Source organism: Schistocerca americana, chromosome 3 (genome assembly GCF_021461395.2).
Source record: "Schistocerca americana isolate TAMUIC-IGC-003095 chromosome 3, iqSchAmer2.1, whole genome shotgun sequence".
NCBI classification, from domain to species: Eukaryota; Metazoa; Arthropoda; class Insecta; order Orthoptera; family Acrididae; genus Schistocerca; species Schistocerca americana.
Window position 1 is genome coordinate 618,554,754 of NC_060121.1, and position 144,179 is coordinate 618,698,932.

General features: G+C 42.9%; 1 protein-coding gene across 1 annotated transcript; it reads right to left on the reverse strand.

Moving 5' to 3' along the window:
• Window positions 1-9,621: 9,621 nt before the first annotated feature.
• LOC124606258 (ATP-dependent translocase ABCB1-like) lies at window positions 9,622-95,911 on the reverse strand. The gene is made up of 19 exons (XM_047138235.1): window positions 95,489-95,911; window positions 89,705-89,805; window positions 87,360-87,656; window positions 75,936-76,125; window positions 72,936-73,160; window positions 68,130-68,255; window positions 64,115-64,318; window positions 60,677-60,847; window positions 55,209-55,416; window positions 49,161-49,420; window positions 46,299-46,403; window positions 45,225-45,386; window positions 38,162-38,365; window positions 28,525-28,766; window positions 25,826-25,985; window positions 21,832-22,026; window positions 20,428-20,634; window positions 15,996-16,142; window positions 9,622-10,340 (listed from the first exon to the last, which is right to left on the reverse strand). The coding sequence occupies exons 1-19, from the start codon at window positions 95,909-95,911 to the stop codon at window positions 10,140-10,142; spliced, it is 3,828 nt and encodes a 1,275-aa protein (XP_046994191.1). The 3' UTR covers window positions 9,622-10,139.
• Between the last annotated feature and the right edge of the window lie 48,268 nt (window positions 95,912-144,179).

Genomic DNA, 144,179 nt, shown 5'->3' on the forward strand with positions numbered 1-144,179 from the left:
AAAATTTAAAATGATGTCATAATCTTCTCATTAAGAGGAGTAAACTTCCGTTAAACACTTAACGAAGTGGGACAAGTATTACAGTTAGAAACTGTGTACATATCTTGGGACAGTGTACGTTGTTTGCTGTTGTTGTGGTCTTCAGTCCTGAGACTAGTTTGATGCAGCTCTCCATGCTGCTCTATCCTGTGCAAGTTTCTTCATGTTCCCGTACCTACTGCAACCTACATCCTTCTGAATCAGCTTAGTGTATTCATCTCTGGGTCTCCCTCTACAATTTTTACCCTCCACGCTGCCCTCCAATACTAAATTGGTGACTCCTTGATGCCTCAGAACATGTCCTACTAACCGATCCCTTCTTCTAGTCAAGTTGTTCCACAAATTTCTCTTCTCCCCAATTCTATTCAATATCTCTTCATTAGTTACATGATCTACCCACTAATCTTCAGCATTCTTCTGTAGCACCACATTTCGATAGATTCTATTCTCTTCTTGTCTAAACTATTTATCGTCCATGTTTCACTTCCATACATGGCTACACTCGTACAAATACTTTCAGAAACGACTTCCTGACACTTAAATCTACACTCGATGTTAAAAAATTTCTCTTCTTCAGAAACGCTTTCCTTGCCATTGCCAGTCTACATTTTATATCCTCTCTACTTCGACATCATCAGTTATTTTGCTCCCCAAATAGTAAAATGCATTTACTACTTTAAGCGACTCATTTCCTAATCTAATTCCTGCAGCGTCACCGGTTTAATTCGACTACATTTCATTATTCTCGTTTTGCTTTTGTTGATGTTCCTCTAATATCCTCCTTTCAAGACACGGTCCATTCCGTTCAGCTGCTTTTCCAGGTCATTTGCTATCTCTGACAGAATTACAATGTCATCGGCGAACTCAAAGTTTATATTTCTTCTCCATGTATTTTAACTCGAACTCCAAATTTTTCTTTTGTTTCCTTTACTACTTGCTCAATATACGGATTGAATAACATCGGGGAGAGGCTACAACCCTGTCTCACTCTCCTCCCAACCAGTGCTTCCCTTTCGTGCCCCTCGACTCTTATAACTGCCATCTGCTTTCTGTACAAATTGTAAATAGACTTTCGCTCCCTATATTTTACCCCTGACACCTTTAGAATTTGAAAGAGAGTATTCCAATCAAAATTGTCGAAAGCTTTCTCTAAGTCAACAAATGCTAGACACGTAGGTTTGCCTTTCCTTAATGTATTTTCTAAGATAAGTCGTAGGGTCAGCATTGCCTCACGTGTTCCAACATTTCTACGGAATCCAAACTGATCTTCCCCGAGGTCCGCTTCTACCAGTTTTTCCATTCGTCTGTAAAGACTTCGTGTTAGTATTTTGCAGCCATGGCTTATTAAACTGATAGTTCGGTAATTTTCACATCTGTCAACACCTGCTTTCTTTGGGATTGGAATTATTATATTCTTCTTGAAGTCTGAGTGTATTTTGCCTGTCTCGTACATCTTGCTCACCAGATGGTAGAATTTTGTTAGGCCTGGCTCTCCCGAGGCTGTCAGTAGTTCCAGTGGAATGTTGTCTACTCCTGGGGCCTTGTTTTGACTCAGGTCTTTCAGTGCTCTGTCAAACTCTTCACGCAGTATCATATCTCCTATTTCATCTTCATCTATATTCTCTTCCATTTCTATAATATTGTCCTCAAAATCATCGCACTTGTATAGACCCTCTATATACTCCTTCCATCTTCCTGCTTTCCTTTCCTTGCCTGAACTGGGTTTCCATCTGAGCTCTTGATATTCATACAAGTGGTTCTCTTTTCTGCAAAGGTCTCTAATTTTCGTGTAGGCAGTATCTATCTTACCCCTCGTGAGATATGCCTCTACATCGTTACCTTTGTCCTCTAGCCATTCCTGCTTAGCCATTTTGCACTTCCTGCCGATCTCATTTTTCAGACATTTGTATTCCTTTTTACCTGTATCATTTACTGCATTTTTATATTTTCTCCTTTCATCAATTAAATTAAATATATCTTCTGTTACCCAAGGATTTCTACTAGCCCTCTCTCACAGTGTGTAAATTACCAGCACTATATTCACCCAGTATTTGAGACTTACAGCACTTACTACTTCCAACCAAATTCGCACATCATTTCACTGTGCCGGATCGAGACTCGAGCTCGGGACCTTTGCCCGCGAAACGCAAAGGTCTCGAGTTCGAGTCTCGGTCCGGCACACAGTTTCAATCTGCCAGGAAGTTTCATATCAGCGCACACTCCGCCGCAGAGTGAAAATTTTAGTCTAAAAACAATTACTATATAGTCGCTGTTCATATAGAATAGCTTAGGCATCATGACTTTTAATTTGTTACTACTGTAACAATTCTATTCGCAAAACACTTGGCAGACGATGTCCACATGTGCCTGTGAACGTATCTTCAAAATTATCTCATATATAGTTAAGGAGATATAACGTCATAAACACTGAGATGTGTGAAAAACTAAAATTTTGCTTAAGACAGAGCGTAAATTACCCACAGTTTACACATCAGAAGTTTGATAATGAAATCACTTAGCGATTTCCTATAAATTATAAATGTAATTTCCAACCTTTTCTATATTTTTTCATGCTTACTCGCTTAATGCCAGATGTTTAACACATTAACTCAATACTAAAGAAATCAGACGTTTGAAGCTGTTTTATGCACTGGTATCTGAAAAATGAGTCGGAGTTTGGGGTGCTTACTTGCAAATAACAGAATTATGGATGAGATAAATGTTTGTTTAATTTGATTGCCATTGAAACGCACTAGAAAGTATACTTCCGTTGATATCAACATAATTTGACTGCTTCCATTGCGTTCGTGATGGTATTATTTGTTTCTTTAATGATACTGATTACTGCTGTAACATGTATGTGAAACCATATTAACTGAATCTTCCGTCGGTTCTTGGTAGAACAACAAACTGGTGCTTTTCATTTATTGTATGTGAAATGTTAAAGGAAAATTATAGTAGGATTATATTACGTGAATACATGTCTGTGACTGACCAGTGAACGCACAACAAGAACATGCTTCACCGCTCTGAGAGCAGGGGCATCGTAATAACTCATACGCTCTTTTGTAAAAACGGAGCACATAAGAACGTGTCAATCATTGAATGTATTTATGTCAGGTTGTCCCTTTTTGTCTGCTCCAAGTCTCTTTGAAACTGTAGGATTTAAGTTTGCTACAAATATGTACCTCTAGTCACACTGTGTTATGCAAGTAGATCTCAGAATTTTCTACCTATCTGAAATACTGTTATTAAAAGAGAGTAGACTATCGCAATTTACAAGAACACGTACCATTGTCGATGTCTTTGTAAGCACTTGTCTGGTGAAATCGTGTAATGATTAAAGCAGTGCACTCAATTCAGTAGTGAGAATGATACATAGCTTCTTGACGGTTTCTATAAACCAATGCAAGCACATAGTGGGATGGTTGCTTCAATGCATCCACGGTTGATTTTCTAATAAGTGTTCACCAACTAGAGGAGGAATTATTGTGTAGTGATGTAAATGCCAAGGGATTTTTAAACTCGAAGGAGCATTCCTTCTGAAATGTGGTTCTTCAAAGATATTCTGATGTAAGGAAATATTACTATTATTATTGTTATTATTATTAAGCATCAGATTGAGGAGGGGAAGCAACATATACTTGCGTGGCTCCATTTCCCGTTTAGAAAGTGCCGCGTACCATTGTGGAACAGTGAGGCTTTGTGCGAGCGATGTGCGGTTGGAGAAGTAAAGTTTGCTAAGAAATTCCCGGACCTCATTCGCACTGAAAATATACCTAAGGACCAGTTTAAAACTGAGTTTGAAGAATATTACAACGATTGAAATATAAGTAGTATGTTAACGTCGGCCTCGACTGTTCTGTCCGCACAATGACGCGTCGGACACGGATGGCTCTGTAAAATACTTGGCACACAGAAAATAAATGATTAAGCAAACACAAATTCAGAATAATTGACACTATAATTACGAACTTGGACTTAACGTACATGTTTTGTGTTCGTGTGCAACATGGAAGTTTATTAGTGCAAATTTAAGCGATAAGCAAATGCCGTGCACTTCACACATAAAAAAACTCTTCTAAAGAGACAAAACCCCTGAAACTAACTAAAACATCGTAAAATTGTACAGACAATGATTAGTGTATAAGCCATCTATCTTTGATTTTCATGTTAGATTATAAGTTTCTCTCTTTTCAGCAGGATTGAATTTAGAAATTTAAGAATATGAAAGCTAGATCAATGTGTTGTACAGTTATTTTTTCAAGGAATGTAGGTTACCGCCTGTCCATTGACAGACGATCACAAATGACCGTGGCACCGACCACAGGGGACAGAAGCATAATAGTGCGAAAACAATGGACTTTAATTTTAAGGCATAAACACTTCTATGCACTTATTTGAAAAATATTACTAATATTATGATGTATACGTTATGTTAATTAATTTAAGAGTGTGAGTTTGACAATTTACATGAATGCATATACTGCGTGCAACTACATCATCTGTGGAATTGTGTGTGGATCACGAGAATCCAGTAGGAGTTCTCGTTCTCCACGCGGGAGGCGATGAGATGTTGTATTTTCACACCGCCACATTTCGTCACATAAAACACTGGTTTGAGTAATGAAAGAGGCCAAGAACCATTTATTTGCAAGTGAATAATATTTAACTACGCATTCTATTGATGTATTTCGACGATTTACAAGGAGAAGTGAATCCAGCGCCACTGACGCCCTTACGAAACTATAGACCAATTCAATGCGCATGTAAAAACATCGATATTAAAGACAGACTCTGAAGACATTTGAATATTAAAAAACAAAAAAACAAGCATGCAACCCATTGTCCACTGCAGGACGATATCACTCTCTTTTTATCTCCTGTATAGTACGGACGCACCATTACATAGGCGTCATTATTAGACTTGTAATTTGTTAAATCTTACAGATAAATACTGTCATTTTGTTGAATGTGGGACTAGCACGTGTCAGAAACGCAAAGTGGTTAATGAATGGACATTGCTACGTGATTTCTAAACTTTTCAAATCATTCAAGCTCTGTCATTGTCACTGACGTAAATGTAAACACGTTATATGTACATTAAGTCCAAGTTCGTGATTATAGTGTCAATTATTCTAAATTTGTGTTTGCTTAATCATTTAATTTCTGTGTGCCAAGCATTTTACAGAGCCATCCGTGTCCGACGTGTCATTGTGTGGACAGAACACTCGAGGCCGAAGTTAACATACTACTTATATTTCAATCCTTGTAATATTCTTCAAACTCAGTTTTAAACTGGCCCTTAGGTAAATTTTCAGTGTGAATAACTCCCGGAAATTTCTTAGCAAACTTTATTTCTCCAACCGCACATCGCTCGCACAAAGTCTCACTGTTCCACAATGGTACGCGGCACTTTCTGAACGGGAAAGGGAGCCACGCAAGTATATGTTGCTTCCCCTTCTCAAACTGATGCTTAATAATAATAATAATAATAATAATAATAATATTTCCTTGCATCAGAATATCCAAAGATATCTTATCAACTTATTATATTTTAATTCTGCAACATACTGTACTTTGCTTGTAATTTAATTTTTAACGTCTGCCTGTTTTAAGACATTAAAGTGTACAAAAAACATTGGTTTATTTGATTTGCGTTAAGGATGTTAATATTGTTAAAAGACTCAGATACGATGTTGACGTGTAAAATGTTGAAGGATTTATAAGTGCGACACGTGTGGAAGCACAGTCTTTTGCAGTGTACTACTTGATAATATCCTTAAGGCCGAAGTTGCAAAACTTAAAATAAATAATTTCTGCACTCAAACGATAATATGATGCTTTTAACAGAAATCATTGCAATGCTTCCAAATGTCCTGGTGTTTCTCACTCTTCACATTTCACATCCATATGATTCTGTTCTCCAGACTTGTAGTTATAGAAAGTTCTTCCTCCATGCTCTGTCAGTAATTTGTGTCTGTGTCAAAATACTATTTATTTCTTTACTGTTAGAATAACTGTCACATACACAGACATAATTAATAGTGATGTAGATAATGGGAGACGGTTCTTCGACAGGGAGAAACATAAAAGTCCCACAATCATATCTGATTTCAGATCGCACACACTTAGCTTATGCTCGTGGTATGAAGTGCAGCGCCCACTTTAAGTACAATAACGGTAAACAATCGTCTTACACTCTTTATTCCTGTTACATTTAAGTGTACTCAATTTTTGCTTTTGACAGGTAATTATTGTCTCAAATGAGTTAATCTTCGTCTCTTTGGTTTTATTCTGTTTATATTAATCACAGTTTATTCCAAGAAGTCTGTCCAAGGGTTTTATTGTTCTGAGATACATTTTCTATCACCAAAACTTGAACAAGATGGTCACATATTCCAGTATTTGTAACATGCTGTTAGCTTCTATTGCTATTTTCACAACAAAATTGTACAAAGTTTCGATATATTGTTCAACCTCCTCCCCACCATAAGGTGGATCTTTATAATCTATGTAATATTTGAGAAATAAATAATCAACATATGCTATGTATTTGTAAAATTTCTGTTTTGCAATTTGGTGCACCTATGTTTGCGAAGACTGATCATACCGTCTCAAAAACACAATGTTTTTTCTACAATCACAAATAGAGGCTATTGGTGACCCTAGAATGGTCGTCATTGGTTATAAAATCAAATTCAGATCGTCTGAAGTCTTTCGAGTGGCCTTCATACCCGGTGTTTTGTGAGTATGAAGTCTTATTTGCAAACGATTATTTCACGTTTAGCCTGGAACTTATACTTGACATCGAATTTCCTATCCCTATTACTTCAGTTAACAGTCTCACATTTGCAAGTATAGCCTTTCTCATTCAGGCTGTACTGACATTTATGGTTCAAAATGGCTCTGAGCACTATGGGACTTAACTTCTGAGGTCATCAGTCCCCTAGAACTTAGAACTACTTAAACCTAACTAACCTAAGGACATCACACACATCCATGCCCGAGGCAGGATTCGAACTTGCGACCGTATCGGTCGCGCGGTTCCAGACTGTAGCGCCTAGAACCGCTCGGCCACTGACATTTATGTTGTGAGGATACTCTCCATAGATGATACCATCATAAAGTGACGACTGGCTGCATATCAAAATAGAAACAGCCTTCAGAAAAGCATCAAAGTAGATTTTCAAAATGGATTGAATAATCTACATTGTTTAATTGGCAGCCCCATTTAAGTAACGACTCAAATATTTTCCATGTAGACAGTAGAATACACATGGATAACATATGTCTGGCGCGCAAAAAGCAGGTAAGTAAGGAAGAAAGGTAGTAAACAGTGATGAATGTATACAGGTTTCAGCAACGGTAAAACTCAAAGAATGGTAGATATTATGGAATTTTCTAACGTCTCAGGTAAAGCGTTCGAAGTTGGCATGCCTTATGTACGATTTGTACTGTGCTTCTCATGCAGTCACCTCTTTACGTTACTGAAGAATTTCTTGACTTTTTCATTGCTATACCTGTATTTAATGCAAAAATGACGTTATTCCACATGGACACTGAGACATAGGTGCTGAATTACAAGATCCGTTATTATCACCAACTATATAATATATACCTATTAGAATATAGAAATTTTCTTTATATTCCTTGGGCATTTCACATCAATTATCAGTTTCAGAAAGCCATAATGTGTCTTGTAAGTAGGCTGTTTAGGTTTTTATGTTGGTAACGCCATGTAGCGCTCTATATGAAAATCACTGACTGTGCTGTATGCAGTCTGTGGCTGGTTTGCATTGTTGGAATTTGCTGTTGTAGTGTTGGGCAGTTGGCTGTTAACAGCGCGTAGCGTTGCGCAGTTGGAGGTGAGCCACCAGCAGTGGTGGATGTGGGGAGAGAGATGGCAGAATTTTGAGAGCGGATGATCTGGACGTGTGTCCATCAGAGACAGTAAATTTGTAAGACTTGATGTCATGAACTGATATATATGTTATGACTTTTGAACACTCTTAAGGTAAATACATTGTTTGTTCTCTATCAAAATCTTTCGTTTGCTAACTATGCCTATCAGTAGTTAGCGCCTTCAGTAGTTAGAATCTTTTATTTAGCTGGCAGTATTGGCGCTCGCTGTATTGCAGTAGTTTGAGTAATGAAGATTTTTGTGAGGTAAGTGATTCATGAAAGGTATAGGTTATTGTTAGTCAGGGCCATTCTTTTGTAGAGATTATTGCAAGTCGGATTGCGTTGCGCTAAAAATATTGTGTGTCAGTTTAAGCACAGTCATGTATAATTTTTCTAAGGGGACGTTTCAGTCTTTAAATACATTTTGTTGTTATCTGAATATCTTAATTGTCTGCTAAAATGATCTACTAAGCTCTATCTACTGAAATTCCTGTTTTATGAAGACTTGTAGACTGCGGTCTAAAAAGCAGCAAGTCCTGGAGTACCTTTGTGTTTAGTTACCACTAAATAATGACGTGATACTCGCGGAGAGACCCGTCATTGTCCGAGTATTTATTAATAACTGTTCGTCTACGCCTGTACCACGCAGCTTCTGTCCTTACGCTTAGTGTTTATGACTTCATGTCTCCTGTATTGTATGTCGTACATTAATATTATTTTGCAAGTACATTCAGTGGCATATGTGAAACAGTCAGAGAAATATTTTGCGAATAGAAGTAGAAGCAAGGAAATAATAAATTTAAACATCATGCACAATGTGGCAGATTTCTACGTATGTCTATGTTTATGACGTCATATCTACTGACGTATATATAGAGTACGGTAATATAATGTTATACGTACATTCAGCGGCATATGTGAATATTGTCTGATATATTTATTGCAAACAGAATTAGTAGCAAAAAAGTAATAAACTTAGACGTCATGCATGATGTGACTGGTTTTCACGCAGCCAATCATTTATGACGTCATATCTCCTGATATATGTGTCGAACAGTGACATAATTTTGCACCTACATTCTCTTTGTGCTTACCTCCCTGAGGTATTTTGATTTCTCGAACAGCGGAAGATTACTGAGCAATAAAAATTTTTCATTTTATCATCTTGTAGCGGTTGCCAGCGAGAAAAAAATTCTTGAAGGTTTGAAATTATGTGTAAAGTCTGTTGCAAGTGTCTAAGCGTCTAATTCTGAACTACTGGGTGAATGAAGTCTGGGAATTCACGCTTGTTTTTTACTCCCATCCCCACCACTTTGATAATTAGGTGGTTCTTACCCGTCCCCCTCCCCCCCCCCCCCCCCCCCCTCCAAGAGACTGTTGACTGACATTAAGGTATATGTACACCAAGTTTTGTTGAAATCGGTCCAGCGACTTAGGAGATGGGGAACATGCATCACACACATATACACGCATACGTAAGTCCATTCTTATAATTTGTATTGACTGAAAGTGTAATGACGAATAAAAAGGACATTGAAGGATATAAAATAGTAACGAAAAACCTTATTATAAAACTTGATGTAATTTTCTTATTTTTTTTACAAATAAATAGATAAATATTTTTAAATAAATAAATATTAGACAAGAACTGCAGAGAAACGAAAAGCACATAAACATAATTTTAAAAAAATCATTGGGACGAATGAGTCTACTAACAATGTTATTCTTACAAAAAAATTATTTTTCCGTCAAGTTACTCTACTTTGCGCCTAGCATAGACTGTATTTATGTCTGACGAATCAAAACTGTTATCATTTTCGAGACACTTGAGAACAACTACAAATGGAGGCAGAAATTATAATGGAAGAGTGCACAATACGAAATAATGATCGAAGATAAAGTATTTATCACTGTGTCAGTATAGTCTCCTGTAGACCAACCATTGTCCCACAGGAGTGTAACAGATTTAAATACGGTCTGACCTTTAGAATTGAGACAACGACACGAGGGCACTACGACTAAATCAGGTACATCGAAAAGTGTGTCTGCATCGAGTATCTGCATCTGCTGAAATGCTGAGTAAAAGTCTGTGTTCCCCAGCTCGCGGCGTTTGCAGAGGTGGTCTCCTCGCACCCACCGACCGAGTCAGCCTCCAGTATCGGGGACAACTCTGAGGCCAGCGCCCTCCTGGACGACTACCGGTGGCCCGCCTGCAGGCTTTGCAGCTTGTAGTAGAGGCCGCGTCGCTCCAGCAGCTCAGTGTGTCGGCCTCGTTCTGCGACGCGGCCGTCGTTGATGACGCAGATGACGTCTGCGTCCTGGATGGTCGTCAGCCGGTGAGCGATCGTGATGCACGTGCGCCCCTCCTTCGCCTTGTCCAGCGCCTCCTGAACTACCTGTCCCAAAAGGTCATCGCCATATGTCAGTCACATACACAGAAACAAAAATAGCTGTGGAAGGTGTAACACAAGTAACGTGAACTTTGTACACTGTCGCTCCTCTAAAATGTTACATATACTATCTGTGCAAAAGTATCTGGACACCCTCATGTGATGCAGAGTTGACCACAAGTTGTCATCGTAGACGGACCCTCCAGAATAAAATGAGTCGGTGAGTGATGATATTGTAAGTAGAGAAGCAATAACAGCAATATGGGTTGGTCAGAGAGCTCAGCGACATCGAACATGCACTACTAATTGACGAGACGTCATCAAGTAAAACAGAAGTAACATCTGGCGTTCCTCACGGATGTGTTTTAGGCCCTCTGCTGTTCCTGATCTTCATAAACAATTTAGGAGACAATCTTACGTTTTTTGTAGATTATGCAGTCATTTACCGTATTATAAAGTCATCAGATGATCGAAACAAATTACAAAACGATTTAGACAAGATATCTGTACGGTGCGCTACGTGACAATTAACTCTAGATAATGAAAAGTGTGGAGACCTCCAAAAAAATACTAAAAGATATCCGCTAAATTTCGATTTCTCGACAAATCACACAAATCTAAAGACTTCATATTTAACTAAATACTTAGGGATTACAGTTACGAATAACTTAAGTTGTAACGACCACATAGGTAATTTTGTGGATAAAAGAAACCAAAGACTACATTTGTTGACACAACACTGAGAAAACACAACAGGTGTACTATACGCTTGTATGTCGTTTTCTGCAGTGTGGGGTGAGCATCAGATAGGTTCGACGGAGAATGTCAGAAAAGTTAAAAGAAAGACAGCCATTGATTTTATCACGAAGCAATTTACTTAGCATATCACAGTTCGCATTCCAGAAACGTTGCTCCACAGAGAATGCTGCTTATACATTCACTTATTAAATAGTACAAACCTTAAATAATAATATATCACCAGTTGGTATTTTTGTAATCTTTCTACGACATTTGATTGCACAGATTATGTCACACTCTAGAAGAAATTTAGTTTCACTGGCAGGATGGTTTTTTGTAGAGATTGTTTGTACCATACTTAGCAAACAGATTGCAAAAGTGGGTGCTGAATAATTCAAGCAATGTCTGAAGCATAGAAAATTATAGGGACTGGTGACAGTTCGCGAAGGGAGTCCCACAGTGTTCAATTTTGGGCCCACTTCTATTCCTTATATATGTGAATGACCTTCCACTTAATATTAAATAAGTAGAATTGGTACTTTTTTGCAGACAGAACTACTGTTATAATAAATATCATTAGACACAAAGTGACAGAAGAGATGGTTAATGATATTTTACAAAGAATTATGAAGTAATTTTCAGAAAATTGTCTCTCCCTAAATTTTGAAAAAACACATAATATTCAGTTCTGTGTAACAAACTGAGTCGAAACTACGATTGATGCAGTACATGACTAAGAATCAGTAAGGATGATACATGTTCCAAATTTCTGGGTGTACATATTGATGAAAACTTTAACTGGAAAAAAGCATATTACTGAGTTTCTCAAACAGTTAGGTCCAGCTACTTTTAATCTTCATACAATTGAAAATATTGCTAACAAACAAACCAACCTCTTTACATATTTTGCATATTCTCACAAAATAATATCTTATGGAAAAATTTTCTCGGGTACCTCATCACTTAGAAGGAGAGTACTGATGACACAAAAGTGAACAGTGAGAATAATGTATGGTGTTCACCCACAGACATCATGTAGGCAACTCTTCAAGAAGCTTGGCATTTTAACTACACGGTCACAATATTCACTAATGAAATTCGTCATGAATAGTCTATCACAATTTGAGATGAACAATGATGATTTGAGAAGAACAATGATATCCATACCTTTAACACTAGAGAGAAAAATGACCATTGTTACCTGTTATTAAAGCTGACAGTGGCTGAGAGAGAAATTCAATATACAGCTTTTTATCTTTTGCCCAATAATATAGGACACCTGACATCAAGCGATGCAAGTTTTAAGTCTAAATTAAAATCATTCCTCCTGAACGACTCCCTGTGTTCCATTGACAAATTTGTACGTAAGACCTGATAGCCAGCAGAAAAATTAGTTTTTAAGTGTAGCTGCATGTGTAGGACTCAAATAATAATGAGTTCAATAATGTTGACACTAATCATGTATACATATCCTGTAAAGTATGTAAAGTCAGTCGGCAAGACTCAGCGGAGCAGCGCCTCTGAGGAAGTCCAGCGCAGTCCTGGACGAAACTTAAGGAGCAGAAAAGTTCTTGGACCACGATCTCACATCCCGGAAAGTATATCAACAGCCATGTCACCCGGTCGTGAAAGCCTTCATTCTACATATCCTGTAAACTTACTCATTCCACGTCATTTCGATAAAAGAATCGTTCAGATGTACTGTGGAACATATAACTAACTAACAACAGCTAAACCAAGTCTAGCCAGACCCCATGTACTGACAGGCACTGACTGTGGCCAATGCAGTCAATAGAATTAGAGGAAGGAATAACGCATGCATTCCTAAGTGCTATCAATAGTCCAGCTAGCACAATGAGTATGTGTAGGGAATTACACAGAACGGGACACAATGCTGCAGCTCCTCAAAAGCCACACATTTCCGTAGTCAGTGCTAAGTGAAGCTTGGGGTGTTGTATAGAGCGAAAGCACTGGACAGCGGATGACTGGAAAGGAGTGATTTGCCGTGATGAATCACGCTATACCCTGTGGCAATCCTGTGGAAGGGTTTGGGTGTCGCAAATGCCTGGAGAACTTTACCTGCCATTATGTGTAGGGCCAACAGAAATACAGAGGAGATGATGTCACGTTGTGTAGGAGTTTTAGACCACAGCCGGCCTTGGTGACCGAGCGGTTCTAGGCGCTTCAGTCCGGAACCGCGCGACTGCTACGATCGCCGGTTCTAATCCTTCCTTTGGCATGGATGTGTGTGATGTCCTTAGGTTAGTTAGGTTTAAGTAGTTCTAAGTTCTAGGGGACTGATGACCTCAGATGTTAAGTCCCATAGTGCTCAGAGCCATTTTTTGAGACTACAAAAACGCTAAATGTGAAAGGATTTCCAACACATTTAACAGCATTGCATACTGCATACAGCAGAAGAACTGTTCACACTCGGTGACTGTATCAGCACTACAATGTGCCATATCATAAATAAACATCTAAGAGGGCTTGGCTTGTGAACAATAGCAATCCTGGAATGGAAAACAGTAGGATGAGATGGTGCGATGACTTGGCATCAGACATCAGTGTTCAGCATCACTATCGTCTCTCATTTCGGCTCTTGAGGAAATTTTGCTCTACTGTGGAGTGTGTGCTGATATGAAACTTCCTGGTAGATAAACGCACACGCCGCTGCAGAGCGAAAATTTCATTCGCCCAAGGTGTGGCTAAGCCATCTTTCTGCAATATCCTTTCTTCAAGGAGTGCTAGTCCTGCAGGTTTCACAGGAGAATTATGAAAAGTTTGGAAGGTTGAAGATGAAGTCCCGGCGGAAGTAAAGCACACAGTTTTAATCTGCCAGGATTTTTCATATAAGAACCTCAGTGAAAGTGTCCATACAAAGTTGAAGCAGTCAAAAAGGCGAGTCAAGGGTACACCCTATGTCAACTAATAACTGTCCAGATATTTTTGATAAGGTAATGTATAAATTGAAGGAGCCAAGAATGCCTTTGTTTTTTCCTTTTATTGGCCCTTGAAGACCTAACACTCATGTGTGTATATAATATGCCATTAGTACTTTGGAATATTACTTTTACTTTTTAAATGAATTTCGACTCGTTCCTGAGAACAGTTCGAATCCTCTATCGATGCATACCAGAACACGTAAACTGTCAACAAACATGTATTTCTCGCTTCCTCAGCTTAGAGCTGATGCGCAACACGGAAGAGTGACTGTTCAGATCTTCAGTGTCGACATGCGTTAATGTTATCCAGCTCCCCACATGGAGTGAGTGGCCAGTTTCATCTCCTTGTCTGTCAAAGACATAGAGCACGTTTGGCTTCCTCTAGATAAGCATATGGCCGTTCGAATCCTACCGCTGCTGAACTGTCTGTACTTTTCTATTATACTGCCATCTATTGGTGGTTGTTATTAAGCTCCTCTTGATTTATGATTAACTTGTATGTCAGATGAAGGTTTAGAGGTTCCGATGCATAACCATCGCCAGCTCCTCTAAGCAGTGGGGGCTTAAATCCTGCAGTGCTCCAATGCATCCATTTCTTTTTTTTTTTTTTTCACTTCTACCGGGTTACTTGTTTGCAACATGTAGGTCAAGAGCACGCAGTATTCTTTCAGATTTAAAGCTACAATTGCGAGTGACCGTTTCTTAGTTCTCCCATTCCTGGAACCAAGTAGCTCGGTTCCTTTAAGTGAAAGTAATTTACATTATAGCTATCAGTTACACCAGCCAAGACCAATTATGTTGCACTGGAAGACCAGTTGATATGTAGCTCCACTGTGTCAGTGAAGCACGAAACTGGAAGTGAGGAAGGTACCGAATGGACTACTTATTAAGAACTTCATTTGGTTGGAGATAATTACACAAAGACAATGAGAACTTTTGTGGGCATGTGCAATATTTGAATAATTCAAAAACTCACCAAAAACCAACGCTATTTCTATAGGCAACTCCCCTTCCTCCAACCACTACAATCTCCACCCCCCTTTCATTTTCATAGGACGAAATGCAGGGTTTACTTATCAAAATATCTCTGGTTTTTGACTAGTCGAAGCGCCCGTATTGTCATGAACTATCGTGATAAAAATGAATTTGATGAATGCTAGCGCAAAACATAATAAGAACTGACAGAGGAAGTACAAGAGTTTTACAACGTAAGAGCAATGCTACTTTACATGGTCTAAACGATGGGAAGGAGGCTATCAGGAGAAACGGTTCATCAGGAACAGAATGTAAAGTGAAGAGGAATAAACTAAGTAGAATTTGGTTGGTTGGTTGGTTGGTTTGGGGAAGGAGACCAGACAGCGAGGTCATCGGTCTCATCGGATGAGGGAAGGACGGGGAAGGAAGTCGGCCGTGCCCTTTGAAAGGAACCATCCCGGCATTTGCCTGGAGCGATTTAGGGAAATCACGGAAAACCTAAATCAGGATGGCCGGACGCGGGATTGAACCGTCGTCCTCCCGAATGCGAGTCCAGTGTCTAACCACTGCGCCACCTCGCTCGGTTAGTAGAATTTGAAATGTGGTGATGCAGGGATTACAAATAACGTTGTCAGACAAAAGACGAAATGAAAGGATGCTAGAAAAAAAAATAGGCAAAGTATGTTTGGTAAGCTATGGAGAATATTTAATTGGGTACTGGAAGTACCAACAGAAAGCACGACTTGAATGGGCATTAAAATATTACAGGTAACAGTATGTAAAACAAATATTGAATATGTTGAGTTTACTAGAGATAAGGCACATTGAGGACTTAAAGAAACGAAGCCACTGATTTCCCAATTTCGTAATGGAGCAAGTAAGTGCAAAAGAGTAAAGAGAAATGCGTAGAAATTTGTATCATTAATAGAGGAGCATTCTGACTGTACGTCGTTCCCACAGTGACTGCAATAAACACTACACAATAATTCTAATAAGATTAGTTTACCTTCTCACTCTCGGCATCGAGTGCAGATGTAGCCTCGTCGAGCAGCAGTATCTTAGGGTCCCGGACGAGCGCCCTCGCAATGGCCACGCGCTGCTTCTGCCCTCCAGACAGCTGCATGCCCTTCTCTCCCATACGTGTGTCGTAGCCCTGCAAGCGGAAATTTAAACAATTGTTCATGAAATTGTTATGCATTAATATGGCATCAAACCTGATGTTCCAAAACTACACCAATGTTCCTTAGAGACAGAAGAACAAAATTCCCAATTGTGAATACATGACGTATGAAAATTTGTGCCGGACCCAGACTCGAACCCGGATTTCCTGCTTTACGCGATCGATCTCCGTAACCACTTCGGCTATCCGAGTATGCCCCCCATATGTCACCGTGTGCCCACGTCCTACTCTTGCACAGTTGCTCTGAGTCTCGCACCGAGCGAGGTGGCGCAGTGGTTATCACACTGGACTCGCATTCGTGAGGACGACGGTTCAATCCCGCGTCCGGCAATCCTGATTTAGGTTTTCCGTGATTTCCCTAAATCGATCCAGGCAAATGCCGGGATGGTTCCTTTGAAAGGGCACGGCCGACTTCCTTCCCCTTCCTTCCCTAACCTGATGAGACCGATGACCTCGCAGTTTGGTCTCTTCCCCCAAAACAACCCCAACTTTTAGTCTCGCAGAGTGAAAGACTTCTTTATTATTGTAGCTGCCTGTCTAGGTATGTATACTATTATGCAGTGTCTGTGTTTTACGGTGTACTATGCAATGTCCTTCATACATGTAGTATGCAATGTCCGAAGGACATTTGATTACCATCTTCATCACGCAGTGAAAGCTGTCAGATTCCATAACAGTGGAGAGTCGAAAATTTAACAACTTTTAATGTAACGTAAGGGGAACACAGAAACAAGCATGAGACACTACTGCGGTATCTTATTAACAAGAAACAACAGAATTGCAGGAATTTTTCCAAAAGGCCTGCTTCCAATGACGCAGAACGCGTAACAGCTAAGCCCTTGTCGAAGATTTCTGGCGTAGTCCAAACCTCTTCTCATGCTGTGTGTTTGCTGCCAAAACTCGTTTCATAGTTCCCAAGGTTTTAAGTCGACCTAGTTTAGCCCTAAACGTAGATAAATGTAATATAATGCGCATACATAGGGGCAGAAATCCATTCCAGTACGATTATGCCATAGGTGGTAAATCATTGGAAGCGGTAACGACCGTAAAATACTTAGGAGTTACTATCCGGAGCGATCTGAAGTGGAATGATCACATAAAACAAATAGTGGGAAAAGCAGGCGCCAGGCTGAGATTCATAGGAAGAATTCTAAGAAAATGTGACTCATCGACGAGAGAAGTAGCTTACAAAACGCTTGTTCGTCCGATTCTTGAGTATTACTCATCAGTATGGGACCCTTACCAGGTTGGATTAATAGAAGAGATAGACATGATCCAGCGAAAAGCAGCGCGATTCGTCATGGGGACATTTAGTCAGCGCGAGAGCGTTACGGAGATGCTGAACAAGCTCCAGTGGCGGACACTTCAAGAAAGGCGTTACGCAATACGGAGAGGTTTATTATCGAAATTACGAGAGAGCACATTCCGGGAAGAGATGGGCAACATATTACTACCGCCCACATATATCTCGCGTAATGATCACAACGAAAAGATCCGAGAAATTAGAGCAAATACGGAGACTTACAAGCAGTCGTTCTTCCCACGCACAATTCGTGAATGGAACAGGGAAGGGGGGATCAGACAGTGGTACAATAAGTACCCTCCGCCACACACCGTAAGGTGGCTCGCGGAGTATAGATGTAGATGTGGCGGTAGACTTTGGGCTCCATATTTTCGATGAGGTTTCTTGCATGCACGTCTTTAATGTGAAAACAAAGTTTCTTGCGATGACATTCTTGTGAAAAAAAATTACCGGTTTTCTTGACGCGTTACTCTGGACGAACCCTCACGCTTTCGACGATCACCAACATCGTCTTTTTAAGAAGCAGCTGTTGGGGCTGCTGTGACGGTAGTCTTTTATAGCACAAAGACGGTCTGTGATTGGTCAGCGTACGTGATCATTATATTATATAGCCATAGATAATGCCGACGTCTGGTGCGCCACCGCTCCCGTAGAAATGTAAAGCGATTTGATATATATCCAAGTTTCCATTATCATTTTGACATAATCCGTATAGCTACCATCCAGTTGTTGGAATAAACTGCCATATTTGTTTCAAAAGCAAAGCCGTTCTTTGATTAAACTGTACACATCACACGTTATCTGTATCGGCTGAAGTGCATTTTCGGAGCTTAAGGCTTGACTGTCTTGGCAGTTAAAGAGTTTGTGTTTACGGAAAAGTAAATATTTCTTTAGTAGCCTATTTAAGGATTTATTTTTTAAAGCATGCCATTTCTAGTAACTGTCGGCAAAGTGTTTTTGTTCAGATGTGAACAGCGAAACATTACGCCGTAGTGACTGCTACCTATTGCTTCTCATAAAGAAAATTTATCGGTAGTTCTTATGAAATATCAGTTCGAGTAAATCAGTTGAGGCACCGAGCTCCCATTCAAAAAATTCGCTACAGAAATATTACAAGATTCAATCCTTTTTTTTGGTAATAGTAGGACAAAAATTAACGTCCGTGGACAATTGAAACGTTGAGTAAGACAACCAAACTTGTCAAATTTACGAAAGCTCAGAATTCTACACAAGAAAAATATACAGAGAATGATGAAAAGTGGAGTATGTAGTACGGATTACTGATGACATCGAGTCTGGCTTGTATAAGAAGATAAAGTGTAAGGAGTAGGACAAACAACTGGCAGCTTGTTAGAGCAGTAAAAAGAATGATGAGTGCGTAGAAAGCATGTCGCAGATGCCACAACAACCGGTAAACACGTAAGGTCTGTCAGTGCAGAAATAAGGTTTGCACGGCCAGTGCCCGTTCGAATAAAATCCTGTTAGACATTATGCCGCGTCATTTTTAAACAACAAAAAATATAGGCAGCAGTCGTTTTTAGAGTTTCTCTGAGGACGAAGACTACGAAGACGTTCGAAACGTCGGATTTATAGTCGTTTTGTTTCGGCGGCCTAAATCTCTAAAAGGCTTTTATTCAAGTCGTTAACGTTTTCCAATTACAAAGCAAACACTAAAAAATCGAAGAAAACTCTAACACTCCACTTGTATCTTCGGTTTCACAATATCGAAATTGTATCTCTGCTAAGTTTTTACCGAAGAGAATACTGCTAGTTGATGGAATATTCGGTAACATCGTGCTCATAAACAACATTTAATGGACGGTAAACTCATTTGTGGAGACGTTCAACACGTACCCATGAGTGAATGTGTACTATAAAATACAGGAGATACAGTCATGTGGACTGCGGTTCATACGTACTCCACACTCAAAAGTAACTGGATAAATCTCGATATGTATGATTCCTGCATCATTATTACGTCTGGCTCATGACGTATCAAAATCTGGCGCTAATTAATAACATTTCCCTTCATTCCCTCCCCTTCCCTGCGTACCCATTCCCGTCGCCTCCCAGGCATCAGCATACGAATGTGAGGCAACCTTACACGTATCATTAATAAATGAAACACATAGTTTTAACGTTACGCATTATTATGAAACATTAACGCTGTGGGAATCAATTTTTACCTTGTGGATACTCTTCCAAGTACCGACCGAGTATTTCAAGCATGTTATACAAATTGACTGAAACGGTTATTCTAACAAAAATTTAGGTTATTCTAACACCTGAGTGTGCAATTGCACCACATCTTATAACAGAATTTCCCACCTGCATCATTATTCTCCCGTTGTCATGATCTAGAAATTCTGAAAAGAAACTTAATTCTGTCTTTTAACCCTTTATTTTAGTCCGCAGGTCACACAACAGTTTCCATATTGTTGAACTCATTCACTCAATTTCAGATTCTAAGTATGCTTACCGGATCAGTCAGTGTATTAAGTAAGTCAGTGTTGACGTTAGCACTGTTCTTGAGTTACTTAAGTTCATTATTCCGGTTAACCTGACTAATTTTATGAGTTGCATGTGTTCACTACGCTCCTTGCTCACCATTATTCTCAGACGACATTTTTAATTTACTGACCTCAGTACTAATTCTCACTCAGCGCTACGACTTCTTCATTTTAAACTATATGATCAAATGACATCGTTTTCGAGCAACAGAAACTCAATTCCGAAATCGATTGGGCTTAGAAAACACTGCGACTTCTCCTACACAGGTCTATGTAACTTTTGAGGCTCCTAATTATCAACATTAAACAATGAGAACAGACGAGCAAATCTGAAGCCACTAAACGCAAAATCGCCTGCAATGTAAAGACTATAAACTACACCCAAGACATGATAGCATTACACTGGTCAGGAATAAATATTAACATGGCAGCCCGTGTTACATACCTGGGGCAGAGAAGCGATGAAGTTGTGGATGTTGGATTTTTTGGCAGCTTCAATGATTTCGACCATGGTCACCTCCCTGGAGTTGTCGCCATATGCGATGTTCTCTGCAATGGTCCTGTCGAACAGCACTGGTTCTTGGGACACAAGACCCATTTGCTCCCGCAAGTTCGCCATCTTGACCTTTGACACGTCTCGGCCGTCCAGTGACTATTGAAAAAGTTCATTCTAATTAGAGAAGAACTTTACTTTTGCCGCATTTATATTGAAATCTAAAACATCCAATGATATAGCGACACAATACAAAAAGGATGTAGCGGTTTGTATCGGACCATTCTGAAAAAGAAAAGACATTATACGAAGTGTGTTCTCTGCTCGTTAGTTTCCGAGATACACCTACTGGAGACTATCGTGGAACTGGGACGGCATATGATGGTCAATTAACAATGCTTTATTTTACTGACAATTTCCATTTACAGATCTTGATACCTGACAGTAAAATACTTTGTTTCTCCTCCCCACTGGAATAGTCGACACTTTGCGAGAGAGGTCGTCAACTCGCCCCAAACTTGATTTAAAGCACTTTCGACTTTCGTTGGGCTTTTGACACGATATAGGTTCAATTTTAACGTGCGAGTTTTGTTCTCCAATTGTCCCAATAATAGAGACCTTGGGCAAGCTCATTTTTTATTTCGCGTTACGTAAAACAGAGGACCAAATGGTTCAAGTGGCTCTGAGCACTATGGGACTCAACATCTGGGGTCATCAGTCCCCTAGAACCTAGAATTACTTAAACCTAACTAACCTAAGGACGTCACACACATCCATGCCCGAGGCACGATTCGAACCTGCGACCGTAGCGGTCACACGGTTCCAGACTGAAGCGCCTATGGATAAAATAAATCACTCGCTTCTTCTTCGAGCAGTGATCTGCAACTTACGTAGATTTTTTCATGTTACACCATCCTGCCCTGTACAGTATTTATGAAATAACCCCCATAAATATCGCATCTTTACATGCTTCAGGACGTTAGAAAGTTGAAATGGAAGATTTCAAGCGAGAAAAAAAGAAAATACGTATGACGCAACCCATTCTCTCAGGAGACTTACCGGTAATGACACACGATGTTAAATAAAGACATATTTAGATATCTTTGTAAGAAAACATAAGTAGCAGCTTATATTAGGTAACTCCAGAGGTATTGAGAAACATAAAACATAAGGGTATGTTAAAAGAGGGAAGTAAGTGGCTCGAATGTTAGTGAAAGATCGAAGAACGTTGTAAGAATGTGGAATGAACAAGAAAGACTGGAAAAGTCTCATTTGGTATATGTTTAATAAAATGCTCCTAAGACAAAAAAAATATCTCAGTTTCCTAACTGAAGTGTCAGATGACAGAATACTCACCACAATGCCAGATATAGGGTCGTAGAACCTCTCGAGCAGCTGTATGCAGGTGGACTTGCCGCAACCAGAGGGCCCCACCAGTGCCACTGTCTGGCCTGGCTGCACCTCCAAGTCTAGGCCCTTGAGCACCAGGCTGGCAACTCGCGTGGGGTACGCGAACTCGACTCCAGAGTAGCGCACATCGCCGTGGCTCTCCTGTGGAGACAGTAAAGTCACTGATGTAGCAGTGAAACTCCTAGCCTCAGCATGCTAAGCGAGTGAACTGAGATTCAGCCTTGCAGATACAACTCGTAGCTGGCCAAGCAAACCAAGGTACTCTCTCTGACGCCCCTTGCCCCTATCTCTCTCTCTCTCTCTCTCTCTCTCTCTCTCTCTCTCTCTCTCTACCACGCCCTGACTCACGCCGACTGCTAGTGCCATGCAGCAGTGCAGCTCAGTCGCTGCTGGAGTGCTGGTTATAATAGTTACTGTTTTACTGTTCCTATTAACAAGTATCGCACTAGAATAATATTTTTGACAGCTCTGTCTGATGGGGACGTAAAATCCCGCTTTAAAAATCATTTTGTTTATAATGGGAAACAAACCTATGCTTTCCGTCAATGCTGGTCGTCGCATGTAAGACGTGATGAGCAGTATTTTCTTGTGACGACTCCAGTGACACATTGCAAAAACAGAACTGCAAATATCTACCGAAATACCAGGGAAAATGCACCTGGTGACAGTACAGACGCTCGGTATGTATAAGTGGCACTCAAATGAAAACGAGACGGACGGACGAAAGGTAAGTAAACTATGCATTATTTCAAACGTTATCGCCATAACTGTTAATATATTTAATCCATTGTGAGACAAGACGGTTAACGCCTACATGCAAAAATGTTGGCTGTTGTCTACAGAAGAAGGATTTTTAAAGCGTAATTTTACGTCCCCATCTGATAGAGCGGTCCAAAATATTATTCTAGACGATACTACTTAACAGGGACAGTCAAACAGGAACTGTAATCAGTACTCCAGCAGCGACTGAGCAGCACTGCTGCGTGGCATTAGCAGCCAGCGTGAGTCAGGGCGGTGTGATAGAAAGGGGGAGGGGGGGGGGGGAGAGAGAGAGAGAGAGAGAGAGAGAGAGAGAGAGTACTGTGGCATGCTTGGCCAGCTATGAAGTGTACCTACAAGGCTGAATCCTAATTCATTGCACGCAGGCAGGCACTCCCTCGTCCGAAGCAAATCTACAGCAAAGAACGTCTTTCTTCAGGGCTCAAAAAATGAGGAAATCGCATGGCGAGAGATCGGGACTGTGTGGATGGTGTATAAGGAGTCCCAAGCATAGGCGAACCAGCCTTGGCAACATGTGGTCGGGCATTCTGTTGGTAGGTTGTTTCGACTACGCTGTAGAAGTTTTGCTGCTAACACAGCTTCCATACAGTACTGAACAAAGCTTCCATACAGCTCTGCACTCTAACGATGTGGATTCCATATTTGTGGAGCCACAAAGAAAAACATTCATAGCCGTTCATTTGCTTCGGGAGAAGAGGAACACACATGGATGCAATCATGATTCCGTAGTCAACCGCAAACATTTTTCCATAAATGCTTTGACCGCCTCGTCTCAGGGTAGCATAAATGTATTAAACAATTATAGCGATTACTTCTGAAATAATAGGCAGTTTACTTATGATTTTCCATCTGTCTCGTTTTCATTGGAATGTCCCCATATACTGTATAAACACACATACTGTTCAGTAGTTCGGCAGGCATCAATAATAATATGTAGCCCCTATATCCAGTCCGGGAGTGTGATTGTAAAGATCAAGAACTTTACGATATCTCAACCATGAGATTCGTACTCGTACAGCCTCACATGCCTTCTAAGTAGAATGCACTGTTTACGCAAAAAGTGAAGCGTTAGAAGACATGCTCGCTTGCCAATGCAATTTCGTATGTATACATACCAGTGGATACGTAAATGATTGTAGTTGCAAAAAATGTTCCAATGTGTGTGAATTCCTAAGGGACCAAACTGTTGAGGTCATCGGTCCCTAGACTTACACACTACTTAAACTAACTTAGGCTACGAACAACACACACACACGCACGCCCGAGGGAGGACTCGAACCTCCGGCGGGAGGGGATTGTAGTTGCAGTTCTCTGTGAGAGCTAGTACCGTTACCAGAATTCATCAGTGTTGCTTGTGTTTAGTGGTGTTACTCGGAATTGTGTGGTAAATATGAGATGTAACGAGACTTAAATGTCGAGTAATCACTGTGAAGAACACTGAGATGCCGCGTACTTGTGTGAGACCGATATTACCACGTGACAGTTAGAAAGGGGTTTCATTGTGGGTCTCCATTTGGCCAGCTGTCAAATGTACAAGATCTAAATTTGTACAGCATTCGACAGTGGCTTAATGTTGAACTGCAAAGGAACGTGAGAGCAGGGATACTTGTCGTCAACGTTACAGTCAACCACATGTACTCATAAAGATGGTGGATCTGCCGTATCGGACACCAGGCACATCGTAACCCTTTACATCTGCGCCTGCCACCATAGAACGAGCAGTGGACTTCCTGCAACATTCTGTGTCCTCCTCCACTATTGGTCAGAGACGAGCAGCAACCGGACTAGGGAACTACTGTCCCATGATTAGGCTGTTGTTGACACCACAACACAAACGGCTGCCTTTGCAGTGGTACGTTTACCGGGAAGCACGGACTGCTGATTAATCGCGTTACATTGGGTTCCAACCCCGGATGACCATCGTCATGGAGTATGGCGGCGTCCTGGTAGAGGTCCCATTCTTCCAGTGTTTTGGAGAGGCACAGAGGTGCTACTCGTGGCGTCATAGTGTGGGAAGTCATCGGGTATGACTTCAGGTTACGGCTAGTAGTGACTGAAGGGTCTCTGACGACACAACGGTGCGTCACGGACATTCTGCGTCCTCGTGTATTTCCTCTCAAGTGACAGTACCGGTGGATCACTTTCCAACAGGACAATTCTCGTCCACAAATGGCATGTGTCTCTATGACCTGCGTATTTTGAGGTATTCTCGTGGCCAGCAAGATCCCCATATCTGTTCTCGATGGAACATGGGTGGTACCAGCTCGAAGATCAACTCCGTCCCAGTGCCAAGATATCAAGGATCAGTTAAAACAATAAAGTTCCATCTTGCCTCAAGCGAGGATACAACGGTTCTTTGACACACTTCCTAAACGAATGAGTCTATGCGTTTAGGCCATAGGGCGTGCGCTGTCCTATTGATAAGTGGGCTCATACTGCCAAGTTCTTTGCAAATTTGACTGGATTTTGTAATCAGTGCAATAACAGATATACCCTCTCAGGCCATGAAGATATATTTCGTTTCACACTCCCCTTCTGGATGCTTCATTTTTTTTAGACAGTGTATTTAAGGCAATATCGGACCTGCATTCGGAAATTTGTCATAACCTTGAAGCAAATTCCGATTAAAACACGACAGCTAAAAGATATTCCACAGTTTCGTTCGTGTATCAGTCAGATGAGGGTCACTATAAGAGAAGCGCAATATTAAAAACTCAGTACATATGTGAGTTAACCGCCATTGTACTTAGTTGTTATTTTCGCTTTCTATTGACGTAGAAGTCCTATGATCGATTCGTGGTGTTCATCCCTAATTTTTATGGCCAGAGAAGGTCTAACACGGTGTCCAGTCAGCCTCGTGGAACTATATGAGAGGTTATGGGAGAGAATGACAGGAAACTAGAGAGCTTACAAATGAGTGAGGGATTAGTTGTATTTATTTAATATATCTATTATCGACGTGAATTACACTCACACACACACACACACACGCACTCACACACACACACACAATCCAATTCAATAATTTTAAAAAAATTCCATTAATAATTTCATAGCTAATCAACGTTCAGCAGTAACAAATTATTTTATGGTTGTCTTAGAACAAATTTTCTGGTGAGGAGTGGGCGGAACGCCAACTACAGGTGTTTCCCATACTCACCCACTTGTCTTCCAGAGCGTCAGGGGCATCGAGAACTCTAGGCTGTCTCTTGAAGAGGTGGAATGCGTTAGAAGCGGCGTCTATGCCCTTCTGGAAGTTAGGCGCGAAGGAAAGGATGTTCGATACAATGTTTGTACCCATGATGAGAGCGTTTGACACTCTGTGGAAATAAAAATCGAATCAGGTCACAGATCAGAGAGGCTCCCTAGATTTAAACAGTTAACGTGCACACATCTGACGAATTTTTCAATACCTAAGAACTGAAATAATTGCAGTTTTGCACACACCATATCAAACATGGCCGTAGCCTTCTTTATCAAACGTCAAGCTAACTGATAATTATGACAACCGAGATTTCGCAAGCAATAGTTTCATTTTGCTCAGTAGCAACATGTGTCTTATCTTCACGACTGAACTACAGATTACCATATCAGCGGGTCAGCTGAGAGATAAAATACATGTAGATAACAAGTGCGTAAGTAGTAATCAACATTAGACCGACGTTGTATCTTTTCACCAAGGCAAGTAGATTGCGATTGGATTCCAAAAATTCGCGAATACATATTCAAAAAATGTGTGTGGAATCTTATGGGACTTAACTGCTAAGGTCATCAGTCCCTAAGCTTACACACTGCTTAACCTAAATTATCCTAAGACATCCACATACACCCATGCCCGAGGGAGGATTCGAACCTCCGCCGGGATCAGCCGCACGGTCCATGACTGTAGCACCTTAGACCGCTCGGCTAATCCCGCGTGGCGAATACATATTCCAAAAGATTATAACATCACTACCTTCTCCAAAATATGAGGTCTCAAACATTATTTTGATTGAAAACGAGTGTAATTCAAGTCAATGCTTGCGATACTTGGAATAGACAATTAAACAGACAAACAGCATGATCCTCTAAATGTTTATACACTGAAGCGCCAAAGAAAGTGGTATAGGCATTCATATTCAAATATAGACATGCAAAAACAGGCAAAATACGGCGCTGCGCTCGGCAACACCTATATAAGACAACAAGTGTCTGGCGCAGGTCTAGATCGGTTAGTGCTGCTACAATGGCAAGTTATAAAGGTTTAAGTGAGTTTGAACATGGTGTTATAGTCGGTGCACAAGTGGTGGGACAGAGCATCTCAGAGGTAGCGATGAAGTGGGGATTTTCCGGTACGACCATTTCACGAGTGTACCGTGACTATCAGGAATCTGGTAAAACATCAAATCTCCGACATCGCTGAGGCCAGAAAAAGATCTTGAAAGAACGGGATGAACGACGACTGAAGAGAATCTTTCAACGTGACAGAAGTGCAACCCTTCCGCAAATTGCTGCATATTTCAATGCTGGGCCATCAACAAGTGTCAGCGTGCGAACCATTCAACGAAACTTCATCAGTATGGGCTTTCGTAGCCGAAGGCTCACTCGTGTACCCTTGATGACTGCACTACAAAAAGCTTTACACCTCGCCTGGCGACAATGGGCTGTTGATGACTGGAAACATGATGTCTGGTCGGATGAGTATCGTTTCAAATTGTATCGAGCGGATGAACGTGTACGCGTATGGAGACAACCTCATGAATCCATGGAGGCTGCATGTCAACAGGGTAATGTTACAGCTGGTGGAGGCTCTGTAATTATGTGGGTTGTGTGCAGCTGGAGTGATATGGGACTCCTGATATGTCTAGATACGACTCTGAAAAGTGACACGTACGTAAGTACCCTGTCTGATCACCTGCATCCATTCATGTCCATTGTGCATTCCGATGGACTTGGGCAATTCCAGCAGGATAATATGATACCCTAGACGTCCAGAATGGCTACAGAGTGGCTCCAGGAACACTCTTCTGACTTCTGAGTTTAAACACTTCCGTTGGCCACCAAACTCCCCAGAAATGAACATTGTTGAGCATATCTGGGATGCCTTGCAACGTGCTGTTCAGAACAGATCTCTACCACCTCGTACGGTTACCGATTTATGGACAGCTCTGTAGGATTCATGGTGTCAGTTCCATTCAGCACAATCTCAGACATTAGTCGTGTCCATGCCACTTTGTGTTGCGGCGCTTCTGCGTGCTTCTTTAATCGAGTGATAAAAAGGTATTCCTTCGCCAGAAAAATAAAAAGCTGAATATAAACATACCTGATACAACTCTGCTTATAAAAGAATGATGCAATTTTCGCTTCTAGAAATAATCGTACTGAGTTGCAAACACGTCTTCCTAAGTTTCCCATGTGTGAAGTATTCAGTATAGCGCTGTCTCACTCATACATCTGCTCGGAATAGAGTAGTAGTGGGGTAAGCCGGAGCACTGAGCAGACTCGGCTACGCTCGCCTGAGTAAGAGTCTGTCGACTACACCTTACGAAGTATGTAAGACTTTTAAGTAACTTTCACGCAAACTCCACAGTAGTGGGGGAAGCACTGAGCCGACTCGGCTACACTCGCATGTGTAAGAGTCTGTCAACTACACCCTACAAAGTATGTAAATCTCTTAAGTAGCTATCACGCAAACTCCATTTACTATTTTCTCTGTTGATAGTTGTCTGAGCTATAGTGAACATAGATCCACATAGGTTTCGCGTAGGAAGCGCAATATCAGTGTAGAAACAGTCTGCTTCCTGTACAGGACCTGCACAGTGATTAACGACAAGGCATTTACAGTCCCTAGCAGTCTCAGTTTCGCAGGGTGGTACTCACTTGTAAACGTTCTCGTAGGGCAGGCCTTCCGACGCGATGAGCGATCCGCCGAGCCTCATGGCCGCGGCGTACGCGAAGAAGCCGACGCTCCGCGACAGCGCGTACGTCAGGGCGCGCACGTGGACGCGGCGCTTGGACACGTCGAGCGCGGGCTGCAGCTCCGCCATGTACTGCGCGAGGAACTGCCGCTCGCGGCCCAGACCCAGCACCGTGCGGATGTTGCCCACCGACTCCACCGCCACCTGCCACAAGCGTCATCATGCCTCTGCCTACACAGTGCACAGTACACAGGAAAGTATCCGTGTGGCACTGATGGGTCGATTCCCTGAGGGGTGCCAGATCCCCTCGTGCGTATATGGCTACTTTCCAACACGACCTGTAAGTTTTCAACACTCAGTACATTATGTGATCAGAAGCACCTGGACACCTCCATGTTGTTGTTGTGGCCTTGAGGCCGAAGACTGGTTTGACGCAGTTGCCCAAACTACTCTATCCTATGCAAGCATCTTCAGCACTGTTGCAACTATATCCTTCTGAATCTGCTTACTGTATTCATCTCTTGGTCTCTCTCTACAATTTTTATCCCCCACACTTTCCTCCAGTACTTAATCCGCGATCCTTTGATGTCTCAGAATATGTCTTATCAAGCGACCCCTTCTTAGTCAAGTTGTGCCACTAATTTCCAAATGGCTCTGAGCACTATGGGCTGAGGTCATCAGTCCCCTAGAACTTAAACCGCTCAGCCACTCTGCCTGGCTCCACTAATTTCCTTTCTCCCACATTCCATTCAATATCTCCTCATTAGGTACGTGATCTATCTATCTAATCTTCATCATTTTTATGTAACATCACATGTCAAAAACTTTTATTATTATTGTCTAAACGGTTTAGCGTCTATGTTTCACTTCCATACATGGCTACAGTCCAGACAGATACCTTCAGAAAGGGCTTCCTAACAAGTCTATATTCGATGTTAACAAAGTTCTGTTCATCACAAACGCTTTTCTTGCGATTGCCAATCCACATTTTATATCCTCTCCATTTCGGCCATCAGTAATTATTTTGCTATCCAAATATCAAAACCCGTCTACTACTTTAATCCTTTCGGACTTGAAATATTTCTGGAGGAAGGCAAATTTTAATTTATGTGCCAATGCTCTTAGGTGATTTTTTAATGACTTTAGGTGCAAGGTTTATAAAAAAATGTGTACCATATTTCGCAACATGCTTTACACACTTGGATTCATTTCATGCAATATAATAATTAATTACGATCTATTCTCTATTGTGATAAATAGTAATAAATAATTATCTTGCAAAATAACAATAACAATATTCACTTATACAGTGGAACGAAGCGAACCATCTACATCCGTGTATTCTGGCGGTCACGAGCTGCTGCGTTCTGCTGCAGTGACTTGCTGATATTTTCATAGTCATGCCCAACAGATGGTGGCCCTTGCGCAGGAAGAAAAGGTTGAACATTCAGAAATGTGTAAATCAGGTTTCCATTGGCAAAAAATACATCTATTGCAGCTAAGACAAGGTAAACGTTAATATATACAATGCTAGCTAGAGGATGTGGAAGGGTTAAGCGTCTCGTTTTCTAATCTAATTCCCTCAGCATGACCTGATTTAATTCGAGTACATTGCATTGTCTCTGTTTTGCTTTTGTTGTTGTGGCTCTGAGCACTATGGGACTTAACATCTGAGGTCATCAGTCCCCAAGAACTTAGAACTACTTAAACCTAACTAACCTAAGGACATCACACACATCTATGCCCGAAACAGGATTCGAACCTGTGACCGTAGCAGTCGCGCGGTTCCAGACTGAAGCGCCTAGAACCGCTCGGCCACTCCGGCCGGCTTGCTTTTATTGATGTTCCTCTTATATTCATCTTTCAAGATACTTTCCATTCCGTTCAACTACTCTTCCAAGTCCTTTGCTGTCTCTGACAGGATTACAATGTCGTCGGTAAATCTCAAAGTTTTTTATTTCTTCTCTCAGAACTTTAATTTCTCAAAATTTTTCTTTGCTTTCCTTCACCGCTTGCTCAATGTACAAACTAAATAACAGCGTAAGCTTCAATCGTGTCTCACTCCTTTTTCAACAACTTCTTCCCTTTCATGACCCTCGACTCTTATAACTGTCGTCAGCTTTCTGTACAAGTTGTAAATAGCCTTTCTCTCCCTGTATTTTACGCCTGCTAAATTCAGAATTTCAAAGAGAAAATTCTGGTCAACATTGTCAAAAGCTTCCTCTAAGGCTACAAATACTACAAAAGCACGGTTTACCTTTCCTTAATCTACCCTCTAAAATAAGTCGTAGGGTCAATATCGCTTCCCGTGTTCCTACGTTTCTCCGTAATGCAAACTGATCTTTCCCGAGGTCGTCTTTTACCAGTTTTTCAACTCTTCTGCGACGAGCTCGTGTTAATATTTGGCGGCCATGACTTATTAAACAGATAATTTGGTAATTTTCAGACCTTTATACAACTCTTTCTTCGGAATTGGAATTTTTACATTCTGCTTGAAGTATGAGGGCATTACGCCTGTCTCACGCACCTTGCACATCAGATGGAAGAGTTCTGTCATGGCTAGCTCTCCCAGGGCTATTAGTAATTCTGACGGGGTGTCGTCTACTTCCACGGTCTTCATCTGTCTTCCAGCCGTTCCTGCTCAGCCATTTTGTGCTTCCTGTCATTCTGATTTTCTTAGACGTTTGCATTTCCTCTCGCCGGCGTCATTTGAAGCATTTGTACATTTTCTCCTCTCATCACTTAAATTTAATATATCCTGTGATATCCAAGGATTTCTATTAGACCTTGCATTTTTTTATCTATTTGCTTCTTTCACTATTTCATTTCTTAAAGTTACTTTCTTTCATCTCTTTATTTTCCCACATTTTTACAATTTCTTATATTTTAATCTACAGTTCATAACCAATTGTGGTAAGTCCACACCTGTCCCTGGAAATGTCTTATAATTTAAAATCTGGTTTCGAAATCTTTGTCTTACCATTATACAATAAATCTGAAACCCTCCACTGTTTCTACGTCTCTTCCACGTATACAACATTTCTTGATGACTCTTAAACCAAGTGTTAGCGACGATTAAATTGAGCTCTGTGCAGAGTTCTACTAGGCTGCTTCCTCTTTCATTCCCTTCTCTCAGTCCACATTCACATACTATTTTTCCTTTTCTCCTCTCCTTCACACCCCCATATAATGCGATACTGACCTTTATATGCAACTAGAGGCGGCGAGAATTGTGTTGCCAGCAGACAAGCAGTAATAGCAGAATATGTCAGTCAGGAGAGCTGAGTGAATTCGAACGTGGCCTAGTCGTTGGATACAACCTGAGTAACAAATCCATCTGCCCTTCTAAGTCTGGTCAGGTCGACTGTTGGAGACGTGATCGTGAAGAGGGACGCGAAGGTTTACGACGGACAAGGTCATCGAGAATTCTGGAGGGTGGTAGTAAGAATTGCATGAAATCAACGGAGGGAATCGCTCGTGCTACTAGCAGTCCAGGTAGCACAATGATAGTGTCCAGGGAGTTAAAAATAATGGGGAACTATGGTCGAGCGGCTTCTCATAAACCACAATTTTCTGTAGTCGACGCTAAGCGACGCTTCAAGTGGTGTAAACAGCGATGTCACTGGACAGTGGGTGATTGGAGGCAACTTATTTGAAGTCAATCCGACGGAAGAGACTGGGCTTGGCGAATATTTGGAAAACGTTATATGCCACCAGTTTGTAGTGCCAACGGTGAAGTTCAGAGGACGATGGATATTGTCAGCTCAAGAATGCACCCTGTCATAAAGCGGTATCTGTGAGGCAATGGTTTGTGGACATTAACACTCCTGGAATCCAGTGGCCCGCCCAGACTTTCGATCTAAAATCTGTGCAACAATTTTGATATGAGCTAAAACATGGACTTCGCTCCACACCCTAGCTTCCATCATCACTACCTTCACTGGCTCCGGCTCTTAAGGAAGAATGGGTCGCCATTGCCGCACAGACATTCAGACACTTAAATGAAAGTGTCTCCAACAGACAGAGCTCAAGCTTGATAAATGCGAAGGGTCGACACACCCCTTGTTCAAATGGTTTAAATGGCTCTGAGCACTATGGGACTTAACTTCTGAGGTCATCAGTCCCCTAGAACTTAGAACTACTTAAACCTAACTAACCTAAGGGCATCACACACATCCATGCCCGAGGCAGGATTCGAACCTGCGACCGTAGCGGTCGCGCGGTTCCAGACTGTAGCGCCTAGAACCGCTCGGCTACTCGGGCCGGCACACCCCTTGTCAATGTCCAGTAATAGGAGCGCGAATACTCTCGATCAGATAGCACGTATATGTCTATTTACTGCAATGACGCCTGTAGTGTAGAGAATTATGTGCTGTTGTTTAGGGAAGAAAGCGGCATACAATCGCAGGGACGACAAGCATAATGTCTCCTTGCAGGAGCTAGATTATGTTATCGCCGGTACTGGTCTGTTCGGTATATGATTTCGCGAAGTCGGAAGTTTGCCTTGGACACCAGTTGCCCTAGTTACACCGCTGCATCTGATAAGAAGAGCCTGGATTTTTTGTAATTACGTATCCTTGTCCTCTCCTATGCACATGGAAAATATAAGTGTGCACCGATTATGATGTTCTCATATTATCATGTTACAGCTGTGCATCTGCCAGCATCTACTGGGAGGGGGAAGCCTGGGGGGGGGGGGGGGGGGGGAGGAGGGGAGGATAATTAATATGAAAAGGAGTAAAATTAAAAAGTAAAAACATAATATTATAGTGAGATTTGTAACAATAAGATGCAATATATCAAAATGGTAGGCTCGGTCCCAGACCTAAACCTGAGTGGATGACACCGTGCTCTCTAGGACAAAGGACTACCGTATTAACAAGTGCTCTAGAGGTCACTATCAATCTCCGGAGGGACGGTGGCGACAGGAGACAGAGGGGGATCTAAATTGGTTCAAATGGCTCAGAGCACTATGGGACTTAACATCTGAGGTCATCATTCCCCTTGAACTTAGAACTACTTAAACCTAACTAACCTAAGGACATCACACACATCCATGCCCGAGGCAGGACTCGAACCTGCGACCGTAGCAGTCTCGCGGTTCTGCACTGAAGCGCCTAGAACCGCTCAGCCACCATGGCCGACAGAGGGGGATCTCCTCGACAAGCTTAACAATAGTACTGTTATTAGTTCGATTGCCACTGTCAGTTTCAGTAAATTCCTTTTTTGTGTTGGGATGCATCATTATGAACCACTAAACAACTATACAGCCGACGTTTCGACCGCATTTGCAGTGATCCTGGTCCGCACGACCGAAGAGCACAGTTGTACAGATGGTCGAAACGTCGGTTACATAACATTAGTACTTTCTGAAGACGCGGCCTAACACACACAATGATTTTATTCAAATATTTGTATTATTCTGGCTCTTCCATAATGAATTTTCACTCTGTGGCGAGAGAAAAACTTGCTGACAGAGTAAAACTATGGGCAGGACCGGTACTCGAACCGGGGTCCTTTGTGGCTTTAGTGGTCAAGTTCTCTACTCACTGGAAACAATGTCCTAGGCTATGGCATCCTCTCTTCCAGGAGTGACTGATCCTCAAGGTACGCAAGAGAACTTCTGGAGAATAGAAGAAGGGGTACTGGTGGAAATAAAGCTGTGAGGGCGGAGCCTGATTCGTGCTTCGGTAGCTCCACCGGTAGGCAATCGCCCACGGAAAGCGAAAGCCCCAGGTTCGAGTCCCGGTCCGGTACGCAGTTTTAAATTGCAACAAAGTTTCACTCTGGATCTTGATTCAAACTGAATGGTGAGCACCTCTGTGAAACTCCTTAGGTTGACGAATTACTATGTACTTATTCAGGTCATCTAATGATGACTTAGTAACATGTGAAAAAGTTAATGTTGCCACTTTTGTGGGCAAGAGGCTAATATATACAGTAAAGAATTTGCAATACGGCCACTGAATTTCCGTAAGACAGTATGCATGGTCTGTGTAAATCGTGGCACTTACGAATGGGGAGGTAACAGCAGAGGATTGATGAACGAACCTTGGCTTACGTAATTTCTTCTCAGGTAATAGGACGTCCATCTGAGAACTGAGTGAACTTGGTAGAAAATTTGTCCAGTCCTAAAAAAGTGATAACACTGTTTATCTTTCATAGCGTCATCACCATCGTCTTGAAGGATTAGGTCTTTTGGTCGGTTCACGTCAACTGCTTAAGGGGCGTCCAACGTTTCTGATTCCCGTTAGATTATACAGTATTGCAGCTTTAGTTATCCTATTATTAGAAAATGTTGGCTATGACATGCCCACTAACGACTGTATTTTTCAAGCATAGTTGTAATGGGATCTACATTTAGTTCTTGTCTTACATCGGTTTTCGTTTACGATCCAGTAATTAATATCTCACTACAAAGAAGAAGATCTTCAGCTCTGGTGATTCGATTTGTAGTGCCTGATCTTCACAATTACACATCAAAAAAGGAAGGCTATAACACTGAGGTGACAAAAATAATGGGTTATCGATACGCACATAAACAGATGACGTTGGTATCGCGTACACAAGGTATGAAAGGGCAGTGCATTGGCGGAGGTGTCACTTGTACTCGGGTGATTAATGCGAAAAGCATTCCGACGCGATTATGGTCGCAAACGAAAATTTTTACACGGAATGATAGTTGGGGCTAGACGAATTGAACATTCTGTTTCTAAAATCGTTAGAAATTTCAATATTCCGAGATCCGCAGTGTCCAGAGTGTGCCGAGATTACCAGATTTCAGGCCAAGGACAAAGTAGTGGCTGACGACCTTCACTTAACAAACGAGGGCAGCGGGGTTTGCGTAGAGTTGTCAGTGCTAACAGACAGGCTACACTGAGTGAAATACCAACAGAAATTAATGTTGGACGTACGATGAACGTATCCGTTTGTACAGCGTGTTGAAATTCGGCATTAGTGGATTATGGCAGTAGACGGCCGACGCGAGTGCCATTGGTAATAGCACGGCATCGCCTGCAGTCCCTCTCGTGACGATATCGGTTGGGCCCTAGACTACTGGGAAACCGCGGCGTGGGTAGATGAGTCCCGACTTCAGTTGGAAATAACTGATGGCAAGGTTCGAGTGTGGTGCAGACCCACGAAGCCATTGACCCACGTTATCAAAAATGGCTCTGAGCGCTATGGGACTTAACATCTGTGGTTCATCAGTCCCCTAGAACTTAGAACTACTTAAGCCTAACTAACCTAAGGACATCACACACGTCCATGCCCGAGGCAGGATTCGAACCTGCGACCGTAGCGGTCGCGCGGTTCCAGACTGTAGCGCCTAGAACCGCTCGGTCACACCGGCCGGCCCAACGTTATCAACAAGGCAATGTGGAAGCTGGTGGTGGCTCCGTAATGGTGCGGGCTGTGTTTATATGAAATAGACTGGGTCCCCTGGTCCAACCAAAACTATCATTTACTTGAAATGGCTATGTTCGCCTACTTGGAGACCATTTGCAACCATTCATGTTCCCAAGCAATAATGGAATTTTTACGGGCGATAATGCATCATGTCACCGGGCCAGAGTTGTTAGTGATTGGTTAGAAGAGCATTCTGGACCATTCGAGCAAATCATCTGGCCACCCAGATTGCCCAACACGAACCCTATAGAACATTTATGGGGCATAATCGAGAAATCAGTTCGTGCACAAAAGCTTGCATAGGCATCACTTTCCCAGTTATTGGTAGCTGTAGAGGCAACATGGCTCAGTATTTCTGCAGGAGACTTACAGTGCTTGTTGGGTCCATTCCACGTCCAGTTGTTGCACTACACTGGGCAAAAGGGAGTCCGACACGATATTAGGAGGCATCCCATGACTTCAGTCGCCTCAGCTTACTTTGATAAGTGAAAGAAATGTTTCTTTTCGTACGTTAAGTCTTAATGTACTTTGTATAGGTCCACAGAAAAATCTGATTCTGGTCTATTTTAGCTCTGCAGCAGGGGAAGGAAGAAAGATTTATACAGTACTGGCAATTAAAATTGCTACACCACGAAGATGACGTGTTACAGACGCGACATTTAACCGACAGGAAGAAGATGCTGTGATATGCAAATGATTGGCTTCTCAGAGCATTCAGACAAGGTTGGCACCGGTGGCGTCACCTACAACGTGCTGACATGAGGAAAATTTCCAACCGATTTCTCGTACACAAACAGCAGATGACTGGCGTTGCCTGGTGAAACGTTGTTGTGATGCCTCGTGTAAGGAGGAGAAATGAGTACTATCACGTTTCCGACTTTGATAAAGGTCGGATTGTAGCCTATCGCGATTGCGGTTTATAGTATCGCGACATTGCTGCTCACGTTGGTCGAGATCCAATGACTGTTAGCAGAAAATGGAATTGGTGGGTTCAGGAGGGTAATACGGAAAGCCGTGCTGGATCCCAACGGCCTCGAATCACTAGCAGTCGAGATGACGGGCATCTCATCCGCATGACTGTAACGGATCGTGCAGCTACGTCTCGATTCCTAAGTCAAGAGATGGGGACGTTTGCAAGACAACAACCATCTGCACGAACAGTTCGACGACGTTTTCAGCAGCATGGACTGTCAGCTCGGAGACGTGGCTGCGGTTACCCTTCACGCTGCATCGCAGACAGGAGTGCCTGCGATGGTGTACTCAACGACGAACCAGGCAAAACGTCATTTTTTCGGATGAATCCAGGTTCTGTTTACAGGATCATGATAGTCGCATCCGTGTTTGGGGACATCGCGGTGAACGCACATTGGAAGCGTGTATTCGTCATCGCCATACTGGCGTATCACCCGGCGTGATGGTATAGGGTGCCATTGGTTACACGTCACGGTCACCACTTGTTCGCATTGACGGCACTTTGAACAGTGGACGTTACATTTCAGATGTGTTACGACCCGTGGCTCTACCATTCATTCGATTCCTGCGAATCCCTAGATGATAATGCACGACGGCATGTTGCAAGTCCTGTACGGGCCGTTCTGGATACAGAAAATGTTCGACTGCTGCCGTGGCCAGCACATTCTCCAGATCTTTCACCAATTGAAAACGTCTGGTCGATGCTGGCCGAGCAACTAGCTCGTCACAATACGGCAGTCACTACTGTTGATAAAGTGTGGTATCGTGTTCAGGCTGCATGGGCAGCTGCACGTCTACACGCAATCCAAGCTCTGTTTGACTGAATGCCCAGGCGTATCAAGGTGGTTGTTCTGGGTACTGATTTCTTAGGATCTATGCACCCAAATTGCGTGAAAATGTAATCACATGTCAGTTCTAGTATAATATATTTGTCCAATGAATACTCGTTCATCATCTGCATTTCTTCTTGGTGTAGCAATTTTAATGGCCAGTAGTGTAATTCAACGTTCCATCGATAACGAGAACTTTTAGAGATGGAGCACGACGCTGGGGTAGGGAAGAATGGGAAACCATTCCGACATTTTCCTGAAGCGATGTATAGAAATCACGCGAAACATAAATCTTGATGGCCGAGAGGGATGGCCAACCATCGTCCTCCCAAATGCGAGACCAGTGTGCTAACCGCATCTCGTACTTAAGTTTCAGCTCCTGTTCCTTACCTTGGTGGCCTTCTCCAGAGAGCTGGACGTGCTCAGGATCTCGCCGCGCACCAGCAGGCCCTGCACGTAGAACGCGGCGAACAGCGGCGGCACGAAGGCCAGCACGAGCAGGCCGACGCGCCACTCGTAGTACATGGCGAACACCAGCGCCAGCACCAGCGTGCCCAGCGACTGCGTCACCGTGCCGATGCGCTGGCCCGTCGCCTGCGGATCAACGCATTCCGGCTCTAGTGTCGGCCTCCACGTATCGCACACATAACTGGTAATAATGAAATGCATCCCTCCATCGCCATCCGTAGCTGTGGAATCCTAAACGTATCCATAATTGCAGTACCTAACATCCCCTGAACTTCTGTAACATCAAAATTCTACAAATTCCTCCTGCAAGTAATGAGCTCCACCTTCCATTCAATATCTGCTAACCTGTGAAGCACGAGTCGTTTACCACCTCACCAAAGTATCCTCGCTACTCACCCTGTAACACCATAGCTCTAATGCTCTACTGATTTACCGGGTGATCAAAAAGTCAGTATAATTTTGAAAACTTAATAAACCACGGAATAATGTAGATAGAGAGGTAAAATTTGACACAGATGCTTGGAACGACATGGGGTTTTATTAGAACAAAAAAAAAAAAAAAGTATTGCTAGACGCGTGAAAGATCTCTTGCGCGCGTCGTTTGGTGATGATCGTGTGCTCAGCCGCCACTCTCCTCATGCTTGGCCTCCCAGGTCCACAGACCTCAGTACGTGCGATTATAGGCTTTGGGGTTACCTAAAGTCGCAAGTGTATCGTGATCGACCGACATCTCTAGGGATGCTGAAAGACAACATCCGACGCCATTGTCTCACCATAACCCCGGACATGCATTACAGTGCTTTTCACAACATTATTCCTCGACTACAGCTATTGTTGAGGAATGATGGTGGACATATTGAGCATTTCCTGTAAAGAACATCATCTTTGCTTTGTCTTACTTTGTTATGCTAGTTATTGCTATTCTCATCAGATGAAGCGCCATATGTCGGACATTTTTTGAACTTTTGTATTTTTTTGGTTCTAATAAAACCCCATGTCATTTCAAGCATGTGTGTCAATTTGTACCTCTCTATCTACGTTATTCGGTGATTTATTCAGTTTTCAAATTTTTACGAATTTTTGATCACCCGCTATTTTGCCTTTTGTTTTATTTAATGTTACATCGTTGAGCCTCTGTAAATATGTTTGACTGAATCGATAACACAAAATTGTATACTCCTTTCTTTGTAAAATCTTTGATGTCTTTTAGAGTATAGGAAGTGTAATCTCTGTACTATGTACAATATGAGCAATTTATATATTTTGTCTTTGTCATATAATCTCTTTGGTTATCTTTAAAATTAAATAATTTTATTTAAATAATTTTGTGTAGAACTACCAATATGTGCAACTGTTCTGTTTTATTTAATATGTTTGGTTGCTTTTATGTAAACTGCTGACCTTCACTTAGGGTTCTTAGTTATTTTGTATGTAAAAGGTGTTGTGGTTCCCCCCAGGAACGGAACTGTGTAGCGCTCGCAAATTGTGGTTTGCCTAGGTAGAGAAGGTGGAACAAAGAGTCAGTCGGGCACGAGCTACCAATCTATCAGCTGTGGCCGAGCGGTTAAAGGCGCTACAGTCTGGAACCGCACGACCGCTACGGTCGCAGGTTCGAGTCCTGCCTCGGGCATGGGTGTGTGTGATGTCCTTACGTTGGTTAGGTTTAAGTAGTTCTAAGTTCTAGGGGACTTATGACCACAGCAGTTGAGTCCCATAGTGCTCAGAGCCATTTGAATCTATCAGCTGCTCATGTAAATTGTATTGTGTTGGTTCCGGGAGAGGCTATTCCTGACGCTTTCCAATGCCTCGGATGGATGGATAAAGAGCTGGAACGATTCTGGAATTGGTATCTATCATCGCCACCAAGAAATGACGCAGTCCAGCAACTCTACCTGCAAAACCACCAACCAACATGCAATCGCCACCACATTGCGCAATCACTGTAATCGAACACCATAGTAATGTACAGTGAAGGGTCAGCTCATAGAATGTTATAGTGTACCCAAATATATGGTAAAATTTGACTGAATTTTTGTACCTACCGTGATTTATCCTCAATCAGATATCCACTTAGGGTCCCTCCCACGCTAAAGTGTTTACCGAGTGTCCTTCACTGAAAGCATATTAAAATTAATATGGTATTAGAGTGTGCTAAAATTAATATTGTTTGTTGAAAGGATCTTACAAATATCTCAAATTTGTGTTTCACTGCAGTAAAAGTTCAGAACTGCAACTGTTGAGAGTTATATGTTCATGCTTGATAAGCACTTGTTTCTCTAGTGTACTCGAAGTGTGTTTAGTTTGCTCTGCTACAGTGGTCAATATTAAGGGTCCCCCCCCCCCCCCATTGAAAGTGGTTCAAATGCACAAAGTTACTTAATTATATAAAGTTTTAATTGCTCTTGCTATTGAAGCCAAATTCTGTACAATATTGGTTTCCTCTTGTGTATTGAAAATGCATATTAACAGTGTAATAGGATCCACAGTTTATCCTTTATGCTCATGATAAATAACAATTAATAGAAAAACTACTATCTATGAAAACAGTAACTTTTTTTATTCAAAATTCAGTGAGAAATTGTTTGTTAGTGAAATACATGTAACTTTCGTTCTATATAGAAAAGTATTTAGCTGAGAGAGACCTAACCTATGACCAGTTCATAATTTTGCGGTGAACTACATTTACAATTTTTTGTCGGATAGGAAAATGTTTGAAAAGTAATACTGAACCTATGTCCAATTTATGATTCTACAGTGAATATTAATAGTAATGTTATAAAGACCATTCAGTTTGAATAAGCCCTGAAAGTAATAGTGTGCATGGTTATCTGATATATTTATGCAAATAGTTTGTTCTGCTCTGTCAGATCTAACCTTACCGTGAACATACGCAGGTGTCAGAGTTCATTGCACTCTCGAGTGACAAAAGTATAGGCTGTGTTTGCCCATTGAAGTTACTTATTTTCATTTTCAGGAACAAGAATGTTACTCATTCTCTTGCCTAATTAGGCTGGCGACCGTTTTCTTTATTCTTTGAACAGTGTAGATAGGTAAAACGTTGTTTCTTACTGTTTAAATATTTACGTAATTTTGACTTTCACTTCCGATAAGCCACCTCCGGTAGGTACAACACGGTCAACATAACAAAATTCCTCTCAGAGGGTAACACTGCTCTGCTTCTTTATACTATAACTGCTTGAATAAAAATAATGTCATTATACAAACTGCCTCCAGCTTTGAGGTTATAGTATAGCAGTAGCGGACAGTAGTGTTATAACCCACTGTCCTGCATGCCCCATAAGCTCTTTGTGGGTGATTCCATCGTTTCTCTCCACCTTCCATAATCCTTCACTCATATACCAGCAATGCCTCCAAATTACAGGTACACATTCCTCGGATACTCTCACGACGACTCTCGCAGTGACGTCTTGTCTGCGTGTTCTAGCAGATAGAAATGGAGTGGCCATAAGCCATGGGGAGGCGCCGGATGTGATGTCGATCATCGGCTGCTGGGGCCTATGCGGTGCTTTTGGCACCATACAGTCTTGGTTCCAGACGCCCCAAATTGAACACTGCGACCATCTGCATCACAGCAGACCCTCATTCGCCACATACCGCACTACAGGGACCACGTCACGTCCGTTCGTGTAACAACAGCGGCCAGCCTGGGCAGCGGTATACGCGTGTGGCTGGCTCTGAGCACTATGGGACTTAACATCTATGGTCATCAGTCCCCTAGAACTTAGAACTACTTAAACCTAACTAACCTAAGGACATCACACAACACCCAGCCATCACGAGGCAGAGAAAATCCCTGACCCCGCCGGGAATCGAACCCGGGAACCCGGGCGTGGGAAGCGAGAACGCTACCGCACGACCACGAGATGCGGGCTATACGCGTGTGGAAACAGGGCATCCGTGATACTGAAAATCCACCATAGACACAGTGTACCTCGGAAATCTTAACTCTTATGTAATCTACTATATGCCATGACCTATAGGTCCTGCTCCGATTGTCACCACGGGTTCAAAGTCGTTTAACTCGTGTGTGTGTGTGTGTTGGGGCTTATGGGCGCTCAACGTCGAGGTCATCAGCGCCGTCGTTTAACTCGCGACGTGCTGCTGTGATCACGACAAACATCTCTGTAGCAGGCTACTCAGATACCATGTCTACCGCACGCCGCCTCTACAGTAACTGCAACATTCAGACGTGATACACGACACGTTTTCAAATGCGACAACCATACATTGCCATGCAGTGTAACAGTTCCCTGCATTCCCTTTTGAACACTGGGCCAGCTCACTTCACATTCGATAGTAAACCTGCGCTCGGCATCTGTACCTCAGATATCGAATACTGTTTCGCCAAATCATTAATTTTTTAATTTCGCTACGAATTGCCAAAACCATTTTATAAGGGGTAAAGTTTTAGTTATTACGTGGAAAAAATAAAGTTACATATTCGCTATTAGTTTGTTTGCAGTTACAGTCCTGGTTCACAGTCATATCACCGCACCACAGTACCGTAGCACGCCACTAGGGGAGACAAAAAAATGGCGCAGCCTATTCATAGAGTGGAATATGGCACGGTAATTCGTTTTCTGATTTTAAACGGGAACAACGCTCCAACAACCTACGCCAAGTTGATGGAAATATACAATAACAATGCTCCGTTGTATGACAGTTTCTAGGTGCGGCAGGCACTTCCATTGTGTTCCAACAAGCCCGAATGACGAAGAATGAAGTGAAGAATAGGGAATAGCAAGGGAAGCGGAGGTCCTGGCGCCCGAAGAACCTCTTGTCTCAATCGAGGCGATAGCGGAAAAGGTGAAAATCGGTCTTGGATCAGTTTTCAACATCTTGCACGACATTTTGAAGTTAACAAAAGTCACAGCTGCTCACACTGACTAAAATCGTCCGCTGAATCGAGGCAGCGGCGGATATGATGCAACTACCGCAGGTTACTGCAGGTGACTTCCTTAGGCGCCTATTCCCCATGGACGAGTGCCGGATGTGACACTATGATGTCGAAACAAAGGAACAAAATAAGCAGTCGAAACACGTGACTCCACCACCACCGAAAAGGGCCAAGACCCAACCATCACCATGCAAAAGGTGGATTGCCAAGGTGTAGTGCTGGTAGATTGTGCTCGTAAGGAACCAACCGTCAGAGGAGCATGCTACCAGAATCTCCGGAAAAAGATTACTGAAGCCTATAAAGCACGCTTTCGAAGGGACCCTTATGCGCCAAGACAACGCATCACCCCTGCTACACCCGACAGCAACACGTGCTCCTTCTCCGTGCTACAAAATTTTGTCTCGCTCCCACGTATTCTCCTGGCATGGCAGTCACAGACGTCTTGTTTCCACAGATGAAGAAATCGTTACGTGACAGGCCTCTCCATAATGACGACAAATTGATTTTGGAGGTTGTGCTTTCTTGAAGAGCCAAAATGCGGGTTTCGACACCCGGAGTCTCAGTCATCCACTGCTGGAGAAAAATTTGTCGCATTGAAGAGGCAGTTTGTAGAGAAAATGAACACCATCACGTTTCATAACAGTACCCTGATGATTTCGAGGTGATGATTAAAACTTTATGACTGGCGCTTATATACGAATTTACCCATTGTTGTAAGAACTTATTAATTTTGTAACGGTGTATACGAGGCTTGAGCAACCTTTGTTGACCCGCGGGCCTGATTCACATACCTAATTAAGATCGTGGACTGCGTCGTCACGTGACGCGACAACAGTGGTCTTGGCGCATAAAGTGAAAACTAAAGCGTTCGTGACGATATTTATGGGGTAACGCACAGATATCAATGGCACCTGTTTCTCGACACGCCACGTAAACAAATTAAGCCTCAAGACACGCGTTTTTGAGATACCATTCACTTTACGTTCAACCCACCTACATATGTTTACATTTATTTACGCATAGTGAACGTTGTTTTCTTACTCACGGCGTTTCACAATGGCTGTCTTAAAAAAATTCCGTTGTAAAATTCTGCAACACTGTCAGGAAAGAAAAACAATATTCACGACTGATTCATAAATGTAAACAATGAAGATGTGGTGACAGGCATCCTGAAATGTGAGCATGGAAAATTAAACGCCTATAAAAGTAACTGGTAGCAGCTAACTCATTATAAATTACCTCCAGTTTCAACAGTAGCAGTGTTCTGCATTCGTCCTGGAGTTGGCGACATTCAGCATCTGCATTTCTCTTCTTAATGCCAGATATTTTGGGAATAAACTGAGTAACGAGAATAGGAAACACTTGCACGAAATTAAGAAACAACTAGAATAAAACTTAACGCGTGAATCGACAATGGATAACTAGAATCGTTCACCAAGTAATAGCCCTTGTTGTCGTTGTTCAAATCGGCATATTTCGCTAATACTCGGTAATTTTCGTGCCATTCTCGCCTGCTACCAACTTTTGCGATCTATCATTGTGTAGCACAGAGACAGGCAGCATACAGTAATTGACGTGCGTGTGTTGTCAGCACTGATCCAGAAGTGAAAATACTTCTACCTGCACCCTTGTACAGAGCAAGCTGTTTCCTCCACGCTCCTCACGCAAACAAGTATGCGGGCCGTAACTTCCCATTCAGACTCGGTTGCGCATGCGTGGAGTACGCAAAACTGATGTGCGACATGAGCCGCAAACCCGAGATGAGTCAAGCGTCGGCGGAAATATCTGAAAATGCGTCCCGTGCGGAATATAATGTATGCGCCTTGCTCTCTCTCGCACGTATTTCTCCCGTGGGCCGGATGGAAACCAGTAGTGGGCCGAACTTTTGCCCACCCGGTACAGCGTAAAGAAAGAGTCAGCAGATTTCTTCCATTATGATGCAACAGATTAGCTTGTTGTCGAGCACTACTACGAAGGAAAATTATATTCAAGATTGATGATGGGACATTACGTCTCATCGTTAATTTATAATAATAGCACGTATTTCAGCAACACCTACGTACTTACCCCCTGTATCTTTGCTGCATCTCCGGACAGCCTGGCGCACAGCGCCCCAGTGCTGTTGTTCTTGTCGTCGAACCACGCCACCTCCTGGCGCAGCATCGCATCAAACATCAATTCTCGAAAGCGCAACGTCAGTTTCTCGCCAGCGATGCCGTACAGGTAGCTCTGAAGTTCGAAACATACAGTGTTTGCCTTATGGTGTACTACATAGTAGCCTACTTAACAGGGTATATCATTTACTTTCTATCTATTCCCACCACAGAAGTAAAAATGACTCGCTAAGAGTAATTTATACGGCAAGAAGTACTCTCCTACGTTATGTGCAGCCCATTTGCTATAAGTCTCATCTACTCATGAAAAGCTATCTCTAGTGGGCTAATACTAAGGCCTTCTGAGAACGAATGAGTTACATTTTTTGGCACATAGTGGAAAACGCGTGAGAAGATACACACTCCAATGTGATACTCTGGTTTTTGCTTCCCTGTAGTGACCTCCTTTGTAAAAGTGATGAAGGTGCTGTGTCAGCCTCAGTTGTAAAAATAAAATTCCTCTGTATAACGTTATCCCTACAAGAGTGACATCTCAGAATTTGAACAATATTAGCTTTAACGTGACCTAAAAACCAGGCACACACTTTAGCTGTTACTACCAGAACGTCGTTCTTCACCTTAACTGCTATTTGTTACATTGCACAGTACCAGCGCAGGTGTCATCAGCAACAATCTAATTATTCCAGAGGGTTACACAAAAGAATACAAATCTGAAGTATATTTCTGATTCGTAATTCCAGAACACTGAAAATTTGTATCTTCAGTTAACATTGTTACTTCACAGAAACTATCAATCCAAGCATTCGTTCGTTTTTAAAAGATACCAAATGGAAATTGTGCCCTAAGAACGGAATCTGATACAGTATAGAAACGCTTACAGCAGTTCTTAGTGTGTTCGTAAAATTCAGATTGTTTCCAAGGTGTAGTAGGATCTTCTACCGAGAGAAGCATCATAAACCTCCAGAATCTGTATAATTAGAGTTTTTATTTTACTATGATTACTTCTGTTAAAAGCATGAATACCAACCTGTATAAAAGAGGACAACCCAGTGACGACTCCGAGGATGACAAACATTAGACAGTATATGTTGGTGTTGTTACGGATTTCCACAGGATCGGTAGTCCCGAGGGCCTGGCAAACAAAAAGGTTATGACCTCACACTTTAGTGCAAACTGTAAAGTATTAATGAGTGTGATCGAAATAACTGATACAAAACTGCAGGAAATAAGTGCTATCGAAGTTGAAATACAGTAGAGACAGGTAAAGGGGAAAAATCTCTTATTACTCAACAGTCACTGGAAACAGCTTTTTTCTAAATACTCATCAAACACATTTCGTAACACTTTTTATGCTAGAGGGTATTATACGGTTGTATGGAAAGAAATATGTCACAAATGCTTCAAAGAACAAGAAGAAATAAAAGTAGACAGCGTTAAAAAAGCTGAATAATACTGTTTAGTGCAAAAAGCTAAAACTGAAGCAGAACATCGCAGAAAATGAACAATTATAACTACGTAACAAAATTTTTTCGATGGTTTTAATACACTACTCGCGGAACTTTGATTCCTCTATTCTTTTTTTCTATAGTTTCCTACTTCTGATTCCGAAACATCATTTTTTTCGAGTCTCATTGATGTGTGCTACTAAAGTTACCCTCATGCAGATATTTTCTACACTGTACAGCTGATTGCATAATTTTTCTATATTATTCTGTTCCTTACGTAATAGTAAGTTCAGTAAAGCATAATAGATGGCTCTTAGTTATATTTAATCTTCTTGAATCTAGCGTATTTTCAAAAATACATTAAGCTCTTTTCCTTTGTATTTTTTTAAATTAACTGTCTTTTTTTCAGTTATTTTTGTTATAATCGCCGGCCGAAGTGGCCGTGCGGTTAAAGGCGCTGCAGTCTGGAACCGCAAGACCGCTACGGTCGCAGGTTCGAATCCTGCCTCGGGCATGGATGTTTGTGATATCCTTAGGTTAGTTAGGTTTAACTAGTTCTAAGTTCTAGGGGACTAATGACCTCAGCAGTTGCGTCCCATAGTGCTCAGAGCCATTTGAACCTCTTGAACCGTTCTTGACGGAAGGTGTCGGTTTATTTCCCGCTACAAACAAAATGGATTTCAAAGCGAAATTTTAATGCACATTCAGTACAGCGGCACAATTTAGTCTACTGCGACGTTCGTTTTATCGGTATGTATTAAAAGAGACAGTAAAGCATAAAGAGTACCCTAGGACTCCAGCCGCGACAGAAACGCGCTGTTCCCTGCTGACTGCAGGCCGCCATGCAGCTGCGCTGCCCAGTCGCTGTTGGAGTGCTAGTTAACTCTTTGTCTGCATTAACAATGAGAACATTAGAGGTCTTCTCACGCTGCCTTGGGGTTTATCCAATGTTACTTTCGCACCTGTAGATTATTCGTCGTCCAATATAACGTAATGTTCCGTGTGATCGTCTCTGGTTTACAAGGCGATGATGTGGTGCAGCGTCTAATGTCTTTTGAAAATGTTGAAGACTGAATCTACCCATATACCAGCATCTACTGCCTGAAAAATAGTGTGTATGGATAAAGCAAGCTGTCTTCAACATATGTGGTTTTTCCTGAAAGTAATGCCTTCAGGGCACAAAGAAATTACAGACACTGGCTCCGAGTGGGCATTGATTGAAATCAATGAGAAAAGTCGACATTTTTGCGCCTGACCGGGATTCGAATTCGGGTCTCCTGTTCTCTTGGCAGATGCTCTGACAAATAAGCGTCCAGACACGGCCGTCATTGCAACTGCATGGACTACCCTAGCACACCTCCCGTCAGACCCAGATTCTCAACTTATCCACATACTACTGATGTAGTGCCCCTTGCCCATTTTCCTCATTACTTGCGGCATTTCGCCGATAAGAGTTTGTGCCTGGTGCGCATCTATACTGAAGAGATCACCACCTTATATATACAGGGTGGTCCATTGATCGTGACCGGGCCAAATATCTCACGAAATAAGCGTCAAACGAAAAAACTACAAAGAACTACGGTAAAACAATGTTCTACAGTTATTCTGAGTACAAGGACTAATTCAGCAAGCGCTACATGCAGACACTGAGACAGCCAATCTTGTAAACAAGGTAGTCTTTGTAAACAAACCCCTGCAGATCTTATTTGTTACAACATGCCACTGAACGCCTTATGTGTCAAGCGTAAACTTTACGTTACAAATTACTCCAGATGTAATTAACATTTTACAATGTAACAAACGGTTTTGATTAAGTATTTGTTTCTATTTTCAGTTGTCCTAAAAATAATGACAGGTTTCCATTTTAAAGAAACATAAATACGTGTTGAAAATCATACTTCCGTGGATTTGTCCGTGGTTTGTAATAACCAATTCCACCAGCCCCTCTCCTCACTTTCGGTCTGTGGAATTGGTTATCAGTGTTTGTTGCAGTTTGGGGAGTGTTTCCAGTGGTAATGTTAAGTGACTCACCCTGTATTGCATATAGGTTTCATACTTTCAGGTTTCATACTTTCAACATTCACTGATTTGGCTGAAAGTGTAGCGAAGAAAACTCCACTTTGTTGACGTGCATATAAATATCTGCACGTTGGAGTTGTTCTGTAAGATACGTTGCGAACCTCTCAGGGTTTTTAGGAAACTATGGAATGACAAATTTGGTTTCATTGTTTAGTCATCGTCGACTTTTATGGCACTAGGTACACTCCGTATTGTGAAAACTGTGTTCCAAATCCATATAAACGTAAGTAGTTTCGCTCATCCGGTATCGTATTTAGAAGTGTTGCTAGCTGGCCGCTTGGGGCGCTACTATCGCCGCTGGTGACAAAAACGAGACGGGAGCGTGGCGAAGGTTTTGTTCGATTCTAGCTCTGCTGTGCACTCACCCCGAGCACGCTGCCGAAGAGCACGGAGTAGACGGGCATGGCGCAGCCGTTGAGGACGGCGGCCAGCGTCGCCACGGCCAGCAGCGGCCACTCCGGCCTGTTGACGCGCAGGATCTGCAGCATCGTCGCCGTCTGCACGGGCGGCTCCTCGTAGCGCTCCGCCAGGCGCCGCTGGCCCTCCGTCAGCTCCTCCTCCTCTTCCACAGTCGAGTGGTCACTGCGCACGCTCACCAGCCTATCCAGTTTCTGCAGTCCCGCGCCTGAAAGCAACGGCAACGTAGCAGAAACTTACCTCAGACGACAATCTGTGCACTTAGGACGAAAAAAAAGCCAGTGTCAATTTGAATAGCCGCGCGGGGTAGCCGCGGTTCGCTACCGTCGGAGGTTCGAGTCCTCCCTCGGGCATGGGTGTGTGTGTTGTCCTTACCGTAAGTTAGTTTAAGTTGGATTAAGAAGTGTGTAAGCTTAGGGACCGATGACCTTAGCAGTTTGGTCCCACAAGACCCTACCGCAAATTTCCAAATTTTTCCAATTTGAATAAAACACTTTGGCTATTTGAAACACTAAAACAAAACATCGACGTTTCGACCGTTCTTACAGTGGTCCTCCTCAGAGTGAGTTAACTGCTGGATAACGGTGGGTATAATGACTTCTCTGGAGACTAGAAATCTACTCTGTAGGAATCAGCATGGGTTTCGAAAAAGGTGATCGTGTGAAACCGAGCTCGCGCTATTCGTCCACGAGACTCAGAGGGCCTTACACACGGGTACCCCAGTAGATGCCGTGTTCCTTGACTTCCGCAAGGTGTTTGACACAGTTCCCCACATTCGTTTAATGAACAAAGTAAGAGCATATGGACTATCAGACCAATTGTGTGATTGGATTGAAGAGTTCCTAGATAACAGAACGCAGCATGTCATTCTCAATGGAGAGAAGTCTTCCGAAGTAAGAGTGATTTCAGGTGTGCCGCAGGGGAGTGTCGTAGGACCGTTGCTATTCACAATATACATAAATGACCTTGTGGATAACATCGGAAGTTCACTGAGGCTTTTTGCGGATGATGCTGTGGTATATCGAGAGGTTGTAACAATGGAAAATTGTACTGAAATGCAGGAGGATCAGCAGCGAATTGACGCATGGTGCAGGGTATGGCAGTTGAATCTCAATGTAGACAAGTGTAATGTGCTGCTAATACGCAGAAAGAAAGATCCCTTATCATTTAGCTACAATATAGCAGGTCAGAAACTGGAAGCAGTTAATTCCATAAATTATCTGGGAGTACGCATTAGGAGTGATTTAAAATGGAATGATCATATAAAGTTGATCGTCGGTAAAGCGGATGCCAGACTGAGATTCATTGGAAGAATCCTAAGGAAATGCAATCCGAAAACAAAGGAAGTAGGTTACAGTACGCTTCTTCGTCCACTGCTTGAATACTGCTCAGCAGTGTGGGATCCGTACGAGATAGGGTTGATAGAAGAGATAGAGAGGATCCAACGGAGGGCGCCGCGCTTCGTTACAGGATCATTTAGTAATCGCGAAAGCGTTACGGAGATGACAGATAAACTCCAGTGGACGACTCTGCAGGAGAGACGTTCAGTAGCTCGGTACGGGCTTTTGTTGGAGTTTCCATAACATACCTTCACCGAGGAGTCATGCAGTATATTGCTCCCTTCTACGTATATCTCGCGAAGAGACCATGAGGATAAAATCAGAGGGATTAGATCCCACACAGAGGCATACCGACAATCCTTCTTTCCACGAACAATACGAGACTGGAATAGATGGGAGAACCGATAGAGGTACTCAAGGTACCCTCCGCCACACACCGTCAGGTGGCTTGCGGAGTATGGATGTAAATGTAGATGTAGATGTAGATATAGAGATCTTCCCCTAAATACTATCGTCTGTCGGTTCTCGGTTGGCTATCGACATCACACTTTGGGATGTTATTCGCCAATTCGAAGTTAGGAATGCTATGGAAGAGTCGCCATACAGCAGCCTGTGCTGCTCTGGCCGCTGATTGGTAAGCAACAGCGAATCGGCGACTTGAACGCAAGGGTAGTGTTGTCCCGCCAACAGTGCCGCACAGCAATTCTCAGGTGGCAGCTTGTTCATATTGTTGAACTTGGGTCATGTGGAGCTACTGGCTCGCGAACACAATCTGGCAGCTAGGCTGTCGGCAGTTTGCAGTCATCCTCCCTGTTCATTGCTAACATTTTCTTTGGCATGAAGACTACTGCCCAGTTTAATGGGACGATGGTGTTAATGGGTTTTGGGTAGTTGTCTCATCCTATTAGTTCCGTAGTAGAGGAACCATCTTAATGCAGTCGATTAGCCCACTCTTTTATTAGTACTATTTACGTGTAACAAAGGTATGAATAGATATAGGCCTACTGGAGATGGTACGTGAACGTTTATATGACTGTGGCTGCACTTATATGGCCTTTGCTTTTGATTTTAATCAGAGTAGCTACTCATACATCAGTCCCAAAGTCTTGAGAAAGGGCGCTGATGGCTACACTGTAAAGCACCCAACAATTTAAAGTCCATACAGCCATCGATCCTGTTTATGCAGTTAGTGCTTTCGGTTATTTCGATAGCTTCTTCAACATCCCAATGCCGAATCCTTGGCTAATTAGCATGCACGTGAGATTCTTGAAAATTAATATACATCGGTCACAGACCTGGTGGCCTTCAGCTATAGCTGATTTATTGTGTCGCCTCTTTCGCGCGTTCATGCTCCGACAAGCGAGTGCTAATCGGTCTACCGGTTTCACCAACGTAGGCTTCGCCGCATCCACGTCAAAGTTCGTACATGCCTGCAGCGTGGAGCGCATCTGCGGAGTCCTTCGAGGATCTCAACAGATGCCGTATCTTGTGGCCGCTCTGGTATATTATATTAACCGCGCGCGGCGCAGCAGCTTGCCTTCTCGATTGTTGACGCCTATCACTTAAGGTAAGCGAGCAACAGAAACAGGTTGTCTGTAACGGAAGATCATCACCAGAATGCAGCTGTTAGTCACCTCTGAAGTGCACCGCTGTAGTGTTTCATAATGACTTGGCTTAATACCCAAACCGATTTCATTTAAAAGGAAGAAACTAATTCATTTTACATATGTCCATGTATTAATGGGCTACAGAATACTTTTTTCGTAATACCCAACTTACTGGAAGAGCTAATGGACTGCAGAAGCGCGTTATAAGAAGTAAGGTGAGACAGGGTAGTAACAGGCGCGTGAGATTTATCGAAATTATAATTTTTTTCCTAAGGTTGTATTGGAATATTTTTCGCAGTAGCCAATATTACGATAAGCTACTTAATCAATATATATTACAAGAGCAAGCGTTCAATGTGCGTTACCCTAATACTCAGAACCAAGTCCCTGTACGATCAATGGAGTTATATGGTGTAGTAGCCGCCTATCCCCCATCTGTGAAGAGGGTTCCCGTTTTTAACTGGAAGGCGTGCCTTTGAAGATATAAGGGCTGGGAAGGTTCGCCCTCTAGAAATTTCTAGAGCATTCGAGAACATTTCAGAACATTCGAGAGCATACGAAAGCATTCCACAACACTCTACCACGTTCCGGAATGCTCCACAATGTTCCGGGATGTTTTGGAATGTTCGGGAATAGTCTGTAACATTCGGGAAGATTCCAGAATGTTCGGGAACATCCCAGTACATCCTAGATCATTGTGGAACAATACAGTAGACTATCGAATGTTGTGTAATGTTCTGGACATTGTGAACAGGTTTTGCGTCTGTCGACATAGTATGAAAAAATAATGCCCAAATTGCCTTTCTAATATCACTTATACATTTAGTATTTTGCCTTATACAAAGCTAATAATATCTCTGCAATATGCCTATGACATCATCTGTCAACCTTTTCCTACCTCCAATAGGCTTTCCATCAGCAAGTTGCTTCCCTCCTAATTTTGCTCTGGGCTACTTCAGTCTTGACCCCAGTCTCTTCTGAATGTGGCCAGTACAGTCCACCTTTTTTACTTGAATATCATTACCATAGCGTTTCAATTCATCAGCTGTTTTGAAATTTCTGCAGTCAATATCACCTAGCAAATTGACATATCTAGTGTTGTACCATGAGATAGACCTTTCAAAAATTTTCTTTACCCCTTTAGCTCCTATACCACCACTGCTTCCATTGTAATTAGCTTGACAGCTTCCAGAATGTTTATTTTTAATTCTATCAGGGCATCTGCAATGTCCATCTGGTCCATTGTCATAGCGTGAAAAATGCAGGAGAAATCTACAACCACAAACAAAATTTACCTGCACCCATTATGGAAGAAATTAAGTCAACATTTAGAGAAACGTCAAATGCAACATTATTGGAGAAATGTCTACCTGGAAAAACACAAAATTGCAACGAGAATGTGTATAATGTAATCTGGAGTTTTTGTTGAAATTAGTACTCTACATTTTGGAGTCTATGATGCAGTAGCTGCTTAAAGTAAAGGAAATGTGATTAAGACTGAAGTTCTGAAGAGACTAGGACTAAAACCAGGATGATTTACAATTCAATTCATGGCTGCGATACACTCTGAAAGAATAAGAAATGCTTAAAGGGTACAAATTGCTTATGGGAACAAACTTCGACAGAAAAAAACATAAAAAAACTGTTAAGTAAGATTGATAACCCTCCCAATCCATCCTATGCAGCTGGGATGTTCTAAACAGGTAGCAGATTTTAAAGCTTCGTTTCTCAAATTTACATATTTTATTTTATAAGTACCATTTTCTTTAAAACCATAATACATACAGGGCTCGCTTCACGTGCTGTTGTAATATGTAAGTTTACTACCTTCAAATTTTTCTCCTGAATTTCATGTTACAGAAAAAATTTTATGAGATATTCTATGTTATATTTTTTGTTAAAATATTAGTAATCAGATAAAAAAAATATTAATTTTTCATATTACAGTCCATTGGTCCCAAAACATTTTTTAATACTGAATAAAGGTTGTTTAACAACCTGCAAAAATTTCATCATACTATCTTAAACGGTTTCCAAGAAACATTTACCTAAAACTTGTAGTTTTAGCAAGGAAAACATACAGCTCTCTGGGTCCCCTTAAAGGAAAACCATCAAGAAAGGAATAGGTAATGTTAAGAGATCTCCAAGGAAATGTGATGATGGTGCTATTGTTTGCGATATATATAAATCATCCAATGGATAACTTCGGAAAGTCCATGAGATTTTTCGCGGATGACGCATTTGTCCATTAGAAGGTAACAGCACCGGGAGACTGTAGTGAATTGCAGTAAGACCTGGAGAGGGTCTGTAACTAGTGCACAGACTGGCAGTTGACCCTGAACGGAAATAAATGTAGCATATCACGCGTAAATAGGTGACTAAGCGTTGGAAACGGTACATAATTTACCGTTATTGCCTAGGATTAAGCATCCTGGACGACATAATGTGGAATGAGTATATAAAGAAAATTATATGTAAAGCATAAGCTAATCTGAGAGTCATTATTAAAACGTTAAAGGAAGTTGCTCATTCACGAAATACGTGATTTTCAAAACACTTGTTCGAGCAATTGTTGAGTACTGCTCAAAATTCTTGGATCCCTCACCAGGTTGGGTTAATGGAGGAGATAAGATCCAACGAAAAGTGACGAGTTTCGTCACGGGATCGTAACGGCACGAGAGCGTTATCAAGATGACCGGCAAATTACACAGCCAAACGCTGCACCAGAGGCGTAGTGGATAGCGGAGAGGTCTTTTGTTAAAATTTGAAAGCCGTATGCTTCGAGAAAAGGCAGGTAACAATGTACGTCTTGTCATATACGTCTCGCTACACGACCACGACGAAGAATTCAGAGAAACTGGAGCCCTACTGAAGCTAATCGCCAATCGTTGTTCCCACGCGCCCTTCGCGAATGGAACAGGGAAGGGGGCCAAACATAGCGGTACCAAAAAAATGTAAAAGCAATACCAACCTCTGGAGTAGAAAAAAACTGCCTTTATATATTGACTTGCCCTCACACGCTGTTTGTGGACGCGTGAGAGGCACCCACCTTTGTCCTCGGCGTGGGGTGCTGCCTCTATGGCGGCCTCTGTCGTCTGCCTGGTGACCAGGTCAAAGTAGTGGCCGCGCCGCTGCATCAGCTGCTCGTGCGGACCTTCTTCCACGACGCGGCCCTCGTGAATCACCACGATCTTGTCCGCGTTGCGGATGGTCGATAGCCGGTGCGCCACGATAACCGTCGTCTGACCAACACTGGCCTGCCAGCGACACAAGAGCTGTTTCAGGTGACAAAGGAAACTGGCCAAGTGGGAGTAGGACTGAGCGCTCTGAGACTTCAGAAACAAAATTCATTATGTTCATCCTTCCAGGGAAGCTGAGACTATCCTAAACATTCAAAACGAAACGATCAGGGATTAAACTTGTTATATGCAGAGGGAGGAGATTTAATAAACCGTTTTTATTTATATTCTGAAACGTGGGTACAACTTTTTACACCGAAGAGCCAAAGAAACTGGTACACCTGCCTATCATCGTGTAGTGCCCCCGCGAGCACGCTGAAGTGCCGTAACACGACGTGGCATGGATTCTATTAATGTCTGAAGTAGTTCTATAGTAATGGACACTATAAATCCTGGGCTGTCCATAAATCCGTAACAGTCCGAGGGGATGGAGATCTCTTCTGAACAGCACGTTGCAAGGCATCCCAGATATGCTCAATAATGTTCATGTCTGGGGAGTTTGGTGGTCAGCCGAAGTGTTTAAACTCAGAACGGTATTCCTAGAACCATCCTGTAGCTATTCCGGGCGTGTGAGGTGTCGCATGGTCCTGGTGAAATTGCCCATGTCCGTCTGAATGCAAAATGGACATGAATGGATGCAGGTGATCAGACAGGATGCTTACGTACGTGCCACCTGTCAGAGTCGTATCTAGACGTATAAGAGGTCCCATTTGACTACAACTGCACACGCCCTACATCATTACAGTGTCTCCACCATTTTGAACAGTCCCCTGCTGACATGCAGGCTCCATGGATTCATTATGTTGTTCCATACCCGTACACATCCATCTGCTCGGAAACTCGTCCGACCTGACAAAATGTTTCCAGTCATCAACAGTCCAGTGTCGGTGTCGACGGACCCAGGCGAGGCGTAAAATCTTGTGTCGTGCAGTCATCAAGGGTTCACGAGTGGGCCTTCGGCTCCGAAAGCCCATATCGATGATGTTCCGTTCAATGGCTCCCACTCTGATATTTCTTGATGGCCCAGCATTGAAATCTGCAGTAATTTGTGGACGGGTTGCACTTCTGTCACGTTGAACGATTCTCTTCAGTCGTCGTTGGTCCCGTTCTTGCAAGATCTTTTTCCGGCCTCAGCGATGTTGAAAATTCTATGTTTTACCGGATTCCTGATATTCAAGGTACACTCTCGAAATGGTCGTACGGGAAAATCCCCACTTCATCGGTACCGCAGAGATTCTGTGTCCCATCGCTCGTGCGCCGACTATAACACCACATTCAAATTCACTTAAATCTTGATAACCTGCCATTGCAGCATCAGTAACCGATCTAGCAACTGCACCAGACAGTTGTTTGTCTTAATAGGCGTTGCCGACCACCGTGCTGTATTCTGCCTGTTTCCGTATATCTGTACTTGAATACGCATGCCTACCCAAATTTCTTTGGTGCTTCAGTGTATGTTTGCATGCAGTAAAATTTTTCTGTCGTGCTTATGATGGATGACGAATAAGTTCTATATCAAAAATATATTTTGATGTGATATAATTACAGTTCAACAATTTTCGAATTTTTATCTTTACTTGCTTGTTGCCAAATTTTATGATTCTAGATCAACGGAATGTAACCATATCGGTCTTGATGAGTGAGTTTGCGAATAACAAAATATTTGACATAAATCGCTGTTTCCTTTGATTGCATTGACTTAGAAGATTAAATTTGTTAGACGGACAAGGCACCACAGACCTTAGTATGTACCGGTATCATAAATGTTTACCCGTTCCTGAGAAAAAGGCATCTTAAGAGATGGCCGGACAGTGATCCTACAAGGGTTCTGTTTTTATCGAGGGAGGTATGAACCCTAAAAATGAGGCAAGGCTAGTTTTAACTCGACATCGGTACCGCGGTCTCGAGATGGACAACTTCTTCAATATTGGCCTATTGTGACTTACTGACGCCATCCGAAACACATATCTTGAGAGTTGCCTTATCATATGATGAGATGTTACACATATTTAAATCTGTGTTGACTGTTAGTCGACCATGACTGTTTCAAAAATATGATAAGCTTTTTAAAGACGGCTACCAGTGAGGAAATTTGTTCTATTATTTAATGAAGCTGCATGTTTTGAGGTACAAACCTCACCTTCTGGTTACAATGGCAACACAAAAACATTTTACAAAAATACCAATAGATATTAAAGTTGTTCTGTACAGTCTTACCATATGATGTGACCATTCTGCAGAGAAAAAATGAAAACCTAATGAGGCAATATTCACTTCGTTCGCTAGTCAGGTGTACACATAAATAACATTAATTAACAACTGAACTGCTGTCTTCTTGTCGTGTGTTCAGTTGCCTTGAATGCCAGAGCTTCATGGATCTTGTTGGTCACTGTCCATAAACGTGCAGTGGACACTTAGTACACATCACAGTCAAAATCCATTGTGTAGCAGAGACAAGACGGCAGTCAAAACAACGCTTGCTTCGATTTAACTGACGATGTGCCGATCAGTCACTTGCATTGTCTTCTGCGCATCTTGCTATCGCATCTATGACATTAGTTGATGAAATATATTACAATAGGAGGGACTGTGACAATACGACTTTAAAAATGACAGTAGAAAAACTATTTTAAAGAACTGGAAAAGATATTACTACTGGAATCCACATTCGAGTACAATGCTCTGCAAAACGTTTGGATGAAAGCATCTTTTGGATGGTGCGTCAACATAGCTCGGTAGAATTTGGACCATATATAGAAAAAACTACTACAGTGTCGTACAGAAGGTAAATGTAAATGTCATGTGACTAGGGCCTCCCGTCGGGTAGACCGTTCGCCGGGTGCAAGTCTTTCAATTTGACGCCACTTCGGCGATGATGATTAGGACAACACAACACCCAGTCCCTGAGCAGAGAATATCTCCGACCTAGCCGGGAATCGAATCCGGGCCCTTAGGATTGACATTCTGACGCGCTGACCACTCAGCTACCAGGGGCGGACAGTACAGAAGGTAACTGAAAGAGATAGTAAATGAGATGAACAGAAATGACTAAGTATTCAAAGAAAATTGTCACAGTGAAGGCACGCCTATTTGTGTTGGTTCCCCGGCCATTAAAAAATGCAGGACATGGTTCTTAACATGACGCGCGATCACCACGAACGGCAGTGCATACTGTGCAAAGTGCTCCCGTGCTGGCCAAAACGTTGGTAAGTTCTTGTGCAAAGTGCTCCCGTGCTGGCCAAAACGTTGGTAAGTTCTTGTGATAGGCGCTCCGTTCCTCCACAAGAACGGTTGACAACTGCTGGCATGTCGACGTGATGCAGTACTTTTCCCCAACACATCCCACATGAGTTCGATGGGACTCAAGTCCGGAGAACGGGGAGGGCAGCCCATTCGCCAAATATCCTGCGGTCGCCCACTGTCATCCATAAAAATGAAGTCAGGGCAGAGTGCATCCCTTAGGAGAAGCGCATGAGGAAGGAGTACAGTGTCAATAATTTTGACTTATGAGTACAACATCTTCAAGAGTGTGGAGGTCTGCACGCGCATGCGATCTATATGCCTCCCTACACCATAACAGCTACACCACCAAAACGATCATGTTAGCCGGCCGCGGTGGTCTAGCGGTTCTAGGCGCTCAGTCAGGAACCGCGCGACTGCTACGGTCGCAGGTTCGAATCCTGCCTCGGGCATGGATGTGTGTGATGTCCTTAGGTTAGTTAGGTTTAAGTAGTTCTAAGTTCTAGGGGACTTATGACCACAGCTGTTGAGTCCCATAGTGCTCAGAGCCATTTGAACCATTTTGATCATGTTCGACAGTGCTAGACGTACCCTCGTATACCGATTTGTGGGAACGTATGAAGCCCCAAGAACTGAACTCCAGACCATCGAACACGACACAGTCAACTGTCAACGCTATTGCGACACTGTAGTCCTTCCCTACGTGCGTCTTTTTAGGGGTGTATTCGACCCTGACTTTATTTTATGAATGACAATTTGCAGCCGCATCCAAAAGGGAAGCTGGAGGAGCTTCTGGAGCGACAGGGATATTCGGCAAATGGTCTGATGGTTCTCCCGCCTTAAGTTCCATCGAGCATGTGTTGGATGCATTGCGGAGGCGCACTTCAGTATGTCCACATGCACCAATGACTATCCAACAGTTGTCACCTGCGCTGATGGAGGAAAGGAATACCCTACCACGAGAACTCCTTACCGAGCTTGTGGCCAGCATGGGACGACGCTGCAGAGCATGCAGGCCGTCTATGGTGATCACACCATGTGCCATCCTTCGTAATGTTCAGAAAACCATCATGAATCCGAGCGACTTAAGTGTAACAATTGTCTATGAATAAAAATTTTATTTCTGTTCGCCTCATTGCGTATTTCTTTCTTTTACCTCCTGAGCAATAATGTAGCAGTTTTTGCTACTTATGGCCCCAGTTTCATCGAGCTGTGTTACATGTCGGTGAAACTGTGGTGTCACCGCCAGACACCACACTTGCTAGGTCGTAGCCTTTAAATCGGCCGCGGTCCGTTAGTATACGTCGGACCCGCGTGTCGCCACTATCAGTGATTGTAGACCAAGCGCCGCCACACGGCAGGCCTAGAGAGACTTCCTAGCACTCGCCCCAGTTGTACAACCGACTTTGCTAGCCATGGTTCACTGACAAAATACGCTCTCATTTGCCGAGACGATAGTTAGCATAGCCTTCAGCTACGTCATTTGCTACGACCTAGCAAGGCGCCATTACCAGTTACTATTGATACTGTGAATCATGTACCGTCAAGAGCGACGTTCACCATTAATGGATTAAAGTTAAGTATTCCACCAGCTACGTCCGTTTTTTCTAAATTCTAATTTCTTTGTCCTGTTCCAGACCTCACGCCAGCCTGCGTGAGCTAAAACGCGTGCCTTTCGTCTTCCTCTAGTAACCCGGTGTTGGCTCTCCTGCCAACCACAACAGAAACATTATACTGAAGTTACTGTCGTCCTTACTTTTCACGCCAGCGTACTGTATTTTATATTGTACCTGTACTGAATTGAACTTGGTGATGAAATCTGAATCCCTGAAATTTGTCATTTCGTTTAGAATCCCGTTTCTCCACTTTTGGCCATGAATGAAGTTTTAGACACATACACAGAAAATCATCAAACACGGACACTGTCCTTGTTAAGTCCTCTACACACTGCAACTCACACCGACAAGTAGGATTCAAAGCATTACTGGGATACTGGTTTTGTGGATTGAGTTTTGAGCAAGAAGTGGACGCCACTCACCCTGTCCAGCGCGGCCTGCACCTTGGCCTCGCTGCCGGTGTCCAGAGCAGAGGTGGCCTCGTCCAGCAGCAGGATCTTGGGGCGGCGCACCAGCGCCCTGGCGATGGCGATGCGCTGCTTCTGGCCGCCCGACAGCTGGGCCCCACGCTCACCTACCATTGTGTCGTAGCCCTGCAAATACATTTGTTCCATAGTCAGACACTAACACGTTTCCAGTGTTCATCTCCGCATGGTATGCGCACCTGTGGAAGTCTGGAACTTTAGGGCACGGCCTCCATGTGTTTCCCCATCGACACCCGTCAGTTATTTCATTAGTGCTGGCTCATGAGTAAAGCCATCACTCTTAGTATTGTCCCCCCAAGCAGGCTAATTTTTCATAGTCACTAGTCGTGGTAGGGGTGATCAAAAAGTTTCCGTTCGATGGCGTTACGGTCCAGAATCGGTATACCAGTCAAGCAAACCCGCCGTGAGCACTGAGGCAATCATCCCACCGACGCACCAGGTGGAAGATACCCGTTTGGTGTAACACTGTGTCCTGCTTCGTGAGCAAGTCCGTAACTGCCTGTTGTACATCCTGGCCCAACAGGAATCGTCGATCCTTCAAGCCCTTGTTCAAGGTAACGAAAACGTGATAATCGCATGGGAGACATCAGGACTATGGGGCGGGGGCTCCAGTATATCCCACTCGCGTTGGCGTAACTTCTACGGTACATTTGCGATGAGGACACGTGCTTATCATGAAGCAGCAGCACTTATCATGAAGCAGCAGCACACCTTTGTGTGTGTGTGTGTGTGTGTGTGTGTGTGTGTGTGTGTGTGTAGTAGGCATGGTATTTACTTGTAATTACCAGACAAGACTGTCTGATATTTGAGACAGCAGGTACCCTTCGGGATTACATAGTGTCCCACTGATAGTCTCTCTTCTAGCGCTCCATATGCGAATAAAGAAGAGTGGGAGTTGATGAGATCGTCGTTATGAAGTGCCCACATTAATTTAGACCTAAACCAAATTCCAACAAAATTTCGTAGGTTGTTCAGAGATATTTGCTGAGTATTTTGACATAAGCCTGGTCTCCGCCAGCTAATTACAGAGGAACTACAGTTTGGTTGATTTCTTACATCCGTTTATCTCTGTATCTGTCTTGTCCCAAACAATAGTGCAAATGTTGTCACAATGTACTGTGTGTCTTGTTTGCAAGCAAACTTGTTCCATTCACTCAAGCTACTTGCTGTTGACAATGGTACGGCCCACTTTACTCCTCGCCCTCAACTTTGTTTTCAGAAACTTACTGCTTCTGTCTCAGTTTTCTTCTTCTGGCAGCGCTAGTTGTACATTAACAGCGTTACACAGAAATGCATATATGTTTACTGGTGAAGAGTTAGCTGTGTGCACCTCATGTATCCTTCCACTCAGTGTAATGGCACAGTGGCACAACGACTCTATACTGAGCTGTTCTCCGAGCTATGGCAGCCACATCAAAGTATTTTTACATTTGTTCGTTGCTCTGTGTCTTACAATGTACGTTTTGGTGACTGCTTGTAGTACTGCTGTAAAATCATTTTCACAGAAACAAGGGTAAATGGGTTAAAAAGCAAATAAATCATAATTAAATTACTATACTGCAATGTACAAAGTTACACGGTTTGCTTCAGTTACGATAAATTAAGTGGAACAAGTCCTTCGTTAACATCCATACGACGCACAACATCTTCCGACTGCTTCTGTATTCGTCAGATTTCTTAAGAATGACCGACATACAGCAATACAGCATCCTAAAGACAACTATTTCACATGTGAATTACAATACAAACTCCCCCCGCCCCCCCCCCCCCCCCCCCCACACACACACACAGGATAACCAGAAGTGTAAGAGTGTAGAGAGATTTAAAAGCGAGTTACACTCTTGTCAAGACACTTACAGGATGTCTAGCTAAAGAGTCCCTTATTTCAAAATTAAATATCTCTAAAACTAAGATCGATAGACGACTGCAAAAAATGATATGTTTATTGTGATACACAGAAGTTTCGAAATAGATGGTGCTGCACGCTATGCAACTTTTTAACGTACCAGAGTGCATCACATCACTATCTGTTTAGAATGTCCATTACTCGGAGAACAGAAGTGGCGCAAACGAACTACGAAACTTGTCATCACATCTTGTAGTGTTTCAACGGAAATTGATTCAGGTGGGATGGTCCCGATAGAGAGTGTCTTTTTATGTGCTCCACAAGAAACAGTCAAAAGGAGTCAGATCGGGCGAAGATGGAGGCCAAAATCACCTTGTAATCTCCAGTAAATGCAACGCAGTGAATCTATTCCCGAAGGATTCATCAAGAAAGCGAAACACCTATTCGGTGAGATTTGGTCTGGCCCCATCTTGCATGAACCTCTCGGTGCCTGGTCGATCCTCCAACACTAGCTATATGGTGACAAATTGTTCCAAAACTGCAACGTAACGTTCACCAGTGATCGTTTCTCGCATGAAAAAGTGTCCAATAATGCCTCTTCTGCACGCCGCAGCCCAAACAGCAACTTTGGGAGAATACGTGGTTTCTCTTCACAGGGTGTTTTCGGAACCCCAAAATCGCCAGTTTTGTTTATTCACGACTTCATTCATGTGGAAGTGTGCGTCATACGTGCCCCAGATGCAACCAGCACCAAATCCTTCATTATCAACTATTGTGAGAATCTGGTTCGCAAAGTCAGAACTCAGTCGCACAGCTAGTACAGGTATGACCTGGTGTCTTTAGATTTTTAAAGGAAACATGTGTAGGGTCTGTTCCGGTCTTTTCTGTGTGCTGGAACGCTTCAAACCTGTTTCAGCCGCAATTCTTCTTGCTGAATGATTCCAGAAGCCGTGCCGACATTTTTAGGGGTAACTACAGTTTCCCTGGGGCCAACATTCCCCGCTAGATCATCAGCCAAGCTGCCTGTTCGTTGGAATTTGGCGAAGAGCTTGCGAATATTTTGTGCATCTCATCTTTTTGGAACATTAAATCGTGTTAGAAAACTGCTCCTTATTACCGTAGTACTGTGTTCTAACCTCTGGTATTCCAGTACCGGAAAAAAACACTTTGTTCGATGATATACTTAATTTTAACGTCTTCCTTTGGAAAGCTAACATCCTTCCACGTATTAACAGTGGAGCTGATTGCTCTAAGCTGCGGCGCACTATTTATAGGCACAACATACTGCGATTAGAGCGCTATCTGTTAGCAGCTTTTTGAACTATTTCGAAACTATTTTTTAACTTCTGCATAAAATTCTTTCTGTTTTCACAACAAACATACCGTTTGTTGCACATTTCTATCGATCTTAGTTATATTTCATTTTTGAGACCAGGGGCTCCTTCGCTGGACACCCTATACAATTACTCACACAACACCATTGCTTAAGCCTAAATTCTTCACCCCTATGAAGATGTAGCGGCCCATACCAGTGGTAGCTTGGAGATAAAGCCGTGTGCGTTGGCCATCTTAGCGGCCTCCTCGATGTCTTCCATGGAACAGCCGTCCCGTCCGTAGCGGATGTTCTCCGCTATGGTGGTCTGGAAGAGCACCGGCTCCTGCCCGACCACGCCGATCTGCGAGCGCAGCCAGCCCACGTTCAGATTCCTGATGTCGTGGCCATCAAGTTGCACCTGGAACGCAAACCGCTGAAATGTGTCTCTTATTTTTTAACTAAAACTTACTAGAAGCTGAGTAAAATCACCTGCGTCTGCGGTGTTTAGTGTCACTGGAGGTAAAATACCGGGTGATAAAGTCAGTATAAATTTGAAAACTGAATAAATCACATGCTTGGAATGACATGGGGTTTTATTAGAACCAAAAAAATACAAAAGTTCAAAAAATGTCCGACAGATGGCGCTTCATCTGATCAGAATAGCAATAATTAGCATAACAAAGTTAGACAAAGCAAAGATGATGTTCTTTACAGGAAATGCTCAACATGTCCACCATCATTCCTCAACAATAGCTGTAGTCGAGGAAAAGTGTTGTGAACAGCACTGTAAAGCATGTCCGGAGTTATGGTGAGGCATTAGCGTCGGTTGTTGTCTGTCAGCATCCCTAGAGATGTCGGTCGATCATGATACACTTGCGACTTCAGGTAACCCCAAAGCCAATAATCGCACGTACTGAGGTCTGGGGACCTGGGAGGCCAAGCATGACAAAAGTGGCGGCTGAGCACACGATCATCACCAAACGACGCGCGCAAGAGATCTTTCACGCGTCTAGCAATATGGGGTGTAGCGCCATCCTGCATAAACATCGCACATTCCAGCAGGTGTTTATCAGCCAGGCTGGGGATGATGCGGTTCTGTAACATATCGGCGTACCTCTCACCCGTCACGGTGGCAGTTACAAAACCAGAATCACACATTTCCTCGAAGAAGAAAAGGTCCGATAACGGTAGATGTGGTAAATCCAACCGATACCGTGACTTCCTCGTCATACAATGGAGTTTCAACGACAGTTCTAGGATTGTTGGTAGCCCAAATTCTGCAGTTGTGGGCATTGACAGACCCTCGGAGCGTGATATGAGCTTTGTCGGCCCACAACACGTTACTCAACCAATCTTCATCTTCCGCCATCTTTTGAAACGCCCACACCGCATTCGGGAGGACGACGGTTCAATCCCGTCTCCGGCCATCCTGATTTAGGTTTTCCGTGATTTCCCTAAATCGTTTCAGGCAAATGCCGGGATGGTTCCTTTGAAAGGGCACGGCCGATTTCCTTCCCAATCCTTCCCTAACCCGAGCTTGCGCTCCGTCTCTAATGACCTCGTTGTCGACCGGACGTTAAACTCTAACCACCACCACCGCCCACACCGCAAATGCCCTCCGCTTCACTAAATCGCCAGGTAACAGTTCATGATGCCAATGGATTTTGTACGGATAGCATCGGAGGGTACGCCTAAGTGCCAAGCAAACAGTAGTGTATGGAATGCCGGTGCGACTGCACGAGCGCTGACTTCCCCGTGCATAGACGAACCCGCTACAGTCTCCATTTCTTCTCTATCTACATTATTCCGTGGTTCATTAAGTTTTCAAATTTATACTGACTTTTTGATCACCCGGTATAAAAACTGACGTGCTCTAACACGTCCCCAACGCATCCCAAACATGCTTTATGGGTTTTAAGTCGGTGGAATACACAGGCTAGTTCACTGGCCGAAGACCCTGTCGTTCGAGGAGCTCCTCCATCTGTGCTGTTCGATGCGATTGCGCATTGTCATCCGTAACAAATAACTCAGTCCCGAATGCACCCTTGAAAAGACGCTCGTAGGGCAGGGTACAGTGTCACAGTGACGTTGACCTGAGAGTAAATCCTGATCATAGGTTTTGAGGACAGTGGGCCCATGCAACATTATGCCTTTCTGCATCATGACAACTGGACCATCAGAAAGAGCACGTGCGACAACGTTTCTGGATACATTACGTGTTCCAGCATCTCGTCAGAATCACTACTCAGAATGAACCGGTTCTCATCCGAGAAGAGCACATGATCGCACTTCTCGTTGGTCCAGTCACGATGCTCTTAGCACCATCGCAAACGGCGTCGCAAATGAGCGAGTGTCGGGAAGAAAGACCACCCCGCGCAGTCGCTGTGACACTGTGGAACGTCAGACTGAGTGCCTTGCAGTCCTGTCAAGTCTAGCTGCAACAGCATCCGCTGTTTGACGTAGGTCCCTTCACGCCTATTGCAAAACGTTGCGATCATCTGCTGCTATAGTTGAGCATGGTCGACCATCACATCTCCTTCGGGGAGCGTGCACCGTAAATGCTCGCTGTTCGGCACAGTGCAGTATTCCGTTCCTTCAGCTGCCTCGTGTAGTGTTTCCATCTCTATTTGGCGCTATAGTAACGCTGATCTCATGCGTTGTGACGGCTAGCTTTGTGTGCCAAACTGGGAGACCTCTGGCAACATGTTCCCGCACTTTCATTCATTTCCACCGAGTTGTTAACATGTTATGTTTATATATCTCATCCTTAAGTTTTTGAGAGCAGTATATATTTCCAGCTTTCGATATTTGAAGAATGACTCATACCGACAGTTCAGAGGATTTTATATTACAAGGGGCTTTTCCGTATGTGACATAAAACTAACAGGGTCAGTCTTTGACAATATGTGTGCAACTTGTAAGCAAGAACGGCGAATTCATAGAGGGAAAGGAGTCGTACTTTTTTTCGGTTTTTGATGCAATAACTTCCATGTGAGGGCTTCGACTACTTTCAGAATTCTGTGGGTAACACTTGTTATGATGAAGCAGCAAAGTTTCCATAGGCATAATAATCGTCTTCAATTAGTCTGCTACCAACCTTATACAGGAGACCAAATTCCTGTGTACGTCGACATAAGATAAGGGAACAATATTCTAATCGACAACATAACCGCCAGTCCAAAAAATTTGGAGACTGGATTAGAATAAAATAGAGAAACGTTGAGATGGTGGCTTTAATACTTCAGGTACTCTGTACCCACTTCAGTACAACGCACAGAAAGTTCGTATATCGACGTGAAAGTGTCAGAGAAATCCTTTTTTGGGATGTTTTGCAACTTCGCGTCATATTGGCTTGAATATCGGCATTGTCGTAGAAGTATTGATCTCCCCTGTCAATTTCTGCACATTGTCGTTTTGTGTTAGGTTTGTATTAATTACAGCAAGCCTCGTTACCGACGCCGATTTTTTCAATTAAGTCTCGGCAGACGTCAGAGCATCGTTGTATTTATTAGGGAGTTAAGGTGTGCAAAGCAAACATTACACACACTTTTCACTTCTTCGGCATATTCTGCAGAATGTCGTGAACACTTGATTTGGAGATGTTGTTCCAATGCGATTTGTGACACAATAACATTGACACTACAGTCACACGTCCGCTACGTAACACCTGTTGCTCACAACAGACGAGTCGAATGCACATCTGTTTCTCACAGCTGTTAGTTCAAGCCGCCACCGTAGATAATGGACTGACGTCGCTTATACGCCAGGGAAAGACCAGTCTTGGAATTTTATGGACGGACTGTGAAGTTACACATCCACCAGTCTAAGCTCTATAACTGGCTTGCATCAGATGTGATAAACTACGTGAGACAATCTAGTTCCTCGCTGTAACACCGCTACAATACACAATCTCTCCGGATTGCTTGCGCATTCGTAAGTTTTCTTAAGAATAACCGTCACAAAGCAATATAGTGTCCAAAATACAACTACTGCTGATATAAGGTACATTGTGGTTTCTGCCCCACAGAATGACCAGAACTGTAATATTCGACATCTGATAAATTAAATGCAATCGATTATGATAGGATATCTGTTTACGTTACCTTGCAACAAATAATTAAATATGGATCACATACTCCCGCGCTTGCTATGAAAATATCCAATCAGAAACTTTCTAATATTTCTAACACTTAGTGTAGATGGCTTCAAGCATGAGACCTGTAACTCACCTCGCCCTCCAAAGGGTCGTAAAATCTTTGTATGAGCTGGATACATGTCGATTTTCCACAGCCGGAACTTCCCACTATGGCTACAGTTTCACCACCTTTGATCGACAAATTCAGACCTTTCAACACCTGAAACATTGTTAAAAATGATGTCAGTATCAAGCAGCAGTAGAACAAATACAGACTATTTTACGTAGCGATTAAGTTTAAAAAAAATAGTGGTCCTTTACTCAGGTGCTGAAGCTTAGGAAAAAGAGCATATACAGACTGACCTACTAGGATGTATACTTTCGTGTGTACGTGTACGCATGATGATACGTGTCATATTGGAATAAACAAGGAAATAATATTGGAGCGTAAACGACAGACACACCACATGCAGTGTGAACTTGCCGTTACTGTTGTTGTTGTTGGTGGTGGTGGTGGTGTTGGTGTTACCGATCAGCAGTCTGCTTGGATGCAGCTCTCCACGCTGGTCTATTTTGTGACTCTCTTCATCTGTGTACAGCTATTGCAGCCTTAATTTATTTTAACCTGCTTACCATTTTCCTCAACGCTTTTACCCCCACACTTCACTCTATTACCATATCAACTATTCGTTGATGCCTCTGGATGTGTCCTATAAACTTACCCGTCCTTTTCTTCAAATTGTGCCATAAAGCTCTTTTCTCTCTAATTCGTTGAAGTACATCTTCGATCTATCTATCTAACCTTCAACACCTCGTGATGACTGGGTGTTGTGTGGTGTCCTTAGGTTAGTTAGGTTTAAGTAGTTCTAAGTTCTAGGGGACTGATGAGCATAGATGTTAAGTCCCATAGTGCTCAGAGCCATTAACCTTCAACAGTTTTCTATAGCACCACTCTTCAAAAGTTTCTATTCTTTTTTTGCCGGTATTGTTTATCGTTTATGTTTCACTTCTACATAAAACTACACTCCGAACAATTACTTTCAGAAAAGACAAGATTGCTTTAATTTTTTTTTAATTTGATATTAATTTTTTTCATAAAACGTTTTCTTGCCATTGCGAGGCCCCATTTGTACCTTCTTTAGTTCCGCTGTCGCAAGTTATTATGCATCTCAAATAGCAAATCTCTTCTGTCGCTTTCTTATCTCAAACCCAATTTTGTCGTTTCCAACAGCATTAGAATGTCAATTCTTCTTCCTGAACTACAATTTCCTTATCAAATACTTCCTCAATTATCTTTACTGACTGCTGAATGTACAACTTGAATATAGGCTATAATCTTAGCTTACTCTCTCCTTAATTACTGTCTCCGCAACATGTCTTTCAACTGTTACAAATGCAGCCTGTTTTTGGTATAAGCACGATTTGTAGATAACTTCTTGCTGTCTGTATACTATGTTTGCTACATTCAGACTGTCTTCTAGTTAATACTGTCAAAAACTTTTTCTGAGTCTACGCTTGTAATTTATTCAGTCGTGTGTGTTTTCCGCGCATGCTTTGGTACTACGTCCACTCGTGTGTAAAATACCTGAGAGAGAGGAAGAATTATAGGTTAGACTCATCGTTGAAAATTAAACAGAATGACAGTACTCTGCTGCAATGCCTGTTGTAAACTAGATTAGAACAGCCTTTTGACTTTTTCAATTTTGCACACTATCAGCTGTGTAACTGTTTACAAGTGTCTGAGATCCATACCTGATATCTATTGTTGTTGTGGTCTTCAGTCGGAACATTGCTTTGGTTGCAGCTCTCCATGCTACTCTATCTTGTGCAAGCCTCCTCATCTCCGAATGACTACTGCAACCCTTATGTTTCTGAACCTGCTAGTTCTACCCGTCTCTTGATCCCCCTCTGTTGTTTTTACCCCCCCCCCCCCCCTCCAACACACATACCCTTTCAACCGATCCCTATTTTGAGTCAAGTTATTTCTTCTCTCTGCAATTCCGTGCAGTACCTCATTAGCTATGTGATTTACTCACCTAATCTTCAGCTTCTTTGTAGCGCCACATTTCCAAAGTTTCTATTCTTGTTTTCTGAACTACTTATCGTTCCCATTACACTTCCGTACAAGACTACATTCCAGATACACTTAATTTATATTCCATATCAATAAACTTCTCTTCTTCAGAAACGCTTTTATTACCATTGCTCGTTTTAATTCCCGAAATTGCAGAACTCATCTATTACTTGTAGTGTCTCATTTCCTAAATTACACTCCCTCAGCCTCGCCTGATTTAATTCGATAACATTCCATTACTATTGTTTTGCTTTTGTTAATGATTGTCTTATAGCCTTCTTTCAAAACACTATCCATTGTGTTCATCAGCATTTCCAAGCCCTTTGTTACCTCTCTCAGAATTATATCATCGGCAAACCTCCAAGTTTTTATTTCTTCTCTGTGAACTTAAATTTCTGCTTCAAATTTTTGTTTGACTTCTTTTGCTGCTTGTTTATTCTAGAGATTTAATAACACTGGGGAAAGGCTACAGCCCTGTCTATCTCCCTTCTCAACCCCCTCGTTTCTCAACCAAACATACCAGATACAGCATTGTTAGAACAAAAATATGAAAGAGGAATCCTTACCCCCGTGCCACCTATTCATGCACTATGCTGCTTTCATGGATGAACGATGATTACTTAAGTTTGTATGTTACATACAACATATTTGGTCGCTCAGCTTTATCTCTGCTCAGCTGCCCTGGAGGTGTCGTTGTAAATGTCCAGTATTTCCAAGTGATACCTTATGTCACAGCTTTCCATGAAACGCTTGGTGCATGTTGTTTATTTTGTATCCCCCTATAGCAGTAAAATATTTCATTACGTGATTTTGTCCCGTACTATATATAGAACGTTTTTAATTCTGCTTTTATTTTATTGCACAACAGCCCACCCATCTGCATTTTAACAGTGTATGATGTATGACCAAAATGAATTTTGACTGTAACTCAAATATGCCCATTTGATGGGTCATACCAAGTAAGTACTCTTTTGTTTTGTTTTGTTTTATTTTATCCTTTATACTGTCGACAAAAACAACTAACGGTTGTTTTATATTTGCGTCTTAACTATGCTACATCTGATACATATTTCAGGCAATAATGGCTGTAATGTCAGTTACGACAGTCACAGTGACAGATCATTGTCTTTCAAAAAAGTCTGTCTCCTCTGTGGACGCCGTTGCATCTAGAATAAACTGAAAGTCATCCTACTGGAGGAGTTCAGAAACGTTGCACCTAGGATTCTACACTCCTGGAAATGGAAAAAAGAACACATTGACACCGGTGTGTCAGACCCACCATACTTGCTCCGGACACTGCGAGAGGGCTGTACAAGCAATGATCACACGCACGGCACAGCGGACACACCAGGAACCGCGGTGTTGGCCGTCGAATGGCGCTAGCTGCGCAGCATTTGTGCACCGCCGCCGTCAGTGTCAGCCAGTTTGCCGTGGCATACGGAGCTCCATCGCAGTCTTTAACACTGGTAGCATGCCGCGACAGCGTGGACGTGAACCGTATGTGCAGTTGACGGACTTTGAGAGGGGGCGTATAGTAGGCATGCGGGAGGCCGGGTGGACGTACCGACGAATTGCTCAACACGTGGGGCGTGAGGTCTCCACAGTACATCAATGTTGTCGCCAGTGGTCGGCGGAAGGTGCACGTGCCCGTCGACCTGGGACCGGACCGCAGCGACGCACGGATGCACGCCAAGACCGTAGGATCCTACGCAGTGCCGTAGGGGACCGCACCGCCACTTCCCAGCAAATTAGGGACACTGTTGCTCCTGGGGTATCGGTGAGGACCATTCGCAACCGTCTCCATGAAGCTGGGCTACGGTCCCGCACACCGTTAGGCCGTCTTCCGCTCACGCCCCAACATCGTGCAGCCCGCCTCCAGTGGTGTCGCGACAGGCGTGAATGGAGGGACGAATGGAGACGTGTCGTCTTCAGCGATGAGGGTCGCTTCTGCCTTGGTGCCAATGATGGTCGTATGCGTGTTTGGCGCCGTGCAGGTGAGCGCCACAATCAGGACTGCATACGACCGAGGCACACAGGGCCAACACCCGGCATCATGGTGTGGGGAGCGATCTCCTACACTGGCCGTACACCACTGGTGATCGTCGAGGGGACACTGAATAGTGCACGGTACATCCAAACCGTCATCGAACCCATCGTTCTACCATTCCTAGACCGGCAAGGGAACTTGCTGTTCCAACAGGACAATGCACGTCCGCATGTATCCCGTGCCACCCAACGTGCTCTAGAAGGTGTAAGTCAACTACCCTGGCCAGCAAGATCTCCGGATCTGTCCCCCATTGAGCATGTTTGGGACTGGATGAAGCGTCGTCTCACGCGGTCTGCACGTCCAGCACGAACGCTGGTCCAACAGAGGCGCCAGGTGGAAATGGCATGGCAAGCCGTTCCACAGGACTACATCCAGCATCTCTACGATCGTCTCCATGGGAGAATACCAGCCTGCATTGCTGCGAAAGGTGGATATACACTGTACTAGTGCCGACATTGTGCATGCTCTGTTGCCTGTGTCTATGTGCCTGTGGTTCTGTCAGTGTGATCATGTGATGTATCTGACCCCAGGAATGTGTCAATAAAGTTTCCCCTTCCTGGGACAATGAATTCACGGTGTTCTTATTTCAATTTCCAGGAGTGTATTTATGATGCTGGAACTAAATGCTGTAAACCACGAACGAAAGCGAACAGGGAGAGTTCGAAGTTGGCAGATAGTAGTTGTCAGTCATTCTGATTCCACTCATGTCACAAAAGAATACGGTTTGTAACGATAGAAGCCACAGAGCTGAACCAGTTGATAATTGTTGCTAGACTGGCCTTTACTCCTTTGCGGCTAGGATACTCGAACTTCACGTCCTTGAAGGTGATGGAGCCGACCACCTGGTCCATCCGGTCGCCCTCCTCGGACATGCTGTCGATCTGAGATTCGCGGCTGATGACGGCGTACACCTTGGCTGCGGCTCCTCTGGATATTGAGAACACTTCGATATACGGCGACGCCAGTCCGAACATCATGGACGCTGACATGATACCCATGAAAACCTGCAACAGGAGGCAAAAGAGCAGGTAATGACTTTGGCACTTAGCAGACTTTTTTTACTTATACAGTATGTGATCAAAAGTATCCGGACTCCTATTAGCGAACATTAACGTGAGGTGCGTCCGCCTTTCGCTTTTATGTCGGCTTTAACTCTGCTGGAAGACTTTTAATGAGGTAGCTGAATGTCTTTAGAGGAATGGCAGCCGATTCATTTTGTAGAGCAGAAACCAGACAAGGTGGTGTTGTTGAACGCCAAGGTCTGGAGAAAAGACGATGTTCTAACTTATCCCAAAGGTTTGAGGTCGGGACTCTGCGCAGGCCAGTCCGTTTCAAGTACGTTGTCCAAAAACCATTTTCTCATAGACACTGTTTCACGACAGGTTAGTACTGAGTCATAAACGTCATGATTTATGACTCAGTACTTTAATGTAGAAGAATATACGATGGTGTCACAGTGAAAAATTATATTTATGACTAACGACTCAGTGGTTGAAAGTACAATATGTGACGTGTTACATTCTGTAATGACATTTTATAATCAGCAGATGAATGCTAGCACATCAAAACCGGTAATAATTTATAAACTTACGATCTAGACAAATTAAAGATATACTTACATTTTCGACAAAAAAAGAAAAGAAAAAGAAGAAAGAGAAACGGACAGAGGAGTCTATCTTCACACGTCATTCAATTTAGGATCGGCCCAACTCTGCCTGTGCCGTGTTCTGAATAGTATGGATCGCAAATTTAATCATTGTTTTCATTGACTGTCCAGGAATGATGATTCAAGAAGGCCTTATACAGTATACAAACGAAATGCTTGTACGAAAAGTAGTATCACCATTCATAAAAAGAAACATATTCATCGCAAATTCCTACCAGAGGACCATGCTGTTCAGTCAGATTTATCGGTTTGAATCATGTAAAAAGAAATTATTTTGTGTAAGTTTCACGAACTAACTGAGATTTCTCTGAACGCTCTCTTATGTCTCCGACGCTATATCTGTGATATTTCTCGTAACGTCTTGAGAGATTTAGTTCTGAATAGTATGGATCGCAAATTTAATCATTGTTTTCATTGACTGTCCAGGAATGATGATTCAAGAAGGCCTTATACAGTATACAAACGAAATGCTTGTACGAAAAGTAACATCACCATTCATAAAAAGAAACATATTCATCACAAATTCCTACCAGAGGACCATGCTGTTCAGTCAGATTTATCGGTTTGAATCATGTAAAAAGAAATTATTTAGTGTAAGTTTCGCGAACTGAGATTTCTCTGAACGCTCTCTTATGTCTCCGACGCTATATCTCTGATATTTCTCGTAACGTCTTGAGAGATTTAGTCCACCTTTTCTTTAGGAGCATTCCCGGTTGTATACGTATTCGTAACTATGTCTATCGCTTATTAAGAATACGAGTATGTCTTCCAAGGAGGTACTAAATGGTAACAGTTGTGTTAGCATTTAACAGCGTGAGCACGTTTTAAAATAAGATTGTATTTTATGCATCATCTTATCGTCTATCATTAGTGTCTTCGTCATATCTGAGTAACACGAGGGCTTTTCAAATAAAACAAACGCATTAACATTCTACATCTTCGTTCTTCACGTGTACATATTTGCAGCCCTCTGCCGCTAGGGGGCTCCGAATTGTAGCGTGTAACACGGCGATGTGTAAAATAGCTATGTTGATGCGTGATGAAACGTCCCCTTAGAACAATTATACACGACTGTCCTTAAACTGACACACAATATTTTGTTAGCGCAACGCAATCTGACTTTCAATAATCTCTACAAAAGAATGGGCCCTGACTAACATTAAACTATACCTTTCACAAATCACTTACCTCACAAAAATCTTCGCTACTCAAGCTACTGCAATACAGTGAGCGCCACTACTGCCAGCTAAATAAAAGATTCAAAGTCATGAAGGCACTAACTACTGATAGGCATAGTTAGCAAATGAAAGATTTTGATAGAGAACAACCAATGTATTTACCTCAATAGTCATAATATATATGGCAGTTCATGACAAATTTCAAAACTACGCCATCTCTCTCCCCACATCCACCACTGCTGGCGGCTCACCTCCAACTGCGCAACGCTACGCGCTGTTCACAGCCAGCTGCCTAACACTACAATGGCGAGTATTACAACAATGCAAAGAAGCCACAGACCGCACACAGCACAGCCAGTGATTTTCATACAGAGGTGGCGTTACCAATAAAAAAAACCTAAACAGCCTAATTACAGTGAGAAGTAGTACATTGTAATTGAGTTTCGAATTCTTAGAGCGCATCCACACATAGGGCACCGTATCACGACCTCTGCAACTATCCGACGCGTTGGGTTCCCTGTCATCGGTCTTTTCCCATACAGTCGGTCCCGGCTTGGCCCCATCCAATTTACATATGTTTCCAAAAGTTAAAGAACGCCTAGGATAACTTCACTTCGATAGTGAGGAAGCGGTGCAAGCAGAGGTGAGATGGCTCCGTCGACAAAGTCAGACATTCTACAGTGATGGTACAATCCAACAGGTCAAGCGTTCGTCGCCAGGGAGACTACGTTGAGAAATAAATATGTATACATAGTGAATAAAGATGTAGAATATCAATGACGTTCATTATATCTTAAAAGTTTCTAAGAGCTTTCACATAAAAACTTTTTAGCTCTCACTCGTATTTGTACAGCATTGTCACAGTTGAATAATTTCATTTTGTTAGATGGAGACTCGACTGAGTACTAGATGTCTACGCAGAACTGGATACTCACAGTGACCATAGTCGAAGCGTCGTACATTTTGTCCACCTTATCCATGTCTCTGATGATGAGACCCACACCGTAATAGAAAGCGAGGGCGTAACCGGAGTATATGAACAGCCACAGGAAGGCGAAGATCATGGAACTGAAGAAGCTTCGCTTGACGTTGAGGTCTTTCGCAGTACCCAAGTTCTTCTTGTACCTGTTGTAAGAATTTAAAAAGCTCTTATGTGACGTCATTTTTTCAACAGTTTCAAAGCTGGTAGGTTTTGTACATGAAAAGTCGAGGTATCCTGATGATTTAAGTAAAATGTACTTTACTAGCTGCACAAAGAATATCGACGGGTGCCATATATACAGAGTGGTACATTGATAGTGACCGGGCCAAATATGTCACGAAATAAGTGTCAAACGAAAAAACTACAAAGCACGAAACTTGTCTAGCCTGAAGGGGGAAACCAGATGGCGCTATGGTTGGCCCGCTAGATACCGCTGCCAGGTCAAACGGATATCAACTGCGGTTTTTTAAAAATAGGAAACCCCATTTTTATTACATATTCGCGTAGTACGTAAAAAAATATGAATGTTTTAGTTGGACCACTTTTTTCGCTTTGTGATAGATGGCGCTGTAATAGTCGCAAACACATGGCTCACAATTTTAGACGAACCGTTGGTAACAGGCAGGTTTTTTAAATTCAAATACAGAACGTAGGTACGTTTGAACATTTTATTTCGGTTGTTCTAATGTGACACATGTACCTTTTGTGAACTTATCATTTCTGAGAACGCATGCTATTACAGCGTGATTACCTGTAAATACCACATTAATGCAATAAATGATCAAAATGATGTACGTCAACCTCAATGCATTTGGCGAAACGTGTAACGACATTCCTCTCAACAGCGAATAGTTCGCCTTCCGTAATGTTCGCACATACACTCCTGGAAATGGAAAAAAGAACACATTGACACCGGTGTGTCAGACCCACCATACTTGCTCCGGACACTGCGAGAGGGCTGTACAAGCAATGATCACACGCACGGCACAGCGGACACACCAGGAACCGCGGTGTTGGCCGTCGAATGGCGCTAGCTGCGCAGCATTTGTGCACCGCCGCCGTCAGTGTCAGCCAGTTTGCCGTGGCATACGGAGCTCCATCGCAGTCTTTAACACTGGTAGCATGCCGCGACAGCGTGGACGTGAACCGTATGTGCAGTTGACGGACTTTGAGCGAGGGCGTACAGTGGGCATGCGGGAGGCCGGGTGGACGTACCGCCGAATTGCTCAACACGTGGGGCGTGAGGTCTCCACAGTACATCGATGTTGTCGCCAGTGGTCGGCGGAAGGTGCACGTGCCCGTCGACCTGGGACCGGACCGCAGCGACGCACGGATGCACGCCAAGACCGTAGGATCCTACGCAGTGCCGTAGGGGACCGCACCGCCACTTCCCAGCAAATTAGGGACACTGTTGCTCCTGGGGTATCGGCGAGGACCATTCGCAACCGTCTCCATGAAGCTGGACTACGGTCCCGCACACCGTTAGGGCGTCTTCCGCTCACGCCCCAACATCGTGCAGCCCGCCTCCAGTGGTGTCGCGACAGGCGTGAATGGAGGGACGAATGGAGACGCGTCGTCTTCAGCGATGAGAGTCGCTTCTGCCTTGGTGCCAATGATGGTCGTATGCGTGTTTGGCGCCGTGCAGGTGAGCGCCACAATCAGGACTGCATACGACCGAGGCACACAGGGCCAACACCCGGCATCATGGTGTGGGGAGCGATCTCCTACACTGGCCGTACACCACTGGTGATCGTCGAGGGGACACTGAACAGTGCACGGTACATCCAAACCGTCATCGAACCCATCGTTCTACCATTCCTAGACCGGCAAGGGAACTTGCTGTTCTAACAGGACAATGCACGTCCGCATGTATCCCGTGCCACCCAACGTGCTCTAGAAGGTGTAAGTCAACTACCCTGGCCAGCAAGATCTCCGGATCTGTCCCCCATTGAGCATGTTTGGGACTGGATGAAGCGTCGTCTCACGCGGTCTGCACGTCCAGCACGAACGCTGGTCCAACTGAGGCGCCAGGTGGAAATGGCATGGCAAGCCGTTCCACAGGACTACATCCAGCATCTCTACGATCGTCTCCATGGGAGAATACCAGCCTGCATTGCTGCGAAAGGTGGATATACACTGTACTAGTGCCGACATTGTGCATGCTCTGTTGCCTGTGTCTATGTGCCTGTGGTTCTGTCAGTGTGATCATGTGATGTATCTGACCTCAGGAATGTGTCAATAAAGTTTCCCCTTCCTGGGACAATGAATTCACGGTGTTCTTATTTCAATTTCCAGGAGTGTACATTGACAATGCAATGACGAAGGTTGTCAGGCGTTGTCGGTGGATCACGATAGCAAATATCCTTCAACTTTCCCCACAGAAAGAAATCCGGGGACGTCAGATCCGGTGAACTTGCGGCTTCGACGTCCTATCCACCTGTCATGAAATATGCTATTCAATACCGCTTCTACCGCACGCGAGCTATGTGCCGGACATCCATCATGTTGGAAGTACATCGCCATTCTGTCAAACAGTGAAACATCTTATAGTAACATCGGTAGAACATTACGTAGGAAATCAGCATACATTGCATCATTTAGACTGCCATCGATAAAATGGGGGTCAATTATCCTTCCTCCCATAGTGCCGCACCATACATTAACCCGCCCAGATCGCCGATGTTCCACTTGTCGCAGCCATCGTGAATTTTCCGTTGCCCAATAGTGCATATTATGCCGGTTTACGTTACCGCTGTTGGTGAATGACGCTTCGTCGCTAAATAGAACGCGTGCAAAAAATCTGTCATCGTCCCGTAATTTCTCTTGTGCCCAGTGGCAGAACTGTACACGACATTCAAAGTCGTCACCATGCAATTCCTGGTGCACAGAAATATGGTACGGGTGCAATCGATGTTGATATAGCATTCTCAACACCGACGATTTTGAGATTCCCGATTCTCGCGCAGTTTGTCTTCTGCTGATGTGTGGATTAGCCGCGACAGCAGCTAAAACACCTGCCTGGGCATCATCATTTGTTGCAGGTCGTGGTTGACGTTTCACGTGTGACTCAACACTTCCTGTTTCCTTAAATAACGTAACTATTCGGCGAACGGTCCGGACACTTGGATGATGTCGTCCAGAATAGTGAGAAGCATACATAGCACACGCCCGTTGGGCATTTTGATTACAATAGTCATACATTAACACGATATCGACCTTTTCCGCAATTGGTATACGGTCCATTTTAACACGGGTAATGTATCACGAAGCAAATACCGTCCGCACTGGCGGAATGTTACGTAATACCACGTACTTATACGTTTGTGACTATTACAGCGCCATCCATCACAAAGCGAAAAAAGTTGTCCAACTAAAACATTCATATTTATTTACGTACTACACGAATATGTAAAAAAGATAGAGGTTCCTATTTTAAAAACCGCAGTTGATATCCGTTTGACCCATGGCAGCGCCATCTAGCGGGCCAACCATAGCGCCATCTGGTTTCCCCCCTTCAAGCTAGACGAGTTTCGGTCTTTGTAGTTTTTTCGTTTGATGCTTATTTCGTGAGATATTTGGCCCGGTCACTATCAATGGACCTCCCTGTATATAACAGCCTAACGAATCAACTGGGTTATCGTTAGCTGCATGATTTCTTGCATATGACTTGGGTGGCAAACATTTGTTCCGTCTGGTCAAAGGCAGCACTCCAAATACCTATTCGCTTAAATTTTGATTTAATTGTACGTGTTTCTACAGTTTCAAAATATCAGTCGAAGCAACTGCGCAGTCTGCCTCAGTAGCTGAGTAGTCAACGCGTCTGACTGCAATGCAGAGGCCACGGGTTAAATTCCAGTCAGCCTCGTGAGGCCACTTGAGGAGTCACTCGAATAAAAAGTAGCGGCTCCAAGGATTGGAAAACCGAAAACGGCCGGGAGATCGGTGTGCCGAACGTCTGCCTCTCCTTAACGCATCCGAATAACACTATGTAGATGAGGATGACACGGTGGTCGATCGCATCATGGGGCCCTTTTATTTTATTTGTCTAGGTCAGTGTGGAAATTGTGGAGGGGTGGGAAATGGTCATCTCTACAACTCTGCAGACAACTTAATCTCTCTCTTAAGTTATTCTCAAGATCGCTAAAGCGTCCTCACACGGGACGAGGGCCAACGTTGACGTGGACGCGACATCCAACCACACAAAATAACGTCATTGGCACACAGGACGAGATGGTTAACGTGATTAGATCTCTCAGCGATCTCCAGCAGCAGTTGTCGGCTTTATTTGGCTCGCAAACCACACAGTTTTTTTTTACGAAAATAGACGCGCGTTAAATCCCTACATTAGCTTTACTAGAACTCACACTTCCTCCCTTGTCCATATGCTGTTCACTTTCTTCTGTCTGTTGTTTACCTAAATAAGAACTTCAATATCCCCTAACATGTTGTAAGACAAAAAGAAAAGTCGCACGTCCAGTCAGTAAGAAAATCAGGTTACAGAACTTCACAAATTCGGACAAACTTACTCGTGAGAGACATCAGGTATCAGACATATTATTACGTATTTTTCGTTGAAAAATGTTTCGTTTAATGTACCTCAAATACATGTTACTCTGTGGAAGTAAGTAGCGCAGTAGAGATGCAAGTTTTGCATGTTAACTATATAGCAAAATACTCCCCATAACTTCCCAAAAACTCGTTTCAAAACCTCGGACCAGTTAGAAGACGTGAGGGATGTTATAAATATTTTACTTTCACTATATCATTTTCATGCACAAGTGACAGTGAGCGCACTACATACAATCCATTTTTTCGAGATTGGTGATATAGATCTCATCTCATGCTTAAATAAAAATTCAGTATCATAGGTACCTGTCATACACAGATGTCTACCACCTAGCATGCACTAAATGCACTGTCACAGTGTCTTAGGAAGCTCTATTTTCATTGCAAAGTATTCGAATTTTGTGCATAGCTTATTTAATGTTGAAATATCACAATAACTATGTGCATTAACGAGGTGGTAGACCGTTCATAGAGAAGCTGACGAAGCAGGATAAGAGTTGCGCGTGTATCTAATTTTTTGCCGAATAGTTTGTTTAAAATCGTTTGAGAAATATTACGGAGCAGCCAATGTGTGCATCCATCCACACCAAAATAGGCAGAGAATGTTTTATTCATAACCGATAAAGCTCACAGTTCAACAGGCGATAGCCAACTGAGGCAGCAGCCCCTTCGGAACAGACTTGTGGGCTCACCCAGCACTGAGTGCGAGAATGCGTTTTTGATCGGGACCAAGTTATTTTGCGCAAGCACTATATTTCCGTATTACCTACAACGTAACAACATACCTCCGAGCTCATCTGGCGTCACAGGCTTGCCTGACTGTGAAGAACCACTAAGGGTGTGGCAATCACAGAACAGGTGTCACTAGTGAATGGCATGTGGTCTCCTTAGCAAGCTGCACGGCACTTGTCTAGCATCTTCGATATAAATCGAAGTGTTCCTCTCGCCTTCTCTGCCAACGATTTCATCATGCGAAGCGGCGCACTAGTTTGCACACTAAATTCTCATTCGGGAGGAGTGAGGTTCAAATCCTCGTCTGAAGTCCAATTTAAGTTTTACGCCATTTCTCTAGACCAGTTAAGTCGTACGCAAGTGTGTGTAAATCTTTCAATTGTTCTACTCAACCTCGATATGTTGCACAAAAGACCAAATACTTTATTCTGTTGCGACTGGACTCGAGTGGCCGAGCGGTTCTAGGCGCTACAGTCTGGAACCGCGCGACCGCTCCAGTCGCAGGTTCGAATCCTGCCTCGGGCATGGATGTTTGTGATGTCCTTAGGTTAGTTAGGTTTAAGTAGTTCTAAGTTCTAGGGGACTGATGACCTCAGAAGTTAAGTCCCATAGTACTCAGAGCCAGCCACTAGATTCGACATAGTGTCATCACATGTCAGGCTTTAAAACTCAGAGTGGCAAAAACGACGTGTCCGATATACTAATGTACCTCAAATACATGTCACTCTGTGGAAGTAAGTGATGCTGGTGTACGGCACGACATCATCCAGCACACAACCAGAAATGAGTTGTAGAGTCTGCCAGATGATGACGCTATGTCAAAACTACTCGCATGAGGAGGATTATATTCAACTGCAGCTTGTGGTGGTAAAAAAAAAAAAAAAAAAAGTGTCTCATACAGAAAGCTAGGGTAGTTTTTTTAAATATCGGTTTCCACCCAATCCTTGCCCACTCTGAGCTTGTTTTCTGGCTATAACTCGTCATCGATGCAAGGTTCTGTTTCGGCTGGTGGTACACCATTTTTTTCTGCCTCTGTCTCCCCTCCCCCCAGCCCAATGCTTTTAATGTGCCACACATGCCTAGGGTTTTAATAATAACAACAAAATATTTTAAGATAATAGTCATAAACTGTTTTCATGAACTGTTTGATTACTATGAAATATTTAATACGATATTAATAATTTCCTTATAGTCGGGCTTAGAACATCGCGTCAGCATAATTTCCAAGAGGCTGAAATTCAGAATACCGCATTTCAGAGATATTTGTCCGAAAATTTGAGAAATACAAGTGCTATGCAGTTGATTTAATATTTATAGCAGCAGTAACGCCCCCGCCCCCATCCGCCTCCCAGTCTGACGATTTCATAATTTACACCAAGTGTGCAGTCATATTACCAGTATTTCAATTAGTACTGCCCTTATGAACACAGGTTTGCGGATCGTGATTACAGGAACCTGTAAGAGCAGGACTCGATGTTTCCTTCAGTCGTTTCCACCCACATTCACAACCTGTTCTTTTTTTCTCCTTAATCCCTCTCTGTCTATCTTGCATTACTCAATGTCGTGCGGATACCGCCTCCGCCTACGGACTCACGAACCGCGTCTAATTTTTGTTGGGAGAAGGTACGGTCAGTCTGTTTTTTCCTGGCTGCAATGTTTACTGCATGCGGTCAGGCTACAAGCCCATACAAGTATGATAACATTCACGCCAGTAACCGAAAAGTATTCTAAACACAGCTTTTAATTTCTAGAATTCCTTGCCATTTTCGAAGCGCCTTATTCTCCGAAAGTTAGTTGAGAAATTTAGAAATTGATTTGTGTCGATGGAACTTCATTCCTTCTTCCTCGCTTCTGTTTACACGGCTTCCTTCCGGTTCACTGACTACGCTAATGATGGCAGAAGATGTTCTTGCGATTTCGAAACAATAACAACGGAAGCAACATTACAGAGCACTTAGTTATTTTTGAAATAACCATGATAAGAGGATATTGAAAATTTATTTATTTATCGTGTCAAGTGTGTGTGTGTGTGTGTGTGTGTGTGTGTGTGTGTGTTGACATAATTTTACACAAAAGAAGACCAAAAATTGGACACTTTAAGTGCATTAGGTTTAGCTCTCGTAAGGTCTTGCATGGTGAAGGTGGCTGGTAATGCGAAATACTGAAGGAAATGGCTGTTGGTCTGCTCAACGCCACACTGGCGAAGAACTGAGTCCACAGAGAAACCCCGAGTCCGCAGATTGGTCTTGTATCTCGTTGTGTTTGATCGTAATCTATTGAGAGACCTCCATATTGACCACTTCTCCGAATGTCCAGGGGGACATCCATTGGCGCCATCCATTCTCCAAAATACCGACATTTCTCCCGCCATCAAGAGATCCTTGCTGTATGTGGATTCTCGATGAGAGCCTCGGTAGTTGTCAAGAAGCTTTTTCTTGATTTCAGCCTAGGATGTGCGGGCTGACGACCATGTAGTGGACGGGCTTCCTTCGTTGTGGCCTTACTTTTCTCATATCTCGCAGTTACCTCACGTCTGATTTCACGAGGAGCTATGCCAGCGAGGCAGTGCAGTTTTTCCACAGGAGTAGATCTTAAGCAAACCCCTGATAATCTGCCAAGACTCGTTTAGAGCCACATCTACGTTCCTGGCATGACTGGACTTGTACCATACCGAACATGCATATTCAGCAGTGGAATAACATAGAGCAAGCGAGCTTGAGCGCACAGTGCATGGATATTCTGCAAGTATAGATACTACTAATATTCCTCGCCAAATAGATTTTACGAACCTTTGAAACAGACGGTAAAGTTTTCCTCACAAGGGACGTGTTTCTCATCGCGAAGCACGCCAAGTTTCCATCATAGTTGGAAAATGCTCCCATTGGAAACTCCCGATCGCAACCACTTCAGATTTAGTGGTAAGATGACACAGTGGATAGCCCATCAAAAACTGAACGCAGATCAAGCATGAAAACAGGAAAAAAGTATACTGCACTGTGAAAAAAGAAGCAAAATAGAAAGTAAACGGTCAAAGCTCAACATGTATCACATCCAGAGAATTAGAAGAGCCCCAGCATCGTTACTGTGTGTTGATGGTCTTGGACTGCCAAGCAGACGATTCGTGTTCAAGTCTTCCTCGTGCCACTTTTTTTTCTCCGCAAAATTACGAACTGTCAGTCCCACCATTGACGTGTCTGTTCCCAGTATTCAATTTGTGTCTACGGCATGGTGTAATATCCCTTCGCATCAGCGAGATGTGGGGAAGGAACCTATAATGAAAGTTGATTTCGCGCAACTACCCTATTAGCAGCCGAGAGGAAGTGGCTGTCCAATGGGAACCGCAAACTTTTGATGACAAGGCAACAAGTCAGCCGAATCCTCCACCGAAAAACACGTCATCGTGACAGTATGTGTGTCGTATGATAGGAATCTCTTATCGACGCAACTACCTTGTGCGGCTGGTGAATGAGTGAGATACGCCTACTTGCCCGATTTAGGTGTTCCTATGAACGTGAAAGTGATAACTCCCAAATAAATGAAGAAATTGTAATAGTTTGTCACGATCAGCTGTAACAAATGAACGCGTTGACAATCACACAGTTTTCCTTGTGCTCTGTCAAAACGTATGCTTTCAATGTTTTTGAAGTTTTGATTCTCAAATTTCTTTGTTGTAACATAGTTCACATTTATTTATTTATTTATTTATTTTTTCATTTCTGTGAGAGGTCTATGCGACATCTCGGCTGCTCTAACAATTCATCACATTTACTTGCGACGGTAACGACTCATATTCTGCAATCAATGTGTAGTATGACAATTTCCAAGACTACAGAAAGAGAACAAACATGTTAATGATCGGACAGACAGTTGATTTCGTGAAAAAAAGGTGCATAAAGCAGGGTTGAACATGGATCTCCCGCATTGTGGTCCAACACCGTGAACAATTTTTTTTTAAATCTCGTTTTGTTCTATACTGTTCGTTGAATTTGTTCGGCGGACGTCCGATGACATCAGTTCAGAGGGTAGCTAAACCCTCTGACCGAACACGCTGAGCTACCGGGCCGGCAACCACTCAGCCATGACCTCAGTGCTGTTGCATGTCGCTCGATGTTGTACATCTTGAACTTGAACCGTTCATTGTGTCTGTTTTGCTTTGTTTTCGCGATTCAGTACACCTTCTTCCTATTTCCGCGTTTGACCTGTGTTCGGTTTTTGAGGGGCTATCTACTGGGCCAACTTACCACTAAATCTGAAGGGGTTGCGATCGGGAGTTTCACTTGTCAGAAAAGAGCTAGTACGTCACATGGAACGTGCTACTCACAGTAATTCGCGGCAGCAGCGCTGTCACCGGCACTTCTCTGCCTTATCTCGCGCTCAAATCCCACTGTATGTTTACGAAACTGTGCATGCGTAAAACTGCTACGTTAGCTCTATCAAAACCCACACTTCCTCCTTTGTCAATGTGCTAGCCATTTTGTTTTATCTGCAGAATGCATAAGAAACATCAATTTACACGAACTAGGTACGACGAAAAAACATAAGTTCCACGTCGAATCGGTAAAGCTTTTAGAACTTCCATTACTAACATTGCGATACAAAGTGACAGTAGTCTTCTACAAAAGATTTAAAAAAAAAAAAAACAGTCCGTCATTCTTACTTTTAGTACAATCCTAAGAGCAGTCTTGTTAGAGCATAGCATCTATTTAGTAGCAGAATTTTTAGAACCTATTAAAATTGAAGAGACTTGAAACAAGAAAGCGTAAAATCTGTTTCTGCTACTAGTGCGAGTTATCTCACAGATAAAGTAAAAACGAAACAAAAAAAAAATCACTTACTGCAGTATCGCTGTTATATGTTCTGTACGTCTTGCAAGAGTAAAAAAGTGTTTGTGTTTGTGTGTGTGTGTGTGTGTGTGTGTGTGTGTGAAAAATATAGCAGACAGAGTTAGTAAGTGTACACGTCCATATCCAATATTTACTCGCATAAATGACTAATGTATTCCATAATCTCGACAGATTTTTGGATGAATAAAGAAATAAATACTGAACTGCGAGATAAATCAGGCAGCGGAATGTATAAAAATCATTTAATTCATTGCTCCATGTTGCATGACACATTCAGAAAATCGAACAAATTCACACCTTAATGGAGGGCTTTCTTACATGTACGTAACTTAATAAGGAAGTCCCACAATCATCTAGGCCAATATTAAAATTACTGCAATAACCATGTCACCAACCAGCGACTTTTCCGACAAAAGATGCCTTTGCACGCTACTCTATAGTCATCAGACGTCAGTATGAGTCTATGTCTTTGACCTTACACAGTCCTCAACGCTTTAACCATCAGTATGTCATCAACTGACATTTAATGATAACAAAAACGATGCATTCTTCTTAAATATACAATATGCCAGTGTCTTAAAAAAAAGAAAAAAGAAACGACGCGTTCTTGTTAAATCTTGCCTTCAAACGGCATACTTCCATGGGAGGCAAGTTATAATACGAAACCCACGAAATGCGAAAAGCGTTTAATGTCATGTTATTATAGGAAATCGTACCAAAAATTACGCCTTCTTGAGAGGTGTTCAACGTATCAGTGGTTTAAACAGCATGCATCCATACCACTTAAGTTATAACGCCGGTAAGTTATAATACCAGCAAATACGGACTTGATTTACAAATGACACTATCAAACATGGTGTCTCCTAAGTTCACTGTCCGGCTGGCCCCGGCGGAGGTTCGAGTCCTCCATCGGGCATGGGTGTGTGTGTTTGTCCTTAGGATAATTTAGGTTAAGTAGTGTGAAAGCTTAGGGGCTGATGACCTTAGCAGTTAAGTCCCATCAGATTTCACACACATTTGAACACATCCTAAGTTCTGCTTGTGACGTAGCAATCGAACCCACATCTCTATGGCCAATTTACTCTGTACAAAAAAAATCTGACTCGTCTTATTCTGCAGTTCACCCTGAGCAGAGCGGCGCAACGTGAAATTCCACGTCGTGACGTTACAAAACTCGACCAACCTCACGTCCACTTTCGGTTTCACGTGCCGTGCAGGAACGGCTTAAAGCTTACCTCTCTACCTCCTTGTCACGACCTCCGAAGGCGATGACAGTCCTGATGGAGCCGAGGACTTCTTCGGCAATGGCGCCCGCCTTGCCGTACTCCTGCATCTCCTTCCTGGCGATGCGCGCCGAGATGAAGGCGACAACGCCGATGGCGATGGTGCCGGCGGGCAGCGAGATGAGGCAGATGAGCGCCAGCTCCCAGCCGCGGAACAGCGCCAGCCCCACGTTCCCCAGGAAGGACACCACCATCTGCACGAACATCGGTACCTTCTCCCCCACGCCGTCCTCCATCTTCTGCATATCCCTGACACACGGATAACAATGCTTGCACACTTTCTGCATTAGCTTAGGTTCATTCCTCAAAAGACTGCAACTTGTTTATACTACACTGTACCTTCACCCGCAAATATCCATCTTCCTGTCGCAATTCTCGCGTAATTAAGTGCGGAGTACCCTGTGAGTCATGTTTGGATAGCTCAGTTGGGAAGAGCATTGCTCGCGAAAGACAAAGTTCCGGGTTTAACACTCCGCCAGCAAGTTTGAAAATATCGCACATTCCTCTATAGACTAAATTATCATTCTAGAAACCATACCCTAGGCTGGAGCTAAGCCGTTTCTACGTAATATTCTGTCTTCTAAGGATATGCAGGGGAGCTGTGATGTTTGGAAGGTAGGAGATGAGGTACTGGCGGATGTAAACCGTGAGGTTGGATCGTGAGTCGTGATTGGGTCTTAGTCGATAAGAACAATGCCCATGAAAGCCAAGGTTCTGGGTTCGTGTTAAGGTGCGGCATTTATTAAATCTGTCAGTGAGTTTCTAAACAGCCCACACTCCGCTGCAAAGGCGAAAGATACATCTCCACTGTAGTATCGACTAATATCTGACATATATGCAGCTGTGGTCTTCGTGCAGCGATTTTGTTTAATAACCCAAAACGTCTTGGGTTCCGGGTTCTAACCCAGTTACTGCTTAAAATTTGAATGAAAAATCATCAGCAATAGCGGCCGAAGACTCCCGTATGTCTCCTTCGTTCTGCTAACGGCCTTGTCAAAGAGCACTTTTGCAGCGGCCATTCAGGAACATTCAGCAATGTTCAACAGCATGATGCAAATGGCAATACGAGCAGCCGAATTAAAGATATACGAAGTGCATCCACAGGATATGTTGCTGAAAAATAAGAATTTGATAATTATCTCCCTGTTGGCAAATGATTCCAGATTAACCCCCCATTCGGATCTATGGGAGAGACTTGGAAAGGGGGTGGTAACAATGAGAAAAAAAAATTGAATAAACAACGAAAGAGTAACATTCTACGAACAGGAGAGTAAAATGTCAGAAGTTTGGACATGGTAAATAATGTAGAAAATCTAAAAAGAGACATGCAAAGGCTCAGTCATGATATAGTGTGGGTCATTGAACTGAAATGGAAAAAAGATCATTCCTGTCAGACGAATATCGGGTAATAACAACAACAGCGAAGAGTACAACGAAGTTAGGACAAAATTGAACAGTTCTGAGATACTGTTTTTCCCTTCAGAATGGACAGGAAACTAACGCTAACAACTGTTGAAGTACACTTGCCGACTCTGCGAGCAGATGAAAGCGCACAGAAAGGGTACTGAACGCAAAATTCGGTGCATAAAGGGAGATGATTATGTAATAGTAATGAGCGATTGCAATGTGGTGGCAGGGAAAGGAACAGAAGAAAGACTTACGTCACCCTTTCGCATTACAGATCACTTCGCGGTGTTGATGTTGAATAGGCACACAAACTGAGAATAGGAACTTATATCCGGAAATGGCATCCGATGACGCAAAAGATAGTCGAAGTTACAGGGTCAACTTCTGGATCTAGGTCATCATTTTGGCAGCAAACGTGACAGAGGTTTTCTTACAATGGCTGTAACAGCATTCAGAACATTATGAGTGTCGAACAGATTCACGTCTGTCACAACAACACTCTTGAGACAGCTCATGCACTGGCGTCAACCTACCGTTGAACCCTACAGGTAGGACGGTCTGTATCGTCTCTGGATGACGTTTCCGAATATGGGGTCCTGTTCTCAGGTTATTCCTCAGGAGACCCTCTAGGGCCCGTCGAAGTTGGTCCCTCTCAAATATTATGGGCTAAGTTTGCTGTATATGATAATGAGGAATGTACTAATTCAAAATTTAAATAATCAGTTGCAAATAATGTCTCGGTCTACGTTCGCTATTGAAAGATAACTGCTGTCCGTGCTGGTGGCAGTGGAAGTTGGAAGTCGTGTACACGTGTTTCTGCACCGGGTGATCTAACTATGTCACGTGGGGAATTGTGGACATTAAAAATCACGTGTGACTGTGATACTCACTCTGACAGGCGACTGGCAAACTCTCCGGACTGGTGGACATCGTACCAACTGATGTCCTGTCGCAGTGCGGACTCCATGAAGCGCCCTCGGATGCGATGGATCTGTTGACAGTAGTAAGAGGATTACAGTGTCAGCGATCTAGTCATCAGGCGTCTCGAAAAAAACACTCGGTTGAACGGTAAGCGGTGCTTCCAGGAACTGCAACATACAGTAATCTCTAGAAGTACGTGATATACAGGGTGATTCAAAAGCCACGTTCCATGGGAGAAGGTCTATATCTTTGCCCATATGACAAAGTCGTATTCAGATATATGAGAGGAAAGATCATTCGAAGCAAAAATGAGTCTAGTCTCTGAAACAAATAATAACACATAATTGTTTCTTGTTTTGGTCCATACTACTTCCTTCCAAAATATGAGTAGCAAAGAGCATGCAGTAGAAGAGATTCGTTTGTCAGTATCGAAGTTAAATAAGTGCTCATAGCTCTTAAGGTATGAGGTTTAGAGACCATGTTTACTTGACTTTCTTGCTTCGATGATCGTTCTTGTCATATGCTTGTATACGACTTCGTCCTATGAGCCAAGGTTATTGAATCACCTCTGCAGACTTTGTCTTGTGGGACGTAACTTTTGGATCACCTCGTATAGTAATCACCTAAACCATATTATTACTCCATTTAGTTCAGTACATACCATTCACAGTGCATCTATCGTAAGCAGAATTGTTATTTTCTCATTTCAGTTGGTGCAATCTTCCACTGACCTTGTTTCTGCTGTATTATTTATTAGCTGAAAATTATTAGAGCATTTGGCTTGATATTTCCGAGTAACAGGTATTAATGGTTTTTCTCCACGCACTGTCATTAGACGCGCTCAGTGAAAATTAATTGATCCCGCATGAGCCTACACTACAACCCTGCAAATCAGTTTGTAGATGACAGCCAGTCATTTAAGAGCATAAATTTAGCTGTGTTGGTGAACAAGCAAATTGATAAGAGATATGTTAATCGAGACTGTCTCGAGACAGTCATAATACCGTACATCATAACTGTTACCTACGCTATCTGGTCAAAAGTAACCGAACACCGCTATGAAATGCGAAACTGATCAGTAGATAGCAAGAGAGGTGAACCCGCCCGTATAAAAGCAAGCAGTAAGCGGAGAAGCAGTAACAGCAAAATGGCTCGGTCAGGAGAGTTCAGTGACTTTTAACGTGGACCAGTCACTGGATGTCACAGTTAGAGACATTCCAACCCTCTTAAAGCGGCCCAAACCGACTGTTAGTGATGTAACTGAGAAGCGGGAAAGCGAAGGAACAATCGCAGCCAAGCCAAACCAGGCAGGCACGTACTGACGGGGAAGGGTCATCGAGCGTTGCAGAGGGTGGTTGTAACAGCTTGCATAAAATAGGCAGAAGGGGTCGTTCGTGAGATCCAAACTGCTACAAGCAGTCGAGGTACCCTAACGACTGTGCTTAGAGATTTGAAAAGAATGGGCTGTAATGGTAGAGCAGCTCCTCATAAAACACACATTTTTGTAGCCATTGTTAAGTGACGCTTGAGGAGGTGTAAAGAGCGACGGCACTGGATAGTGGGTGATTGGAAACGAATGATTTGGAGTGACGAATGTCCATGGAACCGTCTGGGTGTAGCGAAAGCATGGCGAATGTTACCTGCCATCATATGTAGTGACAACAGTGAAGAACCGAGGAGATTGTGGTACGATATGTGGATGTTTTTGTTGTCAGGGTGTTGTCTCCTTAGAGCGCTTAAGAAAACGTTGAATGTGAAATGGTATAAACACATTTTACAGCAGTGTGTACCTTGTACCGTAGAGGAACAGTTTGGAGACAATGATTGTATCAGTATGACAATGGAACCTCCTGTAAAGCAGCAAATGTGCAGCAATAATTATTTGTGGACAGTGTCACTCCTGAAATGGAGTAGCGTGCCTTGAGTCCCGACCTGAAACCAATGAAACACCTTTGGGGTTAGTTAAAACGTCGACTTCGTCCCAAAGACCAGCGATTAAAATTACTACCTTCTATGGTTTCGGCTCGTGAGGAAGAATAGGCTGCCATTTCTCGACAGACATTCAGACTTCTATTTGAAAGTGTCCCACCAGAGATCAAAGCGAAGGCGGACATACCCAGTATTAATATCGAATAACACGTGTGCGTATACTTTTGATCAGATGATATAGTTATTTTTCTTTCCTTGGTCCTCAGCATGTATATGCTAGGAGAAATGGATGATTCTACCAGTAGAGAGAGTAGCTTTCATTTCGGGCTGCAAGTCCTAACTGCCGACCGAGCTAAGAACGTCCTACAAACGTTTCTGAAAAAGGTCTTATTCAAAACCGCCAAGAACTGTCCTGCATTCACTACCGGCTTCGAGCTTCTGATCATGTTCAGGTGTCAGCCTTTATGCATGAAGATCATCAGAAGATCGAAAATGATGGTAAATGCAGAATTATTTGATGAGATTTAGGTATTGCAGGCGGATGACGTCGACATCTTGCCACAGTATTTTGCCTGACAATCAAGAAATATCTGAAGTAATTACTATTAAAAACAGTCTTGATCACGATTTATTTAGCAAGGTGACCAGTTTCGACCACTACTGTGGTCATCTTCAGACCATTGAGTAGGAACCTCTTTCTGTTGGAGAATCACTACTGATTCTCCAACAGAAAGAGGTTCCTACTCAATGGTCTGAAGATGACCACAGTAGTGGTCGAAACCGGTCACCTTGTTAAATAAATCGTGATCAAGACTGTTTTTAATAGTAATTATTTATAAGACATTGATCACTGCTGTTCCCGTAATGCATTCAAAAATATCTGAAGCGTGTCGCTAAGTTTACAGAAATAATTGGCACGGTGGAGCATCCACAAAGACTGTTCTAATGACCGCCCTCTATCGAGTTCAGCGCTCTCTGTGAAATGTTGCTCCTTCTGAGGGTCGCAAGCGCATGAGTACCAGTAATATTGCATGCACGACGTACGTGGAAATGCCGGCACGCAGAGTTAAAAGATAGAGGGCAGGACGACAAAATTAACTCTCTCCAGACGTGGTATTAGTTTTTTCTTTGCGGGAATATTTAGGAAATCACTGGAACCACGACTTCGTCAAGTTGAAAGCCGGAGGCACCAAGACGATTAATAAGACCTTTCGCCGAGCGCATTCCCACAAATTCCAAAATAAATGAACCCCAGACAGGTATAGCGCTGTCAAAATTTTCCTGCAAGAGTAATTCTTGGAGATACGTGGTTCAGAGATGGCTGAGTTCTCCCATGAATTGTGCGTGCTGTGTAACCAACGAAGGCTTTGCCACACTGACGTGGTATTCTGCAGACTCTATCCTGGCGGAGGGGCAGATGTTGACGTTTTCGGCCGCAATTCCGAAATTTTTCGTCAGACTTCTAGAGTCAAATGCACGGTTCAATGACATTAATGTGACCACCGCCTATGTTCGACGTCAATCTGAAATAAATAGAGACGGCATGTGGCATGTGGTAGCAGGATATATAAAGCGTATCGGGGGACGCGGGAAACGGTGTAGTCGCTGCCTCAATGCGGAAACGGAACAATTTATCTGGCTTTCAAAGGGGCATGATCATCGGCTTTCGGGACAAGGATGAAAGCATTTCCGAAGCGGCTACATTTATAAACTGTTCCTTTGCCACCGTGGTTAAAGTATACCGTCCATGGCAAAATGGCACTGTCCAAAATCCGCCCCAAGGCAACTGTGGTGCACCACGAGTCGTAGATGACAGACGTGAATGACGGCTGCAGAGATTTCCACGAGTGAATAGACGTGCAACTGTTGAGCAGCTCATGGCACAGATGAACCAAGGGCTATCGACAGTGCGTCCTCAGCGACCGTTCAGCGAACTTTGCTGCATATGAGCCTCCGCAGTAGGCGCCTGGTTCAGGCAACCATGTTGGATGTCATTCATGGCCAACGGCGGCTCGAATTTTCGCGCCATTGCCGCAACTGGACGTCCACTGAGTGGCAACAGATGGTCTCTTCAGATGAATCACGTTTTGAGCGCCATCGGACAGATGGCCGTTGGCGTGTACGGCGTGAAACGTCTGAAAACAAACACGCTGCAACCAAGAGGGAGTGCTGTGGTGTGAGGAGTGTTTTCGTGTCATTCCTGGGCGAGTAACATTCTACGAATAGGAGAGTAAAATCTCAGAAGTTTGGACGTGGTAAGTAATCTAGAAAATCTAAAAAGAGACAAGCAAAGGCTCAGTCACGTTGCAGTGTGGGTCATTGAACTGAAATGGAAAGAAGATAATTCCTGTCAGATGAATATGGGGTAATAACAACAACAGCGAAGAGTACAACGAAGTAGGAATCGTTATGAATAGGAAGTTAGGACAAAGATTGATCAATTCAGGGATACTGTTGTTCCCATCAGAATGGACAGGAAACTAACGCTAACAAATGTTGAAGTACACATCCCGACTCTGCAAGCAGAAGATGAAGACGCACAGAAAGGATAACAGGGTACTGAACGCAAAATTCAGTACATAAACGGAGATGATTATCTAATGGCAATGAGCGATTCGAATGCGGTGGCAGGGAAAGGAACAGAAGAAAGAGTTACATCACCCCTTCGCATTACAGATCACGTCGCGGTGTTGTTGATGTTGGACAGGCACACAAACTGAGAATAGGAACTTATATCCGGAAGTGGCATCCGATGGCGCAAAAGATAGTCGAAGTTACAGGAGCCGGCCGGGTGGCCGAGCGGTTCTAGGCGCTACAGTCTGGAACCGAGCGACCGCTACGGTCGCAGGTTCGAATCCTGCCTCGGGCATGGGTGTGTGTGATGTCCTTAGGTTAGCTAGGTTTAAGTAGTTCTAAGTTCTAGGGGACTGATGACCTCAGAAGTTAAGTCCCATAGTGCTCAGAGCCATTTGAACCATTTTTGAGGTTACAGGGGTCAACTCTTGGATCTAGGTCATCATTTTGGCAGCAAACGTGACAGTGATTTTCTTACAATGGCTGTGACAGCATTCAGAGCATTATGCAGTGTCGAACAGATTCACGTCTGTCACTACAGTGCAAATAACTATTTCTCAGCAAGTCTTGACCGTTTTCAAGAACGAATTTATTCAAACCTTTGCGACCTCGTCACTCTGGAAGCCACAATAGATCAACACAAGTATACATCTATCCCTGGGGGCCATGTCCACCCCTACATGCAGTTCGTTTTTCCTCGGCACGATGACATCTACCAGCAGGACAATGCAACGTGTTACGCAGTTCGCAGTGTGTGTTCGTGGGTCAAAGAGCACCAGAATGAGTTTATTGTACTGCTCTGACCACCAAACACTCCCGATTAAACCCAGACGAGAATCTGTGGGCCACCTCGATCTAGCTGCTAGAACCACTGATCCTCAACCGAGAAAACTAACGCAGCTGGCCACGGCAATGGAGTCGGCATGGCTCCACATTCCTGTCGGCACCTTCCAGAACTACATTGACTCTTCTAGCACGTATCGCGCTGCAAAAGGTAGTTATTCAGGCTTTTGATAGGTGGCCACATTAGGTTACTGAACAGTGTAAATAATTATTCCTCAGCAAGTCTTGGCCGTTTTCAAGAACGAATTTTTTCAAACTTTGCGAGCTGTGGGGCAGCACCAGTACAAAATGTTTCCAAATTTGAGAAAATTAAAAGCAAACACGGAGACAAAAGAAGGAAAAATACTGGGAAAGATAGGTAGACAGTAGAGAAAAAAAAAGAGAGAGAAGCTATATTGTGACAGTACCAGAGTGAAACCGACGTGGTTGAAGCTGGCGATGGCGATGTGGCTGGAGACTAACATGAGGACGCCAATGAAGGAGTTGTGGATGGCGAACGTCTGTATGCCTTGGAGAAAGGTGTCCGTGGCTTCGGCGGCCGTGACGTTTCCGGCAGCTGGGACGGGCTCCGTGGAGTACATGACGCGCAGCACGGCGTCTGTGAGCGTGTCGTTAGGCAGTTGTCGGTAGCCTGACATGTAGGACACCGCCGCCGCTGAGATGGCTTCCCCCATCTGCGTGCCGTAGTCCACCATGACGCCGATCAGCGTGCCGAAGAAGAGCACGTTCAGCGGGCCGGTCACGCCGCTGCACAGCGACATCAGCAGTCCTACCGCCAGCAGCAGCCGCTCGCAGCCCGTCGTGTAGCGGTACTGCCAACAAAACCACATGTCTAGCCATGACGGTGAAAGTTACTAACGATTAACCCGGGGCAAAGTGCAACGACGCAGATGCAGGTTGCCTATCTAACGACTTCCAGTGGCAACAAAAATTTTATTTCCAGTGTCTGTATAAATAAAAATGTAAATGTTCGTTTGTACAAAATTGTAAATGTACGAAAGTTCTTCTCCCATTCCTTTGAAGTTGTGACACAAAGTTCCATTCGAATAAGACCGTGATTTTATATACCTTCTGGAGGTACCCTAAGCAAAGAAGGGAAAGCAGAAAGGTGAAAGGAGTATATAGAGGGTCTATACAAGGGCGATGTACTTGAGGACAATATTATGGAAATGGAAGAGGATGTAGATGAAGATGAAATGGGAGATATGATACTGCGTGAAGAATTTGACAGAGCACTGAAAGACCTGAGTCGAAACAAGGCCCCGGGAGTGGACAACATTCCATTAGAACTACTGACGGCCTTGGGAGAGCCAGTCCTGACAAAATTCTACCATCTGGTGAGCAAGATGTATGAGACAGGCGAAATACCCTCAGACGCAAGAAGAATATAATAATTCCAATCCCAAAGAAAGCAGGTGTTGACAGATGTGAAAATTACCGAACTATCAGTTTAATAAGTCACGGCTGCAAAATACTAACGCGAATTCTTTACAGACGAATGGAAAAACTAGTAGAAGCCAACCTTGGGGAAGATCAGTTTGGATTCCGTAGAAATATTGGAACACGTGAGGCAATACTGACCCTACGGCTTATCTTAGAAGCTAGATTAAGGAAAGGCAAACCTACGTTTCTAGCATGTGTAGACTTGGAGAAAGCTTTTGACAATGTTGACTGGAATACTCTCTTTCAAATTCTGAAGGTGGCAGGAGTAAAATACAGAGAGCGAAAGGCTATTTACAATTTGTACAGAAAGCAGATGGCAGTAATAAGAGTTGAGGGGTATGAAAGGGAAGCAGTGGTTGGGAAGGGAGTGAGACAGGGTTGTAGCCTATCCTCGATGCTATTCAATGTGTATATTGAGCAAGCAATAAAAGAAACAAAAGAAAAGTTCGTAGGTATTAAAATCCATGGAGAAGAAATAAAAACTTTGAGGTTCGCTGATGACATTGTAATTCTGTCAGAGACAGCAAAGGACTTGGAAGAGTAGTTGAACGGAATGGATAGTGCCTTGAAGGCAGGATATAAGATTAACATCAACAAAAGCAAAACGAGGATAATGGAATGTAGTCGAATTAAGTCGGGTGATGTTGAGGGTATTAGATTAGGAAATGAGACACTTAAAGTAGTAAAAGAGTTTTGCTATTTGGGGAGCAAAATAACTGATGATGATCGAAGTAGAGAGGATATAAAATGTAGACTGGCAATGGCAAGCAAAGCGTTTCTGAAGAAGATAAATTTGTTAACATCGAATATAGATTTAAGTGTCATGAAGTCGTTTCTGAAAGTATTTGTATGGAGTGTAGCCATGTATGGAAGTGAAACATGGACGATAAATAGTTTACACAAGAAGAGAATAGAAGCTTTCGAAACGTGGTGCTACAAAAGAATGGTGAAGATTGGATGGGTAGATCACATAACTAATGAGGAGTTGTTGAATAGAATTGGGGAGAAGAGGAGCTTGTGGCACAACTTGACTAGAAGAAGGGATCGGTTGGTAGGACATGTTCTGAGGCATCAAGGGATCACCAATTTAGTATTGGAGGGCAGCGTGGAGGGTAAAAATCGTAGAGGGAGACCAAGAGATGAATACACCAAGCAGATTCAGAAGGATGTAGGTTGCAGTAGGTACTGGGAGATGATGAAGCTTGCACAGGATAGAGTAGCATGGAGAGCTGCATCAAACCAGTCTCAGGACTGAAGACCACAACAACTGGAGGTCCCTGATTGACTGCAAAAAATCCCAACACCAAGAAGGACTTGTGCGAAATAAACGAAAGTTGGAAGTCGTGTTTCTAGATCTGACAGATGATGTCTATCCAAATCTCGCGTCAGTCGCATAGGAGTGGCTTTAGTAGCGCCACTATGAGGATGCAAATTAGATTTGCTTTAAATGCACGCTAGACGTGGTGAATGATTTTAGTCAAGAATACCTTTAGAGCGATACGGACGCCGTTGTCAACACCTCACTGTGTTTGAACGAAGTCGCGTAATAAGGCTACAAGAAGCTGGATGTTACTTCTGCGATACTGCAGAAACACTAGCCTGGAGTGTAGCCACTGTATTTGATTGCTGACAGCGGTGGTCACGAGGGTGTACGGTCGCAAGAAGACCGGGCTCTGGATGGCCATTAGGGAAATGTCCGGACTATGGCTCTTGCATCATACTCCATCTGCAGCAGCAGTTGTCACCACGATGGCGCAAGGAACTGTTACCAATCGGTTACTTCAAGGACGGCTTCGATCCAGACGCCCTGTAGCGTGCATTCTATTGATGCCAAACCACCGACATTTCCGACTTCAGTGGTTTCAAGCGAGAGCATACTGGAGGGCAGAGTGGAGGTCTGTTGCGTTTTCTGATGAAAGCTGGTTCTGCTTCGGTACCTGCAACCAACTTGTCTACGTGCTAGACACACTGGACGCACACCTGGAGTTTTGGTGTGGAGTGCGATTTCGTATGATAGTATGAGCACTCTCGTGGTTATCCCACTCACCCTGACTGCAGATTTCTACGTCAGTCTAGTGATTCCAACATGTTTTGCTGCCATTCATGAACAGCATTCCAGGGGATGTAGTCCAACAGTCCAGCGCACGTCCACATACCGAAGTTGTAACCCAACATGCTCTACAGAATGTCGTCATATTGTTTTGTCCTGCTCGACCACCAGATCTGTCTCCAGTCGAGCACTTATGGGGCATCGTTGGACAACAACTCAAGCATCACCCACAACCAGCATTAACCGCCCCTGTATTGGTCGACCAAGTGTAACAGACATGCAACTCCGTCATACAAACTGACATCCAGCACCTGTACAACACAATGTATGCTTGTCTACATGCTTGCGTTCATCAATCTTGCAGTTGCACCCGTTATTAATGTATGAGCATTTCACATTTGCATTGGCTTATCTTGTGCTTACATTTAAATGTGTTCTTTCAATGTTAATCCCTTAAAAATATGTTACCGAGACAAACATATTCCCGAATTTTTCATTATTCTACTGTAATTACTTTTTGGTGTTGTGATAATAAAAAGGTATGTAGGCCTATGTACGACACTCCAGTAGATATAAAAAATGCGCATATTCGTACGCAGCGTCATGTTAAAATTTCACAGGAATCGGAGAACAACTTTCGGAGATTTACCACTTTATGTCTGTGTTATAACGTAAATATAAATGTTCATGTGTTTAAAGTCTTAAGTGTCCGAAACTTCTTCACCTATTAATTTGAAATATGTACACAACGTTGCACGCAAATACGCGCATCTTTTTATCTTCTTACTAGAACTCCATATATAATGTATAACCATATACATAATAATCATTGCTGAACTCTATATAAAAATGTATATGTTCGTTTGTTGAAAATTTAATGCTCTGAAAGTTCTTCACTGATCGATTCTAAATTATGACCAAACGTTACATTCAAAGACGTGCGTGTTTTTATATAGCTTTTTTAATATGTCTAATATATAAAGGGGAAGCGTTAGTATCAAAAATCTCAAAAGACCATGACCGATTTACTTTAAACTTATATGTGTGTGTGTGTGTGCGTGGGCGTGTGTGTGCATGTGTTGTCAGAAAAGAAGAATGTTGTATTTATTGGTTATCGGCCTATGATAAGAATACTACTGCAGCCTCTGAATATGCAGTAACAATAAACAAGGCTCAGGACCAGTGAGAGGGAGCAGATGAAGAGAGAGGGGAGGAGAAGATGGACATATAACATAAGGACAGAGAGAGGGGAAGAAGGAGGAGATGGACAAAAAGAGATGGAGTAGGAGATGGACAGAGACAGGGGGACAAAAAGGTTAGGACGAATGTCCTATTCCCATGCGTATTGGAAACGTGTACGTTCACGTATCTTTGTTTCCATTTAACCAGACTGAGCTACAGCAACATGTGGCCAGGAACATCTAGTATTTCATATAAATAGTGACCACATTTCAAAAATTTAAAATGCTGACATAATCTGCTCATTAATAGATACGTTATTTGAAAGGTTCAGCACAATAAGAGGAGTGTCATAGCTGGAAACTGTATGTATGCCTTGAGGCAGCCTAACTCACCACACGCAAACACTCGAACTACATTCATCAAGTATTTGAGAATGGAAAAGAATCAAGGCATTTGAGGTGCCGCGCTATAAAAGAACGTTGTAAACCAGGTGGACTGATAAGGTAAGGAACGAGGAGGTTCTCAGCAGAATCAGCAAAAAAGGAGCCTATGCTAACACTGACAAGAAGAAGCAACAAGATTATAGGGCTTGTACTATCAGGTGTACCGGCCTGAAATGAGCGTTAAGATACAAATGTGTCGATAGGGAGCATTTGTTGTGAACGAGCCTTCATTTTTTTTTTGTTTGGTTGGTATGACATCTTTCAAAGATATTTAGTATACATTAAGTCATGGAACAAACAACACCATATGTTTTCATCGTGTTAACAATTCGAATTTTGTACCAGAAAGTGATGACTTGCGGAAAGCATTATTTTTTTGTTTTCACTTGAAAAACAGTGCTGCAGAGTCGCATCGAATGCTTGTTGAGGCATATGGTGATCATGCTCTATCAGAAGCAACATGCAAAAGATGGTTTCAACGGTTCAGAAATAATGATTTTGATGTAAGAAATGAAGAACATGGAAGACCACCAAAAAAGTTCTAAGACGCCGAATTGCAAGCAATATTGGATGAAGATGATACTTTGAGTCAGAAGCAAATGGCAGCAATGCTAAATGTTGCACAACAAACAATTTCTGACCATTTTAAAGCTATGAGAAAGATCCAAAAGTGTGGAAAATGGGTGCCACATGAATTGAATGAAAGACAGATGGAAAACCGAAAAACCATTTGTAAAATTTTGCTTCAAAGACATGAAATAAAATCAATTTTGCATCGAATTGTTAGTGGCGATGAAAAATGGATTTATTTTAAGAATCCTAAACGGGAAAAATCATGGGTTAATCCGGGACAACCATCAACATCGACTGCAAAACCAGATCGATTCGGCAAGAAGACAATGCTGTGTGTTTGGTGGGATCAGAGAGGTGTGGTGTATCATGAGCTTCTAAAACCCGGTGAAACTGTGAATACTAATCGCCACAGACAACAAATGATCAATTTGAACTATGCATTGATCGAAAAAAGACCAGAATTGACCAGAATACATGGCAAAGTAATTTTTTTACACGACAATGCACCTGCACACAAACCAAAACTGGTTCATGATACAATCAAAACACTTGGCTGGGAGCTGCTACCCCAGCCGCCGTATTCACCAGACTTGGCCCCTTCCGACTACGGTTTGTTTTCATCAATGGGACACGCATTGGCTGAGGAACGCTTCGATTCCTACGAAGAAGTCGAAAATTCGGTGACTGATTGGTTTGCTTCAAGACGAACATTTCTATTGGCGTGGTGTCTACAAATTGCCAGAAAGCTGGTCAAAATGTATAGAAAGCAATGGTCAGTACCTTGAATAAAATGTTTTTACTTTTCAATTCAAAATTAGTGTTTCATTTTCACAAAAAAACGCTCATTTCATACCGGTACACCTGGTAAGATACCAGGGAATGACTCCCATCGTACTAGAGCACTGGTTTCAAACTTCGGGGTAATTACCGACTAAGGGGTAAAATAAAATTATTTGAGAGATAAAAACCAGAAGGTTTTGACTGTGTCTGTTTCAAAACTAAATTATTTTTAAGATATCATTATCATTTCAACCTACCAGTTGAAGAAATGACACAGTGGGCACTGGTTCCGGTTTCTCTTTCTTGTCCGGTTCAGTGAATTCTCTGAAACAGTGGATGCAGACTGGGTGAGATACAATACTAATGATGAATTTGTATTTAATATTGTGATTCAGAGTGTGAAACTTTTATGTGTAAGGAGAAACAACCATTCAACACCAGTATTTCAAGACAAAGTCCCAGTACTTACGGTTCAAGCGGATCGCTCCCTTTCCCATTCTTATCGCGACGTTCCGCTTTCTGAGATGACTCTGGTTCTTTTTGTTTGCTCTTCATCTTGCCAATCCTAAAATCGTAAAAGCATCAATTTCAGAGATTCCAGATTGAATAACTTAGGTTACTGTAATGTACTCTTATTTTCATTGAGGAGAAAGGACAATAATTTTCCCACGACAATGATGAATGAACGCACATCTAAATTAGTTTATATAATATCCTTTCACTCCAGCGATGAGGAGACACACTCAGAGAGTGATGGAGATAAGTGTCTCATTTCCTGTTATAATTACCTCAGCATCACCTGATTTAATTTTATTTCACTTCATTACCCTTGATTTATTTTTATTGATGTTACTCTTACCCAATTTCCAAGATACTATCTACAGTTGAACTGATTTTTTATGCTCTTTGCCATCTCACAGATTATAGTTTCCTCGGAAAATGTCAGGCCTTTATTCCATCTTCCTGAAACTCAAATCCCTATTCAAATTTTTCTCTGGTTTCCCTTATCACTTGTTAAATGTACAAATTGAATAACATGGGGAGATAGGCAACAACTATATCACAATAATCAGCCGACACAGTTAATATACAGTGTGTCCTGAAACGTTTGCAACAAAACAGTACAGACATTAGGGAATCCTGAAGAGAGCTAAGGAACTAATGGTCTTCACTGAATATATCATTTGGTTCAAGGTACCGAATGACCAACGCGTGTGAGGTATGTGTAAATTGCTTACGTTTCGTAGCAACCAAAATCAACGTTGATGGCATCTGGAAAAACAATCGTCTGTGGTGTGTCCATGTCTAAGTTTATCAGTGGGATCAATTCGTAACTGGTTGTCAAAGATTGAGTATTACTTGTTACCAGAACTTGCAGATATTTTTATAATCGGGAATGCACATAGAAATTTATTAAATGAGAGATTAAATTTCGATTTTTTAGCTCTCAGGACGTAATACCTTGCCTATAATGTCTCGCTATTTAATTGTGGCTCCGATATTTCCATAGCAACTCTTTCGTGTAACATCCTTCAGGAACATATCGGCAGTACTGTGAGTAGGGGTGTATTGCAATCGATCATGCTGCCGATACAAGTAGTTTACTGCAGTTTACTGTTTCTGTTGGCATAACAGATTTCCAGAATGGTTTGATGTATGTCATGATACGTTTTAATGGTGGAGTGACAAGCAGATTAAAAACCATAAGCAGATTAGGTATCAAATCTGGGGACAACATGAGAAATAGTTTTCTACGATTAGATACGTAACGTGTCGCTGAAGCTGGAAAATCTGCTAGATCATTACAAAGGAAGCCAGAAAAATAAAGAAAAAAAAGAAAACTGAAGAAGATGAAAAGGACACTCAGATTGAATATGATTACGAAGCTGGAATATTTTGACATGTCTCACTATTTAATTGTGGCTCCGATATTTCCATAGCAACTCTTTTGTGTAACATCCTTCAGAAAACGACATGCAAAATTTTATTTTCAGTTTAGGGTAACCAACATTTTTGCACACTTAGGTATCATTGTCTCATCCAATATTAAAGCCAAAAAAAGCAAAATTTTGCAAAAATAATAATGTAGTGCTTACCTACACAGTAAATCAAATTATTCGGCAGTGTATTAAATAATTTACACTCGGGCATGTCATATATTCTTAAATTATTAGGAGAAAACACAGACTTCTAAAATATGCAAAACAAGGAACTAGTAAATACTTCCATTTTATTCTGTTTACGAGTCAAAAGAATAAAATTTGTTTTGGCCTTTTATTCTGAATAGTGTGCAAACGGAATGTTCGAAAAATAAAAATAACAGATAATCTAGTATGTAAGATAAAAATCAATTTTCACTCCATTATGAGCTTCACAACATTTAAATTTTTGTCACAAAGAGGTCACAATGTACTAATTATGTTAAAGTTTCATTTCAACACCTATTAAAGTTTTCAAATTACAAGTAAAACATACAGACCACGACGTTCAGGTAACCTTAAAACAGTTCACGTACAGGTAAACATTTTGTAATAAATAAAGATGCCTTGTTAACTAAAAGCGCCTAGATGTATAAATAACAGTTCCCGTGCGGCATACAAAAAGGTGTTTTCTTGTTAACTACTGCAATTTAGCCTATGCTTGGAATGCAGAGAACATGACGTCTCTCCCTCATCATTTATCGTAAATTTTTGACACTGGAGAATGTAGTCTGCTGCGAGGAATATGTAAGAATGTCTCGTGAATTTTAAGAAAAGTCGCATATGAAACAGAACAAATGGCAGTTCATATCCACTGGTAACACAAAGTTGACGATCCATGTATGCAGATTCTCTGGGAGACATGAAACCATTTACATTCCCTAGCAGCGGAGGTCCGTTTTAAATTACCTCAGTAAATGGTAACGACCCCCACACGGCGACATTTAGCAAAAATTTAAATGCATTAGTTGTATCTGATAATGTTTTCGTGACATGTTTGGAAAATACTAAATATACTGTATAAAAAGTTACAATAAACTGTAAAAATAAGCCCTTTGAAGTCGGTTCGTCGTAGCTTATGTCTCATCGACGCTACTACGAGTGTGCTCCCTGCCGCCGTTGGATAAGCAGCTGAGCAGCAAGTCGTATACTCCTAGCTCACTCATTTGTTACATAGTTTAATTCTTAATTTCTTTGCGTGTTTTTGGTACTTGCATTGTTTAATTCATAAATTTCGGGCGTATTATAGTATTTGAGAGTTGTAGCATCGCGTTTTAGTACCTGAATAGTGTAAATTCGCGTAGTCGTTTGTCTACTGTTTTTGTTTTGAACGGCCAGTGTCGGTTGGTCGCAGTCAGTGTGCTCCCTGCCGCCGTTGGATAAGCAGCTGAGCAGCAAGTCGTATACTCCTAGCTCACTCATATGTTACATAGTTTAATTTTTAATTTCTTTGCGTGTTTTTGGTACTTGCATTGTTTAATTCATAAATTTCGGGCGTATTATAGTATTTGAGAGTGTAGCATCGCGTTTTAGTACCTGAATAGTGTAAATTCGCGTAGTCGTTTGTCTACTGTTTTTGTTTTGAACGGCCAGTGTCGGTTGGTCACAGTCAGTGTGCTCCCTGCCGCCGTTGGATAAGCAGCTGCAGCAGCAAGTCGTATACTCCTAGCTCACTCATTTGCTACATAGTTTAATTCTTAATTTCTTTGCGTGTTTTTGGTACTTGCATTGTTTAATTCATAAATTTCGGGCGTATTATAGTATTTGAGAGTGTAGCATCGTGTTTTAGTACCTGAATAGTGTAATTTCGCTTAGTCTCCTTCCGCCGCCGAGCAGTGTCAGCAGTGCGCAAGTAGCAGCATTACTGCATTTACTAGGCAATCTTGTATTTTAATAACTGTTTAAATTTTGTCGATTTGTTTGCTCTCTCTGTAGATTAGTTCAGACGTTCTTTGCAAAACAGTTTTTAGCATGGATAGGGACTGCAACTGCTGTGTTCGGATGCAGGCTGAGTTGGCATCCCTTCGCTCCCAGCTTCAGGCAGTGTTGGCTTCGGTCACACAGCTTGAGGCTGTTGCCAATGGGCATCACTGTGGGGGTCCGGATGGGGGTTTGTCGGGGACGGCCAGCTCGTCCCACGCATCCCCTGATCGGACTAAGACTGTGGTTGCCCGGGATACTGCCCGCATTGAGGCTGATCCCTCACCTGTGGTAGAGTGGGAGGTCGTTTCAAGGTGTGGCAGGGGGCGAAAGACATTCCGGAGGGCTGAACGGAAAGCCTCTCCAGTTTGTCTGACGAACCGGTTTCAGGCTCTGTCTCAGGCTGATACTGATCTTCGGCCTGACATGGCTGCTTGTCCTGTTCCAGAGGTTGCCCCTCAGTCTGCAAGATCCGGGCAGTCGCAGAGGGTGGGCTTACTGGTAGTTGGGAGCTCCAACGTCAGGCGCGTAATGGGGCCCCTTAGGGAAATGGCAGCAAGAGAGGGGAAGAAAACCAATGTGCACTCCGTGTGCATACCGGGGGGAGTCATTCCAGATGTGGAAAGGGTCCTTCCGGATGCCATGGAGGGTACAGGGTGCACCCATCTGCAGGTGGTCGCTCATGTCGGCACCAATGATGTGTGTCGCTATGGATCGGAGGAAATCCTCTCTGGCTTCCGGCGGCTATCTGATTTGGTGAAGACTGCCAGTCTCGCTAGCGGGATCAAAGCAGAGCTCACCATCTGCAGCATCGTCGACAGGACTGACTGCGGACCTTTGGTACAGAGCCGAGTGGAGGGTCTGAATCAGAGGCTGAGACGGTTCTGCGACCGTGTGGGCTGCAGATTCCTCGACTTGCGCCATAGGGTGGTGGGGTTTCGGGTTCCGCTGGATAGGTCAGGAGTCCACTACACGCAACAAGCGGCTACACGGGTAGCAGGGGTTGTGTGGCGTGGGCTGGGCGGTTTTTTAGGTTAGATGGCCTTGGGCAAGTACAGAAAGGGCAACAGCCTCAACGGGTGCGGGGCAAAGTCAGGACATGCGGGGACCAAGCAGCAATCGGTATTGTAATTGTCAACTGTCGAAGCTGCGTTGGTAAAGTACCGGAACTTCAAGCGCTGATAGAAAGCACCGAAGCTGAAATCGTTATAGGTACAGAAAGCTGGCTTAAGCCAGAGATAAATTCTGCCGAAATTTTTCCAAAGGTACAGACGGTGTTTAGAAAAGATAGATTGCATGCAACCGGTGGTGGAGTGTTCGTCGCTGTTAGTAGTAGTTTATCCTGTAGTGAAGTAGAAGTGGATAGTTCCTGTGAATTATTATGGGTGGAGGTTACACTAAACAACCGAACTAGGTTAATAATTGGCTCCTTTTACCGACCTCCCGTCTCAGCAGCATTAGTGGCAGAACAACTGAGAGAAAATTTGGAATACATTTCACATAAATTTTCTCAGCATGTTATAGTCTTAGGTGGAGATTTCAATTTACCAGATATAGACTGGGACACTCAGATATTTAGGACGGGTGGTAGGGACAGAGCATCGAGTGACATTATACTGAGTGCACTATCCGAAAATTACCTCGAGCAATTAAACAGAGAACCGACTCGTGGAGATAACATCTTGGACCTACTGATAACAAACAGACCCGAACTTTTCGACTCTGTATGTACAGAACAGGGAATCAGTGATCATAAGGCCGTTGCAGCATCCCTGAATATGGAAGTTAATAGGAATATAAAAAAAAGGAGGAAGGTTTATCTGTTTAGCAAGAGTAATAGAAGGCAGATTTCAGACTACCTAACAGATCAAAACGAAAATTTCTGTTCCGACACTGACAATGTTGAGTGTTTATGGAAAAAGTTCAAGGCTATCGTAAAATGCGTTTTAGACAGGTACGTGCCGAGTAAAACTGTGAGGGACGGGAAAAACCCACCGTGGTACAACAACAAAGTTAGGAAACTACTGCGAAAGCAAAGAGAGCTCCACTCCAAGTTTAAACGCAGCCAAAACCTCTCAGACAAACAGAAGCTAAACGATGTCAAAGTTAGCGTAAGGAGGGCTATGCGTGAAGCGTTCATTGAATTCGAAAGTAAAATTCTATGTACCGACTTGACAGAAAATCCTAGGAAGTTCTGGTCTTACGTTAAATCAGTAAGTGGCTCGAAACAGCATATCCAGACACTACGGGATGATGATGGCATTGAAACAGAGGATGACACGCGTAAAGCTGAAATACTAAACACCTTTTTCCAAAGCTGTTTCACAGAGGAAGACCGCACTGTAGTTCCTTCTCTAAATCCTCGCACAAACGAAAAAATGGCTGACATCGAAATAAGTGTCCAAGGAATAGAAAAGCAACTGGAATCACTCAATAGAGGAAAGTCCACTGGACCTGACGGGATACCAATTCGATTCTACACAGAGTACGCGAAAGAACTTGCCCCCCTTCTAACAGCCGTGTACCGCAAGTCTCTAGAGGAACGGAGGGTTCCAAATGATTGGAAAAGAGCACAGATAGTCCCAGTCTTCAAGAAGGGTCGTCGAGCAGATGCGCAAAACTATAGACCTATATCTCTTACGTCGATCTCTTGTAGAATTTTAGAACATGTTTTTTGCTCGCGTATCATGTCATTTCTGGAAACCCAGAATCTACTATGTAGGAATCAACATGGATTCCGGAAACAGCGATCGTGTGAGACCCAACTCGCCTTATTTGTTCATGAGACCCAGAAAATATTAGATACAGGCTCCCAGGTAGATGCTATTTTTCTTGACTTCCGGAAGGCGTTCGATACAGTTCCGCACTGTCGCCTGATAAACAAAGTAAGAGCCTACGGAATATCAGACCAGCTGTGTGGCTGGATTGAAGAGTTTTTAGCAAACAGAACACAGCATGTTGTTATCAATGGAGAGACGTCTACAGACGTTAAAGTAACCTCTGGCGTGCCACAGGGGAGTGTTATGGGACCATTGCTTTTCACAATATATATAAATGACTTAGTAGATAGTGTCGGAAGTTCCATGCGGCTTTTCGCGGATGATGCTGTAGTATACAGAGAAGTTGCTGCATTAGAAAATTGTAGCGAAATACAGGAAGATCTGCAGCGGATAGGCACTTGGTGCAGGGAGTGGCAACTGACCCTTAACATAGACAAATGTAATGTATTGCGAATACATAGAAAGAAGGACCCTTTATTGTATGATTATATGATAGCAGAACAAACACTGGTAGCAGTTACTTCTGTAAAATATCTGGGAGTATGCGTACGGAACGATTTGAAGTGGAATGATCATATAAAATTAATTGTTGGTAAGGCGGGTACCAGGTTGAGATTCATTGGGAGAGTGCTTAGAAAATGTAGTCCATCAACAAAGGAGGTGGCTTACAAAACACTCGTTCGACCTATACTTGAGTATTGCTCATTAGTGTGGGATCCGTACCAGGTCGGGTTGACGGAGGAGATAGAAAAGATCCAAAGAAGAGCGGCGCGTTTCGTCACCGGGTTATTTGGTAACCGTGATAGCGTTACGGAGATGTTTAATAAACTCAAGTGGCAGACTCTGCAAGAGAGGCGCTCTGCATCGCGGTGTAGCTTGCTGTCCAGGTTTCGAGAGGGTGCGTTTCTGGATGAGGTATCGAATATATTGCTTCCCCCTACTTATACCTCCCGAGGAGATCATGAATGTAAAATTAGAGAGATTAGAGCGCGCACGGAGGCTTTCAGACAGTCGTTCTTCCCGCGAACCATACGCGACTGGAACAGGAAAGGGAGGTAATGACAGTGGCACGTAAAGTGCCCTCCGCCACACACCGTTGGGTGGCTTGCGGAGTATCAATGTAGATGTAGATGTAGATGTAGATGTACTCAGTGGTAGTTTCTTTTCCTATCGCAAATCATGAAATATGATTTCCCACAGGAATCCGAATGATTCGTATTTGCACGAATTACTTAAGAACAACGCAAGTGCGTTATTGTAGCCTGTGGTACTTTCCCTGAACCTTCTTTATCGCTGGGCTCCTTGTCCTGGATCGGTAGATGTCGGAAAATGTCGGGTTTCTAGTGTTCTGTGTCCGGCCTTTGCCATCCAAATCATTGTAAAAATAATCACCCTGGTCAACAATGGGAGAAACTGAGGAGTCACAGTAACAATACCGTGTATGGCACTGGTAGCAGCTTCCACGTCACGTGTGTCGCGGGGAGGTGTTGCACACATCAAAAAACCTTTTGCATCACCCCGGTTCCCAGAACTCATGAAGGCAGACGTTGACTGTGGATATTGTATCACAGCACAGTCCCTCTGACAACCATGCATGAGCAGCGCCTATTATACGGAGGGGGTCCGACAGCCGATCAGTTCCAATCATTCCACCATGTAGGAGGTACACGGATTTTGTTGTCTGTAGTTCAACTATGTCTAGACGGTCTCGATCGCGTCGGCATTGTTACTTTGTGCCAGGAAGGGCTCTCAACATGGGAAGTGTCCTGGCGTCGTGAACCAAAGTGATGTTGTTCGGACATGGAGGAGATACAGAGAGACAGGAACTGTCGATGGCATGCCTCGCTCAGGCCGCACAAGGGTTACTACTGCAGCGGATAGCCGCTAACTATGTATTATGGCTCGGAGGAATACTGACAGCAACGCCACCATGCTGAATAATGCTTTTCGTGCAGCTACAGGACGTCATGTTACGGCTCAAACTGTGGGCAATAGGCTGCGCGATGCGCAACTTCACTCCCAACGTCCATGGAGAGGTCCATCTTGGCACGACACCATGTATCGCGGTACAGTTGGGCTCAACAACATGCCGAATTGACCGCTCAGGATTGGCATCACGTTCTCTTCACCGATGAGTGTCGAATATGCCTTCAACCAGACAATCATCAGAGATGTGTTTGGAGGCAACCTAGTCAGGCTGAGCGCCTTACACACAGTATCCAGCAAGGGCAGCAGGGTGGAGGTTCCTTGCTTTTTGGGGTGGCATTATGTAGGAACTACGTTCGCTTCTGGTGATCATGGAAGGCGCCGTAACGGCTGTACGATACATGAATGTCATCCTCAGACCGACAGTACAACCATATTGGCAGCATATTGGCGAGGCATTCCTCTTCGCTGACGACAACTCGCGCCCCCATCGTGCACATCTTGTGAATGATTTTCTTCAGGATAACGACTTCACTCGACTAGAGTGGCCAGCATGGTCTCCAGAGATGAGCACTATAGATTGAAAAGGGCTGTTTATGGACGGCGTGATTCATAACCGCTCTGAGGTATCTACACCGAATCTCCGTTGAGGAGTGGGACAATCTGGATCAACAGTGCCTTGATGCACTTGTGGATAGTATGCCACGACGAATACAGGCATGCATCACTGCAAGAGGACGTGCTACTGGGTATTAGAAGTACCGGTGAGAACAGCAATCTGGGCCACACCGTTGAAGGCCTCGCTGTATGGTGGTATAGCATGCAATGTGTGGTTTTCATGAGCAATAAAAAGGGAGGAAATGATTTTTATGTTAATCTCTATTCCAATTTTCTGTACAAGTTCCGAAACTCTCGGAAGCGAGGTGACGCAAAACTTTTTTTTATGTGTGTATTTTGTCTGTTTCTAAATGACTGATTAAGCGATTCTGAGGGGTTCACCAGTGATATCTACAACTTCTCGGAGAAGGAGGATTACATATCATAGTCTATAGATTCTCAATCCGAAGGTATGTTCGTGATAACAACGCTGTTTCACTTGTTTCCCCGATCTTGTCCCCATGGAAGTCTCATTTGGACTGACAACAATCATGAAAACAGTATACTGATAAACATTATTTGTTCGTAATTGCTCTTAGCATATGCACAAAATAGCTGAGATTCTGAGAAAGAAACGGAACTATTTTGGATAACGTCGGATCTTTGTTCTCATAAAACCAATCCAAAACAATTTTAGAACAACACAACATATAATCATCGAGTGACCTTCAACATTTTACGTGTAGTTTACATCTTAGAATAAACAAAGAATAAATCTTACGTTATGAGTCTTACCTCTATGGAGATGTTTCCTTCGGGATGGCACGAGCTGAAGTAGCGAATCTGTCGTACATCTCGCTAATTATAGGAATAACGAAGGATATGACGTACGCAAGGACAGAACATTGGTGTCAAGAATAGTGATCGAATTTCCTGTCTTATCGAAAGATAATCTTATCACTTCCTGTTGACAGAGAAGTTGTACTCGCCTGTCTACATAACAGGTGTGTATCAGCTGGCAATCGCGCCGAAAACTCGTGAAAGACAGTTACGGTGTGATAATATTTGCTGTTGTACCCATTCTCTACCTATTTTTTCCACACATAGCTTTAATTCATTACTGGCTTATCCAAGAATCAGTGTGGTCTACTAGTAGATTCGGTTTGTTAAAAGTTACAGATGAAGTCAAATTATACATCAAACTCCAGACAGACACACTACTTTCAGAAGTTGAGCCCTACATGTACATTTACATACATACTTCGCAAGACACCATAAGGCGCATAGTAGAGGGTACACTAATAACAATGATGGTCATTCTCTTTCCTGTACTACTTGCAATGACAGCGAGGGAAAATATGGTTCTGTACGAGCCCTATTTACTATTGTCTTGTCTTCGCGATCCTTATGCAAGATACACTCGTATGTAATAGTACTGTTGTGCAATATGTCGCAAATGTTGGGTCTCTATAAAGTTTTTCCCATTAGTGCTTCGCAGAAAGGTCTTCTTCACATTAGCAATTCTCATTTGTGCTCAACGAGCATAATCTAACAGCATCCCCTAGAATTGCTTAGATGTCTTCCTTTAACCTGACGTAGAGCGGATTTCAAATACTCGAGCAGCACTCAAGAATGAGTCGAACATACTGTACGTACCACAGTATTCTGCTATTGCTGGTTTGCAACAAATAGTTGATTTCCTTTCCCATATGTGCATAAATTATAGTGTTCCATATAACACACTTTATGCTTAAATAGTGGCAGTGCTACACAATCATAAAGTCTACACGTTGTAACGCACGAAGCAAATTACAGAGACAGCCTCTCAGCAATAAACCTGATGTCAAAGTCTCTCAAAATTCGATAACTCAAACATGTTGAACAGTTTCTTTCATAGATTAATAATGACTTTCCATTTTTATCCTTTTTCGGTGCTGTGATCTTGGTAACAAAAGTTATTTAAGACACAAAGGACACTGTCTCCGAGTGGGCAGTGATTTAAAACAGTGAGGAATGTTGAAAATGTATGACGGAACGGGATTTTTTTTCTTTCTAATGGGTGATCCAGTAGGCAAAGTGCGCAGGGGTCATTTTATAATGCTTTGCTACTACGTCTCCGTCGCCAAACACGAACATATGGAAGGGATAGACGGCCACAGGAGAATATTTATTTATTGATTGACAAAAAATAAATCCGTCTTTTCCATGATCTTATCGTCAAGATTTTAAACGGAGGAGGGATACGTACTACTTGCGTGAATAAAAAACAAAAATACTAAAATGCACAATTAGCACTTCTTGAACATGCCGCGTCGGTAGACCTCGGATACCGTCGTCCCATCTTCATAGCATGTTTTCTCGTAATGTCGTGTAGGTGCAATTATCTGTTCAATCTTCTACGTGTGAATGTATCAAATTTATCTCCTGCCATGAATGATCCAGCTAGGGGAGCATCGTGGAAGATGTTCCACACTTAAGGCTCTTCACAGTAGCACAATGACGAGTGTTCAAATAATTCCAAAAACCCATGAGTCCTATGACACCGCCTTCAAACAAATAACGAATCGCGTGACCTCGGATCCACGTGACCTCGTAGTGTTTCGTCCTCAACATAGCGTCCGTGTAGAGGAGAGTGTGGGAATCGATATAAGCGAGCGACATCCGTAAAAAGAGAGGGAAATTTAGACGCACAAAATATCAAATCTCTTCCGCCGGCCCACGATGTAGCCGGTATTCTTCTGTTCCTGAACATTGCAGTTCACACATAAAGGCGAAACGGCAAGATGGATCCTATGGAGTCTCCCTCGAGTAAACTGTTTTCTGTTCACCGTGATGTACCAGGTCGCACATAAATCTGAATCGAGAGTTACAGCGTTCACAGTGCGCCATCGTACCATCCAATGCACGATAGGATAAGTCAGTTCGACGACATTAGGCGACCGGTGGCGAAGTAGGGTGCGATAAATGTCACAGGCCGTTGGTAAGCGACTGACAGGGAGAACGTCCCGTAAGTAGCTGTACCCCAAATAAAACCTCCAGAAGGAGGTAAATGGCACCGGAATCTCAGCAAGCGCCACGGGAGGGTTAAGTGAAGATTGTGCCAGAGCCACCATCAGTAAGCTCGTGAGGCTTGTAGGGCATCGCCGCGAAAGGCTGAGATGCATTTTTTTTTTTTTTTGTCATCAGTCTACTGACTGGTTTGATGCGGCCCGCCACGAATTCCTTTCCTGTGCTAACCTCTTCATCTCAGAGTAGCACTTGCAACCTACGTCCTCAATTATTTGCTTGACGTATTCCAATCTCTGTCTTCCTCTACAGTTTTTGCCCTCTACAGCTCCCTCTAGTACCATGAAAGTCATTCCCTCATATCTTAGCAGATGTCCTATCATCCTGTCCCTTCTCCTTACCAGTGTTTTCCACATATTCCTTTCCTCTCCGATTCTGCGTAGAACCTCCTCATTCCTTACCTTATCAGTCCACCTAATTCTCAACATTCGTCTATAGCACCACATCTCAAATGCTTCGATTCTCTTCTGTTACGGTTTTCCCACAGTCCATGTTTCATTACCATACAATACTGTACTCCAGACGTACATCCTCAGAAATTTATTCCTCAAATTAAGGCCGGTATTTGATATTAGTAGACTTCTCTTGACCAGAAATGCCTTTTTTGCCATAGCGAGTCTGCTTTTGATGTCCTCCTTGCTCCGTCCGTCATTGGTTATTTTACTGCCTAGGTAGCAGAATTCCTTAACTTCATTGACTTCGTGACCATCAATTCTGATGTTAAGTTTCTCGCTGTTCTCATTTCTATTACTTCTCATTACCTTCGTCTTTCTCCGATTTACTCTCAAACCATACTGTGTACTATTAGACTGTTCATTCCGTTCAGCAGATCATTTAATTCTTCTTCACTTTCACTCAGGTTAGCAACGTCATCAGTGAATCGTATCATTGATATCCTTTCACCTTGTATTTTAATTCCACTCCTGAACCTTTCTTTTATTCCATCATTGCTTCCTCGATGTACAGATTGAAGAGTAGGGGCGAAAGGCTACAGCCTTGTCTTACACCCTTCTTAATACGAGCACTTCGTTCTTGATCGTCCACTCTTATTATTCCCTCTTGGTTGTTGTACATATTGTATATGATCCCTACTTTTTTCAGAATCTCGAACAGCTTGCACCATTTTATATTGTCGAACGCTTTTTCCAGGTCGACAGATCCTATGAAAGTGTCTTGATTTTTCTGAGGTGCATAGCAACATAAAGAGACACATCTCGGTCTTGAGCATTGACATGGCCAAGTCCACCACGTTCTTTAGTGTGTTGTTGTTGTGGTCTTCAGTCCTGAGCCTGGTTTCATGCAGCACTCCATGCTACTCTATCCCATGCAAGCTTCTTCATTTCCCAGTACCTACTGCAACCTACATCCTTCTGAAACTGCTTAGTGTATTCATCTCTTGGTCTTCCTCTACGATTTTTACCCTCCACGCTGCCCTCCAATACTAAATTGGCGATCCCTTGATACGTCAGAACATGTCCTACCAACCGATCCCTTCTTCTAGTCAAGTTGTGCCACAAACACCGCTTCTCCCCAATCCTATTCAATACCTCCTCATTAGTTATGTGATCTACCCATCTAATCTTCAACATTCTTCTGTAGCACCACATTTCGAAAGCTTCTATTCTCTTCTTGTCCAAACTATTTATCGTCCATGTTTCACTTCCATGTATGGCTACACTCCATACAAATACTTTCAGAAACGACTTCCTGACACATAAATCTATACTCGATGTTATCAACTTTCTCTTCTTCAGAAACGCTTTCCTTGCCATTGCCAGTCTACATTTTATATCCTCTCTACTTCGACCATCATCAGTTATTTTGCTCCCCAAATAGCAAAACTTCTTAACTGCTTTAAGTGTCTCATTTCCTAATCTAATTTCCTCAGAATCAGCCAGGAGTGTTATCGAACCTTAAACATCATTCCAACGCTCACAAAGCAACCGAATGCTGCCATGAGACTCAGAACTGTGTGTTTAGGCGTCGGTAGCGTTTGCGCTACACGCAGAATTCGTGACGCCTGACAGACGTTAATAAATTCGGTCCTTTGATGAGGGTCCGAAGCACGAAGGCGTTGATCCACAAGTCCAGCGCGGATATGTTGCAAGAGGCCCCGATAGTCAAAGGTCGCCGTGCGTGAGATGTCCGTGAAGTCGATACTAAGCCAGCGGATTTTATCACACAGACTGGGTGAGTCCACCGCCAGTATTCAAGGCTACTGATTTATGTACATTCATAAGGCTCCCCGAAGCTAAACCACAAGTAGCTAAACAATCTATGACTCTGCGAACATCACGTTCGTCACGAAGAGTTAACATCAGACCATCTGCGAACGCAATGCACCTAAAAACTATGCTACCAAGAGACAATCCCTTGCAGCAGTGTCGCAGGCCGCACAACAACGCTTCTAATGCTAAAGCTTAGAGTATCGTCGATGAGGAGCATCCTTGCCAACAGAACGGCGAATCTGCAAAGTGTTCGATAGTCTGCCACTGACGAGTACATTAGATGTTGTGTCTCGTAGGAAACATGGCACCACCTCCACGAAAGCACCAGGGTATTGCCTATTCTGATCAGCAGTTAAGTACATATGACTGATGTGATCAAATACTTGACTAAAGTCCATTGCAGCCAGTGCTCTCGGTAGAAAACGCACTTTAGGGAGGACAATCATGTCTCTGTAGCGGCTTACTGCGAGAGAGATATTATGTGTCCCACCTATCGACGCCTGACCCATTGATAGGATACGAGACGTCGTACGCCAAAATTTGAGCTGCCGTTAGAAGTGTTAAATTTTCGTATCACAGATCAACAAAGTTACTGGTTAGTAGCCCGTAATACGTGATCCTGCCCAAGGTTTACAAATTGGAATGATGACTCCTTCCACAAAGGCAGCAGTAAGCTGCACCTCCGGCGTCATGAGCTCTTAACATATAGTAGTCCATCAGGATACCAAGAGCCTCTGGAACATCCCATAAATCTCCAGAGGTAACCCATTCGGCCCTGGTGTCTTATTGGGAGCCCCTTTTCCTAAGGCATCCACACTTCTTTATCAGTCACCTGTTCTAGCAGGAAGTTCCAGAATAACTGCGGCTGGATCAAAGTCACAATTTCCGCTTTTTCTCAGTTGACAGTCATGTGGCGGTCCGGTGATGGAGTTATAACTGAACGCTTCCTGGGGATGGCGTAGTGGATGGCGTAGCAGAGCTCTGTAGTGCTGCGTCTCTACGCCACAGTTCCTTACTAAACGTCCTCAAGGTGCGTCAAAGGCTTGGCATAGACCAGCCATCACTGTAAAGTACACTCTCCGTCATCATAGGCGCAGTCTTCACGTGCCTCCCACGGTTGCTTAACATTAACTGGCCGGTCGTTGTGGCCGAGCGGTTCTAGGTGCTTCAGTCTGGAACCGCGCGGCCGCGACGGTCGCAGGTTCGAAACCTGCCTAGGGCATGGATGTGTGTGATGTGCTTAGGTTAGTTAGGTTTAAGTAGTTCTAAGTTCCAGGGGACTGATGACCTCAGATGTTAAGTCCCATAGTGCTCAGAGCCATTTTGACATTGACTGCGAGTGGGCATTGATTTAAAACAGTGGGGTAAGTTTGAAAATTTGTACTGGACAGGGATTCGAAACTGACAAGACACCATATAGTTATGGTGAGGACAGCCAACAATATTTTCAGTGCGGATGCACACCAGTCTCGAACTCTTATGGAAACCGGCCAAATGCCGCGAGTAATGAGGATAATGGGCAAGAGGCACTACATTAGTAGTTGTGGATAAGTTGAGATTTTAGGTCTGACGCCACGTCAACGATGTGGAGACAAACTCGGAGAGTGATAGATATAAGCGTCTCGTACAAGTATTATAATCGTGTTTCCTATTATAATTACCTCAGCAGCGTATGATTTAATTTTGCTACACTGCATTACCCTTGTCTTATCTTCTTCGATGTTACTCTTATAACCTCTTTCAAGACACTATCCACTTCGTTCAACTGATTCTTTTAACTTGTTCGCCTGACAGAATTATATTTCTCTCGGCAAATTAAAGCCTATATTTCTTCTTCCTGAATTTTAAATCCCTATCTAAATTGCTTTTTTTGCTCCCTTACCACTTGTTCAGTATATAAACTGAATAAAATGTGGGATAGGCGACAACTGTATCACAGTGTTCAGTCGATGCGGTTAATATACTGAGTGTCCTGAATCTTTAGCATCGAAATAGCACGGGCATTAGGGGATCATAAACAGAGCAAAGAAAGTAATGATCTAAAAGGAATGCATGAGTTGGTTCAAGGGCTTGAAAGATCAATACATATGAGGTATGTATGAAAATTGCTTGTGTTATGTAACAACCAACCGTCTGCCACATCGACATTGATGACATCTGGAAAAACAATCATCTTTGAAGAGTCCATGATTGAGTTTGCCAGAAGGAACACTTCAAGATTTTCTGGCAAAGACTGAGAATTTCGTGTTATAAGAACTGCGCAGGTATGTATTTAATGTACAATGTAAAAGCACATAGTGCTTGGAAAGCCTAACAAGTTAACAATTCCTCAACCTGTGCTATCTTAATTGTAAGAAGAGCATCGTCATGGGCACATATTTACGAGGAATTAGGTCGTTCAAGCCACATACAAAACAAACCTTAGCTTCCCTGTGAAATAAATACATCGTAGAATGCAGTGCTGGTACAACCTGTCCAAGCGATGGATCAAATAATTTTCAACCCATAGTTCATTGCTGTCAGTGGATTATACTTCGCAGTACTGCAGTGACGAATTTCCTACAATTTTTTACTGTTCACGGATTAGGCCTCTTCCAGCCGTGACAGAGTTTTCAACTGCCTTAATTCAGTGGCTCGGGTGATGAGAATTCATATTCAACAATCGTCTCTAATCATCAACAGTAAGTCGCTATCACCTTGCTGGCAGGAATTGTACAATATCAAATAATAAGACTTTATCTGCTCCGATCCCACTTAAATGGTGCACTTTTACCTGTTGTAGTTGTTGGAGATTGTGCCTCTTGTTGGCGGCGAGATGTGGTTACAGGATACTGTGCTCCATCCCATTACTGTATTATCATTTGTCAGCATCTGACAAACAGACACACCCATCGTTGGCGATGAAAGGAAGGTCCCGTCCAACGCACAACAGCATTTCCATATTTTGCCCTTCTTGTTTTCATTGTTTTGATGCGACGCTCCACGAATTTCTCTCCTGCGCCAACGTCTTCATCTCAGAGCAGCTCTTGCACGCAACGTCCTCAGTTATTTGCTGGAGACGTTCCAATCTCTTTCTTCCTCTATAGTTTATATCCTCTAGAGCTCCCTGTATTGTAGTACCATGCAGATTATTCCCTGTTGTCTTAATACATGTCCTATCATCCTGTCCTTTCTTCTTGTCAGTGTTTTCCATATACACCTCCTCGCCGATTCTGCGGATATCCTGATTTCTTACCTTGTCAGTAAACCCAATTTCCAACATTCGTCAGTAGTATCACATTAAGACGCTTCGATTCTCCTCTTTTCTGATTTTTCACAGTCCACGTCTCAGTCCCATACAACGTTGTGCTCGAAAAATACATTCTCAGAAATTTCTTCCTCAATTTAAGACCTGTTTGATACCGGCACGCCTCTTTTGGCCAGGTATGCCCTCTGCACTAGTCTGTTTTTTATGTCCTTAGTCCGTCGTGTGTTTGCTTCCTAGGAAGCAGAATCTCTTCACTTCATTTACTTCGCGGTCCCCAGTATTGACGTTAAGTTTATCACTAATCTTATTTTGCAACTCCTTTATTCGTTGAATAAAACTATTAATTCGCTACATCAGAATTCGGTAAAAGATCTTATAATGCCTCTATTGTTTTCACAGGTAAATTATCACATGGCACGACTGTCGTAATTCATGTTATTTAATCCGATACCTTCACCTCTCATGATTACAGTACTTTACAAGCTGTCTGTCCGAAGAAAGTGAACGTATTTGGGTGTAATATCGGATACAGAGCTATTACTCATACAAAAAAGTTATTTTCGTAATTTTTTGGTGGTAGAATGGGTCAAGCAAAGTTTGAATTACTTCAGGTATTGTGGTGGTTATTGTTGCAGCAGCTCTACATAAATTGTAGTAATCAGAAAAAAACGCCTTATCTAATGCTGCATATGGATTTTTAATTATACATGACGACGTGTTTCGCCTTTTTAACATTGCACGCTAAGTGAGCGCCTTGGAATATTACATGATTTTTCGTTTTTATGAGTTGGTTTTTAGATTCAAGGGGACTTGGACATCACGAGGACTAAGAAAAATGGAAACTTTGTTTCTTATTTAATTAAATTCTGTGATTCTTCCTGATTCTAAAAATATATGCTTTAAGCATATTACATTATTATTTTCGTGTTTAAATGTGTTTCTAGAGCTGACGCGGCACATATTTTTTAAATACGAAGCCGTCACTGTACTGCCAAATAAAAAATTTCGCCTAAAACGTCTTCTTATTTAATTTAACTTCGATATTTCCAAAGGAACTCGTTTGTGTAATATCGTTGAAGAAAATATCGGATGTACTCCAAGTAGGGTTTTATTGTATTAGGTCTTCCCACCGATGCAAGTAGTTTACAACAGTTTACTGTATTTGTTGGCTTGTCACTTTTCAGACTGCTGTGATGTGTGCTATAATATGTTTTAATGATAGAACCATGAGCAGACTAAGCATCCGAACTGGGGACAACATAAAATGGCCTTCTACGAGCTGACAGGCAACGTGTCGCTGAGGCTGAAAAAGCTGCGGGAATCAAGACAAAGGAGGCCAGAATAACAAAGAAAAGAAGGAATACTGAAGAAGATGAAAAGGACACGAGGAATCAAGATCATTACAGAGCTGCCATGTTTTCACATGTTGTCATTGAGAAGAAAATGACACGAAAATGTTTATTTTCAGTTTCTCATAATCAATGTTTTTGCGTGCTGAGGTATCATTATGTCATTCAATATTAAAGCTACAAAAAATTTGAATTTATAGTAATACACTGCTTACCTACACAGTAAACCAGATGATTCGACAGTGTATTAAATACTTGAAGCTGGAGCATCTACATCTACATCTACATGGTTACTCTGCAATTCACACTTAAGTGCCTGGCAGAGGGTTCATCGAACCATTTTCATACTACTTCTCTACCATTCCACTCTCGAATGGCGCGTGGGAAAAAGGAACACCTAAATCTTTCCGTTCGAGCTCTGATTTCTCTTATTTTATTATGATGATCATTTCTCCCTACGTAGGTAGGTGTCAACAAAATATTTTCGCATTCGGAAGAGAAAGTTGGTGATTGAAAATTCGTAAATAGATCTTGCCTCAAAGAAAACCGCCTTTGTTTCAGTGACTGTCACCCCAACTCGCGTATCATATCACTGACACTCTCACCCTTATCGCACGATAACACGAAACGGGCTGCCCTTCTTCGCACTTTTTCTATGTCCTCCGTCAATCCTACCTGGTAAGGATCCCACACCGCGCAGCAATATTCTAGCAGAGGACGGACAAGTGTAATGTAGTCTGTCTCTTTAGTGGGTTTTTCGCATCTTCTAAGTGTTCTGCCAACAAAGCGCAGTCTTTGTTTCGCCTTACCCGCAATATTATCTATGTGGTCATTCCAATATAAGTTGCTCATAATTGTAATTCCTAGGTATTTAGTCGAACTGACAACCCTTAGATTTGTGCCATTTATGGTATACCCAAAATTTATCGGGTTTCTTTTAGTACCCATGTGGATGACCTCGCACTTTTCTTTGTTCAGTGCCAATTGCCACTTTCCGCACCATACAGAAATTCTCTCTAGATCCTTTTGTAATTGGAATTGATCGTCTGATGATTTCACTAGACGGTAAATTATAGCATCATCTGCAAATAATCTAAGGGGGCTGCTCAGATTATCACCTAGATCATTTATGTAAATCAGGAACAGCAGAGGGCCTATAACACTACCTTGCGGAATGCCAGATATAACGTCTGTTCTACTCGATGATTTGCCGTCTGTCACTACTAACTGTGACCTCTCGGAGAGGAAATCACGAATCCAGTCACACAACTGAGACGATACTCCATATGCATGCAATTTGATTAATAGTCGCTTGTGAGGAACGGTATCAAAAGCTTTCTGGAAATCTAGGAATATGGAATCGATCTGAGATCCCTTGTCGACAGCACTCATTACTCCATTACTGTGTTGCACAAGAATGATATTTTCTGAGTCCGTGTTGGTTATGTATCAATAAGTCATTGATTCATAATGTTCGAGTACAGTATATGCTCCAAAATCCTACTGCAAATTGAGGTCAGTGATATGGGTCTGTAATTCAATGGGTTACTCCTATTTCCTTTCCTGAATATTGGTGTGACCTGCGCTACTTTCCAGTCTTTAGGAACAGACCTTTCGTCAAGTGAGCGGTTGTATATGATTGCTAAATAGGGCGCTATTTTGTCTGTATACTCTGAACACTTGTAATAAAATTATTAGGAGAAAAAAACTGATATCTAAAAATCATTTATTTTATACAAAACAAGAAATTGGTAAATATTCCTTCTTCATTCTTTTAACAAGTTAATAATTTTAAAAAATTGACCTATTTCGAGTTGTGTGGAAGGGCAACGTACCTAAAATAAAACTTACTTGTAATTCATTATATAAGATATAAATCAGGTTTCATTCCATTAGAAACTCCACAGCATTTAACTTTTTATCACAGAGGTCACAATATACTAATTATGAGGGTCGTTCAATAAGTAATGCCCCACACGTTTTTTTACAAATCCATTAATACACACAGACATACGTCCTTGTTGGTGCTTCACATTCGATGTCTGTTCTGTGCACCGGTGGAGTTTGCAGATGCCAGAGCCGTAGTACAGCGTCAAAATGGCGTCTACGTACGACTCACGTTACAAGCAGCGTGCTGTTATCGAATCCTTGTGTGCAGAGAAAGAAACCGTGGTGAACATCCACAAACGCTTGTGTGCAATGTATGGCTATTCTGCAATTGATACGAGTACAGTTTGGGCGATGGGTAAAGGAAGTTAGAAACCCAGGAAATGCAGAATTTCAGCCACGCTCGGGACCTCCTGTCAGCGCACACATGCTGAATCGTGCAGATGCCATTATTCGTGCCGACCGGCGCATCACAACTCGACAATTGGCCCTACAGTTGTCGGTCAGCATTGGAAGTGCGTCTGCAATGATCGAGACTCTCGGATATTCAGAGAGGTGCTCACGATGGGTTCCAGGAATTCTCACAGCGGACCACAAGATTCAAAGAAAAGCCATCTCATCCGAATTGTTGGACCTTAAAGAGTCTCTACGGGAACACACTTTGAAGATGACGAGAGTGTCAGTCATCCATGAAAACATGGCTACGCTTACAGCAAAAGAGCTTTTACCAGCTGGGAATACATGCCCTTCCATAACGTTGGCGTACGATCATATAACGTGATGGAGGCTACGTAGAAAAATAGGAAATGGACAAGACATGCTGATGTATAATGGGACCAAATTCTGACTCTTAACAATAAATAAGTTCTGAGAAAAAAAGTATGGGGCATAACTTATTGAACGACCCTCCTATGTGGTTAAAGCTTCGTTTCAATATCTATTACACTTTTTGTGTTGTTATATTTCAAAACAGAAGTAAAAAATACAGACCGTGTCGTTCAGGTCCCCTTAAAATAGTTCACGTAAACATTTAGCAATAAATGAGGACGCCTTATTAACGCGAGATGCATCTAGGAGTATAAATAAAGAAACATGCGCAGTATGCAAAAATTGCGCTTTCTTGCTAAAAACTGCAATTTGTACTTCTGATCTGTAGTGGTCTACCTGTAATAGTGTGATAATGATGTCTTTCCCTCTACCTTCATCGCAGACTTTTTTTTCATACTGCAGAATGTTCTATGCTACGAACAAGACTATGCAAGAATGGCTCGTGAATTTTAAGAAACGTCGCCTATGAAACTGGGAACGAATTGGAGTACATATCCACTGGTAACAGAACGCTGAAGATGCATGTGTACAGATTCTGTGGGACGGATGAAACCGTTTAATGTCACTAGCAGCGGAGGTCCGTTTTAAATTACTTTCATAAATCATAACGACCCTCCCACATTTGACAAAAATCTAAACACTGTAGTTCGTATTTGATAACATTTTCATGCCAACTTCGAAAAATATTGACGGCACTTTATCGAAAGATACAATAAACTGTACAAATTGGGCCGTAGTAGTCGGTGAGTCATCTATTAGGTCTCATCGAAAGAATTATTCAGTGGTAGTTTCTTTTCCTGTCACATACCATGAAATACGATATCCGATAACGAATCCGAATGATTCCCATTTGCACGAATTACCTACGCGCAATATAGGTACAGGATTTTAGCCTATAGTACTTCATTGGACCTTTCTTTATCGTTAGGCGCTTTTGTTCTGCATCGCCTGATGACGGAAAACTTCGGGCGGCTAGTGTTCTGTATCTGGCCATTTGCAAACTTAATCATCATAAGAATAATCACCCTGAACAAGAATGGGACAAAGTGAAGTATCGCCAATACAACTGAGAATTTTAGAACAACAGAACATACAATCAGCGAGTGACCCTCAACATTTTACACACAGCTTACATTTTACAATAAACAATGATTAATCTTTGCAGTATAAATCTTACCGTATATGGAAATGTTTCCTTCGAGGTGACACGAGCTGAAATACCGAATCTGTCCAACACCTCTGTAATTATAAGAACAACGACGGATGTTACGTAGACAGCGGCAGGATAATGCTCTCAATACCAATGATCGTATTTCCTGTCTTATCAACAGATAATCTTATCACTTCCTGCTGGCAAAGAAGTTATGATCGCATGTCTACTTAACAGGTGTCGTATCAGCTAGCAATCACGCCGACAAAGCGGCGAAATGCTTTAACGATTCTCTCGCAAAGGACAGTTGCGGTATGGCTATTTATGTTGCTATATCCATTCCCTATCCATTTCTTCCACACAAAGTTTAGTGCATTGACAGCTCATCCACGAATCAGTGTAGTTAATCGTTTGTTAAAAGATACAGATGAAATCAAACTGTAAAGCAAACGCCAGACAGACACATTACCTTCAGAACTTGATATCTACATGTAAGTTTACATACACACTCCGCTAGCCACCATGCGGCGCACAGTGGATGGTACCCTAATAATAATGATAGTCGTTCGCTTTACTTTACTACTTGTAATTGGAGTGAGGGAGAAACGACTATCTGCATGCTTTTGTAAGCGCCCTGTTTACTACTGCCTTCTCTGAGCGATCCTTATGCAAGATATATGTTGGTGGCCTTAGTATTGTTCTGCACTGTCACAAATGCTGATTTCGTAAACTATCTCATTCTGTTTCGCGAAAAGGTCTTCTTTCCTTTATGGCTTTTCATTTGAGTTCACAGAGCCTTTCTGTAATCGAATTGCAGGTAACATATCTAGCAGCACGCTCTTGAACTGCGCAGATGTCTTCCTTTAATCTGAATTGGTGAGGATCCCAAATACCCGAGTAGTACTCAAGAATGGGTCACACATATTGCATGTTCCTCAGTATTTTCTTACAGCGGGTTTGCAACAAATACTGGACTACCATTCCCACAAGCACTTAAATTACCCTTAAATAGTGTAAGTGCTACGCAAATAAATGACTCTACATTTTGTAACGAACGAGGCAAATGACTGTGACAGCTTCTGAGCAATAAACCTGATGTCGAAATCTCTCAAAATTCACACAGTCAAAAATGTTAGCTAGTTTAGGTCACAGATTAATAATGACTTTCCATTTTTATCCTTCTTCTATGCTGCAATCTCGGTAACAAAAGATCTTTGATCGACAAATAACAAAAAATATTAACCATGTGCCTCGCTGTTTAAACACCGTTCAACAATGATAACTGCAGATCTGCTCATTGTCGCAGACTGCAGAGCAACATCGGTTACAGTTCACTCAGTTTAAGAACAAAAAACCTTGAATGTTCTATATATATCATTGCTCAATGATGAATGTGCACGCTCTCTCATTCCTTAGTGACTAGCACTCTCCTTTCTTAGTGACCAGTACTTGTGTCGAAATCTGTCAACTGTTAGCCCGCACAGTAACGAAAGTATAAATTAAATTCCCTCTTAAACGGCGCAGGATGCAAGTTCAACATGTCAAGTATATCGAATGTCCAATCATGAGTCACGTAATCCTGGCTAACTGCGAGTTAACAATTTTTGAGTACCAACCCTTGTTTGGTGACATCTCTAATATGCTCGATAAGGGTTAATATCTGAAAAAGTAGTATCCTAAGGCAACAAAAGCGGTGAGTCTTAATTTGGAATGTCCACTCACAGAAATATCTAGGTGTAACAATAGGTAGTGACTGAAATGGAATGTTATCGTAGACTCAGTCACAGGTAAAGCAGGCGGAAGAATTCGATTCATAGGTAGAATACTGCAAATATGCAGTAAGGTGAAATTCTCTTATACAGTTGTTATCTAAGAGCCGGCTGCAGTGACCGAGCGGTTCTAGGCGCTTCAGTCTGGATCAGATGTTAAGTACCATAGTGCTCAGAGCCAGTAGAGCCATTTTTTTGTTATCTTAGAAATACGTAAAACTCATTTTGACATCGAAATACGTAAATCTCAGTCCACGGCAACTGAACTATGTGAAAATTTATTTTTAAACGGAAATATGTGGAGCTCTCGCTACACGCTGCGACATCCAGACTAGCCCATACATCGAACAGTTTGCGTATGAGAAAGCAATCCGTTTTCAGTTAAATTTACATACGCCATTTGACCGCAAAACCAAATGATTCAAATTCAAATGCTGGCCTGAAGAGTGCTAATCTTCATCTTCAATCTTGCAAACAATCGCTGTATCAAAACTTTTACTGGAAGTACACAAAGATGCTGATAGAATTGCTTGAAAATTAACGGGATACCACTTTATTGAAATCTTGTACAGTATCAGAACTGACATTATTTTCAAAAATACACTCTAACAATCACTGTCCCTTACAATGAACGTGAACCTTGATGGAAATCAAATTTATCAGCCTGCCTGTGCGCACGGAACGCTCGTCCGCTCTGCAACTTGTTGCTATTAGGAATAATAATGTGACTGTAAAAAAAATCAAATTTCACTTGTCAAACTTGGGATGCAAAAGGGTATCTTACCAATTTTCGTAAAATACTTCTCAGTACAGAACTCGTAATGTGTAATGCAAGTGTGTAAACAGAGTCGTGAAAGTAAAAATGAAAACGGGGAACTAATCTTAACGACTAATAAATGAGAACAAACGCTCCCGGTTTAACTATAATTCTTTAAGCTATGACAACAATACATCTTTTCATGAAGTTCGCACACCTAGACAAGTGAGCAAAATATTTCTTAATAACTCTTCTGGGTACAACCGCCTCCCTCGACACTTGTTTCAAATATAAGACAAGACCATATGTTGCTTTATAAAATTTCTGCAGCAAACTTCAACCATGTGCAGTGTTCTGACAATAAGAAGCTACACACTTACAAATATAAAAAAGCTGGATTATCTTAAAAGTGGGCTTTTATCATTCTTCCATTAATATAATCCCATTTGCTTAATATCTTTCCTCAAAATAAATTACAGCAAAATCCTTTTTAAATAACGCTGTCTCCACTACACAGCAGGCCATCTTGCATTCTTTTCAAACCAAGGACATTGCCAGACTGTCCAAAACACATTGCTGCTACATTCTTTCTCTGACAAACATCTCTGGTCTCAAACGCATTCTTACAAAGAATATGATTATATCGATACTACAGAGGTTGACTACATTTATCAAACTCGAAACTTCATTCACATTTATGGCCAAAACTCATTGAAAATCGTCATGGCAAGTAGGACAGCCCCTATGCAGAGGCAACTAAGACGAGTGCTTACAAAATACTTGTGCGATCTGCCGTAGATCATTGCCAGTTGGGGGGTGGGGGGGGGGGGGGGGGGTGGGGGGGAGGAATCCATAGCACATAGCAAGCTGAACCCCTATCTCAGAATAGCACTTGCGCTCTACATCCCAATCATTCGTCGTATGAGCTGACAACTTCGTCGTTGAGCGACCGTGAACTATTCCCTTTCTACTTGTTGGATGTGTCCAGATCTTTGTCTTTCATAAAATACTTGGGCTCCCTTGGTTACAGTACCTTGTACCATACAGAGACCAACGGTTCACCCAAGTTCGAATTCACTGAGCTCCGACATAATGCACTCACAACTACACGGAACGCTATTCTGACCACGACTGACACTTGCTACATATTGAGGATGCAGCTGCCATCCGTGGTCAAATGCAACAGCGAAATCTAAAGACTTGGCTGCATCCGTATTTACGTCCAAGTACACATTTCTCGCTGTTTTTCATGTTTTTGTCCATCCACTAAATGTAGATACATCTTCACGTTCGTTTACTATCGTATCGAAAAAAAATGCAGTTCTGGAACGAATAACAGTACTTTACTCAGTTTGCAGAAGTTGAAAATAGCCTTAGAGTGTTTTCTTTAATTACTACGTACTGAAAGAGATATCAATTAAATACAAGTTTCAGCTCAGTGTAACGATATAACCCACGATACCTAAATACGTAAAATCTACCACCCGCTATAACTAAGTGCCCTTCAGGCTGTGCATAGTATTCACTTACCAAATAAACAGGTTCAAACGATCCAGAACGCCTTCTCTACATTAAGACTTGGGGTAAGGGGGAAGGTGACTTCTCTGCTGAGTGCTAAGGCACTTTAGTGAAACGAACTGATACATGACACAGTAAAGGATGCCGGAAAGGCAGATGTTGTGCCACAACATACCGCCCTGTCTATTGTAGCACAGACTCGCGTATTAATGGGAGTAATTTTCAGTCGATGAAGTCGACGGTTTGACGGAGTCTTTCCTATAGGTCGCTAAGGTGACGTGGAGTTACTTTAATGTGCTATCAAACTGGACACATTCTATAAATATTGGCTTCTTTCTCCTGAGAGGACCCGTCAGCATCCGTGCTTATGAGGTATACATATTTTTGTTCCACATCGTAATGGAAAGTATTGTATATCATGATAAAGAGGTAGCAGCAGGTTTACCAACTGATCTAATCTCTTTTTAGGTTGGTGATAGATCTGTAGAGTTTCTTGATGTCTCTGAAATACTACCACAGTCAGCATGTTTACACAGTGTATGGCTCAGCATTTATTTTCTCAGTGATCATCGAACCAGAGTATTTTAGCTACTGAATTGCACTAAAACTGATAACCCGTATAGGCCACTACTAATTCACACTGAAGTGACCCTGTACAATTATTGATATTTGTTGCTTAAGAATGAACAAAGTCTGGAACTAGTAGTGGTAACATACGCGATCATGCTTGGCATATATATTACTCCTTTGCTACTAACTCTATCCGCAACATATTTCGTAGACAGTATCCCCATATGCCGCTGAGTGTACCTACGCAAACATATCACTGTGCGACAAATACTTCAAGAGGTATGACGTCATAAACACTGAAATGCGTGAAAAATTGACGCATCATGCATGAAGCTTTAATACATTTATTCTTTACGATCAAGGCACTCCCACAGTCTACTCAAATTAAGAAAATGCCTCAGACACCTGGCAGCGCTTTTGACAGTTTTAAACTGCGGTTGTAGGAAAAAAAAGATAGCCATCTATGGTGCTATGAAGAGACTTTGCCTTAGAGACGTCTATAAAACCACATAGTACACACGCGAAGAGGCTGCTCCCATCGTGCAGAAACAATTTACAATTTCAAGGGTGTTTTCACGAATACTTAGAAATACATTTTTGCAACCTTACCTTAGAAACACAGCTCATTTTCTTGTTTTCATTTCTGACAGAAATTTGGCGAAATGAATACTCGGATATGCTTCGTTTGTCAGCTAGTTTATACTACAATGTTACTTGTATTTTAACAGAGGATTTTATAGGATGATTAAGGAGCGTTTTTTATGCTCGTGGTTTATTTTGGGAGTGGAAAAGGGGCAGAATGGGTCAAATTTCAGTTAAGGACGTTACCTCTCAGTATACACTTTCGTATATTTAAACCATATTCGTCTCTAAAAATATTAGTAAAGAATCTGCTGACCGTGATAGTCAACCATACCACCATCGCCGCCGCTTGACAGTGGGCAACATGAACAGAATACCCGCCGTCTGGAAGCAATTTCTTATCTTTCGGTCACGTTGAAGGACACGGCGGCACGACGACATTGCTACCTAGAGAATGCAGTACGGAACAACAATGATTGAAAGTAAGAAATATAGCCTGATCTGCCATTTTTCAAGTCATATCCACCAAGGGATACCGCTTATGCCTCGCAGATCCATGAAGAAACTGTGTGATGGTGTGAAGATATTTCCGCAAGCTCCCGCGCATTCAGTGTATCGTAGAGGTTAGCGTTGATGCCTGGCGTGCTCGACATCGCCGGTTTAAACCCGACTGACAGCAAATATTTATTAGTTAGTATTTATAATATCTGGAAGGTTTTGAGATGTCTTATGTTTTTACATTTGTATAAGTACCAGCATTCTTGAATACGCGATGTTTGTATAAATAGTTGCATTGTCCATCCAGGAGGGCAGTTCTGTTCTGGCTTTACGCTGGTGTCAGTAATAAAAGTCCTTTCAGTTGCAAGTGAGATATTTTGTTGACTATCCTGCCCTCGGATTTGGACTTGACTGTACCTGCGAGGTGATAATACAAGAGGAGATCGGAAAGTAAAGCACAATAATTTTATTACCAAAACGTTTAATAGGTAACTAAATAAAAGAAAATTACAAATAAGATTACATCTTGTACCTGCTTTTATACACAGTCATCAACGTTGTCAACACATTTCTCCCATCGTGATACTAGTTTCAATAAGCCTTGTTTGTAGAAGGCCGTTTAGTTGGAGTATAGCCATCTGTGGACTGATGATTTCACTTCCGCCTCTGCCGCAAATCGTTGGCCGGCCAAGAATTTCTTCGTGCAATGAAAGTCCGACGGCGCAAGTTGCGGACTGTATGGTGCGTTCTGGAGCACGTCCCTCCCAAATTTGGCAATTTTCTCACGAACAGAAGTAGTAACACAGGGGCGAGCATAGTCGTGAAGAAACCTGACTCCATCAGCATTAATGTTGTGGGGTTTTTCACGAAGGGCACGACGCGACTTAACAAAGTTTTGATGTGGGCTGCAGGATTTACAGCCGCGCGGGGTAGCCGCACGGTGTTGGGCGTCTTGCCACGCTTCGCACGGCTCCCCCCGTCGGATGTTCGCGTCCTCCCTCGGGCATAGGTGTGTTTGTTGTGCTTAGCGTAAGTTAGTTTCAGTTAGATTAAGTACTGTGTAAGTCTAGGGACTGATGATCTCAGCAGTTTGGTCCCATAATTTCCAAAAAATTTTCCAGTATTTACAGCACTTCCGTGCTCAGCAGAGTCCACCAATAACATACTATGCATGTCACAGAACACAGTCACAAGCACTTTCCTAGCAGACTGAACCATTTTGAATTCTTTTCACAATGGGGAACCAGTATATTTCCACTCCATAGAGGTCTGCTTGGTTTCGGGAATTTGCGGAATAACGCGTTAAGTGATACAAACTTTTTTTCCTGTATGTAGACTGAAGCGGCGAGTGATAATTCGTACCAAGGGTGGGAATGGAACCCGGGTCTTCTGCTTACTAGGCAGGTGCGTTAGCCGCTAAGCTACCACGGCACGGGTGTTCACGCAACAGCACGGATTACTCTGGCACGCCTCAAAAAATGGCTCTGAGCACTATGGGACTTAACTACTGAGGTCATCAGTCCCCTAGAACTTAGAACTACTTAAACCTAACAAACCTAAGGACATCACACACATCCATGCCCGAGGCAGGAATCGAACCTGCGACCGTAGCGGTCACGCGGTTCCAAACTGACGCGCTTAGAACCGCACGGCCACACCGGCCGGCGGCACGCCTCACCTCTCGATTCAAATTCTCACTGCCGCCCTAACCTGCTGTAAGGAGGAATTTATAATAGAGAGAAGACAGTGATAATTTGGACTGAGGAAGGAGGCATGGCAGGGTAATCCGTGCACTTGCATGAACACCTGTGCCATGGTGGCTCAGTGGCTAACGCACCTGGCTAGTGGGGGGGTGGGAATGGAACCTGGGTCTTCTGCTTACTAGGCAGGTGCGTTAGCCGCTAAGCTACCATGGCACAGGTGTTCACGCAACTGCACGGATTACGCTGGCACGCCTCACCTCTCGATTCAAATTCTCACTGCCGCTCTAACCTGCTGTAAGGAGGAATTTATAATAGAGAGAAGACAGTGATAGTTTGGACTGAGGAAGGAGGCATGGCAGGGTAATCCGTGCACTTGCATGAACACCTGTGCCATGGTGGCTCAATGGCTAACGCACCTGGCTAGTAAGCAGGAGACCCAGGCTGGATTCCTGGCCGTGGTACAAATTTTCACTCGCCGCTTCAGTCTATATACATAAAATCATGTTTGTATGAGACCAGTAAAGTCTCTGAAGTTGTTTCTTTTCATTTGATACAAGGTTGTCATCATTCGTGGCCCTTGTGGTTGTCCGTCGGATTCTTAGGCACCCAGCGAGCACTAACTTTACGAAATTTCAGTATGTCGTGAACAATATCGTAGACCGCACCTCAGGAAATGTTTAATGCTGCGATAAGGCTCGCAGTTGCACATTCCGGTCGTTCAAAATTTCTGCCTCAATAGCTCCGACTTTCTGCTAAGTTGCAGTTGTTACCGGCAGCTGGAGCGTGGTGCATCACTAAGGTTCACACGACCCTCTTGGAAGACTGCACATCACTTGGAGACATTGCTATTCCAAATATTTTTTTGTTTCCTTTACTGCTTGCTCAGTGTACAGATGGTGATAGGCTACTACCCAGTCTCACTCCCTTCTCAACCTCTGCCTCCCTTTCATGTCCCTCGACTCTTATAACTGCCGTCTAGTTTCTGTACAGGTTGTAAACAGCCTTTCCCTCCCCATATTTTACCGCTACTATCTTCACAGTTTCAAAGAGAATATTCCAGTTTAACCATACAGTACAACTGCATGGCTTTGGAAAACGTTGCGGCCACAGTTTCCCCTTGCTGTCAGCCGTTCGCAATACCAAAACGGTAAGTTTATTTTGGTTGATGTTACAAGGCCAGACCAATCAATCATCGAGATTGTTGTCCCTGCAGCTACTGAAAAGGCTGCTGCCCCTCTTCAAGAACCACACGTTTTTCTGGCCTCTCAACAGATAACCCTCCGTTGTGGTTGCATACTAGTTGCATCTTCAATTTTATCTTGTTTACACATGGGGTAACATTTGGAAGAGATACAATACTAAATTTTCATTCACGAATTTTGTTGTCACATGAACAATGAACATACAGGCTAGAAGTTAGCAGTTTACGATTAATGTGTACGCAGAAATTACAGGCGACTATTTGGTAGATTCATACTTACGTATCTCAATATGTCTTAGAACAACTTTATTTAAAAGCATACTTCCAGAATTGCTACAGAATGAGTCTCTGATAATAAGAGGAAACAAGTTGTTTTTGCTTGATGAGGCTCCATCACAGGACTTCAGCCCCTTAGACTATTGTACAACTTGCACGTGCAATAAACATTCCTTATATAGAGACATTTCATCAAAGTATTTTGAAAACCTGCAAAAACATTAGACACAATCAAGAGATGTTTCAAAGTTTGTGACTCCCCACGATCCAAGAAGTGCTTGCTGGTATATAGGAAAGAGGAAAATATAATGGACATTTCCTATAGGTTTCTGAGCTGAGAACTTCGAAAAAAGTTCTTTCATTTGCAACAAACTTAGTATTTACTTCTATTTGTCATTACTGTTACAAGAATGACTATTTAAATATCTCTCTATGTGCTGCTATAAATCTGAAGTTGACCTCAGCTCCGTATGGGAGCAATATGTAGGGGGTTGTAGTATGTTCCGAGGGTCATCATCTAAAGCTGGTTCTTGGAACCTTATAAATAGGCTTTCTAGGGATAGTTAACGACTATCTTCAAGAGTCTGCCAGTTCAGTTCTTTCAATATCCCTGTGACCATATGTGCTGCCCTACTCTCTTCACGTTCAACATCCCCTGTTAGTCCTTTTTTACAGGTCCCACATGCTCGAGCATACATTAGGATGGGTTGTACGAGTGACTTGTAAGCGACAACCTTTGAAACTGATTGCATTTCCCCAGTATTATATCAATAAACCGAAGTCGTCTAGCTGGGTCACCAATGACTGAGCCAAACTGATCGTTTCATTTGATGTTTTTACAAAGTGTTACACCCTGTATTTGCACGAATTGGCCAATTCCAGCTGTGAGTCACTAATATTGTAGTAATAGGGTACTACATTTTGTTTTGTTTTGCGAAGTACACAGTTTTACATTTAATAACATTTAAAGCAAGTCGACAAACTTTGCATCATTTTGAAATCATTTCAAAATCTGACTGAATATTTGTGCAGCTTATTTCAGGCTGTACTTCTTTATAAATTATTGCATCATATGTGGAAAGTCTGAGGTAACTATTAATATTGATCGAAAAATCGTTAAAATACAACAAGAACAGCAAGGGACCCAACACACTTCTCTGGGCACATTGGAAGTTACTCAAACATCTGTCGATGTCTCTCTGTCCAACTTTTCTTTCTGAGACCTCCCTGCCAAAAAAGATCCACGATCCAGTGACAAGTTGCGCTTGATACCCTAAACGATCGTACTTCTGATAATAAGAGTAGGTGTAGAACTGAGACAAATGATTTTCGGAAATCGAAAAATATTGCAGCTACCTGACTGCCTTGATCCATGTATTTCATTATCTTATGTGAGAAAAGTGCGAGTTGACTTTCATATGATCGATATCTTCGAAATTCGTGCTGGATGGTATGGAAGAGATCGTTCTGTTGGATATACCTCATTATGTTTGAGACTAGAACATGTTCTAAGATACTGGACAGTAGTTTTGTGAATCACTTCTGCTTGGCTTCTTGTAGACGGGTGTGATCTGTGCTTTCTGTCAACTACCGGGCATTAATTTTTGTTCCAGGGATCTACGATACATTATAGATAACAGACGGACCAACTCAGCCGCAAATTGGTTATAGATTATGATAGGAAAACCATTGGGCCCAGGGGTTTTGCTCAGTTTTAATGTTTTCAGTTGTTTCTCAACGCCACTGACACTAATATCTATTTCAATTATCTTTTCACTGATACGAGAATTAAATTTGGGCAAAAGCCGTGGGTTTTCCTCTGTAAAAGAAAATTTGAAAACTGAATTAAGCTTTTCTGTTTTTGCTTTTCTACCCTCAATCTCATTTCCTGTCTCATACGTGACTAGGCACTAACCTTGGTGCCATTAACAGGCTTTAAGCACGTCCATAATCTCTTTGGGATTTGTGATAGTTCTTTCGGCAATATTCTCCTACAGCTTGACAGGCAAATGCGTTTCATCCAATATCTCTTCATCTATAGCCCTACGCTTTGTTTGATACATAATATGAAATAATACCTATTTCTTTAGAAATTCCTTTACGGTTACTGTATACCACTGGATGGGAGCCTCTTATCATGAACCGTTCTACTGTGTACATATCTATCCAGTGCAAGGTCAACTTTTCCTTAAGGAGAGGCATTTTTCTTTTGCATTCTCCTGTCCTGTGATACAAGTTTCATGTTCCTCGTTTACAAATGGCACTACTGATTTTTTGTCCAGTTTGATGAGCATATAAATCTTTCAACCTGTTCTAGTTGTCCTTTGTTCTTTGGTAATTATTGTTGTTTATGGTCACTGATGGTCATTAGACCTCACATATTTCCATCATGCATGGGAATCGGAGAAGGCATTTACTAATGTTTCACAGGGGGCCTCGCCATTCCCACCACTAATAAAACTACACTCCTGGAAATTGAAATAAGAACACCGTGAATTCATTGTCCCAGGAAGGGGAAACTTTATTGACACATTCCTGGGGTCAGATACATCACATGATCACACTGACAGAACCACAGGCACATAGACACAGGCAACAGAGCATGCACAATGTCGGCACTAGTACAGTGTATATCCACCATTCGCAGCAATGCAGGCTGCTATTCTCCCATGGAGACGATCGTAGAGATGCTGGATGTAGTCCTGTGGAACGGCTTGCCATGCCATTTCCACCTGGCGCCTCAGTTGGACCAGCGTTCGTGCTGGACGTGCAGACTGCGTGAGACGACGCTTCATCCAGTCCCAAACATGCTCAATGGGGGACAGATCCGGAGATCTTGCTGGCCAGGGTAGTTGACTTACACCTTCTAGAGCACGTTGGGTGGCACGGGATACATGCGGACGTGCATTGTCCTGTTGGAACAGCAAGTTCCCTTTCCGGTCTAGGAATGGTAGAACGATGGGTTCGATGACGGTTTGGATGTACCGTGCACTATTCAGTGTCCCCTCGACGATCACCAGTGGTGTACGGCCAGTGTAGGAGACAGCTCCCCACACCATGATGCCGGGTGTTGGCCCTGCGTGCCTCGGTCGTATGCAGTCCTGATTGTGGCGCTCACCTGCACGGCGCCAAACACGCATACGACCATCATTGGCACCAAGGCAGAAGCGACTCTCATCGCTGAAGACGACACGTCTCCATTCGTCCCTCCATTCACGCCTGTCGCGACACCACTGGAGGCGGGCTGCACGATGTTGGGGCGTGAGCGGAAGACGGCCTAACGGTGTGCGGGACCGTAGCCCAGCTTCATGGAGACGGTTGCGAATGGTCCTCGCCGATACCCCAGGAGCAACAGTGTCCCTAATTTGCTGGGAAGTGGCGGTGCGGTCCCCTACGGCACTGCGTAGGATCCTACGGTCTTGGCGTGCATCCGTGCGTCGCTGCGGTCCGGTCCCAGGTCGACGGGCACGTGCACCTTCCGCCGACCACTGGCGACAACATCGATGTACTGTGGAGATCTCACGCCCCACGTGTTGAGCAATTCGGTGGTACGTCCACCCGGCCTCCCGCATGCCCACTATACGCCCTCGCTCAAAGTCCGTCAACTGCACATACGGTTCGCGTCCACGCTGTCGCGGCATGCTACCAGTGTTAAAGACTGCGATGGTGCTCCGTATGCCACGGCAAACTGGCTGACACTGACGGCGGCGGTGCACAAATGCTGCGCAGCTAGCGCCATTCGACGCCCAACACCGCGGTTCCTGGTGTGTCCACTGTGCCGTGCGTGTGATCATTGCTTGTACAGCCCTCTCGCAGTGTCCGGAGCAAGTATGGTGGGTCTGACACACCGGTGTCAATGTGTTCTTTTTTCCATTTCCAGGAGTGTATAATACTGATTCTTGGGTGTTTAACGTCCGCGTCGATGACTGCAGTATGGTTATGGAACTTACGTAGAAGTGAACTTGCGTTTTCTTTTTCTTTTTTTTTTAAGTTTTTGGTTGCGTGTGGTGGCCGATAGCAGGATTCAATTCTAATTTTATACCAGATCTTTGGTACTGAGTCTTGCCCAAACAATTTCGCACCAGTCTTCAGTTTCCCTCTCGGTCATGTGTTTCTTGTCTCGGTAGCGTTCTCGCTTCCCGCGCCCGGGTTCCCGGGTTAGATTCCCGGCGGGGTCAGGGATTTTCTCTGCCTCGTGATGACTGGGTGTTGTGTGGTGTCCTTAGGTTAGTTAGGTTTAAGTAGTTCTAAGTTCTAGGTGACTGATGACCATAGATGTTAAGTCCCATAGTGCTCAGAGCCATTTTTTTGTTTCTTGTCTACTGAGACAAATACACCACCTTCATTTCCCATTAGCTTATCCTTCCGGTATATACTTATATTTCACCCAAATATTCCACTGCTGTCTACTGCAGGTTTAAAAAAGATTTCTATTTCTTGTATCATGTGAGCTTCACTACTTTTTAGGAGCGCTTCAAGCCCTGGCACCCTGCTGAGAGTGTTTCAGCAGTTAACTACTGGGATTTTATTATCGTTACATGAGGGGTAGAGGACAGGCTTATGTTCGCGTCTTACATTGATACTTCTGGGTTTCCTACAGCTATCGATAACTGAACTGGATGGAGAGTCTCCTAATTTAAAATACTCTCGCGTGCAACACAAACGTAGCCTGCTACTTGGGTAATAGCCGCTGATGTGTACAACGAATCTGGCGTGTTTACGGGGACCCTACGGTTTTCAACAGTATGACGCAAGTCACGGCCTAGTTCGCTACAGAACTTTCACGGTCTCTGGTTCAGACCTTCCTCTCGACTCAGAAGCGACCTGCTCTGTGGACTATGCTGCAGATCATGAGCTTCATTAAAACTTTGTGTGCAAGGCTAGTATTCACAACCTTCTTTGCTAGTCGCTGGAATGACTCAAGATTGGCATGCACCGTTTTTTTTCCAACGTGCGCCACAACCTGCAGTTGGTTGCACCCTGTTCCCTCAGTGGTTGCCGCAATAGGCTCTCCAGCATGCTGAATGAGGCCGTTAGGCCCACACAAAGAGTGCATTTCACATTAGTCCCCATTTTCTGCTGCCACTTCCCTAAAGGGTGTTATTACTCGCCTTATATTTGAACTACCAATGATTAATAGACCCCCTACCCATTTGCATTCGCTTCCTCTTAACGCAGGACACAACAGGTTTCGCAACATGTGAAGTGTACCTCACTGGATTATTTTTATTGGAAGGCAGCACCTCGAACTTGTTGACTGGTTGCATGGGTGTAACGTCCTGAGTTCTCTCTGATCCCTGTCTCCCTTGTGCAAGACACCTAGACCTACCATAAACATGCTACTCACAGTTAAGTGGACGAGTAATTACTGATCCTGTATTTCCTGCAGAAGCGACAATACGCACAGGAGAAAATAGTTCTTGAGATACCTTTGGTATGTGTGGCACATGATTCTCTGTAGCCCTCCCGACAAATCTTTTCGCAGCAACTTCCAACGACTGATAGTAGGCAGGGCGATTTCTAGCTGCTTATGTATAGCAATCAACTCATCCCCTGCCTGATAACAACACAGAGGGGCTGAATTTTACCTGAGTTAGAAAATCCGGTTCTGGGCGAGGTACTGATCTTATCACTTCCGGTGTTAGGGTACACATCCGGTGTCAGATTACAAACTTTGCTGACTTACATTCAAGGTGACCCCTCGCCCTGTCCCTGGGGAACCACTAGGAACTGATCAAGGTCACCCGAGGAAACCATCTCCCCCTCCTCTCACCCCCTCTCTCCTCTGGACCAATAGGCAGAGTGGACCAATAGGGGACGACGACCTCGCCCCTCCCTTTCTTATATCACGAACCCAGCTGTTGGGGTCTAATATTCATAGTGAGAGCATAGTGAAACGCCAGCAGCTGGGCCCAGCCATTGCTCCTAACCACAAGAGAAATAATACTGTTGGATTTGAAAGTAAGTACCTATTAATAATCTAATTAATATTGTTATTAGAAACTGTATGTATTTTTGGATATACTTATGATTTGTTATTGTTACAGCAGCGCATTGCAGCCCCTTAACCAATGATAGCGGAGCTGCTGGATAAGGTCATACACTTACTACAGGCCACACTACAATAGCGGGAGACTGCAGATGGGCTTCCTGATTTATCATTCGTGGTGTCGCTCAACTGTACTCTACCATTGCCGCAGCAGCAGCAGCCGCCGCCACCGATCCATTGATGGAGCTGCAACAGCTCACAGAACAATAGGCAAGTACCACCTCAACAGTACTACTGTTGGCTAGCACATTTATGAGCAGTAATATGGGTTGTATATAGAAGAAATTGACGCATGGGTATCCCATACACCAACTGATGTTCAAATGTTAGGTTGTAAAGTCACCATAGTCGTTATATATGGCAAGGCCATGTCAGAATCAACTTCTTGTGGCCGGAATATATGCTAAAAATATTGAAGTGCTGTGACAGTAGATGATATGTACTGTGCAGTATCGATCGCAACAAAAAGATTGTGCCACTGGCAGCCAAATGTAAGAGCCGCTTACTACGACTTCATAGACTATTTGAGCAAAAATAGTGGTACACTAAGACTAGCAGAGTAGTGTACAAATTCCTGTATATCCGCTGTGTCAAAGTGTATAACTGTAGAACCAGTCTATATTGTAGACAATGTGTTCACAGATGGAACTCCTATGTGAATAATGCCACCTATTGGCTTGAACGCCACACAGGCCAAATTTAGCGCCTACAGAGGGCAACTATTTCCGAAATTCTGTGCTACCACTAAGCAATGGAAACTGTACAAAAATGATGAATAAAGCAAGGTGTGATTTCTACACAATCGTTTCAGACACAGACCCCCACATCCTTGTCCTAAATCCGACTGCCCACTAAAAGAACGTGTAGCTGCTTACCAGGAGTCAGAGTCACCTCCAGTCCAGCCATCACCACTGCGCCACAGTCACTACGGGTACCACAGCTGACGTCACCACTCGCTGCTGCCACCTGCTGCCATCCACCACCGCCGCTGCTGACACCGCCGTAAAGTTGAACAGATGTGAGTGATAGTGTGATGGGGAGCAAGTGCTGAGAGCCCCAGGCTAGTGGCCTGTCTGGCCCCCAATAAATGGTCGTTACTTGCCCCTGGGGTGGTTCATATCTCAGTAATGGACTGATTGGCGCAAGGATCAGCTGTGTCTCATTAAAATTATAGTTGTGGCTTAGTTGGTACTTGCTAAACCAGTGTGTCCACACACACACACACACACACACACACACACACACACACACACACACACATAATTTTAAGAAAATGTATTGAACAGAAAATAAATCGTTTATTATTTTCCATTTTACAACCAATTTAGTGCAGTCTATTGGGAGGCCATCAAGCATTCATAATATATATAGCATGGATCATATATAGAAAGAAGTACATCATTCCAGAACGAAATTTTCACTCTACAGCGGAATGTGCGCTGATATGAACCTTCATGGAAGATAGAAACTGTGTGCCCGACCGAGACTCAGAACGGGACGCTTGCCTTTTGCAGTCAAGTGCTCTACCAAATGAGCTAACCAAGCACAATTCACAACATATTCTCACTGCTTTACTTTCGCCAGTACCTCATCTTCTACCTTCCAAACTTCACAGAAGTTCTCCTGCGAAACTTGCAGTACTATCACTCCCGGAAGAACGAATATTGTGGACACATGGCTCAGCCACAGCATTGGGGGATGCACTTGCCTATGAATGATTAAGGTCCCGAGTTCGATTCTCGGTCCAGCGCACAGTTTTAATCTGCCAGGAAGTATAATATCAACGTACCCTCCGCTGCAGAATGCAAATTTCATTCTGGAAACATCTCTCAGGCTGTGGCTAAGCCATGTCCCCATAATATCCTTTCTTCCAGGAGCGCTAGTCCTGCAAGGTTCGCAGGAGAGGTTCTGTGAAGTCTGGAAAGTAGGAGACGAGGTACTGGCGGAGGTAAATCGTTGAGGACAGGTCATGAATCGTGCTTGGGTAGCTCAGTTGATAGAGCAATTGCCTGCAAAAGGCAAAGGCCCTGATTCAAGTTTCGGTCTGGCACACGGATTTAATCCGCCCTGAAGTTTCACGAACATAACTTTTAAATACTTAGTAACGTAAATCAGTGTGAAATGTCACATAGCAGAGGTATTATCTGCATAGGAAACAGGTAGTAGTCTCCAGCTGTCAAATTCTTACATCTTTCAGTAAGTTTCCTATAAAGGTCCAAAACAAATTACAAACATTTCGCGGTTTCAGCCACTCGAACGTGGAATAGGCAGTAGTCGGTCACCGTCTTGGAAGCCATGTTCCTGCAACTGAATCCCTATAACATATCCAGAATATGCAGAACGTCTTGGTAAAGTAGTTTTCTTGAATACACCAAAGTTGTGCAGTCATTGTTCTCCCTAAATTGCGAGATAATGGTTTGCACATCAGCGGACCTCACTCACCGCATACACTCACTGCCTTCACGTAAGTTAACGATAAGCACAATGGCTCCGCAAGAAATGTAATCATATTTAAGTCTGTTCATATATCCTGCAGTATGTAAGTGCTTATAAATTTATAAAACTTTAGGAGCCACATGTGTTGTTCTCTGTAAAATACCCTGAATGCCAATGCGGGTGCATAATCATCGTCATGACGGAATGGGCGAAACATCCCCTTCACAAGAGTCTTGCGGTAACCGACTGCTCCTGCACCGATGATAGAAGCCAGAGGAAGAAGAAGAATAGTTCATTACTTCCCGGTAATATATGTGCTTTAATTATAGGACCTTCAGACTGTAGGAAGAGTAATCTTCTAACTTGTCAACACATCCTGAGGTGCTCCACTTTCAGAAACATTTTTGTCAGATACTCGTCTCACCCAAAATATCAGCTACTGTAGGAGATATTGCATGGCTTGAAGGAGATACATACTAGACGTTGAGTGAAAGCAGCGATATTTCACCGCCTGAAAAAGTGAAGCCAAACATTGTATTCATATTTAAAGACACTACTGTGGAAATCCTGGGTGAGATCCGAGAATATTTTTCCTTTGGCCGTCATATGTAGGTCAATACATTTCATTTGAGCCAAACGTACCCAAGGATGACAAAGCAATTGATCGAGAAGAATGCGAAACTTATTATCACTTTCAAACAAGATTGTCTGAATTTAAGGCATGTTTACCAACAACATGTAGGAAGTGACGTCATTCAATGAATTCGTCACAATATGTGGCTATTGCTGGAATAACTCGCAATATGGCTTTCTGATTACTGATAAAACTAGGAAATTGAATGGGTATTCCAAAATGTAGCCCCGTCAGTATACTGTGGGCTATTGGCAAATACGCATGTATGCAGTATGCTCATCCCAACGGGATAGAGCTCAAGCCAAACATACGTTTATTCGATGACAGGAAAATAAAGACAATCAACGCAGAATAATAGCAGTGTCAAGGCATCAGTTGTGAAAACTAAATCACAGCTGAATGATAGAATCCAGCGAAATGAGCAAGCAATCAACACAAAGTCAAGCGAACTGGATAGCATTACCAAGGCAGCAGTTGAGAAGGTTGAAGAGTTAAATGACAGAATCCAGCGATGAGAGACATACAGTATATAGAGGAAAAAATTCAAACAGGCAACAGAAGTGTCAATAAACTACTAACGGAACTGGATGTTTATCAAGTAATAGCTTCCCTCATGGGGAAGATTCCATCGGCATGACTCTGATATAGATTTATGAAGGTGGAGTTTACAGGGTGAGTCACTAACTATTGCCACCAAGAATAACTCCGAAAGTGTGACAGAAATGGAAAAGTTTGTGGGACAAAAGTTGAATGGGACAACGGGGCCATTATATGACGTTCGTTTTTTATTGCTAGGTGGGGTCGCTTCAGAGATATGGCGGTCAACTTTGTTTCTTTTAAAATGGGATGCTATAGTTTGGTACTTATTTTCTGATAGCGGCTATCGAGACGAATCCAATGAAGTGTAACAGTAAGGTCTTTGAAGGTCAACGAAGGTCACGAAGGTGGCATGACCGTCCATTTACAGAACGTGTTCGAAGTTATGACCATTGGTATCAATGCAGTGCTGCAATCTTCTACTCGTGGATTGAGTGGTGTTTCTTATCACTTCGGTACTTATCAAAGCGCATGCTCTGACAATTCTCTCTCCCATATCTTCAGGTGTAGTTCGAACGTCTTTATAAACAATGTCTTTTACGAATCCCCACAAGAAAAAATCCAGGGGCGTCAAGTCAGGCGAACGAGCTGCCCACGACGCATCTCCTCCGCGTCCAATCCAACGATTTGGGAATTGTCTCTGCAACTCATTTCTAGCCATCAGCGAAAAAGCCGGCCACCCATCGGGTTGATACCGCATTCTGTTCCTTGTTCCTAAAGGTATTTCTTCCAATAACAGACCTAATTTTTCTTGCTGGAATGTGGTGTACTTCCTACCATTAAGACTTCCTTCGATGAAATAGGGGCATATAATAACCACGGTTTTTGGGTGCAACTTGTCGCAGCCAACATGGGTTTTCAGTTGCCCAATAATGCTTGTTATGCAAATTAATATCTCTATGATTCTTGAACGTAGCCTCGCCAGTAAATAAAATCAAATTAATAAATGTGTCATCCCTCTGAATCTGAAGTTGAGCCCATCGGCAGAATTCAATGCGCCGCATACAATCCGTACCAGTTAATTCTTGGTGGAGACTGATACGAAAGGATGATATTTATGGCGATACAGAACACGAATAA

Excerpts from the sequence above, each read along its gene's own strand:
- LOC124606258 (XM_047138235.1), bottom strand. The coding sequence starts at position 95,911 with ATGTGGTTTTGTTGGCAGTACCGCTACACGACGGGCTGCGAGCGGCTG. Across the intron at positions 49,421-55,208 it reads ACCCCACGCCGAGGACAAAG|GCGCGGGACTGCAGAAACTG; the intron begins GTGGGTGCCTCT and ends CGTTGCTTTCAG. Across the intron at positions 46,404-49,160 it reads TCTTCGGCAGCGTGCTCGGG|GCCCTCGGGACTACCGATCC; the intron begins GTGAGTGCACAG and ends TTTGTTTGCCAG.